General features: G+C 33.6%; 6 protein-coding genes and 1 long non-coding RNA gene across 13 annotated transcripts; 5 read left to right on the top strand and 2 right to left on the bottom strand.

Annotated features, from left to right (window-relative positions):
- Positions 1-24,431: 24,431 nt before the first annotated feature.
- Positions 24,432-25,171, bottom strand: LOC132273705 (uncharacterized). The gene is made up of 3 exons (XR_009470231.1): positions 25,011-25,171; positions 24,651-24,911; positions 24,432-24,549 (listed from the first exon to the last, which is right to left on the bottom strand). It is a non-coding gene; the product is annotated as an uncharacterized LOC132273705 (long non-coding RNA).
- A 29,707-nt stretch (positions 25,172-54,878) lies between these two features.
- Positions 54,879-85,571, top strand: LOC132273706 (probable protein phosphatase 2C 15). Of its 7 annotated transcripts, XM_059774744.1 has the most exons (12): positions 54,879-55,214; positions 68,147-68,881; positions 68,985-69,257; positions 70,745-71,034; positions 71,508-71,679; positions 71,793-71,946; positions 72,028-72,091; positions 72,326-72,453; positions 79,902-79,967; positions 80,242-80,303; positions 81,393-82,790; positions 82,930-85,571. In XM_059774744.1, exons 4-8 carry the CDS (start codon positions 70,813-70,815, stop codon positions 72,353-72,355), a joined length of 642 nt encoding a protein of 213 aa, XP_059630727.1. In that variant the 5' UTR covers positions 54,879-55,214; positions 68,147-68,881; positions 68,985-69,257; positions 70,745-70,812; the 3' UTR covers positions 72,356-72,453; positions 79,902-79,967; positions 80,242-80,303; positions 81,393-82,790; positions 82,930-85,571. The 7 variants fall into 7 exon arrangements, with proteins under 7 accessions (XP_059630727.1, XP_059630724.1, XP_059630723.1 ...); XM_059774741.1 differs by having other exon boundaries at positions 68,147-69,257; positions 72,028-72,096; XM_059774740.1 differs by lacking the exon at positions 79,902-79,967 and having other exon boundaries at positions 72,028-72,096.
- LOC132272511 (uncharacterized) lies at positions 81,744-82,556 on the top strand. The gene is made up of 4 exons (XM_059773645.1): positions 81,744-81,905; positions 82,018-82,058; positions 82,144-82,349; positions 82,450-82,556. Exons 1-4 carry the CDS (start codon positions 81,744-81,746, stop codon positions 82,554-82,556), a joined length of 516 nt encoding a protein of 171 aa, XP_059629628.1.
- A 274-nt stretch (positions 85,572-85,845) lies between the features above and the next one.
- Positions 85,846-107,620, bottom strand: LOC132272512 (aspartic proteinase Asp1-like). The gene is made up of 8 exons (XM_059773646.1): positions 107,410-107,620; positions 106,680-106,797; positions 106,364-106,584; positions 103,144-103,368; positions 102,926-103,064; positions 102,173-102,367; positions 102,001-102,073; positions 85,846-85,961 (listed from the first exon to the last, which is right to left on the bottom strand). Exons 1-8 carry the CDS (start codon positions 107,592-107,594, stop codon positions 85,879-85,881), a joined length of 1,239 nt encoding a protein of 412 aa, XP_059629629.1. The 5' UTR covers positions 107,595-107,620; the 3' UTR covers positions 85,846-85,878.
- LOC132273707 (18.1 kDa class I heat shock protein-like) lies at positions 87,166-87,882 on the top strand. The gene has a single exon (XM_059774746.1). The coding sequence runs from the start codon at positions 87,249-87,251 to the stop codon at positions 87,738-87,740; it is 492 nt and encodes a 163-aa protein (XP_059630729.1). The 5' UTR covers positions 87,166-87,248; the 3' UTR covers positions 87,741-87,882.
- On the top strand, positions 90,386-92,858 carry LOC132273280 (uncharacterized). Its single transcript, XM_059774272.1, has 4 exons — positions 90,386-90,499; positions 91,027-91,168; positions 91,283-92,450; positions 92,576-92,858. Exons 1-4 carry the CDS (start codon positions 90,386-90,388, stop codon positions 92,856-92,858), a joined length of 1,707 nt encoding a protein of 568 aa, XP_059630255.1.
- Positions 107,621-139,048: 31,428 nt separating the features above from the next.
- LOC132272514 (uncharacterized) lies at positions 139,049-141,318 on the top strand. The gene is made up of 3 exons (XM_059773647.1): positions 139,049-139,237; positions 139,660-140,426; positions 140,874-141,318. The coding sequence occupies exons 1-3, from the start codon at positions 139,049-139,051 to the stop codon at positions 141,316-141,318; spliced, it is 1,401 nt and encodes a 466-aa protein (XP_059629630.1).
- Positions 141,319-144,179: the final 2,861 nt, after the last annotated feature.

Raw genomic sequence — 144,179 nt, forward strand, 5'->3', positions numbered from 1 at the left:
AGCTAGTAGTGCATTGAAAGCTTTCATTCTTGATAAAGGTGGATAACAACCCCTTTCAACTAAGTAGCCGAGATTCTAGCCTCATCAAGCACTGAACTTCTCGCGCCGAAAGATGGAGGGCCCAAACTCTAGGTTAATAATTGAACTTGTATTCAAAAAAAAAAAAAAAAAAAAAAGTGAGGACTTCTCTCAAAAGGTGAGAAGTGGGAAATAATTAGATAGTTGTTGTCTTGATTTGTAGTCTAGTTGATTTGAGCTTGTAAGTCCGTAGGGGTGTCTTAACACCTAGTGCTCTAAAGCCGTCTAGTTTGGGAGTCATTGACCTAACGCTCGATCTCATGAATCACTAGAAAGCTTAAGAGATCAACACATTGCACCATACTTCCATCTTTGATCCTTAATAAAAATAAATAAATAAATAAATAAATAATCGAGTGAAAAGAATAAGCGCACCTAGATAAATAAAGCTTTAATAAAAGATCCATTTTTTGTCTTGATGATCGGTACTAGATTTGTGTGCTAGTTTGAGGGTAAGGATGTGATTAATTCTTTAATTGGCTAAGATAGCAACACATTGATGCCGGTCCACTCAAAAAGGATTCTAGATTTGTTTTGATTTGCATGATCATTTTCTTGATGTGTGGAGGACCATACTTGCTTGCTTGATGTTGAAATTCTGGGAGATTGCTTAGAAATGTTTTAAACATTGCATACTTGAGGTAGTTTTCTCCCAATGCTTGTTTGCAATATTGGTGCCTCTTTTAAAAGAATGAGCTTAATGTTTGTGGGTACCATTTCTGGAAACCCTCATGAGACTTCACTCGTCCACTAGGGGTAACCTAGGGGTTTAAAAGACTTGTTGCATATGCTAAATGCAATCGTGTTCCCTACGAAAGTGGCGTTATCCATTTATTGTTTTCTAGTTTATAGTTGTATAGTTGTTCATTTCATTCCTTTACTTTCTAGTTCATTGTTAGGGACTAGCAATATTTAAGTTTGGGGGTGTGATGAGCATTGAAAAGTGCGTATTTAAACCCCTTAAGCTTAGGCATTCTAGTACCTTTATCTATCTTACTTTGCCGTTTTAGATTGATTTCGTATTATTTCCATTTTCAGGCACTTATCCCGAAAATAAGCTAACTTAGCCAAATAAGAGCTTAATTGAAGCAATTCTGAGATTAAACAAAGAAATGAGCAAGTGGAGGAAGAAAGAAGCAAAATGAAGCAAAGCAGCAAGTTTGATCGATCCAAGTCCAAGGTTCGATCGATCGAACATTGATCGATCTCAACACTTCAAGATAGATCCAAGCCTTGACCCAAAAGCACTTAAGTTCAAAAGTTCAATCGATCCAACATCATTCTTCGATCGATCGAACACCTTTGTCCTTATCCAAATGATTGATCTTATCCATAGCTGTCCACCCACTAACCACCTTTGTCCTTTTCCCAAAAATATCTCAAATTTGTCTTTTCCCAAAAAGCTCAGCCAGTTGGATCAATCCAGCCTCAGTTTAATCGATCTCAACCAGTTCGATCGATCCAAGTCCAAGGTTCGATCGATCGAACTTCCTCCAAGTGCAAAAAGTTAAAATTACAGCTCATTGAAAGTTGTCCTTTGTCCAATCATTGGAGAATATTGTGTGCACGACCCTAGCTCATTTGGGGAGTGATTTTAACTTACCTATATAAGGATAAGGATTGCTTTTTAGTGAGGGGACATAGGGGATATATAGGACATATGGGACACATAGGAGATAGAGACCAATACTTGAATTTTGGAGATATACCATTTCTAAGGAAGTTTAGAGGAGGAGGCTAGAGACACCATTGGAGATCTTCATCAACAAGGAGCAAACCTCTTCCATGGAGTTAGCCCTTGAGGGTTGGAGCATCCTCACCATGAATGGCTAGACATCCTCTTGGGGCAAGAGTTAGCCCCAAGCATGCTTTCTATATCTTAATCTTATATATTATTGAAGGATTAGTGTTGTAATTAATGTTTTGACACTTTGATATATATAGATCTTGTTTAATCAATAATTTGTGTGGTTTAATGCTTCCAATTGATCATTTCATTCTATTCATATGTCTATGTATGCTAGAATAGATGTTCATGTTCTTGTCTCTAGATTTTGTGTTGTTGATGCATGTCTATGTGTATTGATGCCATGGATTTAGAGATTGTCAAAACATAGTACTTAAAGGAATGCTATTGTGATTCTCTTGATGGTTCATACTTATTCCTTGATGGATTGTGCCTCTTCCCTAGTTTACTTTCATGCTAGTAGTTTAGATGTAGTGTAGTTGTAGTGTACTGTTAAATGGGAGGATAATCCATGCTTGTTGTTTGATGTTCTAAGCTTTTGAATACAAGTAGCATATGTCTCTAATCTTGTGTTGTATTTGGATTGTGAGCCTAATGAAAGGATTAATGACTTGTTTTGATTTATTGTGCCTTTCACATGTTGTTTAGACAATATATGCTTCATTGCTTAGATATATTGTGTCTTTCACATGGTGTTTAGATAATACATGCTCAACTAGTCATCCTTGCTTGTTGAATCAACCAAATACACACACACCAATATTGCAACACCCTAATTGCCCTCATTAGTCACTTGTCAATGATATAGAAATGCATTGCTTGGTGGTGATCTCTAAACCCCAAGACTCTTCTCTCTCTTACTTACTCTCTATTGAATTCAATTACTTAATTTAATTTAGTTGCTCTCTAATCTAATCAACCAACCAACCAAATGTTTGATCACTCGACCTACTAGCCCTAATTGTGATTCCACGACATTGCTCAATCCCTATAATCCCTTGGGAGGATCCCTACTCACTCTTGCTACGTTAGTAGTAGTGTTGGTAGTGGTTTTTATAAATTTAAACTTAACCAAAAAGGCTTTCCTTGAACCGCACATTCACTACATCAATTTTGGCGTATAAGGAGCGGCCAATAAGCGTCAAGTATTTCTTACCGTTGTGTTATTAAATGAAGTTAAGATCTGATTGTACAACCCTTGCTTCCATTTCAAACCAACAAATGAGAAGTCTGCACTATGTAATATACAAAATCTCAAACATTGTCACACCAACCTCCTTGTGCCAACAATATGACAGAAAAAAAAATATCTGAAAAGCGAAGTAAATACTTCCAATTATCTATGAAAACCTTGGATATATGCCCCAAGCATATCTCCCATGATCAAATTTAAATTTCTGGATCAAATCCTCCGTCTAGAGATATGAAGTATAGCTACTGCTCCAACATCTTCAGAAAGTTCCTTCGACATAGCACTTTTTATCTACTATAATTGATAATCACATGCTATAACTCCGTTATCAGTGCAATGTAGAACTAATATGAAGCTCTAAAATGAACACTACTAGAATTAATGTCCATAAGCGACCTTGCTCAATCCATCACTCTTAATCCATATAGAATTAAAATTCCAATCAATGTCGATAATTTTTGCCAACCATCCACTCCTAATTAGTCCTACTCCCATTTTCATATAGGAAGTGGCAAAAATCTCCAATGATATCTGATTATCAATTTTCCACCTTTCTAACAAGTGTTACACTTAGAGACAGTTATGTACATGTTCCTATCCGTACCGGCTCACCAAAACTAACATTGGATGTCTTGATATAACTTATAACCATTTGAGTGCACCGTAAAATTTTGAATTTTACATCTCAGTCACTTCGACCTCCTTAACATCATTTATGCAAACTACTAATCCTCCATCAGTACCCTAAGCTCTATCTGAGTAAGGTACTACCTCCTCCAGGGTCAGTTCCAATATTCTAAGTTGACCTTCTTAATTACCGTAGTAATAGCAAGTGTTATTATTACACATGCTATAAATTCAACTGATTTCTCAATAACTATCCGAAGGTTTAATTACCATATCGGTTGTTAAGAGCATCCACTTCCCTATTACTTCCACCAGACGAAACTTAATGTAAAGTGTGAATCACCACTTTTATCCATTTAAGCCGTCTCGTGATCAATTCTATTCGTATGAACTGATATCTTCCCAGTTCAAAATAGACAAAATGAAGCTAATTTAATTTATCAGTCAACCAATATCCCAACCAGAATCCTGATCCTTGTATAAAATCAGCAATCCCTCAACTAAATCTGTGAAAAATGCTTTGTCATTTCCACTTCAGTATAGAAAATGGCTACAAGGATCTAGTGATCTCTAATGGTCAATCTCGATTATCTAATAAATATTAGAATTGGAGACAAAATCACTATGTCCCTCCTCTTGCCTGTCCTCCAAACATTTGTTTCATACCATGAAACATCATGTTTCTACCAGGATAAATAAAGAATTAAGAGTTGTGAACCGTAGTCCTTACGTCCTCCTTCCAATTTGTCTACAGAAAGTACCATTAGCCTGGTACCACCAGCTTTCATCTACACCCATTGCTTAAATTGGAGCATCTGCAAAAGCTAACTCTGCAACTGAATCCATGCACCACAGATCTGTGATAAACTTACCGATAAAGAAAATCAACCAGTACTATTTACCAAAAATCAACTAGCTAAAACTTTTCCATATACATCGTGCACCTCTTCTTGTTATATAGGTGATCGGTTTCTCCATCCTGTCTTTGACACACCTTACTTCTTTAATACAAGTAAATGTTAATCTGACTTCTTGTCCAAGTTCAAAAGAATATGCAACTTTTCCATCCTCCAAACAAGTCATCTATTTCTTAGCAAGAACTATTTGTTGCGAACTATGATCTAAAAAAATATTTCTCCATATTATTTATGTAGAGAAGAAACTTTGTTTCCTCCTCCATGTGCAACCACGGCAACTACTCCTGATGACACGCCCTCGTGAAAAGATTCTTGATTAAGAATAGACTAATGAAGATTTATCCAGTCTACTGTCCTCACTTGGCGTCATTCCAATAAGTACCTAAACCAGTACTAAATCCTCTTTTCCACTTGGGAACAACTTTTGAAAATTTTCAAAGAAGATATTCTACAAATTCGACACCTCCAATAAACCATCGTAGCGTTACAGTGGTCTTTACTTACCACAACCTCACGAATATCGAAATATTAACAACCACCATTATCATGGCGTTGTAAAAAGATATGAATTCATACCTAGCGTAAAATATATCAAACTAATCGTTCTAGATTATTTGACTCGTATTGATGGTTTAACTATCACATCCCAAATAACATACCATAATGACACCTGTCTAGGCCCAATAAATTGGCTAGATTTCTGTGTATCTTCTAAATCCTATGACCTTATGCTCACAATCCTATCATAATATAGCGTTAGTACTCTATGGTATAAGAACAGTAGTTGGCTGATCACATACTTGTGTCCCCAACTAAACCACATACCTAAACCCTAATAATTAACAAAAATAAAAAACGTAAGACAAACACAATAACACAAAATATACTCCTACTTAAGACATCGTTCTTTCGAGAAAAGAAAGTCTCATTTGAAATCAACCTTACTAGATTGTTTCACAATTTCCTTTTATAGATTCGTAGGTAATCATATAACCTCAAAACATATCCTTTAAACATAGCTTAAAAGTAACATTCGTCTGCCTAAGCAAATACCAAGGGCTTAACCCTCATTTTTCTTATACGCGGAATGCAAACCGTCTAACATGGCTTAATAAAGCAACTTAAAACGTCACAACATAATACCAATGCTCTCCTGTATGTGATATAAAATCATGAATCTCGTTCTGATAAGAACTCCATCAGATCCCCAAACTCCAGAAGAGTACTTTTTATCTGCCTCTTTTAGAAATGATATGAAAGTTTAACTATATGTAGATTAATTAACACCAATTCCACTAATATCATTTGCTATATCACTAGCAAATAAGATTACCCTAGCATGATCATTCATCTTCAAGATTTAGTACCATCTTTCTTGGATACGTTGAAATCTACTCCATTAGGATCCTCTTCGGAATCCTACTCCTCGCTTGTCTCCTTTTTGAGATCACTGAAGTTGTGTTGGCCCCAATATGCGGTGCCCTATCACGTATACCTAAATCCTTCCTTGGTTTATACTTTTAAAGTAATGCTAACCCAGAACTAAACCTTCGATCTCAAGTTTAGCCTTCTAGCAAAGAAATTGATAATGTATTCCTTTACTTCCTTGGGTCTTTATCGCTTTCGTCTTAGACCCCATCATCTTTCTAGTGTCAACCATTCCATAACTACGAAATATAATTGACATCAGCTCCTCCTAACGAACCGTAAATAAAGTACAACGAATCCTAATATGGGCTATAAGTTTTAAGAGATGCAACACGAAAGTCATATAACGAAAGACACTCTTAAGGACACTTGAACCTGGAGTGCTCTGATACCAACTGTGATACCCCCGGATTTCCGGATGTGAGTTGGCCAGGCCCACGCCCAAATACCCGAGGATATCAAAAACAAATCGGTAACAATAGAACACAGAGTACAAAATAGATAAATAAGAATAAATAAATTTCTGAAAGAAAACTAAAATGATAATCCATTAATTGAAATCTCAGAATAAATTTTCATAAATAATAAAATATTCTGATACAATTAATCCTCCAAAATAATACAACTCGGGAATCCATACTATGTGGACCCCTAGAAAATCCCAACTGAACAAATGACAGCAATAACTGTCTACATCAGAATACTGAAACATAAAGGAATTCCTAAGTAGATAATCCGGAAGAGTGAAATAGACTGATCCCTGCTCAGCACGAACAACCTCTACTCTTGACGAACACCTGGAAAAATATGGTGGGTCAGGCCACAAACAAGTTCTACTCTATTACGATCCAAGCAGAGATTCGATACACGTATACATCTTAGTCAATCCAACAATAACTAGTAGTCCATATATATATATATATATATAGATACACACTATAGGACGCTCACTGGACTATAGGTCTGCCTCAACCTGAATAGAAGGCAACATGCAAATCGCACATAAAGTGGGGATGAGTACGTAAACCTACCAAGGCACCCAGATGTCTACTATATCCAGTTATCCATCATTTGGCAATATATGCATCATAACCATGATCTTGAGACTCAAACTCATATCATGGAACCATAACTATATGTATATAAAATCCATCTTATCCATTCAAAAATAATCCAGATAGGTCATTCAACTTGTTCAGTTGACCTGACACGAATATAAGTAGGACTTAACATTTTTAGTTAATCCATTCCCTTATACAAAATAGGTAGGACTTAACTTCTTTGGTTAATCCGTCCCTAGAATGCCACCGTCCCATACTGGTGCATTACAATGCATATGATCCATAAATGATGTAACAGGTAAAACAATATATCAAATAAATCCACAGTTGATACAATAATTTGAATACATCAAATATCCATAAATAAGCATAATAGAAATCATATAGGTACATGTTCATATTATGTATCAAATACATGATTAAAATTACAATATTGTGATACCCCGGATCTCCGGATGCAGATTGGCCAGGCCCACGCCCGATTACCCGAGGATATCTAATCAATTAGCAATAAACGAACACATAATGCCATTAAGACAAAAGAGATAAATAAAGTTTGCTGAAATAAAAACTAAAATGATAATCCAATAATTGAACCTTCAAAAAAATTTCCATTGATAAATAAAACTATTCTGATACAACTGATCCTCCACGAATACAAATCGTTCTCCAAATTATACAACTCGGGAATCCATCTAGTGGACCCTTAAAATATCCCACTGAACTCAAATGACTGGGCATAAAACCCAAGTCTAAAATATGAAATAAACTCCTATGCCATCGGTGGAGTGAATAACTGTATCTGCTCAGCACGATCAAGCTCTACGCCTGAAACTGACGAATACCTATAAAAATAAGAGTGGGTCAGGCCTACATGCAAATTCTATTCTAACTGCAATCCATACAGTGACCCGATATGCAGATACACCCTAGATATCTCAACAATAGCTATCTAGTCTATAAATATATAAATATCCATACTAAGGGACATTCACTGGACTACAGTAGGGGTCTCAACCTGAATAGAAAGCAACATGCGAAAACGCACCCAAAGGTGGGCATAAGTACCTAGACCTAACAGGGTACACCTCAACCTACTATAGCCAGCTACGCATTCACTGCATATATGCGCCCTAACCAACGACTCTGAGACTCAAGCTCATATCGTGGTACCGTAATCATATATTTAAAATCCGTCCAAACCAGAGTATGTCATTCAATTCTTTGTTGATCTGATATAAGACGTATAATCAGTTAACCACTCAACTTATTCAGTTGATATGAGTTAGCTTTAAACAACAGTAAATCCATATGGTCACTCAACTTACTCAGTTGATCTGACCTAAACCACAAACATCAATTAATCCAAATAGTCTCACAACTTACTCAGTTGATCTGACTTAAACAAAATTAGGATTCAATATTTTACAATCCTTTCCTTTAATCCAATAGGTTAGGTTTATGCGTTTTGAGTTAAACCATCCCTAGTATGACACCGTCCCATACCGGTGCATACAATCCTCCATATCCATGTAATTGACAGAATATATTAATTCAGCAATTAAAATTCCACATATATATAATCGTTTAGCGATTTACAATCCAAAACCAATATCCAAATAATTGCAGAAAAGTGTTTAAAGTTTCAGCAATTTAAATCCAAGCATTAAACCATATAGTTGCAGGGAATGATTTAATAATTCAACAACTAACATCCAGACATGCATAGTTTAAATCTAATATATCAATGACTCTATCACGCATTTAAAATAAATTCTATAGTCATATTATAGTCCAATAAATTGATAAATTAATTTAAGCAATTTAGTTCTTTCCATCCGGTAACAGCGTACTAAGTTGTATACTTGTACTCTGTTTTATTCTTTTTAACACAGGGCCATACACTATGCGCCAATTCGTTAATTAAAAGACTTCACTATGCATCTAAAACTTAATTTAGAATCATGTTTTAGCACCTTAAATTGTAAAATTAAAACTAGACAATAAATCTCCCTCCTGCCGTTAACCGCACGCAAAGTTGTTAAATAGCGCACTGTTAATTTCATTCCCTTAGAGGTAAACCTTACTCAATTTAAGGATTCAATAACACCCAAAACCAGCCTTCTAACCTTCTGTGAAACCCCAGAATCAACAGAATCATTCCCATGCTCCAAAGTATCAAACAGTTCTTTGAAAAAAAAACATCAGAAGTGTACTATTGAAGAGAGCCTGCTCTAAATTTTAAAGAACAGGCTCCTTTAAGCCTAGAGCCGGCTCTAAAAGTCTTAGAGCCAGCTCTACATGTGTGGAAGCCGGATCCCACTTCAATGGAGCCGACTCTCACCTCTTTTGAGAGCTTCTAACCTCCGTTTGCTTTGTCTTCGACCTTCTGCTTCTTCTCCGGCCTATTTCTACCCTTCAGTTGGTTTCTAAAACTGATCCTAAGGGTATTATTAATACTAAGAAGCCTGTCAATGGTTTGATAACACAACTAGAAACAATTACAGAGGTTTAATTTGCTACCGAATTAAACATGCTTTAGGAACAAAACTGAAACTATTTTGCAACAACAGTTCCATTCCAACCCCTATGTTCCTCTTCACTACTGAACTTAGGAGTCTTATCTAATCCCAGTATCATCCCAATCATTCGTTTACAGTTGTTGAAAGAAAATACAGTAACTCAAATTCCAACAGAATTTACATGCTTTAAGAAAACAAAACTAAAACAGACATGCACGAATTGTAACAGAGTTGATTTCAACACAAACAGATCATCAATATAGCATATATTAAACATGTAATTCTAGTTACTGATTAATTAAACCCTAGAGACTACCTAGGTGCACAGAACACAAGCCAAATGGAAGGAGAAAGAAAAAACTTGCCTCTGCGGTTTTGGAATAAAAACCCTGTCGCCATCTTCCTAGGTTTTCCGACGACGTCCGTTCTCTGTCAACTCTACCTCCTACTGCTCAACCTTCCTCCTCCTAGGTCTGACCTTCAAGCCACGGCTAAAAGCCTCTCTGACGTTGCTCTATTTTTTCCTCACAACCTCTCTCTGTTTTCACTCTAAACTCTCTGTATTTTCACTATTCGTGAATAGGGTTTGTGCTTACAACCCTAAGCAGACTTATAACAGTATATATATAGGCATATAAAAACCTACGTCTACTTATATTAAGAGATAGAAACCCAACTAAACCCTAGTCGGCCAAATACACGATCCATAACCCTAAAATCCTAATTTAACAACCTAATTAACTCATTTAAAACAATCAAAACTAATTTAATTAAATAAAAATAAAAATTCAATTAACCAATTAATTAAAACCTCAATTACATTACATCGAATAATTAACCAAACAAAACAATTCAAATACCCAAATAACAATTAAATCAAATTAAAGAATAAAACAATTAAATCAAATAAAGAATAAAACAATTAATTAAGATAAACAAACAATTTGACACATAAGCACATAGCCACAAAAATCAATTCAAAAATGCATATTAAACACTAAAAAAAAAAATAAACAAAATTCCAATTATATCCTTTTTAAATTTAGGGGTATTACAAATATCCATATTAATTGCTAAGTTAATTTTAAGCATTTAAATCCTCCATTATCAACATGCAAATTCAATTAGAATTTCATACTGATTAAATCCTTAGCATAATAAAAATCGGATAAATAACTGAGCGTATTATACTACTAATACATGATCAAAATCATATAATATCCATTTAAATTGCTAGAAGAAATTTAAGCAATTAAATCATCAAATAACGATATGCAAATTTATATAAAATTTCATATTATTCCAATCTTTAGCATATGCATGTAAATTATGCTTCATGGGCTTTAAACATGTCAATTAATATTATTTTAAACCCCTATCATCAACCAACTATCACTGGAATCCCAAAAATCCCAAACAGTAGCCAAATTCCGCATCCCAGGTAAAGCCCCAGGAGTAGAGCCGCTTCTACTCAGAGTAAAGCATGTTCTACTCCTGTTATCCTCCATCTTTTTCGTTTTCGGGGACTTTCGGACATTTCGATCGCCCCGTTAAGGTCCCTAAAGGTCCCAACGAAGTCCCAAACAGTTCCAAATAATTATTTGAATATACTATGCATCTTAAATTCCATTTAAAACAAGTTCTCATGTAATAAAATTCAAGATTTAGCAAGAACACAAAAAAACACATAAATATGTTTTAATTTAATTCAAGCATGCATACAAAGTTAATTTATTAACTAATTAACCCTGGAATCTCCTAGGCATGTATAGAACACGAAATCTAAAGGAAATAGTTAGAAGAAGAACTTGCCTCTAGGTTTTGGATTGAAACCTTAACCTCTTCTTCCTAGCTTTTTCGGCGATTCTTGGCCGCTGTCGAAGCCTCCTATTGCTCTGGTTCTAACTCTCAAGCAACCCTCAATCTTCTTCCTTGGTCTGGTTTTAAGTCCTCGACCAAAACCCTAGTTTCTTCTCTCTTAAAAACTCTCTGTTTTCTCTCAAACCTTCTCTGTCTCCAATAGTACGTGAATAGGGTTCTAAACCCTTGGCAGACATAAGGCATATATATATACATATATGCTACACTAAAACCCTAATCCTAATTATACCCCAAGATTAGTACAATAAAAGGAAAAGGAAAATAAAATTAAAATAAAAATATACATACATATACTAAGTCTGATAAAACGTGACTATATAAACATATATAATATATAATCATAACTATATATATATATATATATATATATATATATATCACTAACTATCATAATTTTACTATTAGTAATAAATAAATACTAATAATAATAATTAAATTATCCTTATATATATATACCCACATATATATATATATACACACACACACACACACAACCATCCATGGGTAATTATCCATACCCATCTAGCCTCTTGTCTAAGTAGTCCATATAACCCATTGGATAGTCCATTACTACTATTCAAATCTAACTCTTTTTTAAACTAAAATTAAAATAAAACAATTAATCATTTAAAACTAACAAATAATTTACAAGCAATTTCACACAATTAATTAAGCAATTCTCAGACTATCAATTAATTAAAACACACAATTAAATTACATATTTTAAATAAAACAATTAATCATTTAAAACTAACAAATAATTTACAAGCAATTTCGCACAATTAAACAAATAATTCTCAACTATCAATCAATTAAAACACACAATTAAATCACATATTTCAAATAAATAATTAATCAAATAAACTCATAACCACATAAGTACATAGCCATATAATCAATTAAAAATGCATAAAAAATAATTAATTAAATTCCCATTATATCCTTTTGAAAATTAGGGGTTTTACAATACCCTTGTCTCCGTTGTGCTTTCGTTGAGTCTTGAAACTCCTCGGAAGGCCATTCTTGTGTCTTAAGGATGACGTACATCTCTAAAGACTTGTTTATGTTTTTGCTTCCGCATTTTTGGATCCGTTTCAGGTCATCACATGACACATTGGGTTTGTAAAATTCTGGGTCGTCACTGGATCTCTCTCTCTCTCTCTCAAACCTCCTCTTTCTCTCTTGATCTGCCACTGAGTCCTGTAATTATATATATATATATATATATATATATATATATATAACCAATCTCTCTATGCCAACATCATTTCAACGACGCTTGTGAAGAAGATGATGTAAGTTTTTTTTTTTTTTTTTTTTCCCCCTTTCTTTTTCATGGTTTTTGGCCGGAATTGTTCTGGGTTTGCTGGGGAAGAAGAAGTAAATTTTCAAACGGCAGTTTGGGATTCAAAATACTATGTATAGTAGATTTTCATGATTTTGGCATTTATTCTCAGTAAATACATTTTTTTTGCAAAGATTCACTTGGACTCCATGAATTTGTCAATAAGAGAGGAAAGAAAAAGAAATATAGGTATATATGTGTATGATTGTGTTCTTGTGTGTGTATAGGTGCATATAAAAATAGCAGAAGAAAGACAGAAAGAGGAGGTGTTGGCCTAAGGATTTTATCTAAAGGTCAATCTTATGTTTTGATGATTACAAACCATTAATGATGTTTAAGTACTAATGTTTTAATTGAGTGATATATAGTTGATCAACATTCAATCCTCAATGATGAGCTAGAAGATCCATTCCAAGCATTCCAAAGCATTCCAAACATTCAAGCAATGGATTCAAGGAAGCATCAAAGTTGCAAGAAATCAAAGAAAAACTTGGACTTCAAAGATCACACAAAGCATTTCAAAGAAAGAAAGCAAGTCTTCATCAAGCCTAAACGATCATGGTCAAAGAATGAAGAAAAGGGTAGATAGGATGGTGAGAGCTTAAGATTCAATGTCAAAGTATATTTGAATATTTTTTGAAGCTCAAAATTATAGGACCATGCATATCATATATCATTCATATGCTCCTATGACCATTAGCAATAGACTAGGAACTTCATTTATATATATTGTCATATGAAATCTTTGCTAAGAAAGAGTTAGTTCAAGTTTGATAGGCTTTGAAAGAACTCATTTTTTAAGCTAGAAATTCTAGGACCATGCACATTAATCATTATATTTATTTTGGTCTCTAAAAAGAAAAGGAAAAGGCATTGAATTAATTTTTCATCTTTAAAGCCTTTGTTGCCAAAATTTGGTAAATAACTCTTAGACACAATGCACTTGAAATTTATCATCTTCATATGTCCCAAGACTCTTAGAAATAGGCCTTGAACTTAATTGAATCATTCATCAAAGTCCTAGGTGCTAGAAAGATGGATATCTCAAAAGAAGCTATTTTCAGCCTAGAAAATTTCAGACCAGCTTGCACTAAAACTGCTATAACTATTTGTGTAGTTGGAATTTTTACACAAGGCCAGTGGCATTGGAAAGCTGACTTCGAGCCCTTAAGTTTAGACTCAAATTTCACCTAAATTGGATTAAAAATGACTGAGATATGAGCTTCACAAAATACCTGATTCTGCTCTGTGAAAATTCTGACTAGGTTGCACTTAAACAGCCATAACTTTTTCTATGGTTGGAATTTTTTAGCAAGGCCGGTGGCTTTAGATAGCTGACTTCAAGACAATAAATTTAGACTCAAATTTCACCTTATTTGGAGTTTCATGGACTGAGTTATGTCTATTTGAAGTCATGCACTTTTTTCTGTCCAATTTAGCAGCAGCCTTCATGAAGCAAGAACAGCCTCTATAAGAAATAGAGCCAGCTCTCTCAAAGACTAGAGAATGCTCTACAAAATTAGAGACGGCTCAGGAAAGTAGAGAAGGCTCAAGGAAAAACTAGAGAGGGCTCTACCAAAAAGTAGAGAAGGCTCTACGAAAGTAGAGAAGGCTCTAAAAATCTAGAAAAGGCTCCACTTTTCCATTGAGCCGTCTCCTTTTCAGAAAAAGAGCCTGCTCCACTTTTCTAATGGAGCCGCCTCCATTTGAAATTGAGCCGCCTCCACTTTTGCAAAGAGCCGGCTCCTTTGAGGGTTTTGAATTACAACGGCAATTTTTCTGCATTTATTTCCTCTAACCACTTCTAACAGCTATATTGAGCTATGAATTTCTTTATATATATAGAGGGCTTGTCTAAAAAGCACATACGATTTTAAGAGACATCATATCACATTGCAAAGAGAGCTTTTGTTCTGACATCTTCTCCTCATCTCTCTCATTCACTCATATACTACTTGAGAGAGCATTCAAGAATATTCATTCAAGTGCATCAAAGAAAGCTTTTGGCTCTACCATTATACAGAGCTTTTGTTCTGGTTATACTCACTCATAGAGCCTCTATTCAGACATCGATCTTTGTCTCATATACAAGCTTCCATAGTTGAATCAGAGTGAACTTCAGAGAGCATTTAGTAAGCCTTTGCTGAACTTTTGTTCTAGTATTTCATCAGAGCTTTTGTTCTGTATTTTTTCCTCATCATCTCTCATACATTTTGTAATACCCCTACTTTAAAAAAAGAATAAAATTGGAATTTAAATGTTATTTTATGTGCATTTTTATTTTATTTATTAATTTTATGAATAAATGTTTATTTGTGTGCATTAATAGACTTAATTGGATTATTTGATTTAATTGATTTATTATTGTTTATTTTAATTAAGGGTGTAATTCTTTATTTGTTGGTTTATTTTAATTACTTGTTTTATTTATTTTATGTGTTTTAAGTGATTCGTTGCTTCCTTATTTGATTTAATTAATGGGTTTAAATTAATTGTTTATTAAGTATTTAATTTTTGAACAGGGTAATTATGTCATTCCCATTAACTAGGGTTTTAGATACGTTTTAGTTAGGGTTTTTGGAGCCGTCTCATAAGCATCTGATATCTAACTAAACTCGGATTAAGTTTAGGGCTTTATCTCAATGTGACAAGGATTAGGGTTTTAGTATTTAGTTTATAAATACTCCATTATGCGTTAAGCTAGGGTTTTACGATATATCACATAGCATATACACGTAGAGGGTTCTGCAAAACACAGAGAGATGCAGAGTAAGGGTTGAGATAACAGAGCAAATTGTGAGTTCTCGACTGAGGTTTCAAAGCCAAACCTAGGAGAAGGGAAGCACAGAAGTAATAGGAGGCTAAGCAGTATTTTCAGTGTGGCCAGAACAGAGGAAAGCAGACCAACTATTACAAAGGCAAGTTCTATCTTCCTCTTTCCCTTTGAGCCGTGTTCTGTGCACCTAGATATGCTCTAGGGTTTTAAGGAAATTAATAACTAAATCATTCATGTATGTTATACATCAAATTAATCATATGTATGCTTTGAATTATTTCTGTGATGATTTCTGCAATATCTGTTACAGTGCATGCAAGTTGGTTCAGTTTTATGTCCTTTAAGCATGAGGGTTCTGGTCGTAGTTTTGTCTCTGTTTTTATTGCAACTACTGTAAACTACGTATGGAAAGACTACGGGAGTTATGTAAATCTCATAGGAGGGTTGCTATTAATATTTTAGATCTCTGTTGCTTTTAGCTTCGTTGTAATCTATGCATGAGGTTTCAGTTTTGCACAAGTTTACTTCTGTTAATTGATTTAAATTGCTATAATCAAACCTTGGGGATGCTATCAGGAGGGTATTAGATCCTTTAGATCAGTTTAAGAAACAAGTAGAGGGGTAGGAATTGATCGGAGAAGGAGCAGATTGACGGAAACGGAGCAGAGACTGAACTGGAGGCTCTCAAGAGGGAGAGAGCCGGCTCTAGGAAGTCAAGAGCCGGCTCCCCTTCAGCAAGAGCCGGCTTCTAGGGGATTGGAGCCGGCTCCAATAGGGGAAGAGCCGGCTCCTCCATTCCAAGAGCCGGCTCCAATTTGTTGTTACGTCCAGAAAGTGGTTTTAGGGCTCTGTTTGGTGTTTTGAGCACTGTTTGAGCTTTTGAGTGATTCTAATGAACTGTAGGGACTTAACAGAGGATCTAAGTAGTTAATTTTAAGTGTTATTAAACTTAATGTTGCATGGTTTAAGTCTTTAAGACAAAGGATGAAGCAGTGTAAAAATATACAACGGTGCATGTTACTAACAGAGAAAGGAACTGAATGGCTTGATTAAATTTTAGAAATTTAATGAGACTTCACGGAGGGATTAAATAGTTAATTTTTGGGTGTTATTAAGACCCTAAATTAATTTAAGGTTAATTCTAAATTAACGGATCAAACTGTATAACACTTATGTACAATTGTATACGGTTGGTGGATGAATGAAGTTTTAAATGCTTAAGCTTATTTTTAGGCATTCCAGTGGGATGTAATATATTTATAAAATGGTCTTAAATATATTATGGGGTCATTGATGTGCTAGATGTAATCTATGCAGGCTCTGGAAGTTAGTTGTTGATTTATTAATTCATCCCCTGCAACTATATGGTTAATTGGTTGGATTTAAATTGCTGAAACATTTAAAAATCTTCTGTAATTAATTGGATATTGGTTTTGGATTTTAAATTGCTGTACTATCATTCGTAGTCTGTAATTTACATGGTTTTGGTTTTAAGTTGTTGAAATACTAAATACTATTCTACAACGATGTGGATGATTGGTTTTGGACTATAAATTACATGCTTATTATTTATGCCTTGTAATTTACCTGGAATTATGTATTGGAACATAATTGCTGAATTCTTATACTTAATTCGGTCAATTACTTGGAATCATATATTGGATTATAATTGCTGAATTCTTATATTAAATTTGACCAATTATTTGGAATTATGTATTGGATTTTAATTGCTGAATTCTCACATTAAAATTCTGTCAATTATCTGGGTTTGGTTTTGCATTGTAAATTACTTGCTTATCATTTGAATGTTGTAATTTACATGGATATGGAGGATGGTATGCACCGGTATGGGACGGTGGCATACTAGGTATGGTTTAGCTCAAAATGCTAATTCCTACCTTATGGATTTTAATTGGTGAACAGTATGACTGGTTCTATCAATTATATGGACTTTGTGGATTGTATGCACCGGTATGGGACGGTGGCATACTAGAGACAGACTGATTTAAATACTCAGTCCTGCCTATTTTGGAATAAGGGAACGGGTTGTTAAATAAATCCTCCTTATATATTTATAAGTCGGTACGGTTGAATACGCCGAATGACTTATTGGATTTCTTGTGAATGGTTAGGAACGGAGTTTAGATATATATGTTTATGGTACCACGAGTTGAGCTTGAGTCTCAAACTTGTTGGTTAGGGTGCGTATATGCAGTGGACGTGTAGCTGGTTATAGTAGGTTGGGTGTACCCTGTTAGGTCTAGGTACTCATGCCCACCTTTGGGGTGCATATTCGCATGTTGCCTTCTATTCAGGTTGAGACCCCTACTGTAGTTCAGTGAATGTCCCATAGTGTGGATATATATATGTATGGACTAGATAGATATTGTGAGGTATCTATGGTGTATCTGCGTATCGGGTCACTGTATGGATTGCAGTTAGATTAGAACTTGCTAGTGGGCCTGACCCACCCTTTTATTATTTTTTTTCAGGTGTTCGTCAGTTCTGGGCTGTAGAGCTTGATCGTGCTGAGCAGATACAGTTATTCACTCTACTGATGGCGTAGGATTTTATTTCATGTTAAGACTTGGGTTTTGTTCCAGTCTTTTGAGTACCATTGGATATTTTTAGGGGTCCACTAGATGGATTCCCGAGTTGTATAAATTGGAGAACGATTTCCAATCGTGGTGGATCAGTTGTATCAAAATAGTTTTAATTATCAATGAAATTATTTATTCTGAGGTTTTCAATTATTGGATTATCATTCTAGATTCTTTTCAGCAAAATTTTATTCATTCTTGTTTTCTATATTGTATTCTGTGTTCATTAAATTGCTAATTGTTTTGATATCCTCGGGTAATCGGGCGTGGGCCTGGCCAACCCGCATCCGGAAATCCGGGGGTATCACACATTTCATACTTAGAGTTTGAGCTTCACTTGATTTCATATATACTCTATTGTGAGGTTTGATTTGTATCATTTCTTGAGAGGATTTCTTGTACTACAAATTCTATCTACAAATCTGTTGTAAGCCTAAGAGGAAGAGTTTCTCTTAGCAAAGAAATTGTAAGGGCTGGTGTGGCCTATGTAAAACTAAGAGAGGTGGTCTCTTAGCAAGGATACTGTAAAGGGTTGGTGTGACCCAAAAGGAAGCCTAGGAGAAGGGTGTTCTCCTAGTAAGAAAGAGAAGGAAGGTCTTGCTTCAATTGAAGGTTTGCTCTTCACCATTAAGGAGAAGCTCTAAGGAATTTGGGAAGTCTCAAGAGGGATCTTGAGCCGAGGAGTAGGAGTTTCCAAACCTCGCAAAAATCACCGTGTTATTGTTTGCAATTTCTCTTCCCTTATCTCTTTTACAGTTATGCTAAATTGATTACTTTCATATCTTGTTTATTACATAATTGGTTATACTATTGATTAGAAATGGTACTTCTATAATTTGCGAAAATTGGCCATTGACTCTATTCACCCCCCCCCCCCCCCCCTCTAGAGTCAATTCTTGGGTAACAGGAGGGATAAACACGTAACTTACACATACAAACTCCCTTCCAGATTCTTTTTTTAAAAGGAGCCATTTTGTACACCAAGGTCATGTGGGTAAATTAATCTATATCTCCTAAGGTTAACTAGACCTTCCTGATATATGACGCCTACTTCAATATTAGTGTATAAGATAAAAACCTCAGGGGTCCTTTTTGTAATTTGCTCTTAAAATATTGATCGATATATTATCAATTTGGTTTTTTCTAATCAATTTATGAAATAAAAATTAAAATATTATTAAATTTATTTATTTATTATTAAGTAACATACACCTATTTATTTTTAGGGATCCGGATTCTCACCATTGTCACTTTTGGTACCTACAGGCTAAATAAATTAAAATATTATTAAATTTATTTATTTATTATTAAGTAACACACACCTATATACGTTAAAAAAAAAAAAAGAGAGAGAATTTCTCATTTTACTTTCTTAAATCTAATACTTTATACTCCTTTAATATTCAATAAAATATATAGGAGACTAAAAATTGATTTCTCTTTCTCATCCATTCTAAAAGCTTCAGCAATCAGCATGATGAGAGAATATTAGGTACCCAGTCAGCTTGTACACCTGGTACCCCAATCCGGCTAACTTTCCACCTCAGTTTCTTACTCAACATTGCCATTAACAGAGACGACGTCAACTTCGTTAAAAGAAAAAATTAGCAAGAGGCGATGCGTTGCCCAGATTGAGGAATCATCTTCACCATCGCCGGCCCCACCAACCAGCAGCCATCACTGAAAATAATGCCATCACTCGATGAGCCTTGGTTATCGGCACGTCGAATCGTCGACGCACTTGTGGCAAGCCAAGGCTCATCGAGTTTCATCGACGCGCTGAAAAAAGCAGCAAAGGTGTTAGAAGACGTTCACGACGGGCCAGTCTCCGCAGGTAAACCGGCCGTGGAAAGGCGTCAATCCTCCGTCGTTTGTTCCGCGCGCTACTCGCACCTCGAGATCCCTGTACACGCCTTTGGATTCAGCCAAGGTGCGTGTACGGCGATGCCTTCACCAAATGTATAGGCGGTCTACTGAGCGTCGTGGTGCAGGATTTCCATCTCCAGCTCGGTTTTGTCTCCGGTTCGGCTCCGGCGGAGATCGCAGTGGTCTATTCACACACCGGTCGGCCGGCGCTCTCGGATCCGGTTGGATCCAGCTAGGTGAGTTATATGCCGAAGAAGATAGAGATCTTCTGGTTGAATTGAAAGTTCCATCATTAGCTCTTGGGTGAACCACGCACTGTCCGTTCAATGATTTAGGTTTCATAAATTTTTTTTTTTTTTAAGGAAGTTGACTACGTCCCGGCATGTTGAGTATGAAGCTAATGTGGAAAGTTAGCCAATTGTCATGTATTTGTTGAATTGGGATGCTAGGTGGACAAGTTGACGGGGGTACCCAATATTCTACCAAGAATAACATAGTCGGATACATATCGACTATTGATAGTTTTCGGATTCACGCGCATACATCTCGATACTTCTTAAACATATCCATCCTATACTTCTAAAATATTTCAACTGCTTATCCAATATTTCTCATATACTTTAAAATACATTTCTAACAAATTTTGTACATTAAAATAAATTTTTTTTAATAAAAATAAGATAGTATAATTGATAAGAAAAGTTCAAATTTTATTAAATAATGACTAAAGATGATTGTTTTATTAGTTGTGAAACTAACTCGGATGTTAAATTGATGATTAAATTTAGATTCAAAATAGTTTAAAAAATTGACTAAAAATTAATATATATATATATATATATATATATATATATATATATATATTAATTTTCTATTATTATATCATGCTGCACCGTATCTTGTTTTTTTTAAATTTATCCTCTTACCATACTTTTATCGTGTCATATCAATATTTGTGCTTCTTAGCTTCACATATTGCATATTGCGTGTGCAAGAAGAAATTTTAAGAAGAGAGACAAAATAGAAAAACAACAACAATAACAAACAAAACAAAACAAATAAAATAAATAAATAAAAAGACAAAAGAAGAGAACATGAAAAATAGAAAACTTTAAAACATATTGACCATATTTTTTTTGGTGATTTTTCTAATAAATCTAGATACACTAATGAAGTGGAAAATTGGGCTGAGCCCAAAAGGCCAAATTTTTAATACAAATTTTGAATTTAAATTTCTCCAATCTCAAATCCAAGGCACGGTGAAATTTACAATTTAAAGTAGTGAAATTTCAAAGTAAATAGGTAAAGTTACACCGTGAGGTACTGCAGAAATAAGTCATCTGGAGAGAATTTTGAGTCACTTTTGAAAGCCAGACATTAGAAAGAAAGATTAAAATCATAATCAAAATATAACTTGTATCCCCTCAATATATATATATATGGGTCAAGTGCAGAAAATACTCTAAAAAACACCCCTAAATTATGACATTTGTGCAAATAAGTCATACTCACACATTTATGACTAAAATGCCCTTAGCTACACATTTAATAATATATACAAAAAAATTAATATTTTGTGAAATGACTAAAATGGATAACTAAAAAAAACGCACAATCTATATACACCATGCCCAGTTCGCCATCTATGTACACCATGCTCAGTTCGCCAGAGGAAGAGAAAATGGCATTTATTAAATTACATTTTGATCAACCAAAAGCGCAGTCAAATAAACCTTTCCATGCTTCACCCCACTCGAATCCGACTTATTATTCACCGCCCATTTCCACCTTCTTGTACCCCAATTTTTCGATCAAAGGTGTAGAAAACTGTTAGGATATGTGTGTCCTAGCATAGCAAATTCTAATTTTGGATTGTAAAAGTCATGATTTCTTATTTGAATATTATTATTAAAGCATTATACAATTGGTGAATGAAATGTATTATTTTTCGATTCTTTATGGAATTGATGGTGTCTGCTTGATTACAAAATATATTTATATATGTATGTAATGGCAATTAATACTATGTTATAAATTAGTAATCATAAATGGTTTAAAGTCGGTAATTATGGATGGACATTTAATTAGTTAAGACTTAAACCGAGTTCACGATAGATTGAGATATATTGCGAGAGCTGTCGTATGCAATTGCTCTCTATCACAGTCATGGCTTTTGACTCTCAAGCATGAGAGAAGTATAGACTCTTTTATTAATTAATAATTACTTTGATTTGTTCGGCGGATACCTCGGGATCCTTAGATCGACACTTTGGGTAGTTATGTAATTAATAATTAGAGGTCTATATTCTCAATATTTGCATCAGTACTATTTGTATTTATTTTGTTTTGATTATGATTGATCACAAATTAAATTCGAAGGCCTTCGTATGTTTTAGACAAATGTTTTCTATATATATTTATTTAATAAATTATTATTATTTTTTGTCAAATAAATATTTTATTGTGATCGAGCCGAAAATAATCAAAGGTAACAAAATAATTGTATTAATTATGTTGTCGGATTGATGGCTTTAATTATCCGATAAATAATTAAGCATAGAGGGGTCAAAGTGCAACATTGACTTAGAGGTTATTTACTATTTAATTGGAGTGCAATTAATTTCTTTTAGTGGAGTAGAAATTAATTTGTGAATTAATTGAATTGGGTCCATGGTTTAATGGACCGGACCAATTATTAATTTATAGGAGCCAAGAAAATAGTAAGCTCAAAAGGATTCTCACCAATAGCCCAAGTTGATATTGGAGTCATGTTAGAATTGAGAAAGTTAAATTAGAGATGGATAATGATTTATTGTTTCCTTATTCTTATTTTTATTTTGCCTATATATACATGAGTTCATGTATATTTTAGGTGTGACTTGGAGAACAAGAAAAAGAAATACACTTTCTCTCTCTAGATTTTAGGGTTTTGTTTTCTCTTCTAAAGGTTACTACCACCAGCCTAGATTCCAAGATCATTTATCAAGGCATATTGGTGATTCCTAAAGGAAAGATAATAATCGAACGAAAGGAGAAAGGATCTTACTAAAGGGATCTACAATAAGTGATAACATTCACTTTAGAGGAAAGTTCAAAAGGTTTACTCAAACCTTTGATATAAGTATTCAATCTGTTTATTGAATTATGCATCATCTTTTATTTATCTTTACATAAAGTTTGTCTTTGTGTGATGAATCAAGATTCGTAATTGTAAATCCCTCAAAAATTTTAAAAACTTGAACGTTTCCCAACAAAAACTTCCCAAGATCAGCACTTTTGCTAAAAAAATGGTCCAACCAAAAGTACCCAGCACCTCTCAAAAGTGCCAAAAGCTGTGTTTTTCAGAACCCAGGTTAAAATAAATAAATAAATCAATTAGTTTCTTATGAATTCAATGAATTTTGTTACCAATTTGTGATCATATGTGGAAAGAACCTAATTACCCATTTTTGTTCTTGTTTTCTTGATTGGATTTAAAAATTTAAAAATTCCAATTTAGGAACACTAACAAATTATTTTTTTTTTTTCTTTTCTGAAATTTCCGCAGTTGTTGTCTCTTGTTCTTGTTTTTCACAGTGAGAAGGTTGAAGAAAGTGGGTAGATAAGATGAGTCAACACTCTATCAATATCATAGAACAAGAACTCCATTGCCGTCACCGGTATCCACCGGTGCTGCGTGCCCACACCTCACAAGATTCACAACGCCGTCGAACACCAGCAGTCGCTGCTGCAATGGCACGTGCAGCGGCACCACCCTTCTCAACGTCGCCGCCTCATCATACGGCGCACCCAAATTCACCGTAGTTGAAATCACTGTCATGTTTTGTAGCTTCATTTGATCTGCAAATGTGCCAGTTCCACCGGAATCCATGGTTTGACACCGCAAATGTGCCTGTCACGAAGTGCTTGACCAGCGAGTCCACCCACATTCGGGCCACTCGTTCGGACCTCGGTCTATACCCAAAAAACGCACTGGGTCTTCCAGTTCCACTAGTCCTGTCGATCCGATCTCTAGTGATCTGCCCTTTCACGTCTTAGCGATCCACCCTAATTCATTCAATAGCCCCTCCGCATCCCTCACTCGCTAGCTGTCCCCTTTCCCTCCTTGCTTTTGTGGGGTTGTCCACCTGCCCGGCCCTTCTGGTTTCGCAGACCGTTCTCCTTCGCCGTGGTTGCAATTTTGGGGTGGAGATTAAGTAAGGTTTGGTAGGGGTATTTTTGGCAAAATAAAAGGGTAAATTAGGTATTATATTAATTGAGAAATGTTTTTGTACAAATTGAAAAGAATATAAATGTTTTCTGAACACCTTTTTAAAATAGGGAATAAAAGTATACTTCAGTTTTTTGCACTTTTTCCCCCATATATATATATGTATATATAAATTTTACTTTCATGCTATTGTATGATATCCTGGTGAAAATCCATGCGTGACACCAGTTACATTATCTACCTTTCAGCCTTTGTTCCTCCAGTCTCTTCTCAAGAATCTTCAATTGCATGACAATGCTCTGCTAATATTAGCCAAGTTTTGGCGTTGAGAAACAATATTATTATCACAAACTGTAAAATTTTCAAAATGCTCTAATCATACTCGAGTTGAAGAAATTACAAGAAAAAAGTTCAAAATCGCCTATCGCAATTCGAAGAAGCCCATCCAATCATCCTTCTCTCATTGTCATAAACCACCACCTTGTCATAGAAATGTCTGTAAAAGTAATAGAGGTTAACTCAAATCAAATCAACTCTTGCACAAACAAAATTTGTGTATTTGGGTTTTTGTTCTTTAGCATTTCTTACCTCCAATGATATTCGGATGTTCCAAATTTATTTCGCCAGCATTCAGAATCCCCATGCACACATTGCCACGAGACTGTAAAGCAAGAGCTTGTCAACTGTCCAAGTTATGAATGTATTATTGTTCTATCTTTTAGTCATAATTCAAGTAAAACTGGTCTCAAGATGTTCTTACAGTCACGATGAGATAATTTTCAGGTGGTAATGCGAAATGAACATTGTTCCTAAACCTTAACGCTGAGGGACTGAAGTAATTTTTGACTGCTTCTATGGATCGAAAAGGTTTTACACCTTTCCACACACTGGTAGTTCATCCTCAACTGCCTTTAACGGCTTTGTTTTTATCTCGGTCATAATCTGAAAACACTAATCAGAGTGAGTTTTTTTTTGCCTTTCCAAAGTTCAAGCAAACGTGCGTGCACACACACACAATATTGCCCTAGGGCTTGAACACTCAACCTCCCCACCTTAGAAAGTGTATTGACGCATGTATGGGAATTGAGATAAGTGTAGGTGCTCCCACTATCAAAAACTATATCAAGATTCTCGGCAACCAGAGAATGCTCACCAAGCGGGAGGTCCACTGGTCCAGACAAGTAGTGGTTCCTGAAATAAATCACAATGAGATGATCAAAAGAACGAAGTGGCAATATGAAGTAGTTCCATGGGAGTTCTTACTCACAAGGGATTGGTTTCCATTGGCGTCCAAACAATTCCTGAAGGGACGAGACCATCTCCAAAGAAAAGAAATCCTCCCCCTCGCCTACTGAAACAATGACCAATTACATTCTGTGTTAGATTTAGACTGTGTAGCTGCCGCAGAATGCTTGATTTGCCATCAGCAAGGCCAAAAACTCCATCGACAGGAAGTCCTGATGGATCAGAATTTTTTTTGATGGTATCCACACCTGCCAATGAGTCATGAGAGAGTTAGTTATAGAAGCTAAAGGCAGAACATAACAAAAAAGATCGAACCATCTCAAGACAGGTATATAGCTAGGTGCAATTGATAAAAACTACTGCCCACCCACAAGTGATAAAATTGTGGACGTCGCGTCCACGTTGATATTTCTCGTGGGTGATGTGATTTGGATGGATGTGTTTGGCTATATAATTGGGTGTATTTCAGAAGACAGTATGTGCATTATAGGCGCATCGGGGTATGCGTGTTGTGTGTGTTGGGATTTATATGCTCTGGTATAGTAAATTTCTATCTGGATTACAGTGACATATGTTCCTGACATATCTGAAATATTTATGATTTATATAATTGGTGAATTTAATGTATTATGTTTCGATTCACTATGAAATTGATAGTGTCCCTGTGATTACAAGAAATATTTATATATATATGTAAGTGATGGCAATCAATGCATGATATATAAATAGTAATTATAAATTGCTCATAATCGGTAATTATGGATGAACTCATAATTAATTCAGGCTTGAACTGGATCCGCGTTAGGTTGAGATATATTGCGAGAGCCGTCGTATGTAATTGCTCCCTATCATCGTCATGACATTTGACTCTTAAGTATGAGAAAATTATAGATTCTTTTATTAATTAATAATTACTTTGATTTGTTCGGCGGATTCTTCGGGATCCTTAGACCGACACTTTGGGTAGTTATGTGATTAATAGTTAGAGGGTTATATTTTCAATATTTGCATCATTACTACTTGTATTTATTTTGTATTGATTATGATTGATCACAAAATAAATTCGAAGGCCTTCGTGTGTTTTCAGACAAAATAATTTATTATATATTTATTTATTTAAATTATTATTTTTGTCAAACAAATGTTTTATTGTGATCGAGTCAGAAATAATCAAAGGTACCAAAATAAATATATTAATTAAGTAGTCGGATTGATGGCTTTATTTATCCGATAACTAATTATGCATAGAGGGGTCAAAGTGTAATATTGACTTAGAGGTTATTTATTATTTAATTGGAGTTCAATTAATTTCTTTTAGTAGAGTAGAAATTAATTTATGAATTAATTGAATTGGGTCCATGGATCGGGCCAATTATTAATTCATTGTAGCCAATAAAATAATAAGCCCAATGGATTCTCACTCATAGCCCAACTTGATATTGGAATCATATTAGATTTGAGACATGTAAATTAAAGATTGAGAAGGATTCGTTGTTTCCTTTTCTTTACCTTTATGTTGCCTATAAATATACATGGTCTATGTATATTTTGGGGGATAATTTTTAGAAGAAGGAAAAAGGAATTTATTTTCTCTCTCTAGAAAATTAGGATTTATATTCTCATCTAATGGAGGCTCCCACAAGCCTAATTTTCTAAGATCATTCATGGAGGCTTATGAGTGATTCCTAAAGGTAAAACAATTACCAAGAAGATGGAGATCCAAGGAGAAGGCATCTTGCTAAGGGATCTACAATAAGTGAGAATATTCACTTTAGAGGAAAGATTTAAAGGTTTACTCAAACCTTTGATGTAAGTATTCAATCCATTAATTGAATAATACATCATATTTTTATTTTTGTATAAAACTTGTCTCTATGTGATGAATCAAGATCTATGAATCAAAATTCCTCGAAAAGTTTTTAAAACTTGCACGTTTCCCAATAGTGGTATCAGAGTATGGTTTGATTCATTACTAGAGATCATGTTTTTATGAAATTCATCATCATGGATCCAAAATTATATTCATATATATTTTTTATTGATGTATGTTGATGTATGATATAATATGTTGATATATATTGATTGATGTATGTATAATTGTGAATGGATGATGATTTGTGTTTGGGCCATGGATGAAGCTTATAGGTTATTGGAATGTAATTTTATCTTTGGATGAATGTAATTAAGGCTTCGATTTAGCCGTTTGAAAGTTCAATGATGTAATTTAATTTTTTCCATTGTATTTCAAATTGTAAATTTATTTAAAGCCATGTAATCTTCATCAAAGGATGCTATGAAGCTTCAAAAAGGTCCATGAGGGTTAAATTAGGCTTCAGGAATTTTATTTTTTAGAAATTTTTCGGAATTTTTCTGGTTTTTTTAGGGCCTAAATTTAATTTTTTTGGATTTTTATTATTATTTTCGGCGGTTTTCCGGCGAAATTCCGGTGACCGGAGCGCCACCGGCAGTGACAAGAACATCGGAATGTAGGATGGTAATCCCATGCTTCGCGGTGCACCATCATTTGGTGCAACCGCAGCAAGGGACCGTTGGATGCAGATCATGCGGTTGAAGATGATGTAAAGAAAGGAAACAACTAATCATTCTCAATCTCTAATTCACATGTCTCAAATCTAATATGATTCCAATATCAAGTTGAGCTATGAGTGAGAATCCATTGGGCCTATTATTGTATTGGCTACAATGAATTAATAATTGGCTCGGTCCATGGACCCAATTCAATTAATTCATAAATTAATTTCTACTCCACTAAAAGAAATTAATTGAATTCCAATTAAATAATAAATAACCTCTAAGTCAATATTGTACTTTGACCCCTCTGCATAATTAGTTATCGGATAAATAAAGTCATCAATCCGACTACTTAATTAATATATTTATTTTGGTACCTTTGATTATTTCTGGCTCGATCACAATAAAACATTTGTTTGACAAAAATAATAATTTAAATAAATATATATAGAAAACATTTGTCTAAAACATACGAAGGCCTTCGAATTTAATTTGTGATCAACCATAATTAAAACAAAATAAATACAAATAACACTGATGCAAATATTGAGAATATAGACCTCTAATTATTACTTACATAACTACCCAAAATGTCGATCTAAGGATCCCGAGGTATCCGCCGAACAAATCAAAGTAATTATTAATTAATAAAAGAGTCTATACTTCTCTCATGCTTGAGAGTCAAAAGTCATGACTGTGATAGAGAGCAATTGCATACGACAGCTCTCGCAATATATCTCAATCTATCGTGGACTCGGTTTAAGTCTTAACTAATTAAATGTTCATCCATAATTACCGACTTTAAACCATTTATGATTACTAATTTATAACATAGTATTAATTGCCATTACATACATATATAAATATATTTTGTAATCAAGTGGACACAATCAATTCCATAATGAATCGAAAAATAATACATTCCATTCACCAATTGTACAATGCTTTAATAATAATATCCAGTTAAGAAACCATGAGTTTTACAATCCAAAATTAGAATTTGCTATGCTAGGGCACACATATCCTAACAGCTCCCACTTGCACTTATAGCCAATTCGAATCACATCTAACTCCCATGTTCTCCATATAACGATCAAACATCTTGATCGGTAAAGCCTTTGTGAATGGATCAGCAAGGTTATGTTCCGATGCAATCTTGGCCACAAGTATATCTCCTCGCTTTACTATATCACGAACCACATGATGTTTCCTCTGATTGTGTCTTGTTCCTTTATGAAATTTTGGGTCCTTGGTTTGAGCTATAGCTGCACTATTGTCGCAATAAAGCGTTATAGGCCGATCTATGTGCTCCACAACCTCCAGTTCAATTAGAAAGTTTCTCAACCAAACAGCTTCTTTTACTGCCTCAGAGGCTGCAATGTATTCTGCTTCCATGGTTGAGTCAGCAGTACAACCCTGCTTGACACTCTTCCAACTAACTGCCCTTCCATTGAACTTAAACACATATCCAGATGTAGATCTCCTGGCATCTGGATCTGATTGAAAATCAGAATCCGTATATCCGACTGGAACCAGATCATCACCTCCATAAATGAGTATGATATCATTGATTCTCCTTAGGTACTTAATGATATTTTTCACAACAAATCAGTTGTCAAGTCCAGTATTGGACTGATCTTTACTGACTATCCCTACTATGTAGCGGATGTACTGTTTGGTATAGACTATATCATATATGAGACTCTCATATGCCAAAGCATATTGTTCCAGTCTCATTTGCTCAATCTCATTTGATAGTCTTGAAAAACTACTTACTAGAGAGAGCAATCCATATCATTAAAGCAAGAACTCATTCTTTGATTTATGCATACCAAACCTGGTCAAAACTTTATCAATGTAGGATTATTAAGATAAGCCTATTTTCCTTTTAACCTGATCTTGCAAAAGCTTGATCCTAGGAATATAGCTTACATCTTGAAAATCCTTCATTTAAAAGTAATTGAACAACTACCTTTTTATTGATGACAAAACTTCCACGTCATTATAAATGAGTAGGATGTCATCAATATATAAAATTAAGAAAAATAATGACATTCCCTTGTACACTCATGATTTATTCACTAAGAAATCTTCTGGTATCTTTTTGTAGATTAACTTGCCTTCCATAGGTATCACCTTACTAGAAAGTTCTACAAGATCCCAGAATTTATTAGAATACATAGATTCCAACTCTGATTTCATAGTAACTCGCCAAAATGATCTGTATCCATATCGGTTCACGCTTCCGTGTAGCTTACTGGGTCCAACTCATGTTTAACAGGGATATCTATAATGGTCTCACCTAAAAACATGATTCTGTCGGTTGGATGATAATCCTCCCACTACATTAATGTACCGATGCAGGAATCTGTGTACTAGATGATGCTGACGCTTCAATAGGGAATTCATATATTATTCTCAATCTCTATAATAAGTGTGTTCACATGTGGTACATCTGGTACTCATACCATATTCTCTAACATTATGCTACTAGGTGTGTGATTCATAATATGATTCTCCTATAGATAAACAGTGAGTGTAAACAATCAACTTTTATCTTTGAGATCATAAAATAATCCATCCTAGTGACTTAAGAGTAGCTATCAAATCTAGCATGCCTATGATCTGCTTCCAACTTACTTATCCATATCAAACGCACATGTGCAAGACTACCCCATGCGTGCATGTGATTCAAACTAAGATTTAGTCAAAAACACAGCTCAACGATATCCTTAAGACAGACTAAGATGGAATGCAGTTCATAATGCGCATCGATGTCATTAACGCTAAACTCTTAAATGAAAGAGATAATGTGGCATAACTGATCATAGATCTAACCATGTTAAGTGGAATTCTGTTATTCCTATTTAACACCTAAATGCATTTAGCGTCAATTGCGGAAAACTGGTACATAATACCCTCATTGACCATATAGCCTATCCCAAGAAATACTCATATCCTCGATCAGATCGAAGTGTCTTGATAAGTTTACCTAATATGTGCACCACAAATGGAAACGCGCATGAAGCTCACGCGCTTACAAAGCCAGGCAGATCTGGCGCGTGCCAGCGCGTGAAACGCGCTGGCAACCTTCCACGCGCGCGTGCCAGCGCTTGGCACACGCAGCATTAACACTCCAGCGCGTGGTAACGCGTGACACGCGCTGGGACCTTTCAGGGGTGTGTGCTAGCTCGTGTAAGTCCTTCCAGGTGCGTTCCAAGCACTGTTTTGCTTCTCCAGGCACGTTCTTGTCTCCTACAGGTGTTTGCAAGCTGATGAAGGACCCTCGCGCAATAATTAGAGCACATAAATGTTAAAAGCTGATTCCATTGGCCGTTTTATTTGCTTTATCTGTCATTTATTTATTTATGTGATGTATGGAATAGATAATTGTTGATTAATTATTATTCATGCATTGGATCCATGATATTTAATTAAATGACTTGATTTATATTAATTAAATTATAAAAATTAAATTGATTTGATTACTAATTAATTTGAGGACACTTATTGGGAAACGAAAAATTATTTTTGTAAATTATTTTTAAAGTGTGCTTCAAATTAAACATTAGTGAATCATTTAAATGTCCAAATATTTTCTAAATTTAATTGGATTAAAATCAAAACGTTTTGTATGCATTATATCATGTAAATGAATAAATTCAAAACCCTAATTATTAATGATTAAAAATTGAGTAGGAGCGGGGATTTTTATACATTGCCCCATGGCCTTCGTTATCAAAACCATTGTAATTAGATCTTCAAAAATAAGGCCTCACGCATGATTTGAAGAGTTTTAATATTACAATAATGGTTGTCTCATGAAAATAAAAATATTAAATGTTCATTGTAATTAGATCTTTAAAAATAAGGCTCTACGCATGATTTAAAGAGTCTAGATTATAATGACAAGATATTTAATGTTTTATTTTTCATTAGAGCATTAATAACGTTATATATTCAATCTAAAATCAATAGTGTTAGCTCCCCAACGGAGTGGTCTATACTAGGTGATTTTAGAAAGGCTAAACATAATCGAGAATCATTTCATATAGATAGACAAGGCATTGTCTTAAGAGATATGGAAATGATGGGATTTGCCCGCCAATAGCAATAATGAACTTCGCCAACCGAATAAGTTATTGGCGTATTGGTTATTCGATTTTTCATGCAGTGGTTAAGGGACCCACGTACTATTTTAATGGAAGTGCTCGCCTAATAGTAAATGAATCTCAACAATAGTAATAATGAACTCCTCCAACAGGATAAGTTATTGACATATTAATTGGTTGATTTATTATGCTACAGAGTTGAGGGACCCGCATTGATTAAAAGGGATTGTTCACCAATAATGATAATGATCTCTTGTTCGATTGAGATTTATTGTATTATGTGGTTAACAAGCTCATTTTAATTTTAAATATGCATGACAGTATTAATAATTCACCTTGCATATTGTATGAATGCATTTATATTCAGATTAATTATGTCTAATCCAGTTTATCTGCTTGCTTACATATTCAATGTAACTTGATCTCATTAATATTGACTGAGAAAGGAACTTAGATATTGTATTCACAATGTAAGGGTACAAATGTATTTACTACTCCTAAACCTAATCCTTTTACTTTAAGATACCCAAGAGAACATTAATACTTTGAATAAGTGAAATAAGGCAAATGAGATGACTTGGTGCAATATTCTAGAGTTTACTTCGAATACGCTCCAAAGCTAACATTTACATTATTTTATTTTCTTCAAGTATCATGTTAAAATTCAATAAGATGTTTTGGTGAGATTAGATAGAGAGTATGCCAAAGTACTATGTCAGACTTGAATAGCATCAAGATAGCCTAAGGAACTCCAGTATGAAATCAAATTTTAGAAAATGATTATTTATTATTTAAAAATTAGCTGGAGATCAATAGGGCTGACTTGGGTGGTAAGTTTCAAGTTGACATGATTATTGCCTTGTTACCAAACTCGTTCGACTCTGTTAGAGTGAACTAAATAAGGAATCAGTTTGAGTTCACACTCGCTGATATTCTTATAGAATTGGTAACAGATGAAGGGATAATCAAGAGTATGGGCGTTCCTATCAATCTAACCTAGTCTATACCATCTTCTTCTAGGCCCAAGTGGACGGGCAAAGCAAAGAAGAAGGATGATAATAGGACTAGGCTAGCACAAAACATGGGTATTCAAAAAGGTTAAAGGAAATAAGGCAGTTTATGTTGAGGGCGAAGGAAATTGTTTCTTTTGCCGCTAACTATGACACTCAAGGACCAACTGTCTAAGCAATGACGTGGCATAGGAAAATATATATTTAATCATTGAGCCATGTTATGTGGTTGTATCTATTAATTCCTGATGAATAGATTCTAGAGCCACTAAACATGTTTGCAATTCGTTGCAAAGATTTCAGGAATCCAGAAGCCTCGATGATATGGAATATATTTGTACTTGACCCGATGACAAGGTTGTAACTAAGTCAGTGGGAGTATTACATCTGAAATTAGAGAGTATGAGGATATTAGTATTAGAGAACTATCTTTATGCACAGAAGTTAGACGCTATCTAATTCTTGTTTCACTTGTGGTTTATAAAAACTGTGTTGTTATTTAGTAAAACTGGTTTTATAAATTTGAATAGATATGCGATTGCTTCTGGTGCATTGAAAGATGGCTAATATACTATAATCACAAACTCTTAAGATTTGCAGGATGTAGAAACTAATGTTGCATCTTCTAGATTGAATGTTAAGAGAAAAATTGTTATTCCTGACTCATTGTATTTTTAGCGTCTATTTTTTGGTTGTAATCAGTCAAAATGAGATTCAAAGATTGGTCAAAGAAGGTTAATTACCTAGTGAGGCAGAGGAGCCTAAACCAAACTTGTGAACCCTGTTTTGAAGGATAGATAACTCTTATGGCTTAATCAGCCAGATGAAATGGACATAAAGGACAATTGGAGTCGGTACACACTGACACGTGTGGTCTTATGAACATCCAAGCAAGATTACTCACATTTTGGATAAATTTACCTGTTGCGACACAAGTCTTATACTTTTGGTATATTCCGAGAGGGTCAAGACTAATGTGGAGCACAGATTAGGTAAACTTATCAAGACACTTCGATCTGATCAAGGATATGAGTATTTCTTGGGATAGTGCAAAGACTATATGGTCAATGAGGGTGTTGTGTACCAGTTTTCAGCAATTAACGCTAAATGCATTTAGGTGTCAAATAGGAATAACAGAATTCCACTTAACATGGTTAGATCTATGATCAGTTATGCCACATTATCTCTTTCATTTAAGAGTTTAGCGTTAATGACATCGATGCACATTATGAAGTGCATTCCATCTTAGTCTGTCTCAAGGATACCGTTGAACTGTGTTTTTGACTAAATCTTAATTTGAATCACATGCACATATGGGGTAGTCTTGCACATGTGCGCTTGATATGGACAAGTAAATTGGAAACAGATCATACGCATGATAGATTTGATAGCTACTCTAAAGGTCACTAGGACGGATTATTTTATGATCTCAATGATAAAAGTTGATTGTTTACACTCACTGTTTATCTATAGGAGAATCATATTATGAATCATATACCTAGTAGCATAGTGTTAGAGAATTTGGAATGAGTACCAGATGTACCACATATGAACACACTTATTATAATAGAGATTGAGAATAATAAATGAATTCCCTATTGATGCGTCAGCATCATCTAGTACACAGATTCCTGCATCGGTACATTAATGTAGTGGGAGGATTATTATCCAATCCGACAGAATTATGTTTTTAGGTGAGACCATTATGGACATCCCTGTTAAACATGAGTTGGACCCAGTAAGCTACACGGAAGCGTGAACCGATATGGATACAGATCGTTTTGGCGAGTTACTATGAAATCAGAGTTGGAATCTATGTATTCTAATAAATTCTGAGATCTTGTAGAACTTTCTAGTAGGGTGATTCATATGGAAGGCAAGTTAATCTACAAAAAGATACCAGAAGATTTTTTAGTGAATAAATCATGAGTGTACAAGGGAATGTCATTATTTTTCTGATTCTATATTTATATATGACATCCTACTCATTTAGAATGATGTGGAAGTTTTGTCATAGATAAAGAGGTAGTTGTTCAATTACTTTTAAATGAAGGATTTTTAAGATGTAAGCTATATTCCTAGGATCAAGCTTTTGTAAGATCAGGTTAAAAGGAAAATAGGCTTATCTTAATAATCCTACATTGGAAAAGTTTTGACCAGGTTTGGTATGCATAACTCAAAGAATGAGTTCTTGCTTTATTAATATGGATTGCTCTATCTAGTAAGTAGTTTTCCAAGACTAGCAGAGGAGATTGAGCAAATGAGACGGGAACTATATGTTTTGGCATATGAGAGTCTCATACATGCCATGGTATATACCGAACAGGACATCCGCTACATTGTAGGGATAGTCAGATGATATCAGTCCAATCCTGGACTTGATAACTGGTCTGTTGTGAAAATTTTCGTTAAGTACCTAAGGAGAATCAATGATATCATACTCATTTATGGATGTGATGATATGGTCCTAGTCAGGTATGCTAGTTCTGATTTTCAATCAGAAGTAGATACTATGAGGTTCATAACTTAGTGTATGTTCATTTAATGGAAGGGAAATCAGTTGGTAGATTGTTAAGTAGATTTCAACTGCTAACTCAAATCTGCAGGTGGAATACATTGCAGCCTTAAAGGCGGCAAAGGAAGCCTATTGGTTTGATCTCACTGATTTAGAGGTTGTGGAGTATACTAGCCTGCCTATTGAGCTATGTTGCGACAATAGTGCAGAAGTAGTCCAAACCAATTACCCAAGGTTCTATAGAGGAACAAGATACACTGAGAGGAAGTATCATGTTCTACATGATATTGTCCGGCAAGAAAATGTACTTGTAGCCAGAATATTGCATTGGAACACAACTTTGTTGATCCATTATCAAAGGTGTCATTGATCAATAATTTTGATCATCATCTGGATAACATTGGTGTTAGGTGCAATTTGAATTGGCTATGAGGGCAAGTGGGAGCTGTTGGGATTTATATGCCCTGGCATAGCAAATTCCTATCTGGATTATAGTGACATATGTTCCTGATATATCTGAAATATTTATGATTTATATAATTGGTAAATTCAATGTATTATGTTTCGATTCACTATAAAATTGATAGTGTCCCTATGATTACAAGAAATATTTATATATATATGTAAGTGATAGCAATCAATGCATGATATATAAATAGTAATTATAAATTGTTCATAGTCGGTAATTATGGATGGACTCATAATTAATTCAGACTTGAACTGGATCCGCGTTAGGTTGAGATATATTGCGAGAGCCGTCGTATGCAATTACTCCCTATCATCGTCATGGCATTTGACTCTTAAGCATGAGAAAATTATAGACTTTTTTATTAATTAATAATTACTTTGATTTGTTCGGCGGATTCTTCGGGATCCTTAGAGCGACACTTTGGGTAGTTATGTGATTAATAGTTAGAGGGTTATATTTTCAATATTTACATCATTACTACTTGTATTTATTTTGTATTGATTATGGTTGATCACAAAGTAAATTCGAAGGCCTTCGTGTGTTTTCAAACAAAATGATTTATTATATATTTATTTATTTAAATTATTATTTTTGTCAAACAAATGTTTTATTGTGATCGAGCCAGAAATAATCAAAGGTACCAAAATAAATATATTAATTAAGTAGTCGGATTGATAGCTTTATTTATCCGATAACTAATTATGCATAGAGGGGTCAAAGTGTAATATTGACTTAGAGGTTATTTATTATTTAATTGGAGTTCAATTAATTTCTTTTAGTGGAGTAGAAATTAATTTATGAATTAATTGAATTGGGTTCATGTGATACCCCCGAATTTCCGAATGCGGGTTGGCCAGGCCCACGCCCGAATACTCGAGGATATCAAAACAAATTGATAATAAACGAACACAGAGTACAAAAGAATAAAGAAGAATAAATAAAATGCTGACAAAAAAAAACTAAAATGATAATCTAATAATAAACCTCATAATATATTTCCATTAATTAATAAACTCTTCTGATACAACTGATCCTCCAAAAAACAACTCGGGAATCCATACTGTGTGGACCCCTAGAAAATCCAAACTAAACAAATGACAGTAATCTAAAACAGGAAACTGAATCACAAAGGAACTCCTATGTAGCATCGGAAGAATGAAGTAGACTGATCCCCGCTCAGCACGAACAACCTCTACTCGTGACGAACACCTGAAAAATAATGGTGGGTCAGGCCCACAAACAAATTCTACTCTACTACAGTCCAAGCAGAGATCCGATACACGTATACATCCTAGTCAATCCAACAGTAACTAATAGTCCGTATATATATATATATACACACTAAAGGAACCTCACTAGACTATAGGGTTGTCTCAACCTGAATAGTAGGCAACATGCAAAACGCACATATAGTGGGCATGAGTACCTAGACCTACCAGGGTACACAACTACACTATATCTAGCTACACATCCCTGGCGATATACGCGCCCTAACCATTGATCCTGAGACTCAAGCTCATATCATGGCACCATATTTATATATATAAAATCTAGTAACCATCCTATCCAGTATAAATTAATCCTCCATAAGTCATTCAACTTGTTCAGCTGACCTGACTTGAATATAAGTAGGACTTAACATTTTAGTTAATCCATTCCCTTATATAATAAATTAATCCTCCATAAGTCATTCAACTTGTTCAGCTGACCTGACTTAAATATAAGTAGGACTTAACATTTTAGTTAATCCATTCCCTTATATAAAATAGGTAGGACTTAACTGATAAGTTAATCCATCCCTAGAATGCCACCGTCCCATACCGGTGCATTAAACCACACAATCCAACAATTGATGTAACAATTAAGGAAATACATCAAACATTCCATAAATAACTATGATAAATATGATATCAAGTTATCACATAATAGGAATGACTTATTATTTCTTTAAACTTCCTATATCATATGTCCTACACAAACTGAATCTTATACATAATGATATTTTATTATACCGTTAAATAATGATTCTCTATATCCAATTCATCCTACACATTTAATCTCAATTGCTAAAATATTTTAAAAGATTAAATCCATTCGTTTGTTTAAAATATTCAAATAGTAAGTATCATTATGATTAAGTCTATTTAAATTTACTAAAACCCAAACCTAGTCCCTATTTAATGTTCAGGAATCTTAGGCATGTTTCTACGTTCCATCATTCCACAGATATGAAAAATACATAATTTAAACATGTAAAAATTCATATAAGAAATCAAATCAAAATAATGCATTTTATCAATTCATAACACAAGAACAGATATGAACCAATTTCATAAAACCTATGTTCTAACCCAATTAAACATGCATAATTATTTAATTTTATGTGTTTAATAAATCCTGGAATTTCCTAGGCATGTACAGAAATACGAATCAAAGGGAAAGAGATAGAAGAAGAACTTGCCTTAAACTTTCGGATTGAAAGTTAAACTTCTTCTTCCTTGATCTTCTCTCTAAAGGGTTTTCTCCTCCTTCCTCCCTCTTTCTCCTTCTCTCTCTAACTCTCTCTCTAGAATATATTACGTGATATATTTTCACTCCTTTTTCAACCTATAGTTGTGTATTTATAGGCTAAATAATAACCCTATTCCTTTTCCCAATCCAAGTCAACTTAATAAAAAATAAATAAAAATGAAAATATTAAAAAGGTAACTTAAAATATGTTACGTATATAATCTATGTATATCCTTATTAATTAAATAAAATATATACATTAGATTATTTAGTAATACTAAAGTTACCATAATATTAAAAGGTAACTTAAAACATGTTAAGTATATAATCTATCTGTATTCTCATTAAATAAATAAAATATATACATCAGATTATTTATTTATACTAAAGTTACCATAATATTAAAAAGGTAACTTAAAACATGTTACGTATAAAATATATGTATATCCTTATTATATAAATATATAAAATATATACATCAGATTATTTATTAATACTAAAGTTACTATAATATTAATAAATTACTTTCCTTTTTATATATATGTATATACATATATATCTATATATATACATATACAACTATCCATGGATAATTATCCATACCCATCCAACCTCCTATCCAAGCAGTCCATGGGATCCAATTGGTTGGCCAATTACCACTAACCATAACCATAAAAGAAATATAAAATAAAATAAAATAATAAAAGAAATGAAAACATTTAATTTACAATTAATTAACATTAATCAAATACATCATTTAAGCACACAATCTAATTAAACAAATAATACAAATAACACCTAGACAAAATACAAATAACACATAGATAAGTAACCAATTAATCAAGTAACACTTAATTCAATTAAACACATAAACAATTAGTCAAATAATCAATTAAACAATTAAAAAAAATATAATAAAAATAAATAAATAAATACCGAGACTATCCTTTTAAAATTAGGGGTATTACATTCTTCCCCCCTAATAAAAGGAATTCCGTCCTCGGAATTCACCCTTACTTTCTTCTATTATGCTTGGAAACTGTGAGCGAAAAACATCATCATATTCCCAAATAGACGCAACCTCACTATAAGGGCTCCACTTAACTCTAATATACCCAGTGGTATACAGAGTTCCTATATTTTAAGAAACACAATAAACATACAATGTGTAGGTCGTATCAAATAACAACGTAATCCTCCTATGTCGACAAGGGAATGATCTACATACCTCCAAGTGCCATAGAATATACGCACAAATTCCTATGCACCTAGCGCTAATAATTTGGTAACGCTAATTCAGAGGCGACTGCCTCAATTGTGAAACACAATCTTCTAAAAGTCAATGTAATAAGTAAAATTTACCTTTCTCCAAAAATCGCCGCCTTCCTATATAAAAAGCAGAACGAGCAAACTACTCCCTGATAGAAAAACTCTAGTATACGAGTTCAACTATTTACAACATCCTACTGTTGCCTCCCAACCGCGCGCAGTTCAATATAAAGGGAAGTATCTATTTCCGACATATTTTAAATGAAGTCAAGGTCTGATTGTACAACCCATACTTCCATTTCCAACCAACAAATGAGAGGTATGCATTGTGAAAGATACAAAACCTCCAAAGTTATCACACTGACCTCCTTGTGCCAACAATATCACAGATAAAATTCCGACAAGTGAAGTAAATACTTCCAACTGTCCATGAAAATCTAGGATATACACCTCAAACATATCCTTTATGGTCTAATTTAATCTCTCGATTAATTCCTCCGTCTATAGATATGAAGTAGAGCTGCTGCTCCAAAATCTTCATAAAGCTCCTTCGAAATAGCACTTTGCATCCACTAATATAGACATCCACATGCTATAACACCACTATCACTGAACTATATAATTACTATGAAAAATTGAAATTCCAAATCAATGTCGATCCTTCCCACCAACTATCACTCCTGTTTAGTTCAACTTTCATATTTGTTATAGGAAGTGGCTAAAGATTCCTATGATATCTAATGATCAACTTTCCACCTTTGTAGCAGGTTTTACACTTAGGGCAATTATATACACGTCCTTATTCGTACCTGTTCACCAAAACTGACATTTGATGTCGTGATGTACCTTCTAACCGTCTGGGTGTGCCAAAAAAAAATTATAAATTTCCATCTCAGTCGCTCGACCGTCATATCACTATTTATAGAAACTACTAACTCCTCCTCCAGTACCTTAAACTCCATCTGAGTAAGGTAACACCTTCTCGAGGGTTAGCTCCGATATTCAAAATTGAACTCCTCAACTACCGTAGTAATAACAAGTGTTATTATTACACCTGCTATAAATGCATCTAATAACTCAACAACTAATCGAAAGATTTAAATATTCTATCATTTGTTAAGAGCATCCACTTCCATAATTGTTTCCACCAGACGGAACTTGATATAAAGTGTGAATTACCACTTCTATCTATCTAAACCGTCTCGTGATCCGTTATATTCGTATGAACTGATATCTTACCAGCTCGATCAAAATAGATAAAATGAAACTGATTTAATTTTATCAGTCAACCAATATCCCATCTAGAATCCTGACCCTTGCATCAAATCAGCAATCCCTCAACTAAATCCGTGAAAATGCTCTGTCATTTCCACTTCAGTATAGAAAATAGCTGCAAGAATCCAGTGATCTCTGATGGTCCATCTCTACTATTTAATAAATATTAGACTTAGAGAAAAAACACTATATTCCTCTTCCTGCCTGTCCTCCAAACATCTGCTTCATACTGTAAAGCATCATGTTTCTACTAGGGTGAATAAAGAACTAAGAGTTGTGAAACTCAGTCTTTGCATCCTCCATCCAATTTGTCTGCAGAAAGTACTGTTAATCCAGTACCACCAGTTTTCGTCTGTACCCATTATTTAAATTGGAGCATCTTCAAAAGCGAATTCTGCAACTAAATCTATCCACTACTGATCTGTGATAAACTTACCGATATTGAAAGTCAATCGGTAATTCCATTTATCAATAGTCAACTATGACTTTAACTCAACAAAAGTCAACAAACTACGACCTTTCCATATATACCATGCACATCATCTTTATATAGGTGTTTGGTCTTACCATCTTATCTTTGACACACCCTGCTTCTTTAAGACAAGTTAGTGTCAATCCAACTTCTTTGTCTAACTTCAAAAGAATATGAAATCTTTCCATCCTCCACATAAGTCATCAATTTCCTTGCAACAACTATTTGTTGCAAATTGTGACTAAAAAAATAATTCCATATTATTTATGGAAATAAAAATACTTAGCTTCCTCTTCCATGTGCAACACCGGTAAATTCCTCCTAATGACACACCCTCTTGAATAAATTATTGATTAAGAATTTAGTGCTGAATATTTATTCAGTCTCCTATCCTCACTCGGTGTCATTCCAATAAGTACTTAATCCAGTACTAAATCCTCCTTCCGACTTGGTAACAACTTCTAAAATTTTCAAGAAGATGTTCAGCCAATCCAGCACCTCTAATATATCATTATGGCGTTTTAGTGATCTTTATTTACCACTACCTCACGCATACCGAAACATTAACAATCACCAATATCATGGCGTTGTAATATGATACGAATCCACACCTAACGTAAAGTATATCAAATTAATCGTTCTAGATTGTTTGACTCGTAGTGATGGTTTAATTATCCCATCCCAAAACGCACCATAATGACACATGTCCAGGTCCAATAGATTTGTTAGATTTATGTGTATCTACCAAATCCTATGACCGTATGCTCACAAATTTAGCGTAAATAGCGCTATGACTCCATGTTATTAAAACAATAATTGATTGATCACACACTTATGTCCCCAACTAAACCACATACCAAATCCCGAGTAATTAACAAAAAAAATAAAAATAAAAAAAAATAAAAAAAATAACATAAAGCACGTATGATAAACACAACAGAACAAAATATACTCCTACTTAGGACATCGTTCTTTCTAGAAAAGAAAGTCTCCTTTGAAATCAACATTACTAGATTATTTCAAAATTTCCTTTAATAGTTTCGTAAATAATTATCCAACCTCGAAACATATCCTTTAAAATATCGCTTAAAAGCACAAATGTTTTCCTAATCCTCCTTATATGCGGAATGTAAACTGTCTTACTTGACTTTATAAATCGAATTAGAACGTCACAACATAATACCAATGCCTTTTTGTATGTGATTTAAAAATTATGTATTTCGTTCTGATAAGAACACATCCGATCCCCAAACTTTTGAACAATACTTCTTATATACCTCTTTTAGAGATGATAAGAAAGATTTAATTATTTGTAGATTGATCAACCCCAATTCTACTAATAATATTCGATATACTACTAGCAATTTAGATTACCTCGCGCAATCATCCCTCTTCAAGATTTAGTACCCTCTCTATTGGATACACATAAATCTCCTCCATTAGGATCCTCTTCGGCTCCTACTCCTTGCTTGTCTCCTTTTTGAAATCAACTGAAGTCGTGTTGGTCCCGATATGCGGTGACCTATCACGTACACCTAAATCCTTCCTTGACTTATACTTTTAAAGTAACGCCAAACGAACCTAGACCGTCAATCCTTAACTCTGCTTTCTGGCAACTAAATCGATAACATACTCCTCTACTCCTTTGGGTCTTTATTGCTTTCACCTTGAACCCATCCTTTTTCTAGTGCCAACCATTCTATGACTACAGAATATAATTAACATCAGCTCTTCCTAACAAACCGTAAATAAAGTACAACGAATCTTAATATGGGCTCTAAGTTTTAAGAGACGCAACGCGGAAGTCACATAATGAAAGACACTCCTAAGGACACTTGAACCTGGAGTGCTCTGATACCAACTGTGATACCCCGAATTTCCGAATGCGGGTTGGCCAGGCCCACGCCCGAATACCCGAGGATATCAAAACAAATTGATAATAAACGAACACAGAGTACAAAAGAATAAAGAAGAATAAATAAAATGCTGACAAAAAAAAACTAAAATGATAATCTAATAATAAACCTCATAATATATTTCCATTAATTAATAAACTCTTCTGATACAACTGATCCTCCAAAAAACAACTCGGGAATCCATACTGTGTGGACCCCTAGAAAATCCAAACTAAACAAATGACAGTAATCTAAAACAGGAAACTGAATCATAAAGGAACTCCTATGTAGCATCGGAAGAATGAAGTAGACTGATCCCCGCTCAGCACGAACAACCTCTACTCGTGACGAACACCTGAAAAATAATGGTGGGTCAGGCCCACAAACAAGTTCTACTCTACTACAGTCCAAGCAGAGATCCGATACACGTATACATCCTAGTCAATCCAACAGTAACTAATAGTCCGTATATATATATATATACACACTAAAGGAACCTCACTAGACTATAGGGTTGTCTCAACCTGAATAGTAGGCAACATGCAAAACGCACATATAGTGGGCATGAGTACCTAGACCTACCAGGGTACACAACTACACTATATCTAGCTACACATCCCTGGCGATATACGCGCCCTAACCATTGATCCTGAGACTCAAGCTCATATCATGGCACCATATTTATATATATAAAATCTAGTAACCATCCTATCCAGTATAAATTAATCCTCCATAAGTCATTCAACTTGTTCAGCTGACCTGACTTGAATATAAGTAGGACTTAACATTTTAGTTAATCCATTCCCTTATATAATAAATTAATCCTCCATAAGTCATTCAACTTGTTCAGCTGACCTGACTTAAATATAAGTAGGACTTAACATTTTAGTTAATCCATTCCCTTATATAAAATAGGTAGGACTTAACTGATAAGTTAATCCATCCCTAGAATGCCACCGTCCCATACCGGTGCATTAAACCACACAATCCAACAATTGATGTAACAATTAAGGAAATACATCAAACATTCCATAAATAACTATGATAAATATGATATCAAGTTATCACATAATAGGAATGACTTATTATTTCTTTAAACTTCCTATATCATATGTCCTACACAAACTGAATCTTATACATAATGATATTTTATTATACCGTTAAATAATGATTCTCTATATCCAATTCATCCTACACATTTAATCTCAATTGCTAAAATATTTTAAAAGATTAAATCCATTCGTTTGTTTAAAATATTCAAATAGTAAGTATCATTATGATTGAGTCTATTTAAATTTACTAAAACCCAAACCTAGTCCCTATTTAATGTTCAGGAATCTTAGGCATGTTTCTACGTTCCATCATTCCACAGATATGAAAAATACATAATTTAAACATGTAAAAATTCATATAAGAAATCAAATCAAAATAATGCATTTTATCAATTCATAACACAAGAACAGATATGAACCAATTTCATAAAACCTATGTTCTAACCCAATTAAACATGCATAATTATTTAATTTTATGTGTTTAATAAATCCTGGAATTTCCTAGGCATGTACAGAAATACGAATCAAAGGGAAAGAGATAGAAGAAGAACTTGCCTTAAACTTTCGGATTGAAAGTTAAACTTCTTCTTCCTTGATCTTCTCTCTAAAGGGTTTTCTCCTCCTTCCTCCCTCTTTCTCCTTCTCTCTCTAACTCTCTCTCTAGAATATATTACGTGATATATTTTCACTCCTTTTTCAACCTATAGTTGTGTATTTATAGGCTAAATAATAACCCTATTCCTTTTCCCAATCCAAGTCAACTTAATAAAAAATAAATAAAAATGAAAATATTAAAAAGGTAACTTAAAATATGTTACGTATATAATCTATGTATATCCTTATTAATTAAATAAAATATATACATTAGATTATTTAGTAATACTAAAGTTACCATAATATTAAAAGGTAACTTAAAACATGTTAAGTATATAATCTATCTGTATTCTCATTAAATAAATAAAATATATACATCAGATTATTTATTTATACTAAAGTTACCATAATATTAAAAAGGTAACTTAAAACATGTTACGTATAAAATATATGTATATCCTTATTATATAAATATATAAAATATATACATCAGATTATTTATTAATACTAAAGTTACTATAATATTAATAAATTACTTTCCTTTTTATATATATGTATATACATATATATCTATATATATACATATACAACTATCCATGGATAATTATCTATACCCATCCAACCTCCTATCCAAGCAGTCCATGGGATCCAATTGGTTGGCCAATTACCACTAACCATAACCATAAAAGAAAAATAAAATAAAATAAAATAATAAAAGAAATGAAAACATTTAATTTACAATTAATTAACATTAATCAAATACATCATTTAAGCACACAATCTAATTAAACAAATAATACAAATAACACCTAGACAAAATACAAATAACACATAGATAAGTAACCAATTAATCAAGTAACACTTAATTCAATTAAACACATAAACAATTAGTCAAATAATCAATTAAACAATTAAAAAAAATATAATAAAAATAAATAAATAAATACCGAGACTATCCTTTTAAAATTAGGGGTATTACAGTTCATGGACCGGGCCAATTATTAATTCATTGTAGCCAATAAAATAATAGGCCCAATGGATTCTTACTCATAGCCCAACTTGATATTGGAATTATATTAGATTTGAGACATGTAAATTAGAGATTGAGAATGATTCATTGTTTCCTTTTCTTTACCTTTATGTTGCCTATAAATATATATGGTCTATGTATATATTGGGGATGATTTTTAGAAGAAGGAAAAAAGAATTTATTTTTTCTCTCTAGAAAATTAGAGTTTATATTCTCATCTAATGGAAGCTCCCACAAGCCTAATTTTCCAAGGTCATTCATGGAGGCTTATGAGTGATTCCTAAAGGCAAAACAATTACCAAAAAGATGGAGATCCAAGGAGAAGGCATCTTGCTAAGGAATCTACAATAAGTGAGAATATTCACTTTAGAGGAAAGATTTAAAGGTTTACTCAGACCTTTGATGTAAGTATTCAATCCATTAATTGAATGATACATCATATTTTTATTTTTGTATAAAACTTGTCTCTATGTGATGAATCAAGATCTATGAATAAAAATCCCTCGAAAAGTTTTTAAAACTTGCACGTTTCCCAACAGTGTGCACGAGTGTTGGTTGTGGTATGTGCCTTATTGGCTTATCAAGGTATGCGCCTTGTTGGCGCACCAAAGTATCAGGATGAGTGTGTTGGCGTATGCATGTCATAGGAATATGTGTGTTGGCGAAGTATCGGTATGGTATATATGGTTGACACATCAGTGTTGGCGTATGCATGTTGTAGGAATATGCATGTTGTTGGCGTTTGCGTGTTGTTGGCACCTCCAAAGTATGAGTTGAGAGAGATGTAGCCTCGTGAGGGAGTTGATGGGTAAAGAGAGTTGATGCATAAAACAAAAAATATCTCGGACCCCTTCTCTCAAACCTACAAGGTTGGTGGAGAGAAGACTGATGGCGAGGAGCGTCTCGTAGAGTGGTAAACGGTGTAACGCTCGGGTATCTGTCACCCTACCCTGGAATTTGTATACACGGTCTTTCTCTTGGGATGTGTTTCCCTTTTGAACGCTTTCTAATACAATTTATTTATCAAATAAAATAAAATAAAATTGAATACACGGTCTGGTGTTCGGTGTTATCTTCCATTGAGCAGGGAATTTGGCTTTGCCGTGAAAAGTGCAATGACGAAGATGAGAGATCGGTTTCGCGGGTTTGCGAAAGTACTGATGAACTACTGTTCTGTTTTAGATTCTTAGGGAGGATAGTTTTTCCAACGGGTGTTTAGGATGGGTTGGTTGTAGTAAATGTAGATAGTATTATTTTGGAATTCTCTAATTGTAACTTCTCAAGTTAAGGCATAACTTGAGAACAACGTTGTACTGGTTGATTTTATTAGTGGAAATTATCATTGGTTTGCCCCTTGATTTTTTCCCTTAGGGTTTTCCCACGTATATTTGGTGTCCTGTTTTTTTGCATAGTTTATTACTCCCTCTATTCCATATTAGATGTCCCTTTTGGGGAGTAAAACTATTTAAGGGGTCATGTAATTATTGCATTATCCCCTTTAAAAATTACTTACAAAGCTACCCTTTCAAGTTTAAATATATAAAGTTCAATTTTTTTTTAAATTTTAAGGGTATTTTATGGAAAGATGTAAAACATGTTGTTTAAACTTGGTAAGTAGACAAGCATTTTGGGACAACCCAAAAAGGAAAGATGGACAACAAAATTAGGACAGAGGGAGTATATATCTTGAAGGTTATTTTTCTTAGCCCAAAATATTTGGGACCAACATCTAATTGGTTTAGCTTATCGGTGTTCTTGAGTCGACTGAGGATAAAGGGTGGGCAAAGATATGCTTTTTCTTTCACACTAAAGAGATAGATGGGTAGAAAATTTAAATAAAAGGTGAAAAATAAAAAGTTTGATAGTTCACTTCAAGCATGAGTCATTTCTGCATTTTGACAACTTGGATCCCTATGGGAAACAAAGGCAAGGTAACATAGATTGTTGACATTTGAAGCACTCTCTCATTAATGAAAATTAAAAAGGAAAAAAGAAAAAAGATATTGCTGCTTTATTTTTATTTTTTTGGACTTTTGAAAGTCAGAAATGAATGCCAAAAATGCTAATTGAGCATTGTCTGAAAAAACAGAAGATAGTAGTTGTTCTCGAATTTGACTACGATAAAAAAAAAAAAAAAAAAAAAAAAAAAATTAAGTTGGGATCACATTTAAGCTAGTTTTGGTTCTGATAAAGTGAGAAGGCAATTACCTACCCAAAGGCCAGAATGTGTCTATTAGCAGCTTCATTGAAGGTAAAGTAGTCTCTAACCAGCACACCATGGGAAGAACTATGGTCGGCATATTCAACCACATAGTGACATCGATCATCGGGGATCCTGCAGGGATGATCCGGTGGTTGGTTGACTGAGGCACATAAGGGGTCCTTACAGTATACAACATTGTACTTGGGCTTGTATGGATTGTGGTGGGGCTGTATACACACATGTATAGAGGGGGAGAGTAGAGAAAACAATGAAGAATAGTCCTTGAGTTTACATGTTTTAAGAAAAATGAATGAAGAATTTACCTTGTGCAGTTTGGCTGGTACTTCACATTGGACACATGTAAGGTCACTGCGGGTGTCTATATCAAGATGGTAGGTTTTGGGTGGATTTCCTATGTTCACTGAAACATAGAAGAACCTGCATATTGAAACGAACTTAAGGCTCTTAAGATTGTTAGAAGACGCTTATCATGAAAATTCTATGAATTTTGATCAGTGTAAATGACAAATGTACACACGCATGAAACTGCTAGGAGATACAACTCTGGGGAAGCTTAATTCTTTGTTAATCTCATATTTTTGGTAATAAATTCTTGCTTTTTACCCCAAAAAATGAAATGAAACCCCCATTAGAAAAAAAATAAAAATAAAAATAAAAATTTGAAGTTCCAAGGAAAATTGGTGTTGATTCTCTTATATATTAAGTAAATAATACTCGATTCATTTCAACTCGACAAAGCTTTAGTCATAGTCACAGCCATATCATTGTTTCATGCAAATCATAGAAAGAGTGATAGCATGATGAGTAACCAGGAATTTCAATTTCGAGAAAAGGGTCACTAATATTATCAACCAAATTCCAACTTGTGAAAGTAGGTGCAATAGGTAAACAAATCAAATTAGAGGAATTACTTTATGGACAATTCATCCAATCCCCTCGACCGACTTACAAAAATTGGACCAATTTTTGGCTCCCCTGTTTGATACATCAATGATTTTTGGCTCCCCTGTTTTTTTGGGGAAATTCAAGCCATGGAAGAGGATAAAGAACTCCTATAAATGATCCTTCTGTTGACATTTACGAGAGAGTAGAGAGAACAAGACCCAGTTACGGTTGGCTCACCTGTCGTCTCATAAATCATGGCAATTTTTTTTTTTTTTAAATTAACCGATAGTATATTTTAAATTATGACCAAGTATGGTGAGAGTTATTTAACCAAAAACAAAAAAAAAAAAAAACAGGTACGGAGAGAGTTTGAGTCACCTTTTCAAAGTGGGGTTGCGTGAGTGTTGACCCACCAACACGATATAAATAAAGATTTTTTTTTTTTTTTTTTTTTTACCATTTTATTCATATAATTTTAAATAAATTAATAATTTAGAATTTAGAGTTAAATTAACCAATACTATATTTTTATTTTATATAATGTGTGTGTGTGTGTATAAGTATATGAGATGGACATTTGATTAAACCATTAGATTGACAAAAATAAAATTTAATTACAAAAAGTATTTGAATGGCATAAAATAGGTTTTTATCTATTATTATTATTATTTTTTAAATAAAAAAAATGAAAGAAAAAAAAGAATATTACAGAATTTAACAATACTAGACACGCGCTAAAGAATTAGCATGTGTTTGCACTCACAACTATGAATTTTACTTTTTAATTTTTTTTAATGTTTTTCTTTTAATTAAAAGTATAATAATACATGTAACGAAAAATATAAGTTCAAATATTATTTTTCAAGCAAAGGAAAAAAAAAAAGAATCTTTTAAATAAATTCAGACAATTGGACAAATTGCATAAAACCACCTTTAATTTGGTTGGTGAGGGTATTTTTGGCAAAAAAACAAAAAAACCTTCTCGATTAGTTGAGGGGGGCTTAGTGACAAAAATATAGTAAAGGGGGGTTTGCAAAATGGTGAAAGTCAAGGGAGGTTAAATGTAGTTTACCCTAATTTTTATTTTCTTAAATCTAATATTATTTTTTAATTAATCCATAGTATATTTTAATTGCATTGAATTCTATTTTTTTTTTTTTATTTTAAGAATAGGGATTATTACATATAAATGGTGCTAATAATCCATATTTTTCATTTGATAGAGTCAAAGTCTCATATTTTAAAAAAAATGAAAATATAAAAAATACTATTTACTCTAGCAAAGGTACCACTTTTTGTCATCAGGTACCACTTTTTTTGTTGTACAAAAAATCGTATTTAATGTACAAAAAGTGGTACTTATGTGCACAAAAAGTGATACTTCTATGCCAAAAACAAAAGTGGTACCTGATGCACAAAAAATTATTCTTATGTACCTAAAAGTGGTACCTTGTGTTTTTCCATATCCAAGTCAACATTTTGGTCAAATTTATTTTTTTAAAACTACTATAAAACTTTGACTTCAACAGATGTTAAATATGGGTCATTACCCATTAACACTATTTATATGTAATAATTTTTAACAAATAATTACAAAATCTCAAAAAGTGTCTAAAACGTATTATTGCCATGTCCATATTATATTCCAACCGTATTCGATAATAAAAAAATAAAATATTCACTATTTAGATACTTTTAATTGTATTCGACATGTGTTCGGACCGTATCCGCTTATCTATAAAGTATTGAAAGATTTGAGATAGCTTAAAATAAGTACTTGTGCTTCCTAAAAAATAACCTTATCCTGATAAACAAAACCCAGACCTATAAATGTTAGACATATTAAAGTGGGTCACAAGAATTAGGATCAGAAAAGTCCAATTTTGATGAACAATGTTAAGGTCATTTGAGGGTTATAAAAGTGAGTTTGGCACAAGTAAATTAATAAAATAACAAATACAAAAATTATTTGATTTTGAAAATAGGAATGATAGTATATCCAGCAGGAATTAAGTTTTTGGTAATCCAAACTTGTATCCTTATGAATTATTAGAATTATTATTAATTCTATTAAAAGATTGTTTTCACATGTTTATGAGTGCGATGAAGAAAAGATAGAGAGATAAAGTAACATCTTGATATTATTTTGTTTTAAATATTTAATTATTTTCGTATTCATTTTATTTATTTATTATTATTTTTAAGCTGTTAATGTTACACTAAGGAATTCAGATCCTCTCATGTGACATATGTTGTATTTACGCAATAATTATATTAGATCGATTACATAACAACTTTACATGATTAATTCATGTTACAATATTGCATAACCAATATATTGTGTTGGTTGATTTATATTATAATATTACGTAACCGACATATTGTGTTGTGTAAATAGTACATGATGGCATGAATAAAACATTTCATTCCAGCCATTCTCTTATTTGATATGATATTTAGAATGAGAATGACTATTTGTTTGAAATGAAAATTCATTTTACATCTAAATAGATAGAATAAAAATTCATTATAAGGAATGAAATTGTTGGTCACTACCACCGCCACCACAATCCACTACTACCACCACCGCCACCACAACCACCGCCACCGCCACCGCCTTCCCCACCAACACCACCACCACCGCTACCAACGCCTTCCTTCGCACCACCAACACCGTTGTTGCCTTCCGCCATCGCTGCTATCACCTCCTTCCGTGCCACTTTCCGCCACCGCCGCCATCGTTGCCACCACCTTTCGCCACCACCACAGCTATCATTGCTGCCACCCTTCACTGCCACTGCCTTTCATCACCACTAACCATCACTTATAATCAAGGGCGGATGTAGGAGTGAGCTAAAGCCCACCAAAAAAAAAAAAAAAAAAAAAAAGATATCGTTTTGGCGCACATGACGCATTGAAGAGGATCCTCTTTAAGCCCACCACAAAAAAAAGGGTATCATTTTAGTGCACAGGAAGCATTGAAGGGATTCTTACGTCCATTTAGATTAAGAGAATGCTTCAATCGAATCCTCATTTGGTTTTAGAGAAAGAGGAGGGATGTGTCCATCCAACCTATCAAAATATGTATTAGAAGAATTTAGTGGTTAATATTGTATTGTGATAATTATGGACGATCCCAACCTTGGATGGAAGAGTAAATGTCATTGTTCTATTGTCTTTGATGACCTAGACTCTTTATTCAATTCTCAACAATAGCGAGAAAGATTAAAAAAAATAAAACAAAGAAAGGAATGAAATGGAATGAAAAACATAAAGTAATTTTCATATTTCCTCATCACTTTGCTACTTTTATAAAGAAAATTGAACTTGTACAAAGTTATAAGAAGCCCTTCTTCTTTTTCCCTTCATATTTTTAGATTTTATCACAAATTTATGATTTCTTTTCTTCCTTTTGTACCCAAATTGAGGCGTTATACATGAAGAAAAAATTGAATGATATCAAATCACACTTTCTTAGAAAAATTATTAGATAGTCTCATTTTGTTATCCAATCAAATCAAAATTAATGATTAAATTTCTTTATAATATCTTATTATATTCTTGCGAATCTAGTTTGTTTTAATCAAAGAGTCTTATTTCAAGTGGACTAGTGTTATAAGGGTCATTTGTCCCACATCGGAATCGGATGGGAAAGTGATTGGGTATAAATGGGTGGGTATGCAGCACTACCCAATAGTTCGAGCTTTTGGGTAAATGGGCAAGCGTCCACCCGTTACAGTTGGTATCAGAGCCAGACCCAGTCCTTGATTCGGTGTCATGCCAAGCGCTCGGCCCGGAAGGCGTCCGAGTGTGCCACCCCGGGCAGGCAGGGTGGCCCAACCGCAACGAGGGCGTTGCGAGTTCGGGTGGGGGAGAATGTTATAAGGGTCATTTGTCCCATATCGGAATCGGATGGGAAAGTGATTGGGTATAAATGGGTGGGTATGTAGCACTACCCAATAGTTCAAGCTTTTAGGTAAATGGGCAAGCGCTCACCCGCTACAACTAGTAAGTATCGTTGGTCTAACCATCTACTAATTTGTCTAGATTTCTAATATGTCTTTTACATTCCCAAAAAAATGAAAAAAAAGAAAAGAATTAGAAGAGTACAATTGATTTTGGACCTTTATTGTGTGTCCTATTGTGGAAGATGGACTTTGTATGGGTTGGGGCCCAACAATGCACATACCTTGTCCAGCCCACCTGGAAGCCAAGACTGGCCTAAACGCTGAACACTATGTAATTGAAATGTCTCTTCTATTTTGACAGATTTGAGTGCTTGGGTTATTTTTTTTTGGTAATGTAAAAGATGTGTGATCTTTGTAGATGTGACTATCTTTGATCTCAAAATCCCAAAGACCAAGGATTTGATGTCATACAAACGTACGTGTTTTGGAATTAGCCATAAATACTCTCACTTGTATGTCTATATGTGTTTGTGTAAGAATATATATATATATTCTCATTATCTTTTTATATTGCAGTATGATTTAGTGGAACTCATATTTAGTCGACAGTACATAAAAAATAATTTTTTTTATTATATTAGTTTTAGCTCAGTCAAAAAAAAAATATATTAATAGTATTAGTTTAGAATTTTGTTTCAGAGGCGGCACAATGCAATTGTTAAAAAAAAATAATAATAAAAAAATAATAATAATAATAAATATGACAAATAGAAAGTATAATTTTTTTAAATCGAAAAGGCAAAAAAGAAAAAAATAGTTGTAAAATAATATAGTGTAAAAAAAAAAAAAAAAGTAGTTACAGATATAAGAATCAAAATATTAATTAATAATATTTTAATTAAATAGAATCACAAATGTCATCAATAAAAATAAATAAGTTTAAAAAAAATAAAAAAAATGCATAATTATACATAAGTGGGAAAATTTTTTTGAAAAAGGAAACAAAAATTAGAAAAGGAAAAATATATTGTATACTTGAAGAAGGGATACATGTAAACTTTTTTTTTTTTTTTTTTTTTTTTCAAAAGGAAATTAGAAGAGTTTGAAAATTTGAGGGGGGCACTATTTAAAATTACCTTATAAGTATATGTATATACCAAAAATATGTACCCATGTATAATAAGTTGGAGCAAAATGAGGGGGGCATGTGCCCTTTCTAGGTCTTAATTGACTCCGCCCCTGACTCAGTTATCATTCTAAAATAAATGTTCAAGTCAAATAAATATAATGCCGCCTGACCCACGGTGACAAAGCGGATCTGCCTAGGGCCTCAAAATTTATAAGCCCATGGATGGATGATGGGCCGCCAGAAAAAATAAAAATATAGTTGTTCAAAATTTTAGTAGTTATTATTTTGATAATAAATTTTGTAATTTGTCAAACTCTAAATACATAATATCATTATCACTGTATTAGAGTCAAATCAGTCAAATCCTATAACTCCAGTATTAAACTTATTTTTTGACCCAAAAATTCGACCATTTGACGGGTTAGTTGTTTTTGACTATATAAAATATATCTATATATATCTATATATATATATATATCAGTATTTTTAGGGCAAATCAGTTCAGCCTCTCCATCTCTATTCTCGTTCTCAACTCTGAACTTGGCCTCTCTCTCTCTCACCCTGCAACTGCAAACTACAAAATCTGCAAGAATCAGAAGTTCAAAACCCATAAGTTCCAGTTAAACTATCTGTCTGCAAGAATCAAAAGTTCAAAACCTATTACCTATATCAAAACCCCCATATCGGCATATAATTTCAGATTGTTCAAAAAATAAAAACTCGTATCTTTCAGTTTCCATCGCCCGCTGTTCCAGTTCGGGTTCGCCGTTCGCAAGCTTCAGCCGCCGTCTCTCAACTCTCAAGCTTGCCCCCCCTCTCTCTGCAACTGCTAACTTTGTAAGTTTTTAAAATTTTTTTTTTTCTAAATCAACTAATCAAGCTCTGTAATTCTTGTTTTGCAAACTAAATCCTATCTAACGAAACACACCCTATGGATAACATGAATGGATCATCTAAATATTTTAAAATTATTTAGATAGACAGATTTTACTTAATTCAATTAAAATTAGAAGTGAATTTTTAAAATAAATCATTTTATTAGTTAAAACTCTTACCAATGTAATTTTCCTTTTATCTTTTAATTTTCTGGTTTTCTTGTGCGCGGTGTGGGTGGACACCATTGAATTAAATTAGAAATGGTTAAATAATCAAAATATAGTGTGTATATATATATATATATATATATATATATATATATATATCATTAATGTGTGGTAAGAGATTGTAAGAGATTCGAGTAGCTTTTTCTCTCTTCTGTGAAACAATCTCAGCCTTTTCTCTGTAAATTTTAGACTTTTTCTCTCTATACAGTACTACATCTACGTCTTCCATCTCTTTAGTACGAGTATCTTTTTTCCTCTTCCTGTCTCTCTCTCTGTCGCCAAAGAAAATGCCATTATTGAAGCACCAATTTAAAAGAAATTTGAAATCAAGAAACATTTTTCTTGAAATTTGAAATTTCTTTTTTCTGTCTCATCTTGTCTCACTCCATCACGTGAAGACTATATTTCCTTCTATCTGTGTATAAACCCATCTGCAATTACTACAATTTTGTATTGTATTGGTCATGGAATGATGTGGTTAAAGAAATTTGAATTTTCTTTTTACCTTTCGCAATTATCTGGTCAAAGAAAGTACCTATGTTATCAATGGCACTAGCTCTGTTGCTTATTACTCAGGCCCCAAGAAAAAATTAGGTCTTATAGGAGTTTTGTTTTTTGTGTGGGAAAGTGGGAAGGGATTATTATGATTGATTAGAACGGGAAAGAATCATCTGATTCAGATTTGAAATTGATTTTATGATAGAGAGATGGAAAGATACCTCATACATTATTGTAGGCAGATTTGAATCTGATTCCATGTGTTTTGAGTCTGGTGATATAATTAATGGTTTTAGGTAAGATACGAATAATTGAGTTGAGGCATAGACGATGTTAGTAGTCTACTATAAAAAAAACACATGGAATCAAATTCAAATCTGCTTACAATAATATAGAAGATTGGGGCGGTACTAATGGGAAATTGGATTGGGCTAGGAAAAAAAAAAAAATCTGTTTAATCAGAGGAGAATTGCTCAAAAATCTTGCAATCATGTACTACTGACATGGTGTAGCCTCAACTCAATTATTCATATCCTACCTAAAATCATTAATTGTATCATCAAACTCAAAACACATTGAATCAAATTCAAATCTGCTTACAATAATACAGAAGATTGGAGCGGTCCTAATGGGAAATTGGATTGGGCTAGGAAAAAAAAGTAAATCTGTTTAATCAGAGGAGAATTGCTCAAAAATCTTGCAATCATGTAATGCATTAGTAGTTTAAAATGCATATAAGAACATAGATAACTCATTAAATACTGAATAAAGGTTCAAGCTCAATAAGATCAATTAAAGAAAAATTATTGCAACTATTAGAATTTTATAGTACATTGTACACACTATCTTCTAGTAGTACACCACATTTGATAATGTAGCACATCACCATTGACAATGTAGCATACCACCATTGACATAACACACATTTTTTTTTTATTACTTATCAAAGGTGGTGTACTACTAGAAGATAGTGTATATAATGTGCTATAATATATTAACAGCAACATCTCCTTTAATGATCACTTTTTATTACTCTTTATTTGATAACCAATTTGAATATTACTCAAAATAGTAGTAACTAACTCTTAAAATAAAGTAAAATTTTAAGTGACATAGATATCACTTATCATCGAATGCTAAACATTAAAAATTAAAAATTATATATCAAAAACTATTAATTTTCTATTATTTATATAAGAAATCACAAAATCCAAGAGAGCATTCTCTTCTCTCTCTCTCCCTCTATCATCATCACTCCAATGCAGAATCTTTACAGTCTATGCTATCTTTACGGTCCTATCCCTTATGTGTTTCAATAATTACATTCCTTGCCATAAGTCTTAGTGGGTAATAGCTGTGGACAAAAACCCTATTGAATCGATAATGGACTGGGAAAATCAAACTGATGTTGATTTAGAAAAAAAATAAACTTGAATTTAGGGTGTTTAATTTCAAATAATATATATTTAACTTGAATATATGCACACCAGCCCTGGTCAGTCCATTCCCACAAGGTACTTATCCGATTTGGTGGCTTCTTTTGATATCTCTCTTTACCCAACTCTCTCTTAACATTTTCTCTCTCCTATATAACTCGGCTGGTCATCACAGTGTCCTGCGAAGTTAGATGGTTATCACTTCATTTGCAACAGTGATGGCGTCTTCCCTTTTGCGTGTTGATTACTACATTGGCAGAAGTGGAGCTTTGGGGCAAATATCACATGGGTTTAATTAGTTATGTGTATTTGGAATGCCCAGCAACATGCCAACATTAAATGGGCCCACTTTATCTCCACAAATCGATGGACCCCATTTTCGTAATGGACCTCCACGTGGCATCTAATTGTTTGCGGGGCAATTCGCCAGCGATTTCTTTTGAAGTAGTACTCCTTCCGTCCCATTTTAGATGTCGCATTCGGGAACTGTGACTCACATGAGTCATAGTTCCCGAAGGCGACATCTAAAATGGGACAGAGGGAGTAGTAAATAACATGGTGTTGCTTTTCTCTGGTTGCCCTTGGTCGGTGAGAGTTGGCGCTGACACCCACTTTACCCTTTCACGAGTCATAGTTCCCGAAGGTTTCCGAAGGCGACATCTAAAATGGGACAGAGGGAGTAGTAAATAACATGGTGTTGCTTTTCCTAGGTTGCCCTTGGTCGGTGAGAGTTGGCGTTGACACCCACTTTACCCTTTCATTAATACGGAGTAATACTATTTATTTTTTTATTTATAAAGAAAAGAAGCTTCATAATAGCAAATATTGATAATGACAACTTAGGATATGAGCCCTTGATGCTTCTTCACCTTAGACCAAATTAGTAATATCTTCGTAATGTATAAAGTTTAAACACACACATTTAAAAGTTGTGTATTGTGAGACTTGAAAAATAATACTGTCTTTCGATATTTTTTATGAATTTATATTTATTATGATTTTGTATAAATTGGCACTTACTTGTGGTGGTCCAGACTCAATTGCTTATAACATAGAGGTAACACATATCACTTATGTTTGAATTTGTTGGATAATTCAGAATGTTAGAACACAACTTAACACAAAACAATGAGATTTTGATTTTTTTTTTTTTTTTTGGTAATATGATGCAATCAGATTTTAAACATAACTTGATTATATTAGAGTTGTGTCAAACAAACAAAAATAAAAATAATAATAAAATAGTGTACAAGATATTATTACCATTTTCCTTGTTATGGATAAAGTTGACAAAGAATCTTTTGTATATGGGCAAATTACACAAAGAATCTTTTGTATATGGACAAATTACACAAACCACCCATGAGGTTTCTATATTGTGCATGTAGATAGAAGTTATAGCAATATTACACAAAGGTGCATATTGACTGCTTGACCACAAAAAATAAATATAAATTTACACTTCTGACTTTAAAATTAAAATATTTATTTTTAATAAAAAAAATTAAAGATATTGTATATTTGGAAGTTTCATTTTTGCCCCTGGGTACACCCCATGGCTTCCCTACCACATCACTCCTCTTTTCTCTCTCTAAACACATCAATCGAATTATGCGTTTCCAAGGAGACGAAGAAGTTGGGACGACGCCGAGCCAAGTTGCCGGAAAATCATCTATGTTCCGGTACAATTCACCCCTTGTTCAGGTGGGTCTTATTGGACTAGTGTGTTTCTGTTGCTCTGGCATGTTCAATGTCCCTATCGGGTATAGGCGGTGGTGGGCAGGTCGACCACACGGCCGCGAACAACGACAACACCACTGAGCAAAAGGACTCTCGGCAGTGAAATGCAGCGATGGCTCGGAACGGCTGTAGAATTGAATCGCCGTGGATGACTCGCGGCGGCTGTAGCTGTAGATGAACTGCGGCAGTGCACGGCAAGACGAATCTGGCTTTGGCGACGGCAGACCATCATCATCATCCCCAATTCACCCCTCCTCAACTCCACCCATCAGTCATGCTCGTCCATCACCCAAGTCCCACCTCACCAACGCTGCAACCCTAACTCTCTTCTCTAACGCTGCAACGCCCCTTTGCTCATCCATCACCCAACCCTAACTCTCACCACCAACAACGCGCTGCTAATGGAAAAAAGATGGGATCGTACTCTGAACTTGGTGGGAATGGAAGTCAAGAATCATCCTTAGCGATGTGGAGGAAAAAAATTGGCGATCTGAGGAAGAAGACGACTGCCGCGGTGTGAGGGGCGTGCCGAGCATCTGCACGCGATTTGTAGTTACCGGCGCGTGTTGAAGGCATGAAATTATGTCGTCGCCACCACTACTGCAAATCGATTTATTGATGACGATTTGGTTAACCTGTGGCCGCCACCTGCAAATCAAGACTGGTGTTGTAGTGATGTTGCAATCTCTGGCACCATCCATACCAAGTTTTGATTCAAACCCAAGCGGTTTGTAGGTGGGTGATGAAAGGTCAGATTTGAAGGTTTGGTGGTTCAGTTTATCTGGACGGTCAGTTTGCATCTCTCTTCGATGAGGTTCAATACGACTGTTGTTGCAAATCCATCTTTGCCGGCGACCACAAACCCAAAATCCTTGCTTGGTGATGGGTTAAGAGCAAAACCGTAACTTTAACAATGCACAATTTTTTTTTTACATTTTTTCATTAAACAAATAGTTTAACTCTAAGGACAAAAATGTAAATTCATATCAATCCACTAACCACAAACAGTTAATTTGGGCCTTTCTGTTATATTGTGGCCATCTTCTATCTACATGTACAAGTTGAAAACCTGAGGGGTCCTTTGTGTAATTTGCCCTTTGTATATTCATTGTTTACATATTTAATTATTTGGTTTCCTTTTTCTCGCACCGACCAATTTGTGAGGAGTTTTGTCCGAGAATGAAACACCAACGGTTAGATCAAATCTCAGCCACACAATTAAGAATCCGATATTTTTGGGACTAAATGTTTTATTTATTTATACTACTTTCTATGTATACAAGTATCTTTGCTAGGAAGTTTCTTGAGAGTGTAGTATCACATACAACTGAATACACCATCTCTAATAAGATTATGGTATATCTACCATTCATCTCTTTGTGTACTTATTCTTTATTAATTATTGTATTTTGTTTGTCTCTAAAAACAAACTGACTGTCGGATTAAATCTGAGCCACATTTGTACGGTTAGATTTCTTTGAAAGACCAAGTAAATATCGATATTAGAGAAGGAAGACGACGTCGTTTGATGAAGATTTGATTCATACACTTATTCAGTTTTCTTATATCCCCTAACTAAAAAACAGTTTTCCATACATGTCATTGGGTTTTTGCCTATATAAATGGCATGCCCAACCCAAACCTCTATCTCTATTCTCGTTCTCAACTCTGAACTTGCCCCCTCCCCCTCTCTCTCTCTCTGCAACTGCAAACTACAAAATCTATATGCCTACAAGAATCAAAAGTTCAAAACCTATTAACTCTCACGCTTGCCCCCCCTCTCGCTCTGCAACTGCTAACTTGTATGTATGGGTTTTGTTTTTAATTTTTTTCTTTCTAAATCAACTAATCAAGCTCTGTAATTCTTGTTTTGCAAACTAAATCCTATCTAACCAAACACACCCTATGGATAACATGGATGGATCATCTAAATATTTTAAAATTATTTAGATAGATAGATTTTACTTAATTCAATTAAAATTAAAAGTGAATTTTTAAAATAAATCATTTTATTAGTTAAAAATCTTACCAATGTAATCTTCCTTTTATCTTTTATTTTCTGGTTTTCTTGTGCGAGGTGTCTGTGGACACCATTAAATTAAATTAGATCCATTAAATTAAATTAGAAATGGTTAAATAATGAAAATATAGTATATATATCATTAATGTGTGGTACATATTGTAAGATATCCGAATAGCTTTTTCTCTCTCTTTTGTGTAAAAGAGCAATGGAAGTGCAGAGGGCATGTGCTTTTTCTCTCTCTTCTGTGAAAAAATCTTAGCCTTTTCTTTGTAAATCTTTGACTTTTTCTCTCGCTGCATCTACCTCTTCCGTCTCTTTAGTACGAGTATCTTTTTTCCTCTTCCTGTCTCTCTCTCTCTCTCCAAAGAAAATGTCATTATTGAAGCACCAATTTACAAGAAATTTGAAATCAAGAAACATTTTTCTTGAAATTTTCTCTCTCCATCACGTGAAGATTGAGAACACCACCCTCGTATTTCCTTCTCTCTCTGTAATTAAAATTTTGGGTTAATTTTACTGACATCCCCTCAGGTTTGGCTAAATATCACCTTCAAAAATCTTTCGAAAATAAGTATCACTTAGGTCAATTTTTAGTTTTCCGTCGAAATCTCCGTTAAAAATATGTGAAAATACAACTTTGACCCTAATTTTTTAATCACATTTATTCTAAAATATCAGGTTATTTAAATGACCATTATACCCATGTTATTACACCCACCCACCACTACCACCCACACACCCGGTCCATGCCAAAGCAGATGCCTAGCCCAACCCGGAAAGCACCACGACTCGCACCGCGTTGTCGGCGTTGGCGTCCATTGCTTTGATTGCCGTTGCCAAATTCGTCATCATCGACTTCATCCGTGAGTTCAACGACTTGAATCAGTTGATCATCACGTGGTCAATCCCTTTGGATTTGTGGTTCACGAGTATCAGCTCCTCTGGTGACAAACAATCCATTTTTCGTTCTCAATATTGCGTATGTTGTGTGGGTATATATCTGCTTGTATTGATCTTGGGTTCTCTCAATTTAAATAAATATATATATATACAGTGTAGTGAGAGAAAGTGAGAATTTACAGTGAGGAGTAAGAGGAAATTGGTAGTGCTTTTGTAGGTTTTCAGAGTTTCTCATTGGAGGAAGAGGGGATTTGAGTGCTTTTTTGAATTTCAGAAGGTAAGTTTGAGAATTTTTTGAGTTTTTCTCTTAGTGATTACTCATTTTTCAATGGATTGCATTGAATTTTGTCCAGTCGCCACCCCTCTCCCATCCCTTGTTCCACAGCTTCATCTTTAACCTCAAGCTCACCGGCCAAACAAATAAAAAAAACCCAACATGCACCGTTTCAAACCCTTTCACCGATTTCCTAAATCCCTTCACCGTTTTATTGATTTGACATGTTCATTCGACTTATTCAGTGAAGCACTGCAAATATCTAAATCTCTATGGAGTTTTGAGGACATATTATATATATATATATATATATGAGAAACAATAAAATAAAAATATATACGAAGTAATATAATTTGTAAATTTACAAAATATTTTGGGGTACTTTAGTCTTTACCCAATTATTTTAGACTAAAGAGTTATTTGACATAGTCAAAGGGTATTTAAGTCATTTTACATCGTGTCAGAACTGTGCATGTAACGGTTTGGGTGTGTGTGAAAAATGGAACAAAAGTTTATAGTGTGAGTGATAGTTTTTTTCAAAAGATATTTGAGGGTGATATTTGGCCAAACCTGAGGGAATGTCAGTGAAAATAACCCTAAAATTTTATGTTGGTATTGGTCATGGATTGATGTGGTGAAAGAAATTTGAATTTTTTTTTTACCTTTTGCAATTATTTGGTCAAAGAAAGTACGTATGTTATCAATGGCACTAGCTCTAGCTCTGTTGCTTTGCTAACCACTTTCCCACACAAAAAAACAAAAATCCTATAAGACCTAATTTTTTCTTGATTAAAAATTTAAAATAATGTCAGAGATATCTTTCCATCTCTCTGTCATAAAATCAATTATTGATTTTATGACAGAGAGATGGAAAGATATCTCTGACATTATTGTAGGCAGATTTGAATTTGATTCTATGTGTTTTGAGTCTGGTGATACAATTAATGGTTTATGATAGGATATGAATAATTGAGTTGAGGCATAGACCATGTCACCATGTCAGTAGTCTCCTGTAAGAGAAGACATGCTTTAGGAATGATAGAGGTGGAAGGGTCTGATTGTTTTTCATAAGACTTAACTTTTTAGAAGATTCTTTCCCTTGACCACCAACAAAAAAGAAAAGAAAAAAGATATAAAAAGTATATACAAAAAATTGGAGTGGTCCTAATGGGAAATTGGATTGGGCTAGGAAAAAAAAAAAAAAAATCTGTTTAATCAGAGGAGAATTGCTCATAAATCTTGCAATCATGTACTACATTAGTAGTTTAAAATGCATATAAAAACATAGATAACTCATTAAATACTGAATAAAGGTTCAAGCTTAATATGATCAATTAAAAAAAAATTATTACAACATCTCCTTTAATGATCACTTTTTATTACTCTTTATTTGATAACCAATTTGCATATTACTCAAAATAGTAAGTAACTCTTAAAACACATGGATTATTCATATAAAACCCATATTTGGATCTGATATCACATACAAGAAAATTTGATTCCTACTCAATTATTCATATCTTACCTAAAATCATTAATTGTATCACTAGATTCAAAACACATGGAGTTTATGATAGAGAGATGGAAAGATATCAATGACATTATTGTAGGCAGATTTGAATTTGATTTCATGTGTATTGAGTTACAATTAATGGTTTAGATAAGATATGAATAATTGAGTTGAGGCATAGACCATGTCAGTAGTCTACTATAAAAAACACATAGAATCAAATTTAAATTTGCCTGCAATAATACAGAACGATTGGAGTGGTCCTAATGGGAAATTGGATTGGACTAGGAAAAATAAATAAATCTGTTTAATCAGAGGAGAATTGCTCAAAAATCTTGCAATCATGTACTACATTAGTAGTTTAAAATGCATATAAGAACATAGGTAACTCATTAAATACTAAATAAAGGTTCGAGCTCAATAAGATCAATTAAATAAAAATTATTGCAACATCTCCTTTAATAATCACTTTTTATTACTCTTTATTTGATAACCAATTTGAATATTACTCAAAATTGTAAGCAACTCTTAAAACACATGGATTCTTCATATAAAACCCATATTTGGCGTGATCTAATATCACATACAAGAAAATTTGATTCCTACTCAATTATTCGTATCCTCCCTAAAATCATTAATTGTATCATCTGACTCAAAACACATAGATTTTATGATAGAGAGATGAAAAGATGTCAATGACATTATTGTAAGTAGATTTAAATTTGATTCCATGTATTTTGAATTACAATTAATGGTTTTAGGTAGGATATGAATAATTAAGTTGAGGCATAGACCATGTCAGTAGTCTACTATAAAAAACACATGGAATCAAATTCAAATTTGCCTACAATAATACAGAAGATTGGAGTGGTCCTAATGGAAAATTGGATTGGGCTAGGAAAAAAAAATAAATCTGTTTAATCAGAGGAGAATTGCTCAAAAATCTTGCAATCATGTACTACATTAGTTGTTTAAAATGCATATAAGAACATAGATAACTCATTAAATACTGAATAAAGGTTCAAGCTCAATAAGATCAATTAAAGAAAAATTATTGCAACATCTCCTTTAATGATCACTTTTTATTACTCTTTATTTGATAACCAATTTATTACTCAAAATAGTAAGTAACTCTTAAAATAAAGTAAAATTTTAAGTGATATCACTTATCATCCAATGCTAAACATTAAAAAATAAAAAAATATATATAAAAAACTATTTATTTTCTATTATTTATACTAGAAATCACAAAATCCAAGAGAGCATTCTCTCCTCTCTCTCTCTCTATCATCATCACTCCAATGCAGAATCTTTACAGTCTATGCTATCTTTACGGTCCTATCCCTTGTGTGTTTCAATAATTACATTCCTGACATAAGTCTTAGTGGGTAATAGCTGTGGACAAAAATCCTATTGAATCGATAATGGACCGGGAAAATCAAACTGAAATGTTGATTTAGAAAAAAAAAAAAAACCTGAATTTAGGGCATTAATTTTCAAATAATATATATTTAACTTGAACATATGCACACCTGTCCTGGTCAGTCCATCCCCACAAGGTACTTATCCGATTTGGTGGCTTCGAAAAGCAGGAGGGGATTTGATGACCCTGATTCTCATTTTTAATTCTTCAAATAGTGATAGCAGTGGTGGTGTAGATGGAGGTGATGCTTCTTCAAGTGAAAACAACTCTCTGTCTCGTCCTCTTTTGACTCACCATACCAACTCTCTCTCTCTCTCAATTACTTAACGTACCAACTCTCTCTCTCTACCTTTTCTCTCTCCTATTTAACTCGGCTTGCCATCACAGTGTCCTGCGAAGTCTGATGGTTATCACTTCGTCTACAACAATGATGGCGTCTGCTCTTTTGCGTGTTGATTACTACATTGGAAGTGGAGCTTTGGGGCAAATATCACATGGGTCTAATTAGTTAGAGCATCTGGGGCGCTACCAATTGTAGAGAGAGAGTGTGTGTCAGTGTATAGAGAGAGGGGCGGTATGCATTGATTAGAGCAACCAGTGTGCTTGGCACACATTATCTATCTACTTAAAAGCAAAGTGGAGTGACACATGGCATATTTTAATAAAATATGATAACATGGCACTCTATTTTTTTGGTTCCATGGTGTGCAGCTCAGTGTTTGATTATCTACTTTACTATTTTAATTTGTTTTAATGAGGTTTAGAAATCAAAGTGAGAGAGAATGATGTGTGGGACCTCAAAAAGTAACAAATGGTTCTCTATTTGGTTCTCTGACTGCAGACAATCCCATGGATTACCCATTGTGGGGACCACAAAAAGTGCAGTCAATAATCAATGCATACTGCCCCTCTCTCTCTCCACACTGACACACTCTCTCTCTACACTGACACACTCTCTCTCTACAATTGGTAGCGCCCCAGATGCTCTTATTAATTGAACTTTTTGTGGTCCCCACAATGGGTTATCCATGGGATTGTCTGCAGTCAGAGAACCAAATAGAGAACCATTTGTTACTTTTTGTGGTCCCACACACCATTCTCTCTCACTTTGATTTCTAAACCTCATTAAAACAAATTAAAATAGTAAAGTAGATAATCAAACACTGAGCTGCACACCATGGAACCAAAAAAATAGAGTGCCATTTATCATATTTTATTAAAATATGCCATGTGTCACTCCACTTTGCTTTAAGTAGATAGATAATGTGTGCCAAGCACACTGGTTGCTCTTACGTGTATTTGGAATGCCTAGCAACACACCAACGTTAAATGGGCCCACTTTATCTCCACAAATCGATGGACCTCATTTTCGTAATGGACCTCCACGTGGCATCTAATTGTTTGCGTGGCAATTCGCTAGTGATTTCTTTTTAAGGAGTAGTACTCCCTCCGTCCCAATTTTAGTGTCCTTTAGTGTGAGTCACGGTTACCAAAGGCGACACTAAAATTGGGATGTGCTAAAATTGGGACGGAGGGAGTAAATAACATGGTTTTGTTTTTCTTAGGTTGCCCTTGGTTGGTGAGAGTTGGCGCTGACACCCACTTTACCCTTTCATTAATACGGAGTAATACTATTTTTTTTTTTTAAGAAAAGAAGCTTCATCAGAGCAAATATTGATAATGACAACTTAGGATATGAGCAGTTGATGCTTCTTCACCTTAGACAAAACTTAGTAATATCTTCGTAATGTATAAAGTTTAAACACACACACACACGTTTAAAAGTTGTGTATTGTGAGACTTAAAAATAATACTGTCTTTCGATATTTTTTATGAATTTATATTTATTATGATTTTGTATAAAGTGGCACTTACTTATGGTGGTCCAAACTCAATTACTTATAATATAGAGATAACACATATCACTTATGTTTGAATTTGTTGGATAATTCAGAATGTTAGAACACAACTAAACACAAAACAACGTGATTTTGATTTTTTTTTTTTTTGGTAATATGATTCAATCAGATTTTAAACATAACTTGATCATATTAGAGTTGTGTCAAACTAACAAAAATAAAAATAAAATAGCGTACAAGATATTATTACCATTTTCCTTGTTATGGATAGAGTTGACCAAGAATCTTTTGTATATTCATTGTTCACATATTTAATTATTTGGTTTCCTTTTTCTTGCACCGACCAATTTGTGAGGAGTTTTCTCCGAGAATGAAACACCAACGGTCAGATCAAATCTCAGACCACACAATTAAGAATCCGATATTTTTGGGACTAAATGTTTTATTTATTTATACTACTTTCTATGTATATAAGTATCTTTGCTAGGAAGTTTCGTTAGAGTGTAGTATCACATACAATCGAATATATTTGTACACCACCTTCTCTAATAGGATTATGGCATATCTACCATTCATCTCTTTGTGTACTTATTCTTTATTAATTAGCATTTTGTTTTTCTCTAAAAACAGACTGATTGTCGGATCAAATCTGAGCCACATTTGTACGGTTAGATTTCTTTGAAAGACCAAGTAAATATTGATATTAGAGAAGGAGGACGACGTCGTTTGATGAAGATTTGATCCATACACTTATTCAGTTTCCTTATATGCTTCTAACTAAAAAACAGTTTTCCATACATCTCATTGGGTTTTTGCCTATATAATAAGCATGCCCACCCCAAACCTCCTTCTCTATTCTCATTCTCAACTCTGAACTTGCCCTCACTACAAAAGGAATAATGGTAACCCCAACATTAATTACTTCATTTATGAATTTCATAGTAATAGAAATACATGTCCTACCGAGACAGAATTTTTAACTTGCTATCCTCTTGCCTAGCAGGCAAAGATTTACCTCCGTGGAAAGGATGATTCTTTCGGATCGACACGAGAGTCCAACTACATTGCATAGCCAGAATCCATGTTGTATATTTGGAAGAGGTTGACCTTGCGTCTCTCATGGTAGAATCCTCTTCCTGCCGAGCCCCCTTTCTCCTCGGTCCGCAGAGACAAAATGTAGGATTGGTGCTAACAGTTCATCACAGAAGAAAGGACTCACTAAGCCAGGATCACTAACTAATACTAATATAATACTAATCTAATAGAAAAGAACCTCTCTCTCTCTCTCTCTCTCTCTCTCTCTCTCTCTCTCTCTGTTCAAAACCCATAGAGAATGAAAAGTTGAAAACCTATTACCTATATCAAAATCCCCATATCATTTTCAGATTGTTCAAAAAATCAAAACCCATATCTTTCGGTTTCCATTGCCCGATGTTCCAACACTTGCAAGCTTCAGCTGCTTGCCCGCTGTCTCTCAACTCTCAAGCTTGCCCCCCTCTCTCTGTTCCTTTCCTTTCCTCCGTTTTGCATTGCACCAAACTGACCCTTACCGAACTCCCAATACGAGTCTTCTCTCTAGAACATCCAACAGACACCTCCTTTGTCTCTCTACAATCACTCTGTACTACACCGGAGGCCTCTCTCTCTACCATCACTCTTCCAGTCTTCCCTCATAGTCGCAAGATGCCTCCCTTTCTCTCTCCTTTCACTCTTCCCTCAAGCTCATCAGATCGTCCAGGTTTGTTTCTTTAGGTACTGAGATTTTATTATTAATTTTTTTTTTTCTTTTTGTTCACTGAGATTTTTTTTTTTTCCTTTTTCTGTCTCTGTGTTTTTTACAGCTCGATCATATGCATCAGATCTATTCTCTTCTAGGGTAAACTTTGGGGGATGAAGATTGGGAGAAAATACAATTAAAGTTACTCTCGCTCTAGGTTATGAACTTACTCTCGCTCCATTCTCAATCAACTGATCACATCACTTTCTCTCACTCCATGTGAAAAAATTTCAATTTGAGAGCTTATTTTCCATTTTCAATCCAGAGTTTCTATTGTAATTCAAAGAGAAATCCAAACCAAATTGTTGAGTTCATTAATCAGTCTATCCACTTGCAGGTAAATTCCATCACTATTGCTTGTTTTTGTTGGATTTCATGCTTTAATTGGGGATTTATGTTAATATTATTAGAAACCCAGACCCTAGCTTTCTAAGAGTTTGAAGCTGATTTTACAACTCTGCTTCAAATTTTATCTATCTTGAGAATTTTGTTGAAATCTCTTTCCTTCTCCTTTTCTGTCGAACCAAATGAATGTAACAGTCCAAAGTTTTAACTTCTTTTTTCTCTGTTCATTTTCCTCATAGAACTTAGGTTTGATCGCAAATATCTCTGAATAATTACTTCAAGCAAGTTCAGTTACAGATCTCTCTCTCTAATAATATGAACAACACTAGTTTACTCACAAATTCATTGAATTGTCATAACATTTCACCTCATTAGGGTTGATAGTTTACTTTGGTATTTGTGAGTTGTAAGTGATTGGGTTTATGAAGGAGGTCACAAGTTTCGTCTTGGTCAGCTGACTTTGATATTGGTATTTTCTAGTTTTTAATCGATCTAAACAGGAAACTTGCAGAATACAATAATATTGGTATTAATTAAATAGTACTTGCTGAGGTTTTTTGAGTTTAACTTGGATCAAATATTCGTATGGAGTAAATTTGAAAATAAGAGAATGAATAGGTGGTTCTAGTCACCAAATTGGTATTTTTCTTGCTTTGGGTTAAGATATTGCCTGATCTTTTTTTTTTGGTTGGACTGGAAGTCTATTCTCAGCGTGTAGACTATTGAATAGTAAAGATACTGCCCAAGAGTATATCTTGACCGGGGTTGGCTTGCATTTGCATTTTGACTAGGTGGTTCTAGTCACCAAATTGTCTTTGTATTTGTCTTAAAATTACCATTACTAAATGCATTATATGCTATTGTAGAAAATTGGAAATAAACTAGTAGTGAATAAGTAAAAAGTGTACCAAAAAAAAAAAAAATTTAAAAAAAGAATTAAAAAGTGTCCTGTTGATTTTTATTTAATTATATGCTATTGTAGATCATGCTTTGAGCACAACTCGAGCGTTTGGAAATGGCCTAGTGAATTCAGTGTCACAGTGACTGATTAATGTTTAGGCAACATAGGGGATCATCTGCACTCATTTGAAACATCATTAATACTACTCTTCATTTTCATTTCACTTAGTTTTCATGCACAATTAGCAAAACCCTTTCAAGGTCTATATCTCTCAGGTCTAATCTAATTAGATATTTGATAGTAATTGGTATAATTTAAAACTAACAGTAATGTGTAGAGAAAAATCAACTCCTAACCTTTAGGCGGTCTAACACTACCAAGATTTCATGAAGGTATATCTTCTTTATATCTTATGTACTGTAGTTGAATTTGTGGTATTGGCTGCCATCGCTAGAGAATTTCTGTATGACACACATGTATAATTCTTCCTGTATGACAATAAAGAAGTAAAATAAAGGTGAGTGTCTTTTAACAATATGGGATGTTTGATGTGTCCATTGCATCATGTAATTTTGTAGGCTGTTCTAAAACTGAACGAAGCAAAGAAGCTTGAATCAACTGAACAGGAGGTGTTGGTCGTTTAGGTATGGGGTTGAGTGAAGAGAGGCATCATCATAGTCGTCGTGATCACAGCCTTGTGCCTCTAGCTGCATTGATCCGTAGAGAAATGAAAAATGAGAAGATGGAGAAGCCGACAGTGAGATATAGGAATGCAGCTCAGTCTAGGAAAGGGGAGGATTATTTTATGATGAAGACGGATTGCCAGAGAATTCCCGGAAATCCATCATCTGCATATTCTGTATTTGCGGTATGTAGTCTCAATATTGCTCATCTTCTGTTGAATCCACAGTGCAATGAGTTAGGAACATGCATTAGAATTTTCTCTCTATCTCTTGTTCAATTCCCTGTCTTAATTTCATTGAAAGTCGATTTACTTCTGATTGGAAGAGGTGCTTAGCCTATGGACAAATGATTCAACTATGTTGCAGGTTCTGTTAGTAAATTAAATCTATGTGCTTCCAAATTCGTTGATTGTTTCGGGCAAATTATTCTTTGCAAAGGGAATACAGGCAAGCATGTCCATGGTCTCTTAATAATTTTCTTTCTTATTTTGTCAATTTTTTAGAAAGTATTTATTGTTGAATATTGTTTCTAGAGTTTACCATGAATATCTTTTATTCCAGATCATAAGGTGTACCTGTATACCCTAGTGGTAAATTCTGGTATCGCTTTTATTGTCATATATAATATGACAGTTGCTTATTAATTTTCAATTTTCAGATCTTCGATGGACACAAAGGGAATGCTGCAGCGATTTTTTCCAGGGATAATTTGTTGAACCATGTCTTGAATGCTATTCCTCATGGGCTTGGGAGGGACGAATGGCTTCAAGCTTTGCCTTGGGCACTGGTTGCTGGATTTGTGAAAACTGACAAGGAGTTCCAGAGTAGAGGCATGAAATTTGGCACTTCTTCCATATTTGCTTTTCTTCCACTGATTTCAATCATAAATTGCGTATTGAGATAATCTAATACCTTTTTATCATCTTTATTTTTTTTCCTCTAGGAGTAACTTCAGGAACCAGAGTCACGTTTGTAATAGTTGATGGATGGACTGTAACAGTTGCATGTGTTGGAGACTCCCGCTGCATTTTAGATACCCAGGATGGTGCCGTCTCTGTTTTGACTGTTGATCACAGACTTGAAGAAAACGTGGAGGAGTAGGTGCTTGAGTTGCAGTCCTTATCCTTTCTTTCTTTCTCTGGATGGGAGAGGCTAATCTTTTTTTGCTGTTACTGCAGGAGGGAACATGTAACTGCCAGTGGTGGCGAAGTTGGGAGGCTTAGCATTTGTGGCGGTGCTGAGGTGAGGTGATTAAATTTCTAAAATCTTATGTTCTGATGGTGCATGCAGTAATCTTCATCAGCTTATACAGCTTGATATCAAACTCCAATTATCTTTTCAAATTTTTTTCTTCTGACGTTTTACAGAGAGTACATTCATTATTTTGCCTCTTTGATTGTGAAGTTCAAGCTTTTGGGATGGATATATCTGGCCCTGTCATTACATAAGCCCTAACATCTTTAATTGATATAACAGCTTTCAAATGCTCTGGTGGAAGGCTTATAATTGCCTCTGATGGCATCTGGGACACATTAACCTCCGAGATGGCTGCAAAATCATGCTGTGGGTTGCCTGCTGAACTTGCTTCTAGGCAAGTAGTGAAGGTAATTTGAACTCATTGAATAGCAATGTGTCCTTGCTGGTTCAGTATCCATGAGCCTTCTGACATAAATCAAAAACAAACTTACTATCAGATCAAATCTAAACCACATTTGTATGGTTAGATTTCTTTGAGTAAATATCGATATAGAGAAGGAAGACGACCTCGTTTGATGAAGATTTGATACATATCGGATCAAATCTAAGCCACATTTGTACGGTTAGATTTCTTTGAGTAAATATCGATATAGAGAAGGAAGACGACCTCGTTTGGTGAAGATTTGGTACTTACACTTATTCAGTTTCCTTATATGCCCCTAACTACGAAACAGTTTTCCATACAAGTCATTGGGTTTTTGCCTATATAATAAGCATGCCCACCCTAATCACGTCCATCTCTATTATCGTTCTCAACTCTGAACTTGCCTCTCTCTCTGCAACTGCAAACTACAAAATCTACAAGAATCAGAAGTTCAAAACCCATATATTTCAGTTTAGTCTGCAAGAATCAAAAGTTGAAAACCTATTACCTATATCAAAACCCATATCATTTCAGATTCTTCAAAACCCACATCTTTCAGCTTCCATCACCCCGCTGTTCTAGTTCGGGTTCGCCCTTCGCAAGCTTCACCCGCTGTCTCTCAACTTTCAAGCTTGTCCCTCTCTCTCTGTCCAACTGCTAACTTGTATGTATGGGTTTTGTTTTTAATTTTTTTCTAAATCAACTAACCAAGCTCTGTAATTCTTGTTTTGCAAACTAAATCCTATTTGGTGAAATTTTTTATCATCTTTTTTAAATATATATATTTTTTACAATATAAAAAAAAAAAAAAAATCATAACAAGAACTTTGACAAGCAAAAGTACTTAATATAGGGTGAAGCTCTAATTTTACTTGTTGAAAATTAAAATACTTACAAAAAGCATGCTTTTGAGTGAATTCCGTAGTGTTGGAAGGGGCTTGCCATGAACTACTTCACACTTTGCTTCCGCTAGTAGATTCTCAAATAGGATTAGTAAATTGGTCAAAAGAAGAGATGGGGTACTGAGTGGTGAATTGTTCGTAAATAAATTGGTAATTTTTTTTTATTAATTACCCAAATAGGATTTTCGATGCCTTAATCAGTCAATTGTCTAAAGAAACATTGTTAGTTTAACTAAAATTGAATTAAACAACTGTTGATTTTGGTTGATATATTTTGATTTAGCTCACCCCATTGAGAAATCTGGATCCGCCTTGTTTAAGTAATATTATAAGATTGAATTTTGGTTGAAGTAAAATTATTGAATTTGAGTTATAAATAATATATGAAATATTATGAATATATATATATATGCTCGCTTGAAGAATTGAATTTTTTATTATTTTAAGTTTTAATTGAAGTAATATTAAGAAATTGAGTTTTGGTTCAATTAAAATTGTAGAATTTGAGTTTTAGATATCTATGAAACATTGAAAGAAAGATCACACACACACACACACACACACACACACACACACGCACGAGTAAATAAAGTAAAGGAAAGAATTGGAAAAAAAAAAAGTAAATGAATTTTTTTTTTCATATTAGGGTTATATGTTTTCTTCTTCTTTGTGAATAGGGTAATTTACACAAACTTCTCCTATGGTTTGTCATAATTACAGGGACCTCCCCTCCTGTTTCGGAAATTACGCGAACCTCCCTAAGAATGAAAATAATCTACACGGACCTCCCTTCTGTTAGAGTCAACGCCAGTCACGACGGAAATTGCTGACGTCATGTACAAATTTTACTAAAACTTCCATAATATCCCTGTCCCTACCAATTGATATATATATATATATATATATATATTTATATTTATATATGTGCTAGCACCATGATCTTCAACTTATTTAAGACATTCTTTGGTTTCCCTCACCATGAGATCCAATTGAAAAAGTTTAGTCGGCAGTAGTTATTCATGGGGTATCCATTGATGATGGTCTGGTAGCAGTTAGTCATGGGGAGACCTTACCACCGAAACAGAAAAAGAGAAGAAAGAAACTGACTCACCGAACCATTAAACTGGTAGCAGTTATTCATGGGAGACCCAGAACACGGCGAATTCGAGGCAACAAGAAAGAAGTTCAAGCGTGTCATGATCAGTTGATTTCAGTCCAGCGAAGTGGTCGGAAATGCAATCCAACTCTAAATAAACCCAATTTCACGAAAGATCCACTTAAAAAATGTTAATGAAAAATCCACTTAAACTCTTTGTGGGTCTGTCTGTTTATGGATTATCGATCTTCATTTGGTATATATATATATATATATATATATATATATCAATTTCAAATTTGATGGGTGTGGACCGTGTGGTTAAGGACACTCGTGCAGCGGCGTGATCTTGCGATGGTTGCGAGAGGGGCTGATTGGAATTGTTTGAGCAATTCACGTAATTGTTGACCTCTTGCCAATTGATTCTAAGTGGCTTTATCAAGATCAGAAGCGAATTGTGCAGAGATCATCCCCAATGAAATTTGTGGCGACAAGAGGGTTGGGTTTGGTTTAGCAAATAATCTTCATCGTGGGATTGATCTTGCAGCGACGACGATTGGCGACGAGGTGAATCAAAATACCGCCGGCGATAACAGGGACAAGCTTAAGCTTGCAGAGGTGAATCAAAAGATGCCGGCGATGAGTTTTCCGTCTTTTAGGAAAGTACATTAATTGAAAAGAAAAAATATGTTTATATGACGTCACACATATGTAAAAAGCTTATGGGTAGTTTAGCAATTTCAGATGCTAATGTGAGGTTATTTTAGTAATTTAGATAGGTCTGTTAGTGTATTTAACGGTCCGTCACACATAAGGGAGGTCCGTGAAGATTATTTTCATTCTTAGGGGAGGTCCGCGTAATTTCCGAAATAAGAGGGGAGGTCCCTGTAATTATGGCAAACCATAGGGGAGGTTTGTGTAAATTACCCTTGTGAATATGATATATGAATTTAGAGGAGAGAGAGAAAAGAAATAATTAATATAAAGGAAAGAATAAAGATTATATATATATATATATATGTTTGTATATACTTGGGATGTAGGAAAATACGCACACAGTTTAATTAACACTACTTCCAAACCCAATTTTTTTGTTGTGTTATGTAAAATAGAGTAAGGTGCTGTTTGATAAAACTGAAAATTAAGTACGGAGAATTTCAAGTACTGAATTTTAAGCGCTGAAACTTTAAGCACTGAATATATTAATTTGAAAACCTGTTTGATAATGTTTTAATTTTAAGCACTGAATTCATTAAGATTATTTGTTATATACAAAAGCTGAAGTCTGAAAGTTGTACATATTATATTTTTGCCCTTATTATTCAAGTACTCATTAAAATTGTGAATGTCTCAAAAATGTTACATTAAACTAAACATATAAAATTTTAAACTCGAGAACTAAACAAGTCATTTGCAATTTGGTTACGTAAATTAACCATAAACACTTTATCGGAGTGCCTTTCTGTGGTGTGAATTTGGAAGGATGTCAAATTTTCAGCAATTTTAGGTGGAGTCTCAAATTGCAAATCCTCAGTCTCATACTGTTCAAAAAGTTCATCCGTGATGATAGTTTTTCGAAGGTAATTGTGAATAGCTGCACAAGCAATAACAATATTCCTTTGCACTTCAAATGTATAAGGTGCCATCCTTTTCGAGATTGGAAAACAGGCCTTTAATACTCCAAATGTTCGTTCAATCACATTCCTTGGCTTGGCATGTGCATGGTTAAATAGCTCTTCTTTTGTTCTAGGACGACCACCATTTTGAAAGTCGGCTAACCAATATCGTACATTACGATAAGGTACCATAAATCTTCGGATGTGTGTATGCAGCATCACACAAATAATATTTATCTACAATGTAATATGTTTAAAATGGTGTTAACAATATTAAATAAAATACGTGAAATTGAATAGAATTTTGTTATATAAATAATTATTTTCTATATATCGTGAATCAATATGAATATGAATGGTAACAGTTTAAAATATAAATAATTACATAATATTTATGTAGGGTATAAAAATGGTGTTAACAATATTAAATAAAGTACGTGAAATTGAATAAAATTCTTATATAAATAATTATTTTCTATATATAGTGAATCAATATGAATGGTAATAGTTTAAAATATATTAGGTAGAATTATGTTTTTTATTTTTTTTGAATTTGTTCCATGTAATTCATTTTCATTAGCAACAATAAGCAACTAAATATATATGGATCAATTTAAATATAACCAAAAGGCTATTTGTCGTGTTTAAAATATTATAGGTAAAATATTTTTCATGAATTTGTTCTATCATGTAAAAGTAACAAAAACTAATAATAAAATACAACCAACGAAATATATATAGAAGAGTTTTTCAAAGGAGAGAACTCACCTTATTTTCAGACGCAGAAAGAAATCACAGAGAGGAGTCTAAAGAAATTGTAGAGAGACCCTAGAGAAATCACAGACAGAAACACTAAAAGAGAGAATGCGATTATATGAGGGTAGAGTAGTCATTAGAAATTTATTTTTTAAACCCAACCACTTACCGTATTTTACGATAAGCTATAAGCAACCTTTCCAACGGTTAAAATTTTTGCCTCTTTTAAGCGGTAATTACCATATTAAACGGTGTCTTAAAATTTTATCAAACACGTTTATTTTTAAAAATCACTTATCGTCTTTTGCATTCAGTGCTAAATTGGGAAATCAAACAGGCCTTAAGTAAAATTATTGGAAACAGAAGAATTGGTGGTAGATATAGATTTTAAATCAATGTGGATAAGGATAAGCTGTGAAGGACTTGTCAAGTGTGGGGTCCTCGATTTAAACTCAAATCTAAATTGAATAGATTCGCTGAGGGTGGGTTAAGTGTTGGTGTCCATGTGTCTCTTTTGATTACTCCATCTCATTTTAGATGCCTTTTTTGGAGAGTAGAACTTTTTAAGAGGACATGTAATTATTGCATTGTATCCTGCCAAAAGAGTATTTTATGAAAAGATGTAAAATATGTTGTTTAAACTTGGTAAGTGGACAAGAATTTTGGGACAACCCAAAAAAGAAAGATGGACAACTATTATGCAACGGAGAGAGTAATCATTATTGTCCTTTTCTCTTGTTCAATGTGGGGGTCCACAAGTAATGGGGTTATTGGGTCTTGTGGAATGTAGGACCCATACCTTTGATAATTTGGATCTGAAATCTTATCTACGAGAAATCCTGGATGTAAGAATTGGCAGTAGACATAGAATTCAAAATAAAGAAACATTGTTAGTTAACTAAAATTGAATTAAACAACAGTTGATTTTGGTTCATATATTTTGATTTAGTCCATCCCATTGAGAAATCTTAAATTTTTATTTTTTATTTTTTTTTTCACATAGAAATACAATATGTGTAATGCACAAAGGATATATTCAATCTTTCAGCCATATTTTGATTTTGAAATTTTGGTTTTTGATTTTCTTTTGTTATTAGAATGCAGAATATCATGATATTGATTTGTTAATTTTGAAGATTATTCCTAAACTGATGCATTGTACTTTGTTATTGGATTAATGGTGCATGTGTCGTGCCAATGCACCAAATTGCATGCAAAATATAGAGAAGTGTGGCCAAGTTTAAATTTATAGAATGTCATTACTGCTTCCAACTAAAAATATAATTAGAGTGAGTAGGGATCGTCCCAAGGGAAATGAGGTGTATTTGTGATTGGAAATTAATGTCGGATTAGTAGGTCGAGTGATCAAAGATGGTTGGTGATTGGTTAATGAAACTACAATGCAATTAAAATTAATGCAAGTAAATAGCAATCTAGAAAATAGAAAAAAGATAAAGGAGAGAGGTCTTAAGGCTTAGAGTCATCACTAAGCTTCACTTCATCAAACACTAGCAATTGTACATTAATGGAGAAATTTAAATTGCAACTTGTGTGCGTGTGACACTAATTGAAACTAAGCATGGATGGCAAATAAGTATAGATTGTCTAGCCAATTTTAATGAAAAGCACAACCTATCAAATGAGACCAATATCCATTCAATAAAATCACAATTTATGCACACACAAATATCTAGAGACATGCACTCTTTGCATTCACAAGTATGGAACATCAAGAAATAAGAATGGATTGTTCACCTACCTAAGGAATTGAAGCAATTACACTACAACTAGGCTAGAGACATGAAATTAAACTAATTAAACTAGAGATGTGATACAATCCATCAAGAAACAAGTGTGAACCATCAAATAAATCACAAGAGTGTTCCATTAAGCGCCATGCCTTGACCATCACTAGATTAATGTCATCAACACACATAGACATGCATCAATTTCATTAAATTTAGAGACAAAAACATGAACATCAATTCTAGCATACATAGACATATGATTAGAGTCAAATGATCAATTGAAAACATTAATCCATACAAATCAAGTAGAAATCACAAGATCTATATTTATTCATGGTCAAAACATCTATTACAACTAAAATCCCCAAAAATACACAAAAGCTAGGTTTGAGAAGCAAGCCATTTTGGAGAAGGATTTAGCCACTCATTGTAGTGGTCATGGAACCCTCAAGGGCTAGCTTGGAGGTTGGCATCATCATCTTTATCCTTGCTTTCTTCCAAAACCGTAGTTCTAGAGAGGAAAATTATTTTTCTATAATTGGTAATATCTATATATCTGTCTATGATGGTCTCCTACAATAGTGTTCAATAAATCAATTACATACTCCTTTGAGTAAGGACCAAGTCAGAATTACAGCCTATGATTGGAGGAAATTCGCAGCTACACAAGTTAGGTAGAAATCGGCGCGTTTGGGAATTAGACAGCTCACTGCCAGCAGACATTTCGATCGATCGAAGATTCTTGATCGATCGGACACTTAGCTTCGATCGATCGAAACTGACGTGGTTCGAAAATATCTTTCAGGCTTTATCCAATTGGCGGAGCTGGCACCGTCTCATTTCGATCGATTGTAGACTTCTTCGATTGATCAGGACTTCCCTTCGATCGATCGAAGTTCCACTGGTGCATTTTTCTTAGCTTCTTTCCAACTTTGCTCTTTAGCTCCAAAATGGCTCTTATTAGTCTGTTTGAACTTTATTAACCTGAAATAGGCAAAAACACAAATAAGTTTCTAAGACATGAAAGTAAGATAGATGAATGGACTAAAATACCCTAGCTTAGGTGCTAAAATGCGTCACATTTGAGCACTTATCAATTAATTTAACGTAAGAGCTGATTATAATATGTGTTAATCACACCTATCCGTAATCACACCTCTTTCTACGGTTAGGTGTCCAATATTTTTGACTGAAAGCATAGTTGGGTTGGGTTGATACATGATACAAATAGTACTTAGATGGTGGTGTTTTAATTGTTATGAGTGAGATTGTGAAACCACTTCCTCACAACTTGAGTGTTTTCTTATTTTTAGGTTTAGCATCGGGCCTTAACATTTAGCAATAATAAGGTTCAAGAAACATGCTTCCTTAGTTATCAGGTAACAAAACTTTACTTTTTCTAAAATTTTAATTGACATTTTTAGCTATTGGTTACGTTTATTTATTCATGTTTTACATACTGATTTTTTGTTTTTGTTTTTGTTTCTACCTATATATATATATATATATATATATAATATTGTTATGATGTGATGCTCGAACAATTTATTAATTGGAATTAAAGACTTGGAAGTTTAGTTTTCAATTTCAGAATATATGTTTTACATTTATTTACGCTTTTGAAACTTTTCCTCTTTTGTCCTAATAATATAGGTCTTTTTTTTCTGAAAGAAGAGAGTTGATTGGAATGGCTGGAGTAGGGTAAAAGAAAATAGGTATGTTTTTTTTGCCTAACTAATTGAGTTATATAAATTCCGTTACCGTTGTAGCAGTGATGTTGGTTTCAAAATGACCAATTATGATAGAAAGTCTCTTTTTAGTTTATCTTAATCAAATGTATATCTATGCAAGAGGATTACTTGATTCTAGATGAGGATGTTGATGTCAACGTTGACTCTAGTGATGACGACTGATGATGTTGATAATATGTTGATGCACTCAAATTAAGTCAAAGCACTTAGAATTGAATGAAATTTAGAGTTAAAGACATACTATTGAGCATAGTGTCTAATTCTTTTAGTTACAAGAATCTTAGGTCACTTCATACATGATTTTTCAGTTCTTGAAATTCTGAAATAATGGTGTGTAATATGATTCATCTACTTGGGCTCTTTTCTTTTTCATCTCTCTAAATCCTAATTTTATCTGTGAAAAAGAAAAAGAAGACTGCAATTTTAATTTAACTTTATCAGTTTGAGCATTGATAGAGCTTCTGAAATGTTGAAACTGAAACAACAAAGAAGAGAGAGTCCACCAATAAGAATTACCCAACTTAGGACGTCTTGACTAATATTGGCATGGGAGACTTATATAGATATGGACTTGTAGAGAGAAAGATATATGGTTAGGGGCACAAAAGTGTACGACAACTGTGAACCAACGGTAAGGTTGTGAGCTTTTGGCTTGTTTCATGCATCTGATCTAGAAAGTGTATAACGATGAAATGGAAAGCTCTGATGTATTCAAAGTTATAGACAGAGACAATAATTAATATTATATATTTATAACTTACTTTACTAATCTAATATGATATTACGTATATCATACATACATACATACATATATATATATATATACATACATACATATATATATGTTTGTAACTTTATACTTAGATAAATTTTGATTTAGCCCACCCCATTGAGAAATCCTGGTTCTGCCCTTGGCCGTCAGCCAGGAGAGAAGCTCCAATGTTGGAGCAATCATGAATCGGTGATAGTCGATGATAGACCACCGTAGAAGCTCTAATGTTGGAGCAAGACTTTCAAATGAATGGGTGATCTAATCAATGGGTTTCCGTGCAGGAAACATTCTTTCCAAAGGAGAGAATCAGAAAAGCCCGGTTAAGCTTAACCGCCCCTATTTTAGGAAGAACCCAAAATATTGGTGTGTGTATTGTCTAGGTATGATATTCAAATACGAAGGGAAAATGAAACACACAACAGAAAGCATCATCCTGGTTTGAAATGTGTCTGCTCCACATGTGGAAGCGTCTTCAAAACCTGACAGGAGATAATATATGAACACAAGCCCTAGCAATTCCAGCCCCCATAAGGTGTTTATCCGATTTGGTGGCTTCGAAGAGCAGGGAGGAATTTTCATCACCGTGATTTTTATTTTTGAAAATGGTATGACAAAAGATATGGTCCTGAGAAATGTTATCATATTTTGGTGATGCCCGAGTCCCACAAAGTGGTGGTGGTGGTGGTGGGGTTTCTTCAAGTGGTGATAGTGGTGGGGGTGGAGATGGAGGTGATGCTTCTTCAAGTGAAACAAGAGTGATGGAGGAGGAGGTGAAATTGAGTAGTGGTATGCAGGTAAGTTTTTAATTAATTTCAGAATTTTGTTTCAATGGGTGATGATTTATTCTTAATTTTTATTCAAAACTTATTCTTAATTTTCATTTAAAGTTTTGAAATGAAAATTAAGAATAAGTCACCACCCATTAAAACAATTCCATCCCCCACAAGGTGCTTATCCGATTTGGTGGCTTCGAAGAGTAGGGAGGAATTTTCACCACCGTGATTCTTATTTTGAAAAATGGTATGACAAAAGATATGGTCCTGAGAAAGGTTATCTTATTTATGGTGATGCCCGAGTCCCACAAAGTGATGGTGGTGGGGCTTCTTCAAGTATTGGTGGTGGTGGTGGTGGGGTTTCTTCAAGTAGTGATAGTGGTGGTGGTGGAGATGGAGGTAATGCTTCTTCAAGTGAAAACAAGAGTGATGGAAGAGGAGGTGAAATTGAGTTGTGGTATGCAGGTAAGTTTTTAATTAATTTCAGAATTTTGTTTCAATGGGTGGTCTTATTCTTAATTTTTATTTCAGAACTTATTCTTAATTTTCATTTAAAATTTTGAAGTAAAAATTAAGAATAAGTCATCACCCATTGAAACAATTCACTCCCCTACAAGGTGCTTATCTGATTTGGTGGCGTCAAAGAGCAGGGAGGAATTATCACCACCGTGATTCTTATTTTTAAAAATGGTATGACAGAAGATATGGTCCTGAGAAAGGTTATCATATTTTTGGTGATGCCCGAGTCCCACAAAGTGATGGTGGTGGGGGCTTCTTCAAGTATTGGTGGTGGTGGGGGGGTTTCTTCAAGTAGTGATAGTGGTGGTGGTGGAGATGGAGATGATGTTTTTTCAAGTGAAAACAAGAGTGATGGAGGAGGAGGTGAAATTGATTTGTGGTATGCAGGTAAGTTTTTAATTAATTTCATAATTTTGTTTCAATGGGTGGTGATTTATTTTTAATTTTCATTTAAAGTTTTGATCCATATCTTTCAAATGTCACAACTTGTAATCAATTGTTTCAATGGGTGACTTATTCTTTTCAGGTTTAGCTGAAGGTGGAGTTCTTTGATGGTTAAGTTCAGTTGAACAGATTTGGGACTTATTCTTTTCAGGTTTAGCTGAAGGTGGAGTTCTTTGATGGTTAAGGTACAGTTCTTTGGTGGAGTTCTTTCAAATGAATGCCTGATGTCTTATTGTCATATATTATAAGTTTGATTACTGCCATACACACTAGAATCTATTCTGTATGTGTGTGTATATATATATATATAAATATTATTTTTTAAAGAAACAATCTGAGGCCTAAAGTCCTAGCAAAATCCCTTACACTAATGCAAAAAATTATAATTATTATATATTTTTCTAAATATTATGATCTAATTTGACACGGTTAATATTAGCAAAGACAATTAATTTTCTTTATTACTATTTCTTCACCATTTTGTATTTATTTTAAAACCAAGATAGATGTGAGATGGTTCGTCTAAGTGCATGAATGTATATCTCACTTGAGTAAATAATATTTGTATTTTTTTTAACATATAATAAATATGTGTGGTTGGAGAAGTAAACTCTGAAAGATTGTGCAAGCTGGTCAGTAGGAATCCCTCTCTTTATCTTTCTCTGTGTGTGACAAATTGCAAGCTGTGATGTAACCTTTTTTACGGAAATGCATGACCTAGAATCCAGGTGGCAGTATATTTTGGACTGTGGAATGTGTGGGTATTCAATGTAAAAGTAACACACACAAATCGAGAGCATAACTTTGAATAAATTTGTTTTTGTAAAGCAAAGAAACTGTTTTATTTCATTTGTAATGTTGATGATAAGAAAGACTTCACTAGTTTAACATAGAGATTAATGAAACTCAATCCTGTTGAATCAACACAATAGCAAAAGAACACAAGATAGATTAAAAACCCAGAACTCAATATTAAGTTTTAATATCACCTTGATACACTACCAACTCAAGAAAAAAGAATTCAAATAAACCATCCTCATAATAATAATAATAATAATAATAATAACAATATACAACAATAATTAAAACAACCTCTAATATAGCAGAAAACAAAAGCTCTATTTATAAACTAGGTAAAAGAAGCTCCCTGAGCAGACAACCAAGGCATTTCCGGCCAAGCTCATACTCAAAACTCTACCCCAAAGCATTCAAGCCAGGTCTCCAACCAGCCAGATATGATCTTATTGTTGTACAAACTGTTTTTGGTGTTTTGCTTTGTTGTTTGCTTTGTTGTCCACTACCATAAATGCCATGCAATTTTAATACGCTCATCAATGTTTCAAAATCAAGAAAGGGTGCCAAAAGCAATTTTAAAAGATGGTCAAACATTTCCAGATGAGTGCACGTTTTATGGGTATAACAAAATAAGAGAAGCTTAAAAAACATTGGGTCAAAGTCAAACTAAAAGCATACAATTAGAGGGAAACAATTAGAATTAAGCTCAAAATATGGGCACATATGCAAAGAATTGAAAGATCAAACAAGGGAAAGTGAAGGAACAAGGAAAGAGGCGTCTATAGGCAGCGCTGGGTGCCATATAAGCGGCATAATTCATCCTTCGTCTCCCACTAGTCCAAGCAATTCTTTTCAGCAGTTTCTCTCTCTAGTATTCTTCAAGGAAGAACAGCTGGCTCTCTCTCTCTCTCTCTATATATATATATATATATGTATATACTGTCTGTAATTGATGATGTATTTTTTGAGAGGAAAATTTCCTTTCTTTTTCTGTGCCTTTAATCTTAGACTTGAGTTGATTTCCGAACAATGAACAAGGGCAATTGAGTTGATTTCTTTTAATTAATTAGACTTCTTCACCATATCTGATTGACTAAAAAGTCTAGAAGCAGCCATTCATTTATTTCTTTCTTTTTTGAAATTTTAAAAGATGCATTATATACTGTCCATCTTGATTTTTTTCTCCATCTTGATTTTTTTCTTTCTTTCTTGAAGCTTTTGGGAAAGCCAAAATTAAATTGAATGAACATGAAAGAGGGTAAATATAATTTGTGGATTTAGGTTAAAATTTTGAGTTTATTGATAATGTTATCATACTCTTGATCTTATCATTCATTTCTTTAATAAAAAATTGAACTTCATTGGATCAAAATATTGGATAGGACTCTTTCATATAAGCAGAGCATATTATGTAACTTAAGAAAAAAAAAACATGATATCAAATTATGTTTCTTTCATTTACACTTCATTATCAACTAGCATATTAGGCTTTAAGTATCATAGTCCTTAATGTAACAGGTAGGGGCTTGCCCATTACTCAAAAATTTAAGTTATTGGGTAGTGCTGTATATTCACACATTTATACCCATTTATTTTTTCATTCGGATCTGATTTGGGTAAGGGCGGATTCATGAAATTGTCAATGGGATGGGTTAATATTTTTTTGAGTGTGCTAATATTAGAAATACATTTTTTTTTAGTGTGCTAATACTTGAGCGGATCACGATTTAGTACCTAAAGCAAATGCGGAAAAACATGTAAAATAATTTTTTTTTTAAGCTTAGATGTCAAATTGTGATTGACCGGCCAATGGTCTTGGAATAATGCAATAATTTTTCATCCGGAGGTTCAGACCCATGCCTACATTTTCAACCACACCTAATATAGCAAATAGATTATATGAAAAGAGAAGATGAGAGAGAGCCCCAAAAAAATACACTAGAATCAACACAAAATAGCTTGAAATTCATATAGTTTTGTAAATTCTGTTTTCATCCTATTGTTTGGTATATCCCTAGTGGAAAATTCACTACCTCGCACCAGTTACATTATCTACCTTCCAGCCTCATTCCTCAAGAATCTTCAATTGCATGACAATGCTCTGCTAGTATTTTACCAAAGTTGTCTGCACAAAGGTTGAGAAACAATATTATTATCACAAACTGTAAAATTTTCCAAGTAAAAATGCTCTAATCATACTCAAGTTGAAGAACGATACCGGAAAAAGAATTCAAAATCACGTATCACAATTCGAAGAAGCCCATCCAATCATCCTCCTCTCGTTGTCATAAACCACCACCTTGTCTGACATAGAAATGTCTGTAAAACCAATACAGAGGTTTAACTCAAATCAACACTCTTTCATAGACAAAATGTATTTTGTTCTTTAGCATTTCTTACCTCCAATGATATTCGGATGTTCCAAATTTTCTTTTGTTCCATTCAGAATACCCAAGCACATATTGCCATCAGACTGCAAATCAAGAATTTGTCGAGTACGTGTCAAAGTTATGAATGAATAAAGCACATTGCTCGAAGTGGAAATGGTTTCGAGATGTTCTTACAGTGACGAGGAGACAACTTTCAGGTAGTAATTCAAAACGAGCATGTTTCGTAAACCTTAATACCAAGGGACTGAAGTGGTTTTTGACTGCTTCTATGGATACCTTTCCAGCAGTCTGGTAATTGCCCATTCTCAACTGTCTCTAACCCCTTTCTTTCAAACTCCATCATCATCTGATAATACCAGTTAGTTTTTCTAAAGATGGAAGAGGGATATGCTTTTTTCTCTTCTTTTTGGCTTTGTTTGGTTACATGGAAAAAACAAATTGAAATCTTTTTTGTGAACGTTTTAAAGAGTTTGGATAGCAGGAAAAAGGAAAATTTAGAAAAATCATTGTATTTTCTACAAATTCATTGTTGGGATCGTATGGAATTTGGATGGGCTGATTACAGAACAGGTACGGAGAGAGGTGAGAAAAAGCGTTTATAATGATTGGTGTGTCAAACAGTGAGTCTTGTAATCATATCATCCCCTTAATGGTTCATAATTCCTCGTTATTAAAAAAATCTACCTTATTAAAGGCATTCTCAAACCTAAAAACACAATATTATTGGCATAATTCGTCTATTTTAAATTGGATTTGCATAGTTTAATTTTGTTTAGTGTAATAGCAAAAATAAATGGATTAACAAACTTTCTAATTACCTAATAAAAAAGATCAAATATTAAAGTGTATTGGTTCGCAAATTCTATCTCCTCAAAAAAAAAAAAATTTAATTAGCTTATGAATGTCCCAATTTGTTCTACCATAACACAAGAGTCCAGAGAGTAGATGATTCATCATGATTGATACAAAATCTAAAAGTAGTGGTACTGATTGAATAATTCTAGAAGTTTAGGGAGGTTTCTGGTAAATAAATTCTAGAACATACCGTCCTCTTTAGCAATTAACCGTCATTTAAGAACTCTCTAGAACTATCGAGATGTCACCTTATCACGCTATATAACCACTTGTCGTTCACAGATTCGGTACAACTTTCCTCTGATATACGTTATATTTGCTTTGCGAATCACTTACTTTCTCAGTCTCCAAACGCTCCAAAATGTCGCTGATTCCACACATTTTCGGCCGCCGATCGAACGTGTACGATCCATTTTCTCTCGAGGTCTGGGATCCCTTCCAGGGATGGCCATTCGACAACAATTCCCGGTCAATTTCCGATCTGTTCAGCTCCAACTTCCCCTCTGAGACGGCGTCGTTTGCTCACGCGAACATCGACTGGAAGGAGACTCCGACGGCTCACGTGTTCAAGGCGGATGTGCCGGGGCTGAAGAGGGAGGAGGTGAAGGTGGAGGTGGAGGACGACAAGATCCTCCACATCAGCGGCGAGAGGAACCGCGAGCAGGAGGAGAAGGGCGACACCTGGCACCGCGTGGAGCGGAGCAGCGGCCGGTTCATGCGGCGGTTCAGGCTGCCGGAAAACGCCAAAGTCGATCAGGTGAAGGCGGCGATGGAGAACGGTGTGCTCACCGTGACGGTTCCGAAAGTGGAGGCCAAGAAGACCGATGTCAAGTCCGTTGAAATTTCTGGTTGATTTATATCAGTTCGAGTGGGCATATGTTTGTTAGGGTTTGGTGTTTAAATTAATGGCTTGGAATATCTGAATTTTCGTTTGTATCTGTATATGCTTATGGCTTGAATATAATTAGGAAGTGGTAACTCTGTTTTTAACTTTATTTTGTGATTGATTGCTGTATTTTTCTTTACTAATTCTGAATTAATTTGATTCTAAATTCCTTATTTAAAGACTAATTGGGTGAGCTTCATGAATCTTTAGCCTTAAAACTGAAAGTGTTAATGTTAAGTCAATTAATCTGTTTAAAGACAGAAATTTTAAGAAAATTTGTTAGCATATGAAATATGTAGTTTTTTGTCCCCGTATGAAAATATGAAAATGTTTACGTATTTGGATCAAAATTTTTTTTGTAAGGAATGAAGGAGGACACGTTACTATTATTATCGTTTTTTCATTGTATTCTTACCCGGCAAAAAAAATTTATTATTTCCTTTCAATTTTCTTTTGCACTTCTTCCTTCCTTCTTAAGAAGTGGTTATATTGAACCAATTAAAACGACCAATAAGAGTGAGCCCTTTGAGTGCTGATGTGGAGTAGATCCAGGTGTGATAAAATTGCAGCAATTGTCAATGATGTGGGGGCCACCACACACAGAAAGAGCCTTTTTATTTATTAATTTTTTTTTTTTTTTTTTTCTAATGTTGAATACACAGAAATATTCTTGCAAATTCGCGGCATACAAAATTAATCCGTAAGAAATAATGAATAGACGTGCATAGAAAATAAGGACAAACTTTATTCAAGAGAAAGGTAATGAGAAAAAGATTCCTTCATTTTTTTATAAATTTTTATTCATTTAAATATGAATAAAAAAGGAGAGGAATGACTAGTGTAGTTTTTGTAAAAGTTTTAAATTAAATATTATTTTAAATTATAATTTTATCTTATATAAATTACAATATTAGATAGTGATGGTATAATAGTAAAAATAATTTATCTAACGTACACATTAGCTTATTCTATTATCTTCCATTCAACATAATAAGAAAAGAAGAAGAAAAGAAACAAACTCTTTCTAAAAAATATCTCATCCAATCATTATTTTCTCTCTTTCATTCAACTTTTTTCTTTCATATGGAACAAAGTATAAAACAAATTAAAATATATTATGAAGTTGGTTAAGTAGTAGACCATCTCTTATACAATCCTTCTGGTAATCTTTTTCAGGTATAAACTTTCATCATTTTTGTAGTCATAAATTCTTTCATTTTTGCTATTTTTGTTTCTTTTCTTCTCATCTAGAATTTATGACTACAAAAAATAAAACCTCTATATAATAATATTTAAAAAATATAAAATACTAATAAAATATTTATTTGAATGCATAAAATAATGGGTTTTGTGAACCTATCAATAACCAAACTCCATATTAAAAATTTAGAATGGTCTTTAAGTAGTTTTAGATTAGATTACTCCAAAGTACAATTTTTTTAAAAAAAACTTATTACAAACAAATTATTAGGAAATTAATTCTCCAAAGTTTTAACATAAAATAAATTTAGATTTAAACAAAGAATGTTGAAAAAATAAAAAAAAAGGGGGTGATCATAATTTGAATATTATAATTAACTTTGAGTTGAGATATTTCAATCCAAGTCCGCATCGTAAAAATAGTTATTCAATTCCGTAAAAAATTTAAATTGGACTCGAGTTGGCTGCTCAAATTGCACCCCTGCTATTTAGTCACTAGAAATGGGCTGATCTGTTGGCTAATTTGTTAGTGGGCTGGATACGTGAAAATTGGGAATGAAATGAAAATTTATGGTTCCTACATCAAAGGAGGTGGGTTTTGTTAGTTGGATAATGCATGTTTAGAGTACAATAATATTTTGTCATTGATTTGCTGATTAAATATGAAATGTCAATTTATTATTGATTTAAGTATGTTGTAAATTTACATTAGTGAAACCTAAGTATTATCTTTTTTAATAAAATTATATAAAATATTCGACATCCTATTGAACAATATTCAATAATGGATACAAAGCTGAACAATATGGATGATTTGGAAGTTTTTGAAAAATAAAAAAATAAAAAAAAAATACCAACTAATATGACCCTTAAAGTACTACAAGATATAATCCGAAAAATATAGGTAAAGTTACAATACAATAATCAATACTCAAGTAGTATCTCATTGTTAAAAAAAATTGAGTAAAGAAAAATTCAAAATATAAAATACTGAAGAAGAAAAAAAACAAGTTAATGCACATACATAATACGTGTGCAAAAAATAATTTTAAGAAGACAGAGAGAAAAAAAAAAAAAAAAAAAAAAAAAAAAAAAAAAAAAAAAAGAAGAACATGAACAAAATAGAAGGAAAAGAAAAAAAGTGAGAACTTTGAACATATTGACAATATTTTTTCAGGTTAATTTCAATGACACGTTAGATTTTGACAAATTTCACACAGAAATCCCTTCCGAAATATAAATTACCCAAATCACTTTTTAGTCACCTTTATATATATATATATATGTCTAACTGCAAGTCTGCAATACATTTTAAAACCAAAGAAAACAGAAACAAGCTAAGCTAGAAGAGGGGCGCGGCTTGATCAGTGGTGAAATCCATCGATCGATCAGATTGCTTAAAATTAATTAATATGAGTTGTTATGAGCAGTGGAAGCCTGTTTTGGCAATGGTGGGTGTTGATTTTGGTTTGGCAGTTGTCAACATACTTCTTAAGAAGGTCCTTAAGCAAGGAATAAACCAGTTGGTAATCGTCACATACAGACAATCTATTTCTGCTATTTTCTTGATCCCTGTTGCATACTTTATGGAAAGGTGCGTACTCGATCATGTTCCTTTCCATCATTTTATGAAAATAACTACCTACACAACATTTTATTAATTTTTACCCCATATTAAAATGGCCGACCTCAGTTGTTAATACTACATATATATACCCTTTTTTATATTTAATATATATATATGTACCTCAGGATTAATCTTAGTTAATACATAACTTTCTGTTGGCTCCATGATTTTAGTATTTTACAGAATATATATATATATATACACACACACACACACACACAAATAGTAGGTTCTAGCTTCAAATTAAGAAGTATATATGTGTAGTGAATTTAATTAATTTGTTGCAGGAAAAGCAGGCCTAAGGCTTAATACACCTGATCTGCTTTCTTATCCGTATTTCTAATCCTGCCAACTAGTTATATGAATTATATGAATGCAAAACTTTTGATTGGTTGAATAACTTGAATTATATGAATATTAAAATAGATGTCATCAGCTGGAAGTTCTGGTAAAACTACAAAAAAAAATGCTCTGGGACAAAGATTAGATCCGGGATGGGAACATGGGGCTGAGGATGGGACTTCAAAAAAAGTGAAGTGTTGGTATTGCAACACTTCCCATTCTGGGGGTATTTATCGGCATAAACATCACTTGGCTGGCACTCATTTAAATGTTGAGCCGTGTCCATAAGTGCCCGAAGAAGTGAGAACACAATTTCAAAAAATTCTTCAAGCTTATTCAGAGGAAAGTCAAAAGAAGAAGAAACAAAACTTATATGATGTTGATATCGATGATGATGATAGTGAATGTATAGCCTTAGAACAATCAAAGAAGCGGAAGCAAGGTGGTGCAATGGATGGATTTGTAACAAAGAATTCGTCACGACAAACAACATTGAATGAGAAATTTAAAAAGGAAGAGAGAGATGCAGTATGTCAAATCATAGCCCGATTTTTTTATACCAGTGCTATACCATTCAATTGTGTGAACAATCCCATATTTCCTCTTATGATTAAAAGGATTGGAGAGTATGGGAGGGGGCTCAATCCTCCTTCTTATCATGAAATTAGAGAGACATTCTTGAAGAAGGAAGTGAGTGAAGCATTGAATATACTCGAGAATTTTAGAGGAGAATGGGTGAAGACTGGATGTACTATTATGTCACATGGGTGGTCTGACAGGAGGAGACGTTCAATATGTAATTTTCTTGTCAATAGCCCATCGGGAACTATCTTTTTGTCATCCCGAGATACTTCTGATATTTCAAAAACTGGTCAAATGGTTTTTGAAATGTTAGATGAGATTGTGGAAAAAGTTGGAGAAGAAAATGTTGTACAAGTTGTGACTGATAATGCTTTTAACTACAAATTGGCTGGAGAGATGTTGATGAAAAAGAGGAAAAAATTATTTTGGACACCTTGTGCCGCTCATTGCATTGATTTGATGTTGGAGGATTTTGAGAAAAAAATTGAGATGCATAGTGAGACAATTGAAGATGGAAGGATGATTGTTTCATACATTTATTCAAGGTGTATGCTTAACCATTGGATGAAGGAATTCACAAATGGCAAGGAGCTTATTAGACCTGCAGTGACGCGATTTGCCACTTCTTACTTAACTTTGCAGTGTCTTAATCAACTAAAAGGAGAATTGATGAATCTTTTTACATCCTCTAAGTGGAAGTCTAGTAAGTTTGCAAGGACACGTAAAGGGAAAAGAGTTGAAGGCGTGGCTTTAGACAATCGTAACTTCTGGACAAATGTTGCCAATTGTCTAAGAGCTGCAATACCTCTTGTTAAAGTACTCCGATTGGTGGATTCTGATGAGAGACCGGCTATGGGATTCATTTATGGAGCAATGGATCGTGCCAAGGAGGAAATTAAGAAAAACTTCAATGGCATCAAAAAGTGGTAAAGTTTTAATTTATTTAAAAACTAAAAGAGTAATAGAGTTTTTTATTGTTTAGAATATAGTATTGTTTGTAAATAGTTAAACTGAAAATTATTAGACTTACATTAAATTAACGATTTTGTAGGTATGAACCTATTTGTACGATCATTGATGCAAGATGGGCATCTCAACTTCATCAACCCTTGCATGCGGCAACATATTTTCTGAATCCCCAATTCCAATATAGTCCAAGTTTCCATTTAGATGCAGATGTGAAAATAGGAGTTTATAAATGTCTCCAAAGAATGGTTCCTGATTCTAATGAGAGAGTAAAAATTGATTGCCAAATGGACACATTCAAAGCTGCAAGAGGGCTCTTTGGCCTAGATAATGCAATATTGACAAGGAACAAGAAGTCTCCAGTTTAGAAAATGCAATATTGATATTTGATAATTTATTATATTTCGTAATTCAAATGTCAATTGAAAATTGAATAGTTTTAACTTTAATGTTATAATTTTTTTAATATAATAGCTGAATGGTGGGATTCATATGGTGATGAGTGCCCCGAGTTGAAGCGGTTTGCAATTAGAATATTGAGTTTAACATGTAGCTCTTCGGGATGTGAAAGGAATTGGAATGCCTTTGAGATGGTAAATTACTGAATAATGCATAGTTTTAAAATTTTAATAATGTTGTTGTTTAATTTTAAGTTTTAACCTCATTGGTAATATATTTAGGTGCATTCAAAAAGGAGAAACCGGTTGCAACAAAAGAAAATGAATGATTTGGTATTTGTTATGTATAACATAAAATTGAGGGAGAGGAACTTGAAAAGACAAGCCGTCATAGAACCAATTATTTTTGAAGATGTCTCTTCCGATGATGAATGGATTACCGAAAAAGAGGATCCGGTTCTTCCAACAAAAACTAAATGGTTGAGGGTTCTTGATGACAAAGTTCAAGAAGATGATTCCGATGAAGAAGATGAAGTAGAAAGGATGACTAGGACACGTAAGAACTTAAATTTTAAACTTTTATTATAATATTGTATAAATTATTACATTATATTAATTTTTGTTCTTTCTTTATGCTTTGTAGTTGAGGAAATTTATGCAATTGATGATAATAAAGATTTGCAGCCATTAAATCCTATTGATGAAGCTAATGAGGAAGATGGTGCAGGGTTCAATGATGACTTTATGGATATGTAATTTTAGTTTCTAACTTTGGAGAGGGATGAGTTAGGATTTGAGATTTATGGACTATTTTATTTTGTGTTACATCCTCTTTTATTTATATTCAGACTTTGGAATATTTTCTTTTACTTTTATTTATATTCGGACTTTAGAATATTGTTAGGATTTGAGATTTGAAGTCATTGATATGTAATATGGTGTGTTTTGGCCTTATTTTGGTTATATTTTACATATCTTATTGTTTAGGAAGTTAGTTTCAATTATTTTTTCACAATTTGGTAGGATCTTACGATTCACGATCCGATTCTACGATTCCGATTCTACGGAGCCCAAAACGATTCTACATAGAATCCCGATTTTAACAACCTTGGTTGATACCAAAGATAGCCATGGATGGTGATCACGAAGCTTTCGGGTTTGACTTGGGGTTCCTCTTAGTTCAATTGGGTTTGTCATGGGTGCGATTGGGTTTGCTGTGGGTCCGATTGGTTGGTGTAATGGTGGTAGAAGTGGTGGTGGTGGTGATATATATATATATCTCTGTATAAGACCAGCCATTGTGGGTTTGTTTGGCAGTGATGGTGGCTGCCGGTGGAGTGATGGTGGCTGCCGGTGGAGTGGTGGTGGCCTCTTTTTTAAATATATTAATTTAGTATTATGAAAAAACCTACTTAAGGGGTAGTTTGGTTCACTCACGCATGGTTTTTTTTGTTATTTCATAACATTATAAGGGCAATATGGTCTTTTAAACTTAGTTGATGGGTATTTTAGTCACTTCAACCAAATTTTATGACAAAAATGAATGAATTTTGTACAAAGGGAGGTCTTTACAAAAAATAGCAAACTTCAAGGGAACACATTGCAAAAAAAATGGCAAACCTCATGTTTAGTTGCAATTAATCCAAACCTTAAGAGAGGTCAATGTAGTTTGCCCAAAATATTTTGTCTAAAACACACGAAAGCATTCGAATTTACTTTGTAATCAACCATAATCAATACAAAATAAATACAAGTAGCAATGATGCAAATACTGAGAATATAACTCCCTAACTATTAATTACATAACTACCCAAAATGTCGGTCTTTGGATCCCAAAGTATCCGTCGTACAAATCAAAATAATTATTAATGAATAAAATAGTGTATACTTCTCTTATATTTGAGAGTCATAAGCCATGGCAGTGATAGAGAACAATTGTATACGATGGCTTTCACAATATATCTCAACCTATCCTGAACTCGGTTCAAGTCTTAGTTAATTAAATATCCATCCATAATTACCGATTTTGAACCATTTATGATTAATATTTATAACCTTATATTAATTTCCATTACATACATATATAAATATATATTCTAATCAAGTAGACTCAATCAATTCCATAATAAATCGAAAAAATAATACATTACATTTACCAATTGTATAAGGCCTAAATAATAATATTTAAATAAGGAGCAGTGACTTTTACAGTCCAAACAAAAATTTGCTATGCTAGAACACACAAATTCCAACACATAGAATGAGTTAACCGCAACAAGTGTGTTGTGACTTGCGAATTTAAATAGTAGAGAATGTCATTAATTCTTATCCCATATCAGTTCTGAATGTGGAGGGCCTTGATAATTCAAAGGTCATTAGGGATTTTCCACTTGAGGGGATGCTGAAAGAAAAGTGGAGATAGATTAATCGTGCAAATAATCAAGTAACATTTATGAGTGTAATGATGAACAGATACAGATAAAGTAACATTTTGACATTATTTTGTTCTAAATAATTATTTTCGTATTCATACTTGTATTCTTAAGTTTTTTTTTTTTTTTGGATGGTAAAGCAAACAAACACACACTTTTTTGCCCACGCTGGGGCTCGAACCCTTCCCCTCTTCTTTAAAGATGGGGAGGTTATACCATTAGGCCAAATGCCCTTTGGTCTTGTATTCTTACGTTTGTAAGCTTTTAACGTAATGCTAATGGACTCAGTTTCTCACCTATGTCACATGATCATCTATTTTAATACGTTAATTTTATATCGCTTAAGTAACAACTTTACATAGTTGATTCAAGTAGAAATATAGTCAGTGTTTGATTTCAAACAACTCCTTCCATTTCAAAATCCATACATATAAGACTCAAATTATGACTAATGCTCCGTTTGATAGGAAAGGATAAAATTGGATGGAAGGGAAAGAATAAGAAATGTATGAAATATCCTAGGGGAGAGATAGTATCTTTCTTTCTTTTTGTTCGGTTAGATGAAAAAGAAGAGAATAAGCTAATCATTTACTATGTTAGTAAGAGAAAGAAATATAAAGTTCAATTTTTTTTCTTTTTTTTTAACAATTATGTCCAGTAATATTTATAATGAAAAAAGTTATACTTCACGAATTTGGATTTTATATCAAATTAGGTAGTTGCTTATTTGGTTACTTCTGTATATTTTAAAAGCAATTTTTTAATATATGAAATATCTTAATATAAGAAAAATATAAAAAATTATCGTTATATAATTTAAACCCTAATATACCTCAATAGGTATAATTAAATTCAAATTATCGAGTTATATTAGGGTTTGAATTTTATAATGATAAGTTTTTAAAAATTTCTCTCTTTCTTATATTAAGATCTTTTGTATATTAAAAAATGCTTTTAATAAAAAAAAACTCTTTCAAGTTATAAGAAATATAGGATAGTATAAGAAATAGATGTGCAAAGATTGAGAGAAAAATTGAAAAACTTATCGTAATAGAAGATAGTATTGTAACTTAAAATTTGTATAATTTAGGATAATATTTTATTTAAAGTTTTTATAATAGTCCACTTGTCTTCCCTTGGGTCTTCCACTCATTAAAATTCGTAAAGAATGAATGATGACACCTCCCTCCAGTTATCTTTTCTTTCATTGGATTATCTATACCGAATAAAGCAGGGGCAGAGCTAGGATTCTAAAATAGGGAGGGCTAATGATAAAAATAAAATTAAAAATGAACACAAAAATTCTTATGACAAATATATGTTATATATATTCAAAAAAAAAAAAAAAAAAAAAAAAAAAAAAACGATGATGTTCTTATATATTAAATCAAGTACATCATAGATGGATACAAAAACATATATAGCATTCTCTTAAGTAACCTACTGAAGATGAACCTAAGTTATTGAAGATGAACCCTCCGATCTTTAAGAGAGTCAAATTCATTAACTACTGAATCTATATCAATATCTTCAGCAAGTCTCTTTCAATATTGAGAATCATGCAATCTGCAAGAAATTCATCGGCCATCTTGTTGCGAAGTTTAGTTTTGACACGCTTCATTGCCGAAAAAGCTTGTTCTGTTGTTGCTGTAGAAACAGGAAGAGTCAATATGAGACAAATCAATCTATCAATTAGATAATAAGTTTCTCTCTTTCTTGTTTCAGCTAGCATTTTGCATAAATCAGAAATGGTGGACAAATTCTGAAAACTCGGATGATGGAGTATATCAATCTTATAATGCTCCAACTGGCTTCTCAAAGCATGTATCTCATCTTGAAAATCTTTAGGATAAAATTTCCCTGCAAGATCGCAAATATCATCAACTTTAAATGATTTATAAGCATCTTTAGGATCCAAATCTGTGCCAAGAATAAGGAGTTCCACTGTACTTTCAGAGAATCTCTGATTTAACTCCATCAATTGAAAATCTATAGCAGCATTGAAAATATCAACTTGATAGTGATGATTAAATGTAATACTATCGTTTTGTTGACAAGAACGACCTGTACCCACCATATAAGAAGCACTCATATCAGGTACTACAATGTCATTCTCTTTACAAAATGATTCCACATTTTGAAAGAAAGTATGCCACCTATTTTCTCTCAAATTTTGAAGGAGTGCATTCGTACTTGAAACAAGGTTCATAGCATTTACAATGTCTTGAGTTTTTCGTTGCAATGCTTGACAAAGTATATCAGTAATTCCCATCATCTCAAGCAACAAATGCAAGATAAATACAAATTCAAATGATAGCATTGCAAGATAAACACCTTTTGCTTCCCCACGTATAGAATTAGTTGGTCCATTCTTTGAAAGATTTTCAATAATTGTACGAGATGGACCAAATAAGTCTATCAAGCTACTAACAGAATCAAAATGAGAGCTCCATCGAGTGGCATCTACTCGTTGCGAAGTCTTAATCTGATTAGTTCATTTACCACTCTGAAATTCACCAGTAGCCAATTTATTAGCGGATAAAATCACTTGACTTGATTGTAACTCGCTATGACGCTTAGGAGAAGCACTGACAAGATTGACAATAGAATTCAACTTGGAAAAGAATAGCCATATATCTTGCACATCTTTGGATGCAGCAATTAATGCTAGTTGTAGTTGGTGAGCAAAACAGTGTACATAATATGCATATGGACATTCTTTAAGAAACAACGCTTGTAATCCATTCCATGCCCCACGCATATTGCTCGCTCCATCATACCCTTGGCCTCGCATGTTATCAATTTGGAGATCATAAAGAGCAAGGACATCTGATATTTCTTTTTAAGAGTTAAGGCAGTGGTGTCTTTAACGCCTACAACTCCAAAAAATCGTTGTCTAAGCAAACTATTCTTATCAACAAATCTCAATACAATGGCCATTTGCTCTGTATTAGACAAATCTTGTGCTTCATCAACCAAAATACAAAATTTTGCATCCCCAACTTCTTCACAAATCTTACGTTTCACCCTATTGCCAAGAATATGTAAAACCTCTTTTTGAACCATAGGCGAGAGGTAATTTACATTGTTTGGTGCATTCTCTAAGACAACTTCAGCAACTTTGTCATTTAACTTTGCTGAATGCTTTATGAATTCAATAAAGTTGCCACGATTCAAAGATTCAATGGATTCATCATGACCTCTAAATGCACATGTTTGGAATGCAAGCCACCGAACACTTTCAATTGTTGTCTTAAGGCGTAATCGATTCTTTTCCACCACATCTCTAGATGATACATTCAACACTCTGTCAATATGTTGTAAAGGATTCATTAAAGCATCTGAAGCTCTTACGGCACACAAGTGAAATGAATTAGGACCTCCCATATGTTGCAAAAGAGCACACCTAGATCCATCATTAACCCTTTTCCAACTATTAAACCCCTCGACAGTAAAAGCAGGACGGGATGGTGGATTAGTTTCAAAGAGAAAACATGGCAAACAATATACTTTATTTTTCGTAGGAGAATACTCAATCCAAGTGAATTTTTTATACCAACTACTTTGAAATCGACGAGATTGAGTTCTATCTTGAGTGGAAGGAAACACAGGGAGTTTTGGTTGATAAGGTCCCCTTAAGATATAATTTCGTCGAAGCTCATCACGTTCATTAACGGGGTGTTTCCATATTTGAAGACGCAAACCAGGATCTCGTATAAAAGACATATCATCAACCTCTATTTGCTCAACTCTTGGAATTTTTTAAGGAGGCTCTTGTTGCTGCTCATTAGAGTTTGTAATCTCAGGACGGGTACTCGTACTCATAGAAGCTGTCCCAATTTCCGATTTATCATTTTTCCGTTTATAAAACGAAAACAAATATTTCATCTTAAGGGTGGAAAATTCCTACCATGTAGTGCTTCAACAAACAAAAATAAAGGGCACACCTAATGGCCTATCACCTATAGAGCTGGAGCAGGAAAAAAGAAAAAAAAAAAAAAAAATTATTGAGGTCTGTGTATTGTCAAAGAAATGAAAAACTTTTATTGAAATTTATTTCAACTCACTCTAACTCACACACATACAAAACAAACAAATGTATGCAAATATATCATACTTTTATATTATTTTCTCATAATTTTTTCTGATTCACATAAGTTCATAACTCATGTTTTGGGTTGTGTTTCTGTTTAATACCACCATCAATAAACATTTACCTTATGAGTTATGGCTTTGTGATCTTCTATAATCATCTATGTGTTCGGGTGCACCAAACAGGGCTTTGAAATTGGAACATAAGATCATGCTAATTGCTACAGCCAATAGACATCTGGTTTGAAATTGGAACATAAGATCATGCTACAGCCAATAGACAAAGTAGATATGTGTTCGGGTACACCAAACAGGGCTCATGTATAAACTAATAAAAGCCTAAGTTTCAATTCTCCCAAAAAAATAAAAAAATCCCAAATTTAAAGTAATTGAAACAATGAAACCCTAGATTAAAGTATGCAAATATCTCTCTCTCTCTCTCTCTATATATATATTAATATATATCTATTTTTATATTTGAAAGATAGATTTAATATGCACAATTTGTCAATTTCATATACAAATTCATATATATATATATTATCTAAATTTGAGCACTTACAACTTACAAGATCATGGCCCATGTTTTCCATTCTAATCCGAGTCTTCAAGTAATCAAGTCTTCAATCTTCTGGTGACTCTGGTCCAATTCCGAAGCTCAAGTGGCTGGGTAATTCATGGGATTTAATCATTTAGTGTTTCAGTCTTCTGTATTCAAACCCTTGTGGCCTTGTATAGTTGTATCATGTATGATTTGTATGTATCAGTGAACTCATTCGTGTAGCAGAAGTATAACGCTGTGTTGAAGTCTTGAATAGTTAGGTCGATAAGGGCTAGTGCCTAGTGGGCTGGGCCATGGATTAGGAAAGTTGGACTGGGCTATAGCTGATAGGTAATAGTACTAGTAAATTTTTTTTTTTTTTTTTTGAACCTGGGCTGTAGCCCAGGTTAGCCTACAGGTGGCTCCGCCCATGGAATAAAGAAAGTTTGTTTCTTCCTTCCTAATTTATTTCCCTCTTTCTTCCTTCCTAAGGATGGCACAATTTGATCCGCTCCGCGGTTACCCGCCCCGCCCCGTTTTTGGCGATTTTTGGAGACTATTTAACTTATTTGGGCGGGAATAGTTTGATATAGTAAAAACCCGCGCGGGTCTGGTGCGGGGGCAAGGCAAGCGGGGGGAGGTCATCCCGTCCCGTTTAGATAGGCAAATTACTTGAGTATCTTTATTTCATTAATATATATATTTCTCAGTATATATATTAAGTACCATATATAACAATATTAAAATAACAAATGAATTTGATTAAAAGAAAAGTTGCAATGGTACAGAACTGAAGATGAGGAAAAAAAAAAAAAAACTATTTCAACAATAAATAAATTATGGTTTTAAATAGGGTAAAAATATTAAATGGTTGCGGAAATGGGGTGGAAAGTTCTCCCGTTTTTGCGATTTTGGACGGGGACGGAAGAGAAAATTTTAAATAGTTGCAGGGGTGGAGGAGGGGGAGGGGGAGGGTACACCTACCCAAACCCGCCCCCGTTGCCATCCCTAATTCCTACCCAACAAAGCACAAAATTCAAAGCTAAACCATTAATTCCTTTAAATGATTGAATATATAAAATCATTCAATCTAGATAGAGCGGAAGAGAACTTCAATAATAATTGAGATTTTAGTCAATTAACATGAGGCCCAATTTAGACTTCTTTTGAAGAACCTTAAGGTACTTAATCATCTCCAATACAAAGTATTATTTTTTTCACTGTATCTTCTTGCTACTCAACTTCATCATATTTATTTTGTAATTTCATTATTTTGAATGCTGAGTTTCAAATCACTATAATGGTAAAATTTCTCCCAATTTTTACTTATAAAAAAATTGGTAAAATTCACCGCTCTAATTGGTGAAATTTATAAGTAAAAGTTGTGATATTTCAAAGTAAATATAGTAAAGTTGCACTGTGAGGTACTGCAGAAAAAAAGTCAACTGTAGAGAATTTTGAGTCACTTTTGAAAGCCACGCATTAATAAGAAAGATAAAAAATTCTCTAATCATAATCAAGTTCTAGGAAGATACATGAAAAAAGTTCTCAGACTTGGGAGTTGGGACACCGGACACCCAAGATTTAAGAATTCATATGAGGAGGGGCAAATTTATATAATAGAGGTTTTTTTTTATATAATCTTAGTGAAAACAATTTCAAAATTTTATAGATGTAAATACAAAAATATATAAATTTAGGAATATAAAATATAATAATAAAAAATTTCAGTGATAGCACTCATTGAGCCCTTCACAAATCGTGCCTGCCACACCTATTGCAAATTGCAATTTGAAGAAGCCAATCCAATCAAGCTTCTCTCGTTGTCATAAACCACCAATTTGTCTAACATAGATATGTCTGTAAAAGCAATAAAGATGTTAATTCAAATCAAATCAACTCTTGCATAAAAAATTATATATATTTAATTTTAATTGTTTAATTGGAGTGGTGGACCTACTTTTTCTATAGCCCTCTTGTACTCTTTGATTGGAAAATCTTTAAATAAATAAACACATTTTGGATTTTGATCATTAGCATTTCTTACCTCCAATGATATTCAGATTTCCCAAATTTATTTCTGCTCCATTCAGAATCCCCAAACACACGTTGCCATTAGACTGTAAAGCAAGAGCTTGTCAACTGTCAAGTTATGAATGTATAACTATTCTCTCTTTAAATCATAATTCAAAGTAAAACTGGTTTCAAGATGTTCTTACAGTCACGATGAGATAATTTTCAGGTGGTAATGCGAAAGAGAAAGGAGCATTGTTGATCGTAAACCTTAATGCCAAGGGACTGAAGTAGTTTGTGACTGCTTCTATGGATCGAAAAGGCCCTGCACCTTTCCAGCAGACCGGTAATGATCCATCCTTAACTGGCTTTAAAGGCTTTGTCTTTAACTCCAGCATAATCTGAAAATACTAATTAAGAGTTAGTTTTTCTAAAGATTAAGTGGGATATGCTGTTTTGTTTTCTTTTTGGCTTCATTTGGTTATATGGAGGAAATACCAGGAAAGAAAAAAAAGATTTTTAATATATATATATATATATATATATATCTTAAAGAGTTTGAATAGCATAAAAGGATAATTTTGTAGAATTTTTTTTTTCCATAACCACCCAACTTTCTCCTGAGATATTTGCTTTGTTGAGAAAGTAATGTGTATATGAAACTTTTGATAAGAATAGTATTACAACATTATTTATTTAGATTCTTATATTCCTATAAATTTAAAAAAAAAAAAAAACAGATCTATTTATCCAATATGAATTATGTAGACCTTATGTCCTCTTTAATAAATATAAGGACAATTTAGGTAAATTATTATATTTTCTTGTACTTTTATGCTATTCTTAAAAAATTTCATGCTGACCAAACGCAAGTTAGAAAATTGATTTTTCTTTTTCACTTACACTTTCCACTATTGATTTCCATCTAACCAAACATACCGTTCACGGTTCCATCCCACCTTAGAAAGTGTATCTCTGTATGCTTGGGAATTGAGATAAGTGTAGGTACTCCCACTGTCAAAAGCTATATAAAGACTCTTGGCAACAAGAGTCTGCTCACCAAGTAGGAGGTCCACTGGTCCAGACAAGTATTGGTTCCTGAAAGAAATCACAATGAGATGAAGATCCAAAGAAACAAATTGCAATATGGAGTAGTTCAATGGGAATGCTTACTCACAATTCATTGGTTTTCATTGGTGTCCAAACAATTCCTGGAGGAATGAGACCATCTCCAAAGAAAAGAACTCCTTTCCCTTGTCTACTGAAACAATGACCAATTACATTCCGTGTTAGACGGAGACTCTGTAGCTGCCACAGAATGCTTGATTTGCCATTGGCAAGGCCAAAAACTCCATCCACCGAAGGAGTAGATGGATCGGAAAATTCCTGATCATATCCACACCTGCCGATGATTCATGAGAGAGTCAGATAGATGTGTAGAAAATTTAAATAAATGTGAATAGGCTTCCCATTGCAAATCTTACTAATTTCACACAACACACACACAAATAGAAAATAAAATAAAATCATTGTTCACTTGGAATTCTGTGGAAAACAAAGGCAAGGTAACATAGATTGTGGACATTTGAAGTATTTCCTCTTATTAATGGAAATTAAAAAGAAAACAAGAAAAAGAAAATTGCTTCTTTTTTTTGGACTTTTGAAAGTCATAAATGAATTCCCAAAGTGCTAATTGACCTGTGTCTGAAAAAAAACATAGTGATTGTTCTCGAAATTTGGCTATTGTACAGTATTGTATGAGCTGTCACACATGTTCAATTATATTTCATTATATACTAGGGTTTACTAATATTTTATGTATTCTATAGCACCTTCACCAAGCCCTCATTACCATATATAACATTACCATGTATAGGGTTTACTTGTTCTCTACTAATCTACTCATGTAGCTTCTCTTATATAAAAACCATTGCATTATTGTATTACTCACTCAATAAGATATATGTTTTCATATATTCTCTCTCAAAACATCGTATTAGGGCAAAAATCGACCCCTCTTTAATTTTGTAGACTCCGATCTTGATTCTATCTCAACGATCTCTCCTTGGTGATCTCGGTTCTCGTCTCGGCAATCTCTCTCAGATCCCTCCTCGACAATTTTTCTCGGTTTCATCTTGGCTTGATCTTGGTTATCTCATCTCGGCTCCCTCTTGCTACCATATCTCATTTATTCGGCAGCCCTCATTATGGATACCAAGGACTCTCATCTTCTTGGGTCAATCACCAACACCAAACTGAAAGGCTCGAACTACCTTTAATTCTCAAGCCATAGTGGTGTTCTTACGAGTTCGAAGAAAACTGTCCTATCTTCAATCAACAAACCCACCACTGATAAAAAGATTATTGAGGCTTAAGAGAAAGAAGATGCCCAGATTATGACTCGGTTATGGAGTAGCTTGGAGCCTAAGATCTTCAACAACGTGTCATTCCTAGGATTTGCCAAAGATATCTGGAAAAATATCACGGACATGTATTCTTCATAGAAGAATATTTCTCGTATTTATCAGTTGTACTAGGACATTCTTAATCTCTAGTAGGAAGATCGTTCTGTTGAATATTATTACTCAGAACTGAAGGGTGTGTGGGAAGAATTTAATGTCTACCAATTATTGACTATATGCGTAGAACAATAAAAACGACACATGGAGAAGTTTAGGGTGACAAAATTTTTAACTGGACTTAAACCCAAACTCACTCCGATCAGTTCGCAGATTTTGTCTAGCAAGGAAATACCCACAGCAAGAGAAATACTCTCCTAGACAATTTCTCTCGGGTTCATCTTGGCTTGATCTTGGTTATCTCATCTCGGCTCCCTCTCGCTACTACATCTGATATGTTCGGCAGCCCTCATTGTGGATACCAAGGACTCTCATCTTCTTGGGTCAATCACCAGCACCAAACTGAAAGGCTCGAACTACCTTTAATTCTCAAGCCATAGAGGTGTTCTTAAGAGTTCGAAGAAAACTGTCCTACCTTCAATTAACCAAACCCACCACTGATAAAAAGATTATTAAGGCTTGGGAGAAAGAAGATGCTCAGTTTATGACTTAGTTATGGAGTAGCTTGGAGCCTAAGATCTTCAACAACGTGTCATTCCTAGGATTTGCCAAAGATATCTGGAAAAACTATCAGGGACATATATTCTTCATAGAAGAATATTTCTCGTATTTATCAGTTGTACTAGGACATTCTTAATCTCCAGCACGAAGATCGTTCTGTTGAAGATTATTATTCGGAACTGAAGGGTATGTGGGAAGAATTTAATGTCTACCAATTATTGACTACATGCGTAGAACAATAAAAACGACACATGGAGAAGTTTAGGAAGGCAAAAATTTTATCTGGACTTAAACCCAAACTTGCTCTGATCAGTTCGCAGATTTTGTCTGGCAAGGAATACTCACAGATAGTGAGAATTTTGCTCGTGTTCGAAGATCATCTATTCATGCCTCTGTTGTGGGGTTCCACCTCGTGACTTACAAAATAAAAGAAAATAGAAATAAGGTGCACGTGGAGAGTGCACGGTTTGGTGGCCTACTGTGCACTTGGTGCTCTACGTGATTTGGGATTCGATTTTTGGTGAAATATGGTGTGTCAGCGCAATAACAATTTGTGCGGCGATTTACGACGGTGAAGGGTTACTGCACCTTCATAGGAGGAAATCTAGTAACTTGGAGGAGTAAGAAACAATCAGTTGTGGCTCGTTCTAGTACTGAAGCAGAGTATCGTGCCATGACGCACACTGCCTGTGAACTTACTTGATTGAATACTCTTTTACAGGAACTTGGGATTTCAATCCAGTACACAATTCCTCTCCATTGTGATAATCAGACAGCTATTCATATTTCTAGCAATCCAGTCTACCACGAGAGTACTAAACACATTGAAGTAGATTGTTATTTCATTCGATCTGAAGTTGATTCGAATGAGATTGTTACACATTTTGTTCTGGTAGACATCTTCACTAAGGCGCTTCCCAAGAGCTCTATTGATTCCGTATGTAGTAAGCTGAGAGTTATTGACATTTACTCTCCAGCTTGAAGGGGAGTGTTGTACAGTATTGTATGAGGTGTCACAGTGTACAGTTAGATTACATTGTATACTAGGGTTTACTAGTATTTTCCGTATGCTGTAACCGCCTTCACCTAATCCTCATTACAAAATATAGAGCATTACCATGTATATAGTTTACTTGTTCTCCACTCACCTACTCCTTTAACTTCTCCTATAAAAACACCATTATATTATTGTATTACTCACTCAATAAGATATACGTTTTCATATAATCTCTCTCTCAGCATTGACCATGATAAAAGCTAATCAAAATCACATTTAAAACAGTTATGTTTCTGATAATTGAACAGGCAATTACTCACCCAAAGGTCAGATTAATTTGTCTATTAGCAGCCACATTGAAGGTAAAGTAGTCTCTAACCAGCACACCAAGGGAAGAACCATGGTCGGCATATCCAACCTCGTAGTCACATTGATCACTGGGGCTCCTGCAGGGATGATCCGGCGGGTGGTGGACAGAGGCACATAAGGGATCCTTACAGGATACAACATTGTTGTTGGGCTTGTATGGATTGTGGGGGGCCTGTATACACAAATGCATAGAGATAGAGAGAGAAAAAATAACGAAGAGTAGTCCTCGAGTTTTCTTGTTTTAAGAAAAATGAGTGAAGAATTTACCTTGTGCAGCTTGGCACCAGGTACTGCACATTGGACCCATGTAAGATCGCTGCCGGTGTCGATATCAAGGTAGTAGGTTTTGGGTGGATTTCCTATGTTTACTGAAGTATAGAAGAACCTGCATATTGAAACAATCTACTGTTCTTTAGATTGTTAGAAGAGGCATATCATGAAAATTCTATGAATTTTGATCACCAAGGGTACAGTTCTTCAGATTTTTTATACCTTGTTAGCATAAACACAAATGATTGGAGCCCAATTTTTGTTTCCTCTTGTTTGATACATCAATGACATAAATTTGGAAGAGTTTTCTGGATACATTGAGTTTAACAAAATTTTGATTGATATACAATGCCACAAAATTGTCAAATTCAGCTATATATATAAGTTCTCTATCAATCTATAAAATGAGACTAATCATATGAATGGTGTCAATCCTTTATAACATGTGACATGAAATATTTCTGGGAAAATCATGCCATGAAATTTTCCAGGAAAGTTGAAAAAAAAAAAAATTCATAAAAGTAAAGTAAAAGGGTAAGAAAAATCCCAAAAACAAAACAATCAACAAATTATACAATCCCAAAAGATCCTAAAAATTCAATCAGTTAACAAACACAAAAACCAATGAAAGAATTTAAAGATATATAGACAAATGCAAAGAAGTACCTTGAAAGAATCCAAAAAAAAAAAAAATTAAGTACCAACATAGTCAAATCTATTCACATACCCATTAGGATAGACGTCTCCTTGAACAGGAAAAATGAAGGAGGATCCAATACGCTTGGGGGATTGGGTCTGCATTTTCGTGATGCTCTGAATCTGTTTGGCAGATGAGAAAAAGAATTGAAACATAGCAGTGACAAGTAAAGCACACAACACCCTTGATTTTGTTTGTTTTTCATTCTCACCCATCTTTGATTTGAGAAACCAGGAAAGCTCTTTTGATCTAAAATTGCTATACAGGCAAACAAATTGAAAATCTGAACTCAAGTCCACTGATTTTTGTATGTGTATATCTTTGACTCCATATAAACAGTAATTTGACTCACTCCATCTCTAACCAATTTTTTCCTTAAAAAAATAAATAAATAAATGAAGAGGAAGAAGGTAACATCTAAGGAAATGGAGGTCTTGACTCCTTGATGCATAAGGATTAGGAATTGACCCATCATATACATATATGTATATGTCTGTTTTTATATATATATGCATTTAGTTGTCAACTACTAAAACATTGGAAAATCATATTTTAGGAGTGAATCCCTCGTCTACATTTTGTTGTCTTGCTCACCAAATAGCGTGACTTCTATATTTTTATTTTATATACTAGTAATTAAAATAGAAGTATTTCCCACCTAGTGTAATGACGACCTTGCCCTCATACAACTCTTATGTGTCGTATAGGATAATTTTAATATTATATCAACTAAAATAAGAAAATGGAGAAATTATTACATTGTCTTGACCAATTATAACCCAACATGAAATAAAAAACAGTGAAAAAAGTTAACACATTTTCTTGCATGTTGGATTGTGAATGACTAGACTATATTGTTCGATACCATATAAAAAATAAAAATAAAAAATGATAAAATTGACTCAAATAAAAATTTAATGTGGCTGTTCTAAAATTCCAACTCAAACACAATAATTATTTCCATAACATTTTTTATTATATATATCGATGGCAAGAAACTCATACACACATACTTGCTCCTTTGGAGACTTAAATTCTCACCATCCATTTTGGTAGGTCGACGAGATACCACTAGGTCATAAGGCCCTTGATTATTTTTCGGGATGACAATGTGTGTTCATGAGTTATAATCATGTTGTGTTAATGTAAGGGTATTCTATTAAACAGGTAAACCCAAACATGACACATTTAATAATCGTGTTATGAACCTTCAACGCTAACCTAACATGTTTATTAAACGAGTTAACACGTTAACCCTTTATCAAAATGAGACATGTCATAATCGTAAATATTCAATCAAATAATAAATTTGAAAAAAAAAAAAATCAAATAATAAATACTTGAAAAAAATTTGTCACAATTAACCAAAATATAAAAAATAAGAAGAAAAATCATAAGGCGTAGTCAAGGTTTATGTTGAAATGACTTGACTGTCCATAATAATTGGGTTTAAACTAGGATGACAATTCGTGTTCCTGGGTCATAATTATTTCGTATCAATGTAAATGTATTATACTAAACAATTAAACCTAAACTCGACCCATTTAATAATCGTGTCAAGAACCCTCAATATTAACCCAACTTGTTTATTAAATGAGTAAACGTGTTAACCCGTTTAATGACCTGTTTATTAAAACGAGATATTTAATATTTAATCAAATAATAAATAATAGAAAAAATTTGTCACAATTAACTCAAATATTCAAAATAAGAAGAAAAATGACTTAACCCAAATATTCAAAAATAGAAAAAATTTGTTACAATTAACCCATATATTCAAAATAAGAAGAAAAATAATAGACAATTTTTATATTGAAATGACTTAACTATCCATAGTAATTGAGTTTAAATAAGTAACATATTACATAGGTCATATTTACGATTATAATATATTGAGTTAAACGGGTTGAACCCCTCAACCTTAATCTGACATGGTTAAGTAAATGGGTTAATCGTGTTAACCCATTTACGACCCGAATTCGTTTAATGTCAACCCAAACCCGCTTATCTCGTGTCGTGTTCATGTCGTGTTCGTGGGTCGTGTCGTAATTTGTCACATCTAGTTTAAACAGGTAACATTTTACATAGATCATATTTACGATTATGACATGTTGAGTTAAACAGGTATAAACGGGTTATGCGGGTTAAGCCCCTCAACCCTAACCTGACACGGTTAAGTAAATGGGTTAATTGTGTCAACCCGTTAATGATCCAAACCCGTTTAAGGTCAATCCAAACCCGCTTATCCCGTATCGTGTTCGAGTCATGTTGACAGATCGTGTCATAATTTGTCACCTATAATTATTTTCATAAGCATCCTAAAATCCTTTAAACTCAAGTACAAATTATCTTAAAATCCCACCTCATACATAATTAAATCTTATCTCTTTTTCCTATTTTATGTATAATTAGAGTAATAGAAAAATAAACTCTTTCCAATTTTTTTTTTGATCTTTTTTCTGTTGTTGGAGATTCTTTGTTTTAAAAGGCATTTTATATTTTAGTTTTAAATGAACTAGTACTTTTAATCCGTGAAATTGGTGAAGTATCGGTTTTGTATTTCTACAACTCCAAAATATATGTCAACACTCAAAAGTGGCAGCCACCTAAGCATCTATGTGGACCAATCAAAGGGTCACAAATGGATCAAAAAAATAGAGGCAAATAAGAATGAGACCTACAGTACTTGATGTGAGTAGATCAGACCATGACACTTGGATGGCTAAATGAGTTGACACTTGGATGAGATTTGTTAATGTGAGTAGATTGTAAAGTGGGCCTAAAAGTTGCTAAAATTATGGGATATAGCTACAATGGGCTGGATCTTATAGCTAATTTGTTAGTGGGCTGGCCACGTGGAGATTGGGAATCAAATAAACATTTATGATTCCTACATTAGAGATGGGCTTTGTTAGTGGGATAGTTCGAACTAAACATTGCATGCTTAGAGTTTAACCCACGTGGTATAATTTCTCCTCTTTTTACATATTGAATAACCGATATACAGTTGAACAATATCGTAAATGCCTCGATAGCTCAGTGGTAGAGATGACAATGGGACGGGTTCCTCATTTCCCATCACCATCCCTATTTTAATTCGGCACCCCCAAAACCGCTCCATAACTAATTATTTTTTTACCCTTAATCCCCATAATTGCCCCTGCTGCCGCCCCATCCTTGCTTGCCCCGCCCTACCCCATTTTAGAAGATAAGAATGGGTAGGATTTATTTAGAAGTAAATATATAATATAATATGATATACATATATATATATATATATATATATATATATGTTAAATCGGTAATTACAATAACATGGCAGGGGCTATTAGGAGTAATTCCATATATAATCGGGGTGGTTGCGTAGCGGGGTACCCCTCCCCCATCCCAAATTCGGCCGATTTTTTTTCCCAAACCCCATCCCCACCTTATTTAAATAAATGATTCTCCAAACTTGCTTTAAAAGGGGTGGGGGCGGGGCGGTTCCTCACCGGATCGGGGTAAATTATCATCCCTACCGAGTGGGTTAGTACCTCCGGTGAATTTTGGAGTGCCAAATTTCGACTCTCTGCATCTACTAATCTAACTTCTAATCCTTCTTGCATTGTACATGTGCGGAGCTCCCTGTGGGCTAACCTGGGCCATAGCCCAGGTCCAAAAAAAAAAAATTAGTATTACTAATTCTTATTAGCCATAACCCAAGCCCAGCCCAGCCCAAGCTGCCCAATCCATAATAAAACATAAATGATAAATGACTCAGCCCAGAAAACAAGCCTACAAATAAATTAGAACTAGAGGATTGAAAAAGACCTAGCGGCTCTTTGGCATGATGTGGTATTGTTTTTTTGGCTCCGCCCCTGACCTTGTAAATATATATATATATATTGCATTAATCCATATATTTGCTTGAATTATCAGGAAAAAAAAAATTCAAAATATCAGCTCATCCTAGATTTTTTTAGTCTGACCTACAATAGAACAAGTTTCGTCCGTCGCACATAGTGAGACTTCCCTCTACTTGTAATGTGATTTTGTCAAATTTTCATATATGGAGTCACCTAACTGTTTGCAAGAAAGCAATATGAAAATTATATGATACAAAATTTAGTTTTAAGTAAACTTTCGAAAAAAAAAAAATTAGTTTTAAGTAGATTACACACTTCTATCAAATTTTGTATTCTTCCTTCTTTGGCCCAAATTAGAACTTATCTTTGACTAGTACACAGTGTTTTATAGAATAGTAATATTACTATAAGGTCCACCACTCTTCTCATGACTCCTTTGTTTTTTTTTTTTTTTTTCACCATTTAACAGAGGATGATATTAGAATTATACCGTCAATATTTCATACAAAAATTCAATTACAATAAATTACACGAATCAGTCAAAGCTTTACTCAATGTTTTTTGTTTTTTTGTTTTTACCGAATTACACTGTTAATTTTGACCATCTTGTTTTATGGTATTTTGAACTGAATATATATATATGTATATATAACAACTGCAATATTGACGTCGTGATGATAGAATTTGTGCATTATTTTCTTTGTCCAAAGTAGTTAATTTAAGGAGAGCCCATGAAAAGTGCCATAGAATATATTTCATAGTAGCATTACTCAATAAGCAAATCTATATCTATATCTATATACTATTATTAAAAGTACAAAGAGTTCTTAGAGTTTCTACCCAATTTTTAGTTTCCATCCTTTTTTATTTAATTTTATAATTATATATTTAGTTATTATATTTCAAAAGAGTTTCTATAAATTTTGTACTCTTTATTATAGTTTAAAAGAATTCTTGTAAATTTTGGGCTCCTTGAAAACCTATAACAATCAAAACATATAATTTTTTTTTTCAATTATAAGTTTCTTTCACTACTCAAATTTTTGTTTCCCATTGTAGGTTCCTGTGTGAGTGTGCACTTTCAAGTTATTTTTCTTAATTCTACTCTCGTTCGAACTCTTTCTTAATAATAATTTACCATTTTCTAATCATTTTTTGAAACATATTTTTACCTTTTATAATATTATTTATTTAAAAATATATATAGAAACATACAAAAGTACAAAGAGTTTTGGATCATTTTCTTTTATTTTTTATAATATATTTTGTTTTTTTTTTTTTTTTTTATAAAATTATTTACTTCATTGATTGCAAATATAAAAAATGAAAATTAAATAACTAATTATTATTACTTATTAATAAATACTATATATACACTTATTAATTTTTATTTAGTTATTATTTTTCAAAAGAGTTTCTAAACTTTGGACTCTTTATTATAGTTGTTATTTTCCCATCATTTCTTTTATTTTTTATAACATATTTTGATTTTTTTATAGAATTATTTATTTCAGTGATAAAAAATGAAAATTATATAACTAATTATTATTACTTATTAATGGATACTATATATACACATATTAAATGTTATTAATTTATTAATCTATATTTATACTTATATAAAGTGTATCAAATCATTTATTTCAACACCTAAATAGAATTATGTATGTTCGTATAAATCCATGTGAAAGATAGATTTGGTAACCATGTTAATAAAAAATGATTTCACTAGTTAGTTCATTTACTAAGGTATCTCTGTGGTATGGATTGTGTACTTCTCTTTTTTTGTTTGATTGAATGAAAGAGAAGAGAATTAAACAATGCCCTATAGGTAATTCTACAAATTAGTTTTTTTAGAATTATTGATGATTTTATCCATAGGCTTGGCATGATAGAGATGATATATCATTCCACATGTTGAGATGTCCCAAACGTATGGACAGATTTATTGTGGGCTTTATAATTAGTTCAAAATAAAATTATTAAAATACTTACTTAACAATAAGATATTAGTTCCTTCCTAAAGTTTTTTACAAAATTCTATTTAATAAATCTTATAAATAGTTGAATTTTATAAAATTTAAAATATTTACAAATAATTTTAATTTAGTTTATTTAGGCCTTAGTTCCTTACTTTTAAAAATCTATTTTATTTATATATATAAAAATAAAATAAAAAATTAGAAAGCCAGAATATAACTCATATTATTCTTAACTCTATCTTGCCATTTTTATACTAGCTCGGAATTTTTTTTGTCCATTTAAATAGATATATGCAAAAATTATATATATTTGTATATGTAGGTTATGACATTTTTTTTTTCTTTTTATTTTTTATTTTTTATTTTTTATTTGTATGTATCTATATCTTCTTTTGTCCACCATTTGTCACTTAGGGGACTTGAAGCCTCACCATTCCCTTTGAGAAGGTAGATGAGATATACTAGGCTACATAGCTTTTAGTGTAAAATATATTTAAAAATTCTATACATTTCAATGCTTGGCAAATAGACAAGTAAATTTTAAACAATATTTCAACAATATTTTTTATATGTATTTGGAATACTTTTGTGCAAATAAATATATAAAAAGATCACACCACTCAAGAGAATTATGAACTTTTGTTTGGTTTATATATATATATATATATATATATTTTCAGAAAATGAGGATGTGTGGTGAGAAAAAAGAAAAGAGAAAAAGGTCATAATGCTTATTTCATGCATATCAAGTACTCTACTTTTATTATAATAAAATTTTGATTTCAAATAGTGTAGGTATAATATTGAAGTAATTAGTCATTACAAAAAGTTTATTTTTCACTGGTGATTGTGTCTTTGAGTTGGCCTTCAATTAAAATATTTATTTTAATAATGTATAAGCTTGTATTTACTAATTTGGGACAATTATTAGCATAAAATTATGCTTTGATAATATTTTAATTGTTATTAAATTACATTGAAAAACATTATGATAAAAATATTTAATAAATATAATTTAAATAGACTATTGTTTATTAATAAATTAAATCTTTAAAGTTTAAAAAATTAATTTATAACTTTGTTGTAAATTAGATTCTATTCACGTGCGCGTGTACTTTTAGTTTTAATAAATTCACAACTAGGAATACAACTGAATGATGGTTGTGAACCAAATAAATATAACAAGAATTTAAAAACGAATGTGCCAACTGTTCTGCCAAGGTCTGTTTATCGTACAAGAGGGAGTGGGAATGTGGCACTGCGACTTAGATTTCTGACCACTACAATACAAGATTGATGCAAAAGGCGCAAACAATAGAAGAAATATCTTTCTTTATCGAGGTTAAGTTATTAGTGTTAGGATTTATACGTCCTGACATAGTAAATTTTTATTTGGATTATAATGACATATATTCCTGACATATTTGAAATATATATAATTTATATAATTGGTGAATTCAATGTATTATGTTTCAATTCATTATAGAATTGATAGTGTCCATTTGATTATAAGAGATATTTATATATGTATATGATGGCGATCAATACATGAATATAAATAGTAATCATAAATTGTTCATAGTCGGTAATTATGGATGGACTCATAATTAATTAAGACTTGAACTGGATCCGCGTTAGGTTGAGATATATTGCGAGAGCCGTCGTATATAATTACTCCCTATCACTGTCATGGCATTTGACTCTTAAGTATGAGAGAAGTATAAACTCTTTTATTAATTAGTAATTACTTTGATTTGTTTAGCGAATTCTTCGGAATCCTTAAATCGGCAATTTGGGTAATTATTTAATTAATAGTTAGAGGGTTGTATTCTCAATATTTGCATCAATGCATCTTGTATTTATTTTGGATTGATTATGGTTGATCACAAATTAAATTCGAAGGCCTTCGTGTATTTTTAGACAAAATGATTTATTATATATTTATTTATTTAAATTATTATTTTTTGTCAAACAAATGTTTTATTATGATCAAGTTGGAAATAATCAAATGTACCAAAATAAATATATTAATTAAGTAGTCAGATTGATGGCTTTATTTATCCAATAATTAATTATGCATAGAGGGGTTAAAGTGCAACATTGACTTCGAGGTTATTTATTATTTAATTGGAATTCAATTAATTTCTTTTAGTGGAGTAAAAATTAATTTATGAATTAATTGAATTGGGTTCATGGACCGGGTCAATTATTAATTCATTATAGCCAATAAAATAATAAGCCCAAAGGATTCTCACTCATAGCCCAACTTGATATTTGAATCCTATTCGATTTGAAACATATGAATTAGAGATTGAGAATGATTTATTGTTTCCTTTTCCTTATTTTTCTATTGCCTATATATATAGATGGTCTATGTATATTTTATTGGTGATTTTTGGAAGAAGGAAAAAATAATATATCTTCTCTCTCTCGAAAATTAGAGTTAATGTTCTTATCTAATGGAGGCTTCCACAAGCCTAGTTTTCCAAGGTCATTCATGGTGGCTTATGGGTGATTCCTAAAGGCAAGACCATTACCAAGTAGATGGAGATATAAGGAGAAGACATCTAGCAAAGGGATCTACAATAAGTGAGAACATTCACTTTAGACGAGAGATATAAGGTTTACTCAAACCTTTGATGTAAGTATTGAATCTATTAATTGAATGATACATCATATTTTATTTTTGCATAAAACTTGTCTCTATGTGATGAATCAAGATCTATGAATGAAAATCCCTCGAAAAGTTTTTAAAACTAGCACGTTTCCCAACAGTGGTATCAGAGCATGGTTTGATTAATTACTAGAGATCATGTTTTTCTGAAAATCATCATTCATGGATCTAAATTTATATATGCATATGTATATTTGAATATATGATCATGATGTATGTATATTTATGAATGGATGATGATGTATGTTTGGGCCATGGATGAAACTTATAGGTTATTTGAATGTCATTTTATCTTTGGATGAATGTAATTAAGGTTTTGATTTAGCCGTTTGAAAGTTCAATGATGTAATTTAATTTTTTTCATTGTATTTCAAATTGTAAATATTTTTTAAAGTCATGTAATATTCATCAAAGGATGCTATGAAGTTTCAAGAAGGTCGAAAATAGTTAAATTAGGCTTTAGGAATTTTTCGAAATTTTTCTGGAATTTTTTTGACTTAATTTAATTTTCTGGAATTTTTTCCTAATTTTCCTAATTTTTCTGGAATTTTTTTGGCTTAATTTAATTTTCCGAAGGCTCGCCGGCGGCGAGAGGGATTGCCGGAAGATGTCTAGGAATCAGGTGTGGTGCGGTACACATTCATATGATGCAACCTGGTCCAGAACCGCTGGATTAAATCAAGGAAGGAGGCAGGATCACATGTGGCGCGTGGCATGGTGCAATCAGCACTGTTAGAGTCTAGTTGGCGCGTGGCAGATGGTCAACGCGCGTGGCAGCGCGTGAAGGCGCGTGCCACGCGCCTAGTGTTACTCCTAGCGCGTGGGGATGCGCAGTAGTTTCCCCAGGCGCATGCCAGCACATATGGGGTCCTCCGGGCGCGTTCCAAGCGTCGTTTTGCTTCTCCTAACGTGTACTAGCTCCCTACAGGTGTTTACAAACCGTTGGTGGACACCCGTACAGCAAGAATAATATTTAAATGTTAAAAGCTTATTCCATTGGCCATTTAAATTACTTCTGTTGGTTGTTTAATTATTTATGTGATGTATGAAATAATTAAATACTAATTATTATTGTTCATGCATTGGATCCATGATTTTTTTTTATATCTAAATGGCTTGATTTATTTTAATAAAATTATGAAGATAAATTAAATTTAATTGCTAATTAATTTGAAGGTATTTATTGGAAAGCGAAAAATTATTTTTGTAAATTATTTTAAAATAATGCCTCAAATTAAATATTGGTGAATCATTTAAAATCCAGATATTTTCTAAATTTAATTGGATTAAAATCAAGACGTTTTGCATGTATTAAATCATGAATTGAAAACCCTTTTTATATAATTAAAAATTGAGTTGGAGCGGGGATTTTTATACATTACCCCATGACCTTCGTTATTATACCCATTGTAATTAGATCTTAAAAAATAAGGCCCTACGCATGATTTGAAGAGTCTGATATTACAAGAATGGTTGTCTCATGAAAATAAAAATATTAAATGTTCATTGTAATTAGATCTTTAAAAATAAGGCCCTACGCATAATTTAAAGAGTCTAGATTATAATGACAAAATATTTAATGTTTTATTTTTCATTAGAACTTTATTAACGTTATACACTCAATCTAAAAATCAATAGTGTTAGCTTCCCAACGGAGTGGTCTACACTAGGTGATTTTAGAAAGGCTAAACATAATCGAAAATCATTTTATATATAGACAAGACATTGTCTTAAGAGATATGGAAATGATGGGATTTGTCCGCCAATAGTAATAATGAACTTCGCCAACCGAATAAGTTATTGGCGTATTAGTTATCCGATTTTTCATGCAGTGATTAAGAGACCCACATATTATTTTAATGGAAGTGCTCGCCTAAATAGCAAATGAATCTCAACAATAGTAATAATAAACTCTTCCATCATGATAAGTTATTGACGTATTGATTATGTGATTTATTATGCTACAAAGTTGAGGGACCCGCATTAATTAAAAGGGATTGTTCACCAATAATAATAATGAACTCTTATTCTTTTGAGATTTATCATATTATGTGGTTGACAAACTCATTTTAATTTTAAATATGTATGATAGTATTAATAATTTACCTTGCATATTGTATGAATGCATTTATATTCAGATTAATTGTGTCTAATCCATTTAATCTACTTGTTAATATATTCAATGTACTTGGACCTCATTTATATTGACTGGAAAATGAACTTAGATATTTTACTCACAACGTAAGGGTACAAAATATATTTACTACTCCTATATCTAATCCTTTTACTTTAAGATACCAAATTTGACATTAATGCTATTAATAAATAAAATAAGGCAAATGATATGACTTGGTGCAATATTTCAGAATTTATCTCGAATACGCTCCAAAGCTAACATTTACATTATTTTATTTTCTTCAAGCATTATGTTAAATGTTAATAAAATATTTTGGTGAGATTAGATAGAGCATATGCCTAAGTACTATGTCAAATTTAAATACCATCAAGATAGTCTAAGGATCTCCAATAAAAGATTGAATTTTGGAAAATGATTGTTTATTATTTAAAATTGAACTGGAGGTCAATAGGACTGACTTGGGTGGTAAGTTTGAAGTTGACATAATTATTGCCTTGTTACCAAAGTCGTTCGACTCTTTTAGAGTGAACTAAATAAGGAATTAGTTTAAGATCACACTCGCTGATATTCTTATAGAATTGGTAACAGATGAAGGGATAATCAAAAGTATGGGCATTCCTATCAATCTAACCTAGTTTATTCCATCTTCTTTTAGGCCCAAGTGGAAGGGCAAAGGAAAGAAGAATGATGATAATAGGACTAGGCTAACATAAAATATGGGTATCCAAAAGGTTAAAGGGAATAAGATAGTGTATGTTGAGGGGGAATGAAACTGTTTCTTTTATTGCTAACTAAGACACTAAAGGACGAACTGTCTAAGCAATGATGTGGCATAGGAAAATGTATATTTAATCATTGAGCATTGTTATGTTGTTGTATCTATTAATTCCTGATGGATAGATTCTGGAACCACTAAACATGTTTGCAATTCATGAAATGATTTCAAGAATCCAGAAGCCTCCATGATATGGATATATATTTGTCTTTTGACCTGATGCCAAGGTTGTAACTAAGTTAGTGGAAGTATTATATTTGAAATTAGAGAGTATGAGGATATTAATATTAGAGAACTATCTTTACGCACAGATGTTGGACGCAATCTCATTCTTATTTCACTTTTGGTTTATAAAAATTGTGTTGTTATTTTGTAAAACTGCTTTTATAAAATTGAATAGATGTGCGATTACTTCTGGTGCATTGAAAGATGGTTAATATACAATAACCACAAGCTCTTAAAATTTGTAGGATGTATATACTAATGTTGCATCTTCTAGATTGAATGTTAAGAGAAAATTTGTTATTCCTGACTCATTGTATTTTTAGTGTCTATTTTTGGGTTGTAATCAATCAAAATGAGATTCAAAGATCGGTCAAAGAAGGTTTATAACCTAGTGATGCAGTGGAGCCTAAACCAACTTGTGAATCCTGTATTGAATGATACATAACCCTAAGGGGTTTAATCAGCCAAATGAAATAGACATAAAGAACAATTGTAGTCGGTACACACAGACACGTGTGGTCTTATGAACATCTAAGCAAGATTACTCATGTTTTGGATAAATTTATCTGATGCGACACAAGTCTTAAATTTTTGGTATATTCCGAAAGTGTCAAGACTGATGTGGAGCACAGATTAGGTAAACTTATCAAAACACTTCGATTTGATCATGTATATGAGTATTTCTTAGGATAATGCAAAGACTATATAGTCAATGAGGGTGTTGTGTACCAGGTTTTCCGCAATTGACGCTAAATGGATTTAGGTGTCAAATAGGAATAACAGAATTCTGCTTAACATGGTTAGATTTATGATTTGATATGCTACATTATCTCTTTCATTTTAGAGTTTAGCTTTAATGATATCGATGCATATTATGAACCGCATTCCATCTTAGTCTATCTCAAGGATATCTTTTTGAGCTGTATTTTTGACTAAATTTTAGTTTGAATCACATGCACATATAGGGTAGTCTTACACATGTGGGCTTGATATGGACAAGTGTGATACCCTTCGGATCTGAGACACGGGTTGATCAGGCCCAGCCCCGAACCCGAGAGAATATCAAACAATTAATACTTTAATGAACACAGACAACAAAATGAAATAAGAATAAATATTAAAAGCTGAAAGAAACTAAAGTAAATCCTTTAAAGATAAATACTTAAATCCCAATAATCCAAAACCTCCAATAGATTAAACAACTCAGGAATCCATCTCTAGTGGACCCTTAATAAAAATCTAAACTGAATTAAAACAACTGAAAGAACATCTTGATATAAGCTATGGAGAGAAATCCTACATCGTCGGTAGAGTGAGTAGAAACCTCTGTTCAGCACAAACACGTCTAAGTCTGGAACTGTCGTGTACCTGAAAAATAGAAGTGGGTCAGGCCCACGAGCAAGTTCTATACTACTACAATCCAAACAGAGGCCCGATACGCATGTACACCCTAAACAATTCAACAATAACTAATAGTCCGTAAATATATATATATAGTCACACTAAATGACTCTCACTGGACTACAGGCCGGTCTTAACCTGAATAGAGGTAACATGCTAAAACGCACACGAAGTGGGCATGTGTACCTAAACCTAAACAGGGTACACCTCCAACCATCGTATCCAGCTATGCATCCCAATGCATATACGCTCCCTAACCGTCGATCCTGAGACTCAAGCTCATATCGAGGTACCATAACAATATATTTAAAATCCATCCTGTATCCTAGTAGTGCCGCTCAACTAGTCGTTGCCATGACACTACAATCAATAGGACTTAACTTTTAGTTAATTTAATTCTTAATCTAGAGTAGGTAGGTTTTGGTATTTTGAAACCAAACCGTCCTTAGTATACCACCGTCCCATACCGGTGTATACTATCCAATCATCCAGTAGTTGATAATACAGACGACTACAATAGATATCAACTAAATCCATATCTCCATTTCTGATACTAACAGTCATATTGTAAGCATCAATAAACACAATTAACCTTACACATAAATATGTTCAGCTTTATATCCATCACTGATACTAACAATTATAGTGTAAGCATCAATTAACATAGTTACAGTATATACATAAACCTACTCAGTTTAGGTTGTTCCATAAAATCCGGTATCGTGCCAAGTTTAAATCTTAATAGCATTCAACCTCCAGCAGTTGATATTATAGACAGTTAAGGTAAACATCAACAAAATCCATGCCTCCAACAATTGATACTAGCAGTGATAATGAAAACATCAACACAGAATTACAGTATACATATAGACATGCTTGATCTGTAGTGTTTTCACAAAATCCAGTATAATGCTAAATTTGTTTAAATCCTAAAGTCACTTAACACCAATTCATCCAAAACAAATATAATTCAGACACATGATCCTGATATATGATAAAACATGTTTTAATTATATTATCTGTCTTAGAAGATTATAAATCATAGAGAATTAAACCAAATTAATTCTTCCGACTCCAACCACAGTGTGTCATTTTATTTACAACGTATACTGTTCAAGTGACAACCATAATTAGATTATTAACATGCCTCCTAAAGTCTTAGAATTGTCTCTAAGCATCATCCATACACCTCACATATAGCATTGAACTCAACTGAAACCCCAGAGAACCAACCGCTGCAACCAAAACTGACCGGAAACGAAGAAAAAAATTAAAAACTCAGCAAGGAGATGTCTCCCAAAAGTGGAGCCGCCTCCTTTAGGCCTTGGAGCTGGCTCCCACACTTGGGAGCCGCCTCCACATCAAAGGCAGCCGGCTCTCTCCCTCTCTGCCCCGTCTCTTCATCTTCCCTCTTCTTCAGACGCCTTCTGCAACCTCTCTGCCCTACGCTATGGTTTCCAAAAGTTGTAACTCCATCCCAGTAGCTTCCCAGTCCATGTTTAAGTCCTTAATACATTCCATGCATAGGTTTAAATAGAGATTTAAACAAGCAAATAACACGTTTTAACAGGTTTTGCAAGCAAGCACACATATGTGATAGTCCAAATTTTAGCATAAACAGATAACGTTTTTATTGATTAAATCAATCCTAGAATTATTTAGGAATGCAAAGAATATGAAGCCTAAGGGAGAGAGTAAGGATATAACTTGCCTTACACCGACGTTCGTCTCAAATTTCCGGCGAATTCTCTGTTTGCTCTCTGTTCTTTCCCAGCCGTCTCCAAAACTTCTCTCAACCTTACAATGTCGTAAGTTTATTCTAAAACCCTAGGTAGACAACTTAGGTGAATATTTATAGGCCACACTAATCCTAGGCTCTCTTAAACCCTAATTGGATTTACTCGGCCCATAGAAAAAACTAGGTTAAATTCAATGTCAGCTGTGAACTATAACCCTAATGTATAACTATCTGTGCGCAACCTTCCCTACAGTTACGTTAAGATAGAAACTAACTTAAATTAGACACTAATTAAATTTAATATAACTAAATTCACTTAAACAAGTTTGTACCTAATATAATTAAACTAATAATTAAAACAATCAATTAATGAATACAATTAAATCCATAATTAAAGCAACTAAGAAAACAATTACTCAAATAATCAATTAAGCAAAACAAAAGTCAATTAAAATAACAATTAAATCAATTAAATTAACACATAAGCACTTTAGCAATTAAAAATGCAATTTAAACAATAAAGTAAATACCGTTACTATCCTTTTGAAATTAGGGGTATTACAACAAGTAAGTTGGAAGAAGATCATATGCATGATAGATTTGATAGCTACTCTAAAGGCACTAGGATGGATTATTTTATGATCTTAATGATAAAAGTTGATTGTTTACATTCACTGTTTATCTATAGGACGATCATATTATGAATCATATACCTAGTAACATAATGTTAGAGAATATGGTATTAGTACCAGTTGTACCACAATATGAACACACTTATTATAGAAATTAAGAAATTAAGAAGGATTTCTTGTTTCCTTTTCTTTATCTTTCTGTTGCTTATATATATAGATGGTCTATGTATATTTTATGGGTGATTTTTGGAAGAAGGAAAAAGTAATATATTTTCTCTCTCTAGAAAATTAGGGTTAATGTTCTCATCTAATGGAGGCTCCCACAAGCCTAGTTTTCCAAGGTCATTCATGGTGGCTTATAGGTGATTCCTAAAAGTAAGACCATTACCAAGTAGATGGAGATATAAGGAGAAGGCATCTAGCAAAGGGATCTACAATAAGTGAGAACATTCACGTTAGAGGAGAGATATAAGGTTTACTCAAACCTTTGATGTAAGTATTCAATCTATTAATTAAATGATACATCATATTTTATTTTTGCATAAAATTTGTCTCTATGTGATGAATCAAGATCTGTGAATGAAAATCCCTTAAAAAGTTTTTAAAACTAGCACGTTTTCCAATAGTTAGTTGGTGTGAAGCTTTCTTTATCGAGGTTATCTAGTGGACCTAGTGGTCAGTTCTCGATGGCTTGTTCCAATGAGACTCTTATGTCCACCAACTCTCTACCTGAGATGCAATAAGTAGAATTACCAGTTTCTGATGAGATTTCTTACCGATTGTCTAAAGAGTTGCCCAGTGGACCAATTAGTGGAGATATTAGGTTCATCGATTCTTCCTCTGCGTAAGGGACGGCAATTTTTCCGGTGTTACAGTACACCGTCACTATGCACCAATCCCAATGCGCAGTTTGGAATACTCAAGAAAGACTTACCTAACCGGTTGGGCCTGGTTAATCAAAGTAATTGGGCCTCTGATAAAAACCCAAATGAGACATCTCGGTGTCCAATAAGTTGGGGCCAAAGCTTAACTGGGCTAGTAAATAATGGTTTAGAGCATCCATATGCAAATCAATTACCTACACCCAGTTACTTACGGGATGGAGGAGAATTGAGCAATGGGCTCATGCAATTTAAAGCCTGAACTATAACATTGAATCATATAGAGCCTTGTTGGGATCAATTGTGCTGTTGCTCATTTTTTTATTCTACTGCTTCTTCTTCAGGCCGAACTCTTTCATGTACAGTACATACAACTCGGACATCTAGGAATAGAATTGTTTGAAATGTGTTCTTGATAAAATTATTAGTGCGTGAAGTGATTTTGTTGCAGGCAGGCACATCATAGGCAACATCCTTATTACTCATGAGATACTCTACTATTTAAAAAATAAGTGGATCAGACGGAAGCCTTTCATGGCTCTTAAACTCGATATGAGCAAAAGCTTATGATCGTCTTGAATGGGATTTGCTCCTCAAAATGTTAGCCAAGTTGGGGTTGAATGTGCATCAAGCTGATTTCAGCCTGTATCTTTGCGATAACTTATTCTTTGATTATCATTTGAAATTATGTTATTTTTTTTCATCCTTTAAGTGAGTTGAGACAAGGAGATATTCTTTCACCGTATTTATTCATCCTGTGTGCTGAAGTGCTTTCTATGGCCTACCAACGGGCTCAACAGGCTAAAGCGTTAACAGGAATGAAGATTTATAGAGGTGCCCCAACTATATTCTATATTTTCTTTGCGGATGATTCAATCATATTTTGTCAAGTCTCGCAAAGTGAAACTAATTATCTGAAGTGAATCCTTCATCTTTATGAGATTACTTCTAGCCAGCAGGTAAATTTTGCCAAATCTTCAATTTTCTTTTTCAAGAATGCTTCCTAAGCTTTAAGACGGGAATTAAGTAATGTTCTGGGGTTATCCGAAGAAGGAACTCATGCTAGATACCTTAGAGTCCCAGCTTTTATAGGTCGTTCAAAGTATGATGTGTTTCAGTTTGTTCTCAAGCGGATGAAAGAAAGATTGGCTTTCTGGAGGAAAAATACCCTCCCAGCTGGAGGGAATAAAATATTGGTTAAGGCAGTGTTGAATGCACTTTCAACTTATATTATGTTATCATTTAAGTTACATCAAAATTTATGTTTGGAGCTAATGAAGCTGGTGTATGCATTCTGGTGGGATAAGAAAGTTAGGCAGAAGCCAATTCATTGGGTTTGATGGCAGTTTTTGTGTCATCGTAAGGACCAAGGTGGGTTAGGTTTTCGTGATTTTTACGCGTTCAATTTGGCATTGTTAGCAAAGCATGCTTGAAAATTTCAAGTTATCAAGAAGGGTTTGGCATATCAATTGCTCTAGGCCAAATTAATACTTTCCATCCTACTCTTTTTTGGAGGCGCATGTGGACTCGAATCCATCATGGGCTGGCGTAGTATTTGGTTATCCTATAATCTTTTGCGTCATTGGGTAAGATGGTCGATGGGAAAATTAATTAATATTTGGAAGGATAAATAAGTTTCTGGCCTGCAAAAGAACCTAAACCCAAGGTATAACGTCTACTTATTTGAATCATGTTGCTGATTTGATTGATGTTGATCAGAAATGTTCACATATGGATGTTCCAATAATGGTTTGCCCTTCATGAAATACAGGTTATTTATCGGATCATTTTTAGCCATTAGAATAAAAATGGTACTCAAATTTGGGCTACTGAGAATTCAGAAAGTTTTCTGTCAAGTCAGCGTATCGTTTAACTTCTTCCCTTTATTGTGATTTGAGGTAGGAGAAAACGGATATGGCAACTAGACACTGTGATTGGGCGATTTGGAAATCGGAGTAGAGATCTTAAACTGTTTCTAAAATTCAGCATTTTATTTGGAGATGCTGCCATAATGCCTTACCCACATGAATTGCTCTTCGTCGCCGGGGATGCCTTGAAGACCTTTTATGCCGTCGTTGTGGTTTGGTGGAAGAAGATATTCTGCATCTTTTTTTTCGATGCTTTTTCTCTGTAAAGGTTTGAATGCAAATCCCCCTTCGACTAGATTTCTTTCCCTTTTAATTTTCTTCTTTTTTGTAGTGGTGGTCTCATGTCTATCCTCAATGGGGTTCTTCACATGGAAAAACTTTTTTGAGTTTGGCATCTTTTTGTATTTGAGCTCTTGAAAGGCTGGAAATAATAAGGTGTTCGATAATTAGATATGGAGCCCAATGATGGTTGCAAATTTGGCACGTTTGGAGTTTATGGATTTGCAGCAAAAATGTAAACTAATTTCCTTGGTCTCCAAAGAGACTCCTGTTGGGATATATGTGCCCTAGTATAGCAAATTCTTATTTTGGATTGTAAAAGTCATTGTTCTTTATCTGAATATTATTATTAAAGCATTATACAATTGGTGAATGGAATGTATTATTTTTTGATTCATTATGGAATTGATTGTGCCCACTTGATTACAAGATATATTTATATATGTATGTAATGTCAATTAATACTATGTTATAAATTAGTAATCATAAATGGTTCAAAGTCGGTAATTATGGATGGACATTTAATTAGTTAAGACTTGAACCGAGTCCACAATAGATTGAGATATATTGTGAGAGCTATCGTATGCAATTGCTCTCTATCATAGTCATGGCTTTTGACTCTCAAGCATAAGAGAAGTATAGACTCTTTTATTAATTAATAGTTATTTTGATTTGTTCGGCGGATACCTCGGGATCCTTAGATCGACATTTTGGGTAGTTATGTAATTAATAGTTAGAGGTCTATATTCTTAATATTTGTATCAGTGCTTTTTGTATTTATTTTGTTTTGATTATGGCTGATCAAAAATTAAATTCGAAGGCCTTCGTATGTTTTAGACAAATGTTTTCTATATATATTTATTTAGTAAATTATTATTTTTGTCAAATAAATATTTTATTGTGATCGAGCCAGAAATAATCAAATGTAACAAAATAATTATATTAATTATATTATCGGATTGATGGCTTTAATTATCTGATAAATAATTATGCATAGAGGGGTCAAAGTGCAACATTGACTTAGAAGTTATTTACTATTTAATTGGAGTGCAATTAATTTCTTTTAGTGGAGTAGAAATTAATTTATGAATTAATTGAATTGGGTCCATGGTTTAATGGACCGGACCAATTATTAATTTATAGGAGCCAAGAAAATAGTAAGCCCAAAAGGATTCTCACCAATAGCTTAAGTTGATATTGGAGTCCTGTTAGAATTGAGAAAGTTGATTTAGAGATGGAGAATGATTTATTGTTTCCTTATTCTTATTTTTATTTTGTCTATATATACATGGGTCCATATATATTTTAAGTGTGACTTTTAGAACAAGAAAAATGAATACACTTTCTCTCTTTAGATTGTAGGGTTTGTTTTCTCTTCTAAAGGAGGCTACCACAAGCCTAGATTCCAAGGTCATTCATCAAGGCATATTGGTGATTCCTAAAGGGAAGATTATAATAAAGAAGAAGGAGAAAGGATCTTGCTAAAGGGATCTACAATAAGTGAGAACATTTACTTTAGAGGAAAGATTAAAAAGGTTTACTCAGACCTTTTATGTAAGTATTCAATCTGTTTATTGAATGATACATCATCTTTTATTTATTTTTGCATAAAACTTGATTCTATGTGATGAATCAAGATCCATGATTGCAAATCCTTCGAAAGTTTTTAAAAACTTGCACGTTTCCCAACAGTGGTATCAGAGCAAGGTTTGATTCATTACTAGAGATCATGTGTTTATCAAAATCATCTTCATGGATCCAAATTATATATACATATATATATATTGATGTATGATTTATTATATTGATATATATTGATACATGATGATGTATGTATAATTGTGAATGGATGATGATGTGTGTTTGGGCCATGGATGAAGCTTGTAGGTATATTGAATGTAATTTTATCTTTGGATGAATATAATTAAAGCTTTGATTTAGCCGTTTGAAAATTCAATGATGTAATTTAATTTTTTCTATTGTATTTCAAATTGTAAGTTTTTATTAAAGCCATGTAATCTTCATCAAAGGATGCTATGAAGCTTCAAGAAGGTCCAAAAGGGTTAAATTATGCGTCAGTAATTTTCTAAAATTTTTCTGAATTTTTTCAGAATTAGTCTAGAATTTTTTGAGGCTTAATTTAATTTTCTGGAATTTTTTGTATTTTTCTGGGATTTTTCGGCGCTTTTCCGGTGACCGGAGCATCGCCAGCGGCGAGAAGAGGCGTTGGAGGAGGTAGGAATCATGTGCATCTCAGTTGTGGTGAGCCTGGCGCCTGAGGAGCACGGGCCAGGAGAAGGAGGTGACAGGGACATGTTGGCGTGTGAGATTCACGCGCCAGCACAATGCATGTGCGCTCCACGCGCGTGAAGTCCTGTCCAAGGCCGTTTCACGCGCCACAACTCGCCCCAGGCGCGTGCCTTCACCTACTGCATGCCCCAGGCGCGTGCGAGCGCGTGTGGGGCCCTCCAGGCGCGTTCCAAGCAGCGTTTCGCTTCTCCGAATGTGTACCAGCTTCCTACAGGTGTTTACAGACTGTTGAAGGATGCCAATACATCAAGAATAGTGTTTAAATGTTAAAAGCTAAATCCATTGGCCATTTAAATTGCTTCTGTCTGTGGTTTGATTATTTATGTGCTGCATGGAATAATTTAATACTGATTATAATTGTTCATACATTGGATCCATGATTTTATTTTTATTTTTTCTAAATGGCTTGATTTATATTAATTAAATTATGAAGATAAATTGGATTTGATTGCTAATTAATTTGAGGGCATTTATTGGGAAACGAAAAATTATTTTTGTAAATTATTTTTGCCTCAAATTAAATATTAGTGAATCATTTAAAATCCATATATTTTCTAAATTTAATTGGATTAAAATTAAGGCGTTTTGCATGTATTAAATCATGAATAGTAAAACCCTAGTTATATATAATTAAAAATTGAGTGGGAACGGGAATCTTTATACATTACCCTATGGCCTTCGTAATTATAACCATTGTAATTAGATATTTAAAAATAAGGCCCCATGCATGATTTAAAGAATCTAGATTACAGGAATGGTTGTCTCACGAAAATATATTTATTAAATGACTATTTTAGATCTTTAAAAATAAGGCCCTACGTATGATTTAAAGAGTTTAAGTTATGAATGGTAATATATTTAATATTTATTTTTTTCGTTGCAGCATTAATTACGTTATATACTCAATCTAAAATCAATAGTATTAGCTCCCCAATGGAGTGGTCTATACTAGGTGATTTTAGAAAGGCTAAACCTAATCGAGAATTATTTCATATATAGATAAGGCATTGTCTAAAGAGATATGGAAATAATGAGTTGTTCTCGTCAATAAGCAATAATGAATTCCGCCAACCGGATAAGTTATTGGCGTATTGATTGTCCGATTTTTCATGCAATGTGGTTAAGGGACCCACAATTAATTAATTATTTTATTCTTGCATGATTATTTTTTTATTCACTTTATTTATTATATGAATGCTTTTATTTTCAGATTTATCATGACTAGTCCATTCAGTCCACTTGCAAACATACTAAAAGAAAATCGATTAACTGGACCTAATTATATCGATTGGAAAAGGCAACTAGATATTGTACTCACATATGAGGGGTTGAATTATGTGCTTACTACTCCCAGACCTTTTCCACCTTTGCCTGAGGATCCTCCTGAGGAGCACGAAGTTTTTAAGAAATGGAATAAAGCAGATGAGATGACTAAGTGCTACATTCTTACTTCAATCTCGAATGTACTCCAAAGTCAACATTTTCAATATCTCACTTCTGCAGACATCATGCTTAACCTCAAGGAAATGTTTGGGCTAATTGGTAAGAGTGCACGCCAAAATGCTATGACAAACTTGATGACCATCAAGATGGTCCAAGGTACTTCAATTCGGGAACATGTTTTAAAAAAGATTGGTTTTCTAAATGAACTTGAGATCCTTGGATGCAACTTGGATGGTGAACTTCAGGTTGACATGATTATTGCTTCATTGCCAGACTCATTTAACTCTTTTAGGGTTAATTATTCTATGAATAAGCTTGAGTACTCACTCGCTGAACTTCTGAATGAGTTGGTAACCTTTGAAGGGATAATCAAAAGTAAGGGTGCATCTATCAACTACACTCAGTCTGCTGGACCATCCACTTCTAGGCCCAAGAGGAGGGGCAAGAAAAAGAAGAAGGATGGTTCCAAAACTGTGGTTGTGCCAAACAAAGTAATCCAAAAGGATAAGGGAAAGAAGAAAGTGCGGGTTGAAGGCGAAGGAAACTGCTTCCATTGCGGTCAACCGGGTCACTGGAAACCTAACTGCCCAACACTTCACACGCAAGGCAAAGGAAAAGGTATATTCATTGTTGAGGCATGTAATGTGGTTGAATCTATAGATTCCTGGTGCATAGATTCTGGAGCCACTAATCATGTTTGCAATTCATTACAGGGATTCCAAGAGTCCAGAAGCCTCAATGAAGGAGAGATATACTTGCATATGAGATCTAATGCCAAGGTGGAAGCTAAAGCAGTGGGAGTGGTTCATATGCAGTTTGATAGTGGGAGGAGTCTTATTTTAGAAGATTGTCTTTATGCGCCAAATGTTAGGCGCAATTTAATTTCAGTTTCTTCGTTGGTTTGCAAAAACTATATTTTTACTTTTGGAAAAAATGTTTTAATTAAATTAAATGGTTGTGTTATAACTTCTGGTGCATTGAAAGATAGTCTATATATTTTAACTCTTAGCTCATATCAAATGCAAAATTATGAATTAAATGCAACTTCATCTAGATTGAATGTTAAAAGAAAAGCAGTTTCTCTAAACTCATTGTATCATTGGCATTTACGATTGGGTCACATCAATCAAAATAGGATTCAAAAGTTGGTTAAAGAAGGTTTATTACCTTGTGAGGAAGAGGAGCCTATGCCAACTTGTGAATCCTGTATTGAAGGAAAGATGACTCGAAGGGCTTACTCAGCCAAAGGATATAGAGCCAAAGAATAATTAGAGTTGGTGCACACAGACGTGTGTGGTCCCATGAACACCCAAGCGAGAGGAGGGTTTGAGTACTTCATCACTTCAATTGATGATTATTCACGTTTTGGATATATTTACCTAATGCGACACAAGTTAGAAGCTTATGGAAAATTCCGTGAGTTTCAGGCGGAAGTGGAGCGTAGATTAGGTAAACTTATCAAAACACTTCGATCTGATCGAGGAGGTGAATACCGCTTGGGGGAGTTCAAGGATTATATGGTCAATGAGGGTATTGTGCACCAGTTATCCGCACCTGACTGCCCCCAACAGAATGAAGTAGCAGAAAGGAGAAACAGAATTTTGTTTAACATGGTTAGATCTATGATGAGTTTTGCTTCATTACCTCTATCATTTTGGGGTTTAGCCTTAGAATCAGCGATGTACATTTTGAACCATGTTCCATCCAAGCCTGTTTCGGGAACGCTATATGAGCTGTGGTTTGGACATAAACCTAGTTTAAATCACATGCATATATGGGGGTGTCCATCACACGTGCGTAAAAAACAGGCAGACAAGTTGGAAGCAAGATCAGATGCATGCTTATTTGTTGGCTGTCCTAAGGGCACTAGAGGTGGATTATTTTATGATCCCAGGGATAATAAGGTTATTGTCAGCACTCATGCTGTTTACCTGGAGGAGGATTATATTATGAACCACAGACCTAGTAGCTAGATAGTGTTAGAGGAAATGGTTGGCACATCAGATATACCCCCTGTGGACACACCTAATATAAATACTGAGAATGATGAGACACAAGAAGTCCCTGTTAAATTACCATCATCTAGTACATTGATTCCTGCACCGGTCCTTCGTCGTAGTGGGAGGACTATCATCCGACTTGAAAAACTCACGCTTTTGGGTGAGGTCTACGAGGTTGTCTCCGATAAGCATGAGTCAGACCCAGTAAGCTATGCGGAAGCGTTGACCGATATAGATGCGAATCGTTGGAAAGATGCCATGAAATCAGAGTTGGAATCTATGTATTCTAACAAAGTCTGGGATATTGTAGAACTTCCTAGTGGGGTTCAGCCCATTGGTTGTAAGTGGATCTACAAACGAAAGAGAGGAATGGATGGGAATGTTGAGACATTCAAAGCTAGACTGGTTGCCAAAGGCTTCACTCAACGTGAAGGTATTGATTATGAGGATACATTCTCGCCAATTGCAATGCTTAAATCTATTTGCATTCTTTTGGCCATTAGTGCTTATTATGACTATGAGATATGGTAGATGGATGTTAAGACGACATTTTTAAATGGCCATCTTGAACAAAACATCTACACGAGGCAACCAGACGGTTTCGTGGTTAAAGGTCGTGAGCACTGTGTATATAAGTTGAATAGGTCTATTTATGGACTTAAGCAAGCTTCACGCACATGGAACATTTGTTTTGATCAGGCAGTCAAATTATTTGGCTTTGAACAAAACGTGTTTGAACCTTGTGTTTACAAGAAAAAACAGGGTAATGTCATCATGATTCTTGTTTTATAAGTTGATGACATCTTACTCATTGGTAATGATGTAGAGGCTTTGTCATCAGTTAAAAAGTGGTTGTTCAATAAATTTGAGACGAAAGATCTTGGAGAAGCAAGCTATATTCTTGGGATCAAGCTTATGTGAGATCGGGTTAAAAAGAAAATAGGCTTGTCTCAAGAGTCTTACATTGACAAAGTTCTGATCAGGTTTGGAATAGAAAACTCTAAGAAAGGGTTTTTGCCATTTAGACATGGGTTGGCTCTTTCTAATGACCAATCTCCCAAGACTGATAAGGAAATTGAGCAAATGAGGCAGGTACCATATGCTTCGGCAGTTGGTAGTCTCATGTATGCCGTGGTCTGTACCAGACCAGCCATCTGCTACTCTGTAGGGATTGTCAGTAGATATCAGTCCAATCCCAGACTTGATTATTGGTCAGCTGTGAAGAATATCTTAAAATATCTTAGAAGAACTAAGAATCTCATGCTCGTTTATGGAGGTGATGATCTGGTTCCAGTCGGATATACAGATTCTGATTTTCAATCAGATCCAGATCCAGGAGGTCTACATCTGGATATGTGTTCAAGTTCTATGGAGGGGCAGTTAGTTAGAAGAGTGTCAAGTAGGGTTGTACTGTTGACTCAACCATGGAAGCAGAATACATTACAGCCTCTGAGGCAGCAAAAGAAGCTATTTGGTTGAGAAACTTTCTAATTGAACTGGAGGTTGTGGAGCATATAGATCGGCCTATGACGCTTCATTGCGACAATAGTGCTGCTATAGCCCAAACAAAGAACCCAAAATTTCATAAAGGAACAAGACACATTCAGAGGAAACATCATGTGGTTCGTGATATAGTAAAGCGAGAAGATATACTTGTAGCCAAGATTGCATCGGAACATAACCTTGCTGATCCATTCACAAAGGCTTTACCGATCAAGATGTTTGATCGTCATATGGAGAACATGGGAGTTAGATGTGATTCGAATTGGCTATAAGTGCAAGTGGGAGCTGTTGGGATATGTGTGCCCTAACATAGCAAATTCTTATTTTGGATTGTAAAAGTCATGGTTCCTTATCTGAATATTATTATTAAAGCATTATATAATTGGTGAATGGAATGTATTATTTTTCGATTCATTTTGAAATTAATTGTGTCTACTTGATTACAAGATATATTTATATATGTATGTAATGTCAATTAATACTATGTTATAAATTAGTAATCATAAATGGTTCAAAGTCGGTAATTATGGATGGACATTTAATTAGTTAAGACTTGAACCGAGTCCACGATAGATTGAGATATATTGCGAGAGCTGTCGTATGAAATTGCTCTCTATCACAGTCATGGCCTTTGACTCTCAAGCATGAGAGAAGTATAGACTCTTTTATTAATTAATAATTACTTTGATTTGTTCGGCGGATACCTCGAGATCCTTAGATCGACACTTTGGGTAGTTATGTAATTAATAGTTAGAGGTCTATATTCTCAATATTTGCATCAGTGCTTTTTGTATTTATTTTGTTTTGATTATAGTTGATCACAAATTAAATTCGAAGGCTTTCGTATGTTTTAGACAAATGTTTTATATATATATTTATTTAGTAAATTACTATTTTTGTCAAATAAATATTTTATTGTGATCGAGCCGGAAATAATCAAAGGTAACAAAATAATTATATTAATTATATTGTCGGATTGATGGCTTTAATTATCCGATAAATAATTATGCATAGAGGGGTCAAAGTGCAACATTGATTTAGAGGTTATTTACTATTTAATTGGAGTGCAATTAATTTCTTTTAGTGGAGTAGAAATAAATTTATGAATTAATTGAATTGGGTCCATGGTTTAATAGACCGGACCAATTATTAATTTATAGGAGCAAAGAAAATAGTAAGCCTAAAAGGATTCTCACCAATAGTTTAAGTTGATATTGGAGTCCTGTTAGAATTGAGAAAGTTGATTTAGAGATGGAGAATGATTTATTGTTTCCTTATTCTTATTTTTATTTTGCCTATATATACATGGGTCCGTGAATATTTTAAGTATGACTTTTAGAACAAGAAAAAGGAATACACTTTCTCTTTCTAGATTTTGGGGTTTGTTTTCTCTTCTAAAGGAGGCTACCACAAGCCTAGATTCCAAGGTCATTCATCAAGGAATATTGGTGATTCCTAAAGGGAAGATTATAATAAAGAAGAAGGAGAAAGGATCTTGCTAAAGGGATCTACAATAAGTGAGAACATTCACTTTAGAGGAAAGATTAAAAAGGTTTACTCAGACCTTTGATGTAAGTATTCAATATGTTTATTGAATGATACATCATCTTTTATTTATTTTTGCATAAAACTTGTCTCTATGTGATGAATCAAGATCCATGATTGCAAATCCCTCAAAAGTTTTTAAAAACTTGCACGTTTCCCAACAACTCTATCTAATGATCTTTGGTTTCGACACTTGTATGGAGTTACTAAATGTAACGTTGATGCCAGTTTCTCAAAAAATTTCATGATGGGAGTTGGAGGTGTTGCTTTTAGGGACTCATGATCCATTATTCAGACTATGGTCTTTAAGCCTTTCCCAGCCTCTTCAGTGGTGTCAGCGGAAGCTTTTTGCTTTAGAAGTGTAATGTATTGGGCTCGGTATTTCAACTTTCAGACCGTGTGGTTTGAATCGGATGCCAAAATAGTTGTGGATGTTTTGAATAATGCTAAGGTCATTTCCACAGAGATTTCATCCTAGATTTTTCAGATTCTCGTTGCCCATAAATCTTTCTCATGGTTTTCGATCTCTCATGTGCGTCGCCAAGGTAAAAAGGTCGCTCGTGCTCTTGCTTCATTATCGTGAGATGGCCATGAAGGGTGTATTGTTGTTTTGTTCACTTTGTTTGTTGGTGTTGCAAAAAAAAAAAAAAAAAAAAAATTTAGTTGTGGGATGTGTTTAAAAAAAAAAAAAAAAAATCATGCATAACTCTTTTCCTAACATCTGGACATCATACACACATTTTTGAATGCCTTGACAGTGTCATTTGGGGTCCTCATCTCACATAATTTGTCATAAATTTGTCACTCCTTTTCAGAATGTTGCGTAATTTGATACTAATGGTAAAATGAAGGTAAGGAAAATTATTTTTGCATCGAATAGTTACAGTGAATTGCTAGACCTACTACTTTTAATTGGTTTTATGAAACAAATAAGGGAGTGAGGTCCTCCACTTAGTTGTATTTAGGATAAATAATCAATTAGAGCCCATTCGATTAGGCAGTTCACTGCAAGTCTTCGGTATGAGTATCACTACTCTTAAGGTAAATGGTATAATTAATATTTAGATAAGATAAAAAATAAATATAATTTAATAAGAAATGACAAATATAACAAAAAAAGGTAAAATAATTTTTTGTTAGATTTATCCTTAATTATCACAAATCATTAGATTTATCCTTAATTGTCACAAATCATTAGTTTAGGGGATAGTTTGTAGGTCACGCCTCCTCATCCCTTTCATATCCCTTCATTGCGAAACACCAAGGGCTTAGGTTAGGTTGAGGGTTATGTCATTAATGGGACAAATGGGGGTGTGCATGATAACTGAAACATTAATCTTAATCATCTTAGTTAAGTCATTGCGAAATTTGGAGAGGACCAAATACCATTGCGCCAAATATCACTCTCAACCTTGTAACATGTAAATTCTTTTTTTAGGTCTTCCATGTAAGTTCATTACACGATTTTTCATCAACAAATATAACACAAGAATTATAAATGTATCCAATTGTTAATTTTTTGGTTGAGTAATACATTCATGAGGCCTAATATAACACTATTTTCCTATGTTTTCATTTGGTTTCAGTCTTTCAGTACGTATAGACCTAGTTATGAACACACATGACACATCTTTTTGCAAGGACGAGTAAAATACGGTTTTGAAAGAAAATTTTCGAACTAACTTTCCAGGACACCAAACGGTCTAACCAATTTGCCAAACATGCATAAGTAAATAAAAACAGAATAAGAAAAAAAAAGAATGTTATTGCACATAAATTATAGGTGAGTGCAAGAAAAAGAAAATTTTAAAAAATAAAAAATAAAAAAAAATAAAAAAGAAATAAAAAATGAAAAAACTGTGAAGATGAAAAAATTAGGGTTTGATTGAAGAAGGGGAATGCAAACTCTTTTTTAAGAGCAAGGGTGGCTCAATATAATTTGAGGCCTTACGCAAAAGCAAAAGCAAAAAATAAAAATAAAAATAAAAAAAAATAAAATGTGGCCACCCATATATATATATATATATATATACTTGTAATATGCTAATTATTTGTTTTATGATTTTTAGACTTAGCACTAATTTTTTTCTAAACTTTAGTTCCATTAGTCGTTAATTGGCAATGTGCTTTCTAATAGACACATTCAATAATATAAATAAAAAATATAAACAAAATATATAATTCTATGATAACAAAAATTTATAAAACTATAAACTAATTTAAATTATATAATAATAGAAACTGATTTTAAAGAATTTGGTCCAATGCTCCAATAAATTCTTTAATACTTAGTAGAATATAAGTGTATTTAAAATCTTATGACAAAGTGAGATTGTAAATTGTAATAGTGGAGAAGATGAAAAAAAAAAAATACTATAACGAGAAAGGAAAAGAGGAATAAGGAAAAAAAAAAAAGAATAAAAAAGTTAGGGATAATTCCATAAAAATGGAGTTTTGGGGGTCAATTGACAACAGAATGAAGTCAAAGTCAAGTTTTTTAAATTAATGGAATTTTATGAAAGTGTGGATATGAAAAATTATTGTACATCTTCTTTTAATTCCCAAAATACTTTTCTATTGTTGTTATAAAATTATACTACTACCCTTCTCACATCTAGAGAGAGAGAAACTCATCTATGCCAATCCTTTCTAACTCTTCTTCTCCGGTAGCTCCTCCTTCCTCAAATTCCGGAAACACACCTTCAAAATCTTCGGAAAACGACGCGGCGAAGCCAGGATGGCCGATAGCACTGGCGGAAGCTACGCCCAAGCCCTCGCCAAGTCCAACCAAACCCGAGAAATTAAGGGCTATTTGCTACTTTTTTTTTTTATTTTTTTTTTGAAAGGTAGATATTTTCTACTTTGATACTGTAAACTTTTAAGAAAAATGGAGAGAGACCCAATTCTCATTTGTGAATATTCCAAATTTTATGGTGTGATTTGGATTTCACAGACCCACTTGAGGATCCACAAGCATTTCTATCAACCTTTTGTATTGCTAAGCCGTGGATCGACCATTACAGATGATTGAGTTGGTTTTTTCATGATGTTTCGTGTTGGGTTTTTGAATATTAGCTTGAATCTTGATTTTACTTTTGTCTGATATGGATTTTGGGTTTAAATCGGGTTTGGAGGAAAAGATGTTTTAGAGGGAACGTGAGAGGGAGAACAAAGATTTGTTGTTTATTATTATTATTATTTTTAAATGGGTTTGCTGGTTAAGTGGGTAAAAGAGAGAGATGGTAGATGGGATTGTTGGTTGTTCGTTTGGGAATAAGAGTTGCTGAGTTTCTCACTCTAGATATGAGAGGGATAGTATCATAATTTCATAACAACAATAGAATGGTGTTTTGGGAATAAAAATATGGTGTTTTGAGAATAAAAATTTGATATATAATAAATTTCCATGTTCACGTAAGACTTTCATAAAATTTCATTAATTTGGAAAACTTAATTTTGACTCCATTCTTTTTCCTTTGACCTCCCAAAACCCCATTTTTATGGAATTATCCCTAAAAGTTAATAGGAGTCGTAGAAAAATATAGAAAGAAGTTTCACCAAGTCTCACTCAAATATATATTTAACATTTACTATTCATGTAATATTATTGATGACGAGGAGAAATAAATAAATAAATAAATATATTTTTATTGTCACGCTATTAAATTTTATATTGGTCGGTTAAGGTTTAAAAAGAAAATAAAAATTTTAGGTAAGTTATAATATATAGAAAAAATTTTTGGGGGCCCTCAATTTTTTTTATAAAGAACATAAATCTTTTAGGTCAATCATTAAATCTGTCTAGTTGTTAAAGTTTGTAATTGTTTTAGGAAAGTTATAATATATAAAGAAATAAAAAATTATGGGATCTCCTTATTGGTTGAGACCTTAGGTGACGGTTTAACTCACTTAAAAAGGCTCCGGCAGGCCATAAAGAGCATAAAAAGAAATTTGAAGAAGAAGAAAGATAAGATTGAAAAGGAAAGGTGACAAAGAATAATTATAAGTGATTTGTAGAAAAAAATTAATTTTAGGGGAGAAATTTTATAAATTTTTACAAATTATATGCAAAAAAAAATAAAATAAAAAGTTATAGCATGGATAAATAATTTACTTTCCAGGACACCAAACAGTCTACATCCACAATGGATAACAAGATAAAGCTGCAAGATAAGGTCTACAACTCATGGGTTAATTGTTCTACTGATAAATATTTGTTTTGGAACTGTATTATGCCTTACACATCAAAATCAGAATAATAAAAATTAACAAAAAAAAAAAAAAAAAACCACCTTTCTCTTTTTAACTGATTTTGCTAATAAAAGGCCACACAAAACGCTTTATATTTGGCCCCAAAAAAACATTATGTGAATATAGTATATCTCTCTACCTTCCAAGAAAAAAATACAGTAGATCTCTCTCTCCTTCTCCATGGCAGAGCATTCACATTCCCGGTCACCGCCGAACAACAATTTATTAGGCATAGGAGGATTCTGTAAAGCATACAAATCGGTTTTCTCGAGACGGCATCATGAGAAAAATTCATCTCGTCGGAAAGTTGATAAAGAAAACAGGTTCAAATCCATGGATCATATTGCTTTCATTGACGAAACTAACAAGGTACACATTTATATATATATGCAAACTTTTTATTCATACATATTAATGCTTCAATTTCAATATTGCCGTATCAATATATGATTCTTACAAATAAAATTAAAAGTTTTAAATACCAAAATGGTAGAAGAAAATTAACAAATAAATAAATACATGCATGTGGTTGAAAACTTGATCCTCGATTCTACGAGAATTTTTATGAAAGTCTTTCGATGGAAGTTTTATTTTTATTTTCTAGTCCCTTAACGAAGAATTAAAATCATGAATGGTGAGCATGATTTGATTTCATAAAACGGAAAAGGAAACTAATTTATGCAATTTTAACACACAACCCATCGAATTGTGAAAGAATTTCATTAAGTTTTATTTCCCGAGAATGAATTTCAATTTTTAGCCTAATAACCATGATTTTTTTTGTTTTATAGATGCTTAACGAAGAAAAAATCATTAATGGTGAGCATGATTTCAGATTTAATGGCGATGGTTTTATGTCACCTAGAATTTTCATCAAACACCGAAGTGTTGATAATTTTTTTTCCGACACCCCTTCTCCTCTCAGCAAGAGCCCTTCTCCTAGGGAAAGCCCTGGTACTCTCTCAAGAAGTGCAAGCAGGAGGAGTACAACCCCGACCCCGACCCCGACGCCTTCTGCTTCAGCCACTCCTCGAGAAAGCCCTTCTCTCTCGAGAAACGCGAGCAAAAGGAGTCCGACCCCGACTCCTAGAGCTACAACCACTCCTCGAGGGAGCCCTTCTTTCTTGAGGAGCGCGAGCAAAAGGAGCCCGACCCCAACGCCAAGAGCTACGACGACTCCTCGAGAGAGCCCTTCTTTCTCGAGGAGCACAAGCAAAACGAGCCTGACCCCGACACCTAGAGCTACAACTACTCCTCGAGAGAGCCCTTCTTTCTCGAGGAGCGCGAGCAAAAGGAGCCCAACCCCGACACCTAACGCTACAACCACCGCTCTCTTGAAGAACATGAGCTGGATATGCATGGATGTGCATTCACCCGTGGCATCGCTGTCAAGAAGTGCAAGCAGGATGAGCCCCCCAACACCTATTATGTTCTCCAACTCTAATGGCTACATGAAAGCCCCCGCAGTCGAGGAGAAGCTTGAGTGCACACTTGAGGAGTTGTGCTTTGGGTGCATCAAGAAGATCATGATCACAAGAGACGTAGTCACAAATCATGGGTTTGTTACTAAAGTTTCCAAATTTCTTAACACTTGCACATGCCTTACTTGGTTTAAGTTTCTGAAAACAGTTCTCAACTAAAAAAATTAAAAAATAAAAACTCTAAGGCATACTTGATTTGTAATTCTAGAAACAATTCTCAAAAAATAGTTCTCATAACTATAAAATAAAGACTACTTAGGAATTTTTATAAATGAGTTTTGAAAAACTGAAAACTGTATAAAATTTTTTGTTTGGTTTAGTTACAAATCAAGTAAGCTCTAAGTTTTTTAGAAAACTATCAACCAAACAAGTTTTTGTATTATTTATCGATTTTCGATTCTCTCAAGACGGGAGAACTTAATCAAACAAGCCCTAAATTGAAGCATAAAAATTCAAAATTGAATAGCAACGAACAATAGCTTATTTGTGACTCCATTTGTGTATGTTCTCTTTGTTTGCTGCAGGGAAATAATACAAGAAGATGAAATGCTAACGATAAATGTGAAACCGGGATGGAGGAAAGGAACGGAGATTAAATTCGAAGGCATGGGAAATGAGACACCGAACACTCTCCCAGCCGATATAACCTTTTTGATTTCAGAGAAACGGCATCCATTGTTCAGGAGAGAAGGCAACGATTTGGAATTGATAGTAGAAATGCCTTTGGTAAAAGCCCTCACAGGCTGCACCCTCTCGGTGCCTCTACTAGGTGGAGAGAAGATGAGTTTAGGGATTACAGATATTATATACCCCGGATACGAAAAGATTATTGCAGGACAAGGCATGCCGAAGCCAAAAGAGCAAGGAAGAAGAGGGAACTTGATAATGAAATTCATAATCGAGTTTCCAACAGATTTGACAGAAGAACAACGATCCGAGCTTTTTAGTATTTTGCAGGATGCTTGTTGAACATGAAAAAATTGTTGTTTCATCACTCCTAGCAAATTCACTCACTACTTCATTGTAGAATTAATACACAAGCTTTTAGAGATTTAGTCATCCAATACATATTTGTTAGATGTTCAGTAATAGATTAGAAATTTCAATTGCAGACAATCTCCTTTCATAGACTTGGTTTTTGTTTTTATGTTTTTTCAGTTGATATTTTGATAATTGAGAAAATGGAAACAGATGTTGCTATCCCATTACACAATGCATATAATCTGATTGTGGTGAACTGAAGAACCATGATTGGCAGAAAATCAGATAGAACACTACATTAATTCATAAAAGAAATCAATGAAATTAACTTTTTTGTAATTAGAATGAGGAATAGAACCTAAAATTCTCAAGTACCTAGAATTCTTATCTGGCACCAAGGTTTGAAAGCGGAAGCGTGAGAGCAGTTGAGCAAGAACATATGCAGAACATAAGAGCGACATTAGTGAGAAGAATTGTGTGACTTAATATGACTCTACAAAAGAACTTTGTCCTTGTACGACATGAAATGTCGTGACCCGGAGAATTCCCTTACAATATGGAAAGGATGGGAAATGGTACCCTCACTTCCATAGCTATTAAGAGTATTCGGTCAAGAAATTATGCTAAAACCCTTCAGCCTGATGTTCTAAACTGTGTCAACGACTCTACAAAAGAGTAACGGTGTCCTCTTAGAATAGGCTTTATGACTACAAAAGATGAACTGTGTCCTTGTAGGACAGGAAATGTCTTAATAATAATAATTAAAATAAATAAATACGGAGTCCTTGTCTGGAAAAGATGGGAGTTTTTGCATAAATGACTAGTCTTTAGTTCTAAACTGTCTCCTAATAGTTCAACGTAACAAATAATCTTAAACTTTTACTTCTGCCATTTCAAAGTAACCTTTTAATTTTTATCTGTTCCAAAATAATTATCCTTTTTGAAAAGTCAATGTATTATATATATATATATATATATATATATATTTTGTAATATTACCAATTTGATCTTTCTGCATTCAAATTATAAAAAATAAATTATTACATCACTGTAGATCCAATAGGAATAAAAATAATACAATAAAAATAATAGTAAAATCATATTTTTAGGCTCCCAAAGAGACACTTTTGTTTTGTTTTGTTTTGTTTTTTTCTTCTTTCCGTTGGCAAAGAGAACAGTCGAACAACACTTACACAACAAACACCATATGCACACACAAACCATAAAGAACCACAACTGACAAAATAACTAACTATAGACAAACCTAACACTAAGCTAGGTCACAACAACAACCTAAAGCTTAAAAAGGAATCCGGAGAACAGGACTGACTAACACCCTATTGGTAAAATATATGTTTCATATGACATTTAAGATATAACAACCCTTATACTAATATGCTAGATAATTAACAATATACTAAGAAATGATTAATTAAATACGCAACTATATATTTAATTAAATATGCAAAATAAAGTAATAAATTAATAAATAATAAATAAAGAACTTGGATTGAGGCTAATATTGAATACTATGTTCTTAAGACAGATTCACCCCGCTATGGTGCTAACTGACTTAGTGGCATCTATCTCCTAGGATATAACGCTCTACATCTATCAGTAGCAACACTACAAACTCGTGGATACGGCGAATCTCCTCCGTGTAATACTCTCTCTAACTAAAAAATGCATTTATACTATATAAATAATGAATTGGGTGCAATCCAAACCAATTGGCTCGGACCAAATTTAATATGGCCCAATGAAATTTGTTTTGGGCCTAAGTGGCTCAGACCACTTGACCATGGCTTGAACCCACACCCACTTGGTTTGGGTTCATCTTGAGAGAGGGAGAGAATAATGAATTGCACTTTAAATGGCATCCAAGGGTGGGTATTTATAGAGAAACCGGTGCCTCTTGGTTAATGGACGTGTCCCTTTAGTTGTATCCCTTATACAAAATTTGGTTTAAACTACCCTTTAAACACCTATCCACTTTGGGTGTAGTTCACATTGAACAGACATAAGTTTGGGTTGCATCTCTTCCTCTCACAACCTTTTATCGCACCTTTTAAGTGCAATGCAACCCTTTAGCAATTTTAATTCAAAATACCAACAATTCCCCACATGAATGAAAATCGGTTACTTAAATGAAAAAATGATTATGCAGACACTAGAGAGAGTATAGTCGGAAAGTTACTGCATCGGGATAGGTAGCTTTTGGCCTTGAACCTTCCCTAGTGTATTACTATCGGATTTACTGGCTAACTAGTAAATGTGATGTCTTGAACTGTTCAGCCATTTACGTAAACCAAGACAATAGCAAACACACGATACCTTTCCTCACAGAGTTGGTTCTCATTGTTGTGTTCATTTTGGTCCTGAATAACTCCTGGTATTCACGAGTGCTCTAGAAAACTTAGCCTTTATAGTTCTCATAAAGCGGCCCCACTTCTCACTCATATAGGTGACTTCTTATTAAGAGTATCCTACTATACCCCACTTGAATTTTCAAGGTATAAGAGTTATTAAAAGCGTAACTTATCCTAATCATCGCTGTAGGTAGCACTGTCTCATCATAAAAATGGGCTGAAGATTTATATCTTCCTAGTGCTTCTGGTGAGTCATTCAGAATTTCTGTTGTCTGTTTGAACCTAGATCTTGGAATCTCCAGTCAGCGAGGTTGGGTTTCCATTAAGATGACTCGTTAGTTTTCGGCTTTTAATCCTATTCCCCTCGATGATTTGTAAAATTACTCTCTAGTACAAACCTTAATTTTATATGTGGCCACATGGACGTTGTAAATAGAAATATTATACTCTGCGGAGATTTCCCCAATTGAGAGTAAATTT

Source organism: Cornus florida, unplaced genomic scaffold, assembly GCF_030987335.1.
Source record: "Cornus florida cultivar Cherokee Brave unplaced genomic scaffold, ASM3098733v1 CherokeeBrave_3.0.0_Hap2_Chr09, whole genome shotgun sequence".
Taxonomy (NCBI): Eukaryota; Viridiplantae; Streptophyta; class Magnoliopsida; order Cornales; family Cornaceae; genus Cornus; species Cornus florida.

What these genes read in the sequence shown, in the direction of transcription:
- LOC132272512 (XM_059773646.1), bottom strand. Translation starts at nt 107,594, where the DNA reads ATGGGTGAGAATGAAAAACAAACAAAATCAAGGGTGTTGTGTGCTTTA. An exon ending in CCAATGAAAACCAATGAATT is followed by an intron (nt 103,065 to 103,143) that starts GTGAGTAAGCAT and finishes GATTTCTTTCAG; the next exon opens with GAACCAATACTTGTCTGGAC. An exon ending in ACAGAGATACACTTTCTAAG is followed by an intron (nt 102,368 to 102,925) that starts GTGGGATGGAAC and finishes TAGTATTTTCAG; the next exon opens with ATTATGCTGGAGTTAAAGAC.
- LOC132273706 (XM_059774741.1), top strand. Translation starts at nt 70,813, where the DNA reads ATGGGGTTGAGTGAAGAGAGGCATCATCATAGTCGTCGTGATCACAGC. An exon ending in CTTGAAGAAAACGTGGAGGA is followed by an intron (nt 71,947 to 72,027) that starts GTAGGTGCTTGA and finishes CTGTTACTGCAG; the next exon opens with GAGGGAACATGTAACTGCCA. An exon ending in TGTGGCGGTGCTGAGGTGAG is followed by an intron (nt 72,097 to 72,325) that starts GTGATTAAATTT and finishes TTGATATAACAG; the next exon opens with CTTTCAAATGCTCTGGTGGA.
- LOC132272514 (XM_059773647.1), top strand. Translation starts at nt 139,049, where the DNA reads ATGGCAGAGCATTCACATTCCCGGTCACCGCCGAACAACAATTTATTA. An exon ending in TCATTGACGAAACTAACAAG is followed by an intron (nt 139,238 to 139,659) that starts GTACACATTTAT and finishes TTTGTTTTATAG; the next exon opens with ATGCTTAACGAAGAAAAAAT. An exon ending in GACGTAGTCACAAATCATGG is followed by an intron (nt 140,427 to 140,873) that starts GTTTGTTACTAA and finishes TGTTTGCTGCAG; the next exon opens with GGAAATAATACAAGAAGATG.
- LOC132273707 (XM_059774746.1), top strand. Translation starts at nt 87,249, where the DNA reads ATGTCGCTGATTCCACACATTTTCGGCCGCCGATCGAACGTGTACGAT.
- LOC132273280 (XM_059774272.1), top strand. Translation starts at nt 90,386, where the DNA reads ATGAGTTGTTATGAGCAGTGGAAGCCTGTTTTGGCAATGGTGGGTGTT. An exon ending in AGCAAGGAATAAACCAGTTG is followed by an intron (nt 90,500 to 91,026) that starts GTAATCGTCACA and finishes ATATTAAAATAG; the next exon opens with ATGTCATCAGCTGGAAGTTC. An exon ending in CAACACTTCCCATTCTGGGG is followed by an intron (nt 91,169 to 91,282) that starts GTATTTATCGGC and finishes AAGCTTATTCAG; the next exon opens with AGGAAAGTCAAAAGAAGAAG.
- LOC132272511 (XM_059773645.1), top strand. Translation starts at nt 81,744, where the DNA reads ATGTTATCATATTTTGGTGATGCCCGAGTCCCACAAAGTGGTGGTGGT. An exon ending in AATTGAGTAGTGGTATGCAG is followed by an intron (nt 81,906 to 82,017) that starts GTAAGTTTTTAA and finishes ATGAAAATTAAG; the next exon opens with AATAAGTCACCACCCATTAA. An exon ending in ACAATTCCATCCCCCACAAG is followed by an intron (nt 82,059 to 82,143) that starts GTGCTTATCCGA and finishes GTATGACAAAAG; the next exon opens with ATATGGTCCTGAGAAAGGTT.